Consider the following 144,179-nt stretch of genomic DNA (forward strand, 5'->3'; position numbering starts at 1 on the left):
ACACAAGTGCAATCGACCAAAAGAATTTATATAGGAAGCAGGAGAACGAGCAATGAAGTTGGATATATTCGATCGCCTGTTTCCCAGGGTCATCATATACTTTCATTGATACTACATACAGCTGGCGGTGGTTCACATTGGAATGGCCTCAAAAAAAGGCCCCGGAATGTGGCTCAGTACTTACAAGTATGGTAGCGCTTCTCCCAAGATTTACTGAGTCGCCATTTTCTGCATGCTATGCCATCTCTGCCAAATAGAAGTGTTTTAATTCACAGCTCTCTCTCTCTCTCTCTCTCTCTTTTTTTTTAATTCTTGTCGCGATCTTTGAACGACTGATTTCGTCAAAAGTAAAACTTGTATACTTGACCATAACAGTTCACGTATCTAATTTTTGACCAGGGTTTCACAGCAGTACTAAGATATCATGACGAAGTCTCTTTTCTGAAAAACCAGTTACAGTATCCTACTTCTGACACCATCTGTAGCAGTATATAACAGTGTCCATCAGACTGGAGCGGTTTGTCAAAAGTAACATCAAGAACTACTGTATCAGAAAAACCCTTTTACGAATTGCGTTTCCTGAAATTTTCCTGTGATAGAGTGGGTTTTTAAGTGACCTATAACCTTAATCGGAATGCAGTTGAATACTTGTGATTTAGTATTCCCACAAAAAAAAAGCATGATGACCGCAAAATAAATAAAATGTTTTTTTTTTGAAACGGAGACTGAAACAGAGCTCGTGAAAAACAGCGATCCTAAAAGATTGTTTTTGTCTAAAAACACGCCGGGAATAATTATTGTCATTATTATAAATGACATCGCGTGTTTTTTAAGTGTTACTGCGGAGGCATGGCAGTCGAATTTGAATCTGAGTAATGTGGTCACCATGGAAAACATGTCTAGGCCCAGTTATTTGTTGAAAATGAAGAAACAGCTGTTATTTATGCTGCATCTGGACCCGACATTCCGACAGTCATGGAGAGCCTACACACAAGGTATGACTGGCAGAGATTGATTAATTTTAAGCTTGACAGTATTTAGATCTACCTATTCTTTTTTATTCAAGTTTATTCGAATTCATTGGATAAATGTGGGTTTTTTTTTATCGACATTCATATTTATAACCATTTCGGCTCTTAGTACTATACGGGGGGAGGGGGCGATAATTATTGTTATTTCAAGCCACATGATTCGGAGACTTAGAGACTGAATCAAAGTTTTTAGATTTTAGCTAGATCTAACGTTACTGATTAAAAAATATTAAGATATTAGTCACATATTAAGATATCAGTGACACTCTATCGGTTTAAGATCCAATACCATACAGTAGATAAACGGATAATACAGAGGAAACGTGCCTTGTTGGGGCCTCTCTCGTCAGTTTATGACGTCATACAGTTTTAACAGAACTCATTTTCTTTTGGAGGTAAGGAAAGTGCACAAAGTGCGCGTGACAAAAATCGCAGACGACAAAATCAGCTGTTTTAAGGAGATGCTTCCGAACTTTTATGACGCGTTCCTGAAGCCACCAGTCGATGTTATTAATTACCCCAAGGATGAACGAACAAACGATAACATCAAACCTTGCGACGATTTATACAGAAGGTCTAGGAAACTGGCCATCAAAAGACCATTTTCAAAGGTCTGGGAGAAAGTGAAAGTGTTGGAAATGCCGGACATACACAATGATTATCTTTTTTCAAGTCAGATGAAAGCATGTGAACAACAAAAAAATGAACAGAATCCTCAAGCAAAAAGACCACGCAGATTCTATGTTGGTGATCATCATGCAATGAATGGGCAAGAACCAAGATCATCGATTAGACTTTTCTCGGGAACAGGGATGAAATGTTCTACAAACAGGTCAATGCCAATCTCGGAAGTAAACCAGTCAAATCAACAACAGTGTTTCGTTGTGAAAGAAAAAGAAATGACGGCCTTTTTTAAACTGATGAGTAAGTATTTTACAGAATTATTGTAAAAATACCTGAAACATGACACTGTTTATTGCTGTCTGTGTCATTAGACACGACTAGTATAGAGCTCGACCACAGGGGCATGTCTAGTTGTACATTAAAAAATAGCCAGAAATACAGTAGAATGCCCCTGTGGCTCGAAGGAGGCCATTTCTAGTACCTAATATGCTGAATTTAATCAACCGTTGTGGATAAAAGAGGCAATAAATGAATTATTCATAGATTCTATTAATAAATCGGATCATTTAATCATTTATCATATCAAATTGACAGTTTATTTCTTACGATGAATTTAATCAATTTTTAAGATGACTACAAAAATACTTGTGTTTCCATTAATCCTACCAACCTGTATTTTAAAATTTGTGTGCCTACTCTGAAGGTTTTGTTTTTTTTTGAACATTTTTAAGGAAAGACTAGTATCAATGTAAAGATTGCTTGTCTATGTATATCTTAAGAAAACATATTTAAAACATAAGATTTCCCCTTCCTACCCACAGGGGCTTGGCACGATTTTCCAAATGACAGTCTATATATATATATATAGACTATCATTTGGAAAATCGTGCCAAGCCCCTGTGTTCCTACCTACCCTTTTTTTTGTATGTTATTGATATATCAGAAACACAAGCATTATTTTTTCAGACCTTTAATTAAACGTTTAAAAATACATGTAATACCTACTGAGTACAAGTCTACAGTACTGATTACATACATTAGAATATCCCAAGTATATAAGTCAGAATACATTTCTATTCATCATACCAATAACGCCTAATGTCCAGGGATCTGTGTTAGTAAGTCTCATAGATTACACAGATTTCTGCTTTGTTTGATAAGAGATTTCTGCTTTGTTCTAGATGATGATCATCTGCAAGACTTCCTTTACATGGACAAGTGTAAAAGAATTTCTGACAAGGTAAAAAAGATGGTCTGCCAGACCAAATTTTTAGAACAGCAGAATTTTTATTTGAAAAATTTTCGGCAAAAAAAAAGTAACAAGAAAAAGCTGAAATTTACTTAAAAAAAGGTACAAGCACCAGAATTTGGTTTCAATTGAGTATCCATGGGTGAAGGGGAACCAATTTTGTCTGTAGGAATGAAAAGATTCATGTCCAAATTTGTTCTAGAGCATCCTTGTGTGTATAAACGGAACCAATTTTGTTCAAACAGTGGGTCTGCAGCCCTCCAGGGGCCTGAGGGGAGGGCCTACTTGGGATAACATTGAGATAAATCCTTTAGAGTATGTCTTCTGAATGGCCTGATGGATTTTGATTAAATTTCACGTGAAGGATTATTGAGTGATGGAGACATGCTGTTGTGTAAATCACAGGGGCTTTACCCAGAATGAAAAATTTACCCCAGGGCCCGATCCCTAGATCAGTTGTCATTCTTGGTCATAGAAACTTGTCAAGCCCCTGTGGTATATACAGAAGGTCTCACTCTGTCTCCCCTGAATTAAAAGGGCAGAAAGCAAAATGTTAGTTAAAGGGAAGTGTTGACTGCAAGAAGTGGTGCTAAGAGAGAGATCCCAAAATGGAGAAAATATACTGTAGAGTGTTTTGCTATATTCACTGAAATATCCATGTGAGCGATGTAGGCCCCATTGGCCTCTTGGTTATAAATTTATACATTATAATATAATACAATGATTGCAATATGTTTCTTAACCTGATCTGTATATATATGTTAAATCTAATTACTCAGTTAACAGATCATGTTGTAATAGCTCAATTGGTGATGTTGTTTACTTGTAAAATATTAATGTTCTTTTGTTTCAGTATCTGATTGCCATGGTGTTTGCCTTTTTTAAAAGAGCACAATTGAAGATCAGAGAGTACACAAGGATGAATTTCTTCATTGGCTTGTAAGTGATAAATTCATGCAAAACTTGCATTACTGCATGGTATCACGAATTGTATGGTTCAGACCCTGTGCCCTCAAGGCCTTCAATATTGTTATTGTTGTTGGTGTAAACACTGTATGTAAATTTAGGTTGAATTTGGAAAAATTAAAGGCAGATTTTATATTTGGAGCGACACCTAATACTGGACCTAACAGATACCTTTCAAAATCCCTGACTTCATGTAGGAAAACTCTTTAGAAGTAATAAAACTTACCGTATTGAAATGAAAAGTTCTATTAATTTCTTTTTAGATATTTGGCAAATGACATGGAAGAAGATGATGAAGAGGCTAAATATGAAATTTTTCCATGGGCTCTTGGTCACAAATGGAGAGACAGATTCCCACGATTCCTTCGAAGAAGAGACTTGTTCTGGGCTAAGATCGGATACAAAGCTGTTGTCAGCAAGCGCTGTTGTGAAGAGGTAGGCACAAATGTTAGATGTTATGTTGCGTATCATTTATCAGAGGTTGCAACAGATCAATGTCTTGGGATTTTCAGTGAACCAAGAAATGATTATTCCTATTTAGTAATTAATTAATAATTGATCATTTAGGTATTGGAACAGAAATATATGGCATTTTAGGATAAAACGGTACATCAAATGTCCAGAATCTTGACTGTAGGGCACTTTATTTTCTGCGAATGCATGGAAGTAAAAGCCTGAACTAGAATATCTTAATTGTAGATAATGGAAATAGACAAGGAATCTCTATTATGGAGGAGAAATCGCCCACTTCATCATGGCGGGGCGGTGAGGAGTTACAATAAAGACCCTGATGACGATGGCTACCCCAGAGGCCCAGAAGCATCTCCGAGATCCTGTCCTGACTGCAACAATGACAGTCAGTACCATTCTACTGCTAGTCCTGCATCATGTTTTCTATCTTCTGTGGATCACTCTCCTATTATTTTTGATGGGCAAAAATCAACTTTTGATATGAAACGTAAGTGAATTGAACACTTCTTTTAGGTGTTAAATGCAGGCATTCCTCAAACATGTCTGGAATTTTGACCTATAACAATGGTTATAGTGGGTTTTTGAAAGCTGTGATGTGTATGACTTGAGCAGCTAGATTGGAGCCAAAAATTAAGGATTGAGTTATCAAATTTAATATCCGTTTGTTTTCTAACCCTCACAAAAAATATATTTTTCAGACATTATGGGTTATACCGTGACCTAATGAAATTGTCAATAGTATTATGCCAAAGCAAATGACTTTTTTTACCAGATTCTAATTATGCTGATGTTGATATTGAATTTTTGGTTTGATAATTTTTACTTGCTTTTCCAACAGATAATCACATAATTCATGTAAATTTTATTTCATAAGAATGATTCAGTTAATTTTATGCTGATCAAGTTTATTATTTATTGTATACTTGCATAATAGATAGTTTCACTTGCTCCCATTTGATATGGACTGTTTCAGAAACAGCTAGATCTGCCCATATTAACAAAAAGTACTCTTTAAGACTCCACAGTACTTTGTAGCTTGCAATAATGATATTTTCTCTTTTCTTAGCTCTGAAGATAACTCTACCACAAGATGATGCTTGGCCAAGTTTAGAGGAATGACAGCTGCTGATGAAGAGGAAGGAAAACATTTATCTGTATTAACCTTCAACTATCAAACTTTGTGATAACATTTTGTTTCTTTGGAATCAAATCTATAAGTGCTGGCTACTTAATAATTTATCAGACTGTTTTACATATTAAAGCCATTTGCAATGCTAGAATATTTGTGTATTTGTACATAAAGGGATTGAGAAGAAGAGTTCTTTATATGTGATCAATTCCTATTTTCTCCTCATTGGTTTTAGATTTGCACCTGATTAACACGAGTCAAGTAGTTATATACATTTAACAAAGGATGACACTAACTGCTATTGCTGCCGTATATTTTGAAGTGATGCAGCCAGTGTTACCCCAGGATGTGTCTCTTATGTGACACGTGATGTTAGGAGTGCTGAAGTTGCTCTAAATGCTTCAGGACATTCTCCCACCAACCCCGATGTAGAAAAATATCCACAAACTCTATACTGTTCAAAGAGCTTATTATAATTCTGAAAAAAAAACATAATGAATGCTTCAGAGATCGAAGAGACAAAACCAGTATTCAGCAAATTGTTCTTTAAAGTTGCATATTCTGACCTTTGACATCATGTACACATGATTAAAGGCATACTGACTGGAAGGTACAAAAGTTGTGACCAACATTTGTTTTTGAATTTTTAAGATTTGATGGATGTAATTTACTACTTATCAAATGTGATCAATTATTTCTTTAACTAAGAATAATTTGGAAACTTTTTGAAAAATTTGCCTCTGAAGTAGGTCGTCATTTATCCCAGTATACCATGTGGCCAACATCATGCATACGGGCCCATTATAAAGAGGTTCATTCAAGATTTTACCACATTTGCCACAAGTAATGTTGAAAGCTGGTCAAGATTATTCATTTAAACAAGCTTGATTGGCCTTCGTTGCAGCATGCTACTGGCCCAATTTCATGACCATGTGCCTTATAGTTATTGAGAAATTGTTAGCAATTGTAACAAACTTTACTCCTGGCCTTGGATTTAATTTTCTAAGAAATCCTATTGCATCTGAACAACAAACCCTAAAGCATAAGATTGTGCCCACATGCCCCTGGCTTTTGTGGTTCTGCTTAATCATTCCAAGCAAAAACAAAAAACATTTCACATTTATAGTAAAAAAACTTTATTGACAAGCGAATGTCAGATTGTTCATATACATAAATATACTTTGATAACAATGACACAGCAATGCAATAAATATGGCAACATTTATAGTATCTTCAGGTAAAATGGTATTGTCTCACACGCATATATATATAATTTTGTAAATACAAACAAATGATAAAATATAAAAAAAAAAAAAGAATAATAATCAAAATATAAGTATGTATGGGCTAGCCTTACTCTTCTTTAAAATGTGATGTTTTATCTGACATCAGCACTGCTACAAATAAAACAATCTACTAGTAAGACCAGTCAGCATGTATCACTCACAATCTGGAATTAGGTTGAACGTCAAATTCATAAAAAAAATAACAGTTAAGTATCACTAGTCTTGTTCTTACTCAACACCTTATGAATCTTTGTTCAAGGATTTCACTTATTAATTAATTTTAGAAGTTGGTTTAGATGTCAAGCATTTGTACCCCAAACAATGACGTTTACAACTATTAAACTTACTAACATTGACAATTTCTCATCTGTTTGATACTTTCAGAGAAATAGAAATAACGAACTTTGACCTATGAAATCCAAAATGGCCACCATGCAGCCATATTGTTCCTCCTACATAGAAACAAATGTTGCAAGGTTCCAATGTGAAAGGTCTTGTACTCTGAGAAATAATGTGAATGAAGTTAACAGATGGACCATGAACAAAAAAGACAATTTGATAAGCCATCCATCTTCATCTAAAACTATATGGATTTCATAGTCTTTCCAACAAGCATGCCAACTTGAGTTGCAGCCCAACCACTTTTTCATCAGTTGTAATATATGTAGAAAAAAAATTGGAATGGTAGATGATGGGCAAGGAACACAACATATTTGAATTTTCTTCTCAAACAATCTGGTTATTTCACTGTAATTACCAACCAAACAGTATGAACAGTGTATGAAGGTAACAAGTTTCCTTGGTATGATTTCATCATAAATCAAACAAAATGGTATTTCACAAACAACTGCAATATGTCAAATGCCTGAATCTGTCCATCACTCTATATGCTCCTTAAGATGTTCTTCAGCTTCCTGTAAAGATACAAATAAAACAGTAAATGATAAGTTTGTTAACATTGATTATTGTATTGTATTGTTTTGTTTTATGGCCCATCAACAATTAGAGTACAACACCAGATTAAAAGGACATCCACAGAAAGAAAACACATCAATCTCAATTTCAAAAGGTAACAAAACTAAAATTCAGTGATATCAACTGGTTGAAAAACACATTATATTTTATTATATCCAAATAGAAGCAAAGCAGAATTTGTATCAAATAAACCTTTCACAGACTGAAATAACATAAAAAATATCTCAGTCTGTTTGAAAATGGAGCACTCGATCATAAAAAGTTAACAATGATAAAACAGAAGGCCCAATATGCCTGGATTGCATACTTAGACATTATACAAACCAAAGAAGAACATTTCCTTATCATTCATTGAACAATCTTGATAGCCCTTCACCCAAGCATGCTATAGGTCCAATATCAGGTCTCCAGGCCTCTTGGTTAGTGTTAAAAAGTCATTAATTTTTTTTGGCATACATGTATTTGACCCATGTGATCTTGAATGAAGGTCAAGGTCATTCCTTTGAACAATCTTGATAGCCCTTCACTCCAGCATACCATATGGCCAATATTAGGTCTCTACTGTAGGCCTCTTTGTTATTGAGAAAAAGTCAAAATGTAAAATGCTTATAAACGGATGACACAAGTCCTGAAAACATTCACCCACAATTATGAGTAAACTTTTAAAGGAAAACGTATAAACGATGATAACTGCTGCACACTAGCATGACTTTTATGGGCCTTCAAATTATGCTAGCATGTAATATGGGAGTGGCAGACTTGCAGAAAATCAGTTAAAGCCTTGCCTTTCCAATTATGTTACAATCCAGTAAATCCTACCAACATCAATGAAGTATAACGAATTACCTTACTGTCCTGGTAGGTTGAGAGTCGGTTAGTACAGCCGGTCCAAGGACAGCTGAATAGTCGAGAGTTTTGTGTAAGGTGGTCGGACACCATATGATGCAGTAGGTGACTCTTCAGTCCAAACATGTAGGAACAATCACCACACTACAAAGACATAGATTTATTATATTACCTTTTCTGTGTAAATAGTTATTATAGATAGCTACAATGTAGTGCATTTAATATATGTTGAGGTGTTTAATATTTATATCATCTGAATAGAGGACAGCACTAAAGACTAGAATTGTTGCAAGGTTGGCTGGCTAATACTCCTTGCTCACAATTTTATCTTGATAACCACTAGCTCTGTCCCAAATACTTTTTCCGTATTTCACCCCGTTGTGTGGACATATGTGCAGTGTACATATAAAGTTTTGAGAAGTTTGGATGAAAATTGTAAAAATTGTCTGGGCAAGATTCTTTCTACAAATAATAACTCTCATAAAATGAGAGAATCCAGAAAATAAGCCCAGGGGCATAACTTCAACGTTGGATGACTACATCAACAGAGTTTCGACAGGATTCAGTCTGACAGACATAGAGACAGACAACCTGATTCCAGTAGACTTTGTTGGGGGGGAATAATGATATTTATGGTTGTTTGGAGTGAAAAAGTGCCTTCAGGCTTCACTGTAACTTCTAATGGGGTGTGCTAAATGGTCTGCTATATCAAATTTGAAGGTGAAACTACATACAAAACAGAAGAAAAGGACACTGTCATAATTAAGCTTAATCAGGTTTACAAAATTAAAACAATAGGGATGTTAAGAGCAGATTGTCCTGTATTTTCCTCTCACCTGACATTTGTGTGGGTTTCTCTCCACTGTCAACACTTCCACTACACCTTCTTTGTTACCATACAGAATCTGTAAATAAATTAATCAAATTAATGTTTGACTTCTGTTTACTTCATACTTGTTCATACAACATACATGAACACCATATATATGTTCAAAACTTCTGTCATGTCTCCAACATGATATGCCTACTTGCACATCAACTTGTAAGCTGTACTTATTTTACAGCAATTGTTATATCAATTTATATTAATCACGCTTGTTGGCCTTGAGGGAAGCACAAATTGATCTTACTGTGGGGGGAACTGACAGTACCCAGAGAAATTCTATGAGATCAGACACCTTTCCACATCTGGGCCCAGTTGTTCAAAATGTGGTTAAGCTAATCATGGTTTAACAATAATTATAAAATCCTTGATCACTAATCAAGTGATTGTTACTACTGGTAATAAGTCCTTAATGACAGAAATAGCGAAATGGTACAGTAAATGTTTTATTTGGCTATCTACACTAACACAAGACAGCAACCTTACCTTGTCCTGATATGTGGCGATGTTAGACACTACTGGTGATTTGCCCACATGGAACAGACAGTGGAGCTGGTGAGTCTGCAAAATAACAAAAATATACTCTTAAATCTGTTATGGTCTACTTTCAGTTTGTAGTATAATTGATGGAACATGTGCTTTTAGTTCATGTAGATAATTATAAAAGGGTATGTATATCATTTCTGATATTATAATGTGCTTAGTGAATTCTTGCAAATGATAATCATATGTAATTCAGTGAAATTTGCATGACCAGACAGCCTTGTATCTTAAACCACAAAATGTGTATTTGTTGATAATACTACTTAGCATTATCAACTTGCTGCTGAAAACCTTTTTGCATGCCTAGCTGTCTATTGTAACATCTGGAGTATGCCTAGCTGTCTATTGTGACACCTGCCTATTGTAACAACTGGTATTTATCTACCTATCTACTGTGACACCTGGTGTATACCTACCTGTCTACTGCCACACCTGGTGTATACCTACCTGTCTACTGTGACACCTGGTGTATACCTACCTGTCTACTGCGACACCTGGTGTATATCTACCTGTCTACTGTGACACCTGGTGTATATCTACCTGTCTACTGTGACACCTGGTGTATACCTACCTGTCTACTGTGACACCTGGTGTATATCTACCTGTCTACTGTGACACCTGGTGTATACCTACCTGTCTATTGCGACACCTGATGTACTGGTCTTGTCCTCCATAAAACACACATCCCTGTTTGTCTGTTGTTACACCTCGGACCAAACCTTCGCTGTCTCCGTAACTCCATGAAACATCACTGGTCTGTAACCCAAAGGATACCAATGACAAAGAATCCGAAAACAATAACCTTGAACTGAGTCAAAATCTATCTTAAAATAATAATGATAAAATATAGCTCTTCCATGACATATGCTATATTGACCAACATGGGTCTCTTTTTTATTCAGAAGTTGAAAGTACATTTGAAAACTGTGGCTTGAATTTGAAAGTGTGTAAACTAACTGTTAGCTTGACAGCTTGATGGCCTTTCATCTGAGCCTCACTCAAGCCCTATTACAAAATATTATGCCACACTAGATTCATTATAACACCATCTTCTTAGTTAAATGGTAGTTCAATTGACAATGATTTGGAAGACTTACCAAGAGGTCATGTTCAACAACCTTTCTGTCTCCTGAACCACTGTACACCATGTGACCAGCAACCTATAGAAAATAAAACGACCGTTCAAAAACCTTGTATGTTGTATCTTTAACAGCCCTACTAAAAAAAACTTTCCAGAACATCCTCAATGGTTTTCAAATCCAGAAAACATTTCCGTATGTCCTTATTATGTTAAAAGGAAGTGAAAATTAACAGAAAATTAACAAACATATTTTTTCTGATGGGGGAAATTAACAAGCTAATTTAAAATGATCTGTGTCATATCCGCATGTTGTATTTTTTTTTAAATGTACCTCCATACAGAAGACAGTTTTGGTATGACCTTCCAACATCCGAAGGAGTAAACCAGAGATGGCGTCACACACATAGATCGGCGAGGTGTAGGCTGCCACGAGTAGGATCTTACGAACGCCCTCCAGGCCAGAAGCGATACATGTTACGGACTGGTCACAGCATTGGAAACTCTCAAATGTCTTCCCTGTCTACAACAAACATTTGGTTAACTACATAATCTACATGACAGTCCTGAAAATACCTAGTATTAATATTAAATATATATGGCAAGAGGCCCAGATGACCTTTATGTGTCAAAACCAGAATATATATATTTAAAGTGATGCTAAATGAAATTTTAGAACTATTACGTGACAAACAGCTTCTAAATTCTTCCAGGAAATAAATTTTATTTTAAGATACTGCAAAGCTTCTTATCTGTCATTGTTGTATCTAATCTAAGTGTCAAAGCCAACCCTATACATATGTACATGCTATCTTCTTAGGGAGGTGGCGACCAAACATTGCAGCACTTTTGTTCCACCTGCTTCATTGATGCTGAATTTATATACAACATGATGGTATTATCCCAAGCCTGAAATAACCAAAGCTTCAAACCACACACACCTTAACACAGCCATCTGTTATCCCATATCTTCAGCATGTAAATTTGACACTTACTTTCGCGTCCTTTCCGATAACGGCACCGTAGTCGGTGCCCAGATAGAGGCGGCCCCATGATTCGTGCATGCACTGTACTTGATATATTAACTCCATGTCTTTTAGTATAGCATACGTCTGTAACAAGGAACGGTGTTTGATCATACACACATATGTTATAGTCAAACTTTATTATCTCAATCTCTGATAATTCAAAGAACTTAACTTGAACACAAAATTCAGTACCTCCAAAACTAAGAATATCTTAAAGTATTTTCATGATCCCACTGACATCGAGAGAACAGGTTTTGACAGTAGAACACAGTTACCCCTTTTAGCTGGCCTTATCCATTAGTCCAAAAACTTACTTTCTTAAAACAAACAATGATTCAAAACTTTCATTGAAAGCAAATTTTTTTTCTCAGATCCATGAATATTTTCTTTTTCCTATGTTAATGAAAGCCTTTCAATAGAATTACAAATAACTGTAGTCTTCTGATGACAGAAATCAAATGTCATTTATTTTCCCCTGCTCTTGGTCTCAATATCCTTCCTGAACAATGTTTGATTCTGGGATTCCAAAGGTGTAACACAGAAAATTTGATACAAATGAGGAGTTAGTTTGAAAGGAGAGAACAGGCCGTAAGTATTATGTGAGAATACATCAAATGATAATATTATGTATAATACGGTACATCATATTAACTACAAATTCAAATGTTAAATGATCCCAGATTTTGCATAAATGAACAGAAAATTGTCCACACCTCACAATCAAATAGAAACAACCGCTCAGATGGTCCACATGCATACAAACAGAGTTTGTTGTCAATGGTGACGACGGCAAGACTTCGAACACAACATGGGCTGCAGTCATATTGGCCTAAAAGAGTTCCACTCTGGAAAAAACAAAACAATACTGTATTTGTCTTCAAAATCATTTGAGAAAAAATCAAAGATGTACGTAATGTCGTCGAGTAAGACAGGGCTAAATCAATAGTTTGATACTGGGAGAGAATTAGAATGCCTTATATAAAGGATCATTTTCTGTCTGATATACACGGATTCCCACTCTGAACACAGGTCATCTTATATCATACCCAAATGTGTCCTGTCATTCGGGCCTGGTGAGTTAGGATAGTCCTGAGATTATACACAGGTCATCTTATATCATACCCAAATATCCTGTCATTTGGGTCTGGTGAGTTAGGATAGTCTTGAGATTATACACAGGTCATCAGGCCTCTTATATCATACCCAAATGTGTCCTGTCATTCAGGCTTGGTGAGTTAGGATAGTCCTGAGATTAGTTAAATATCACATTATAAGAATGAAACACTGAGTCAGACCTACCATAAAGGCCGCCTGTGTATAACAAAAGGAAACAGTTTGTCAGTACGACTATAACCATGAAAACATTGAGTTGGACCTGCCATAAGGATTTGGGGAATACTACCCATTATCAAATTTAGGGGAAATGAAGGGCCGCTGTGTTTTGAATTATTCTTTAAGCTTTAATATTTCACAACATTACTATTCTTTGCCATAATTATTACATCTTTCATCATGGGTTGTCTCATATAGTACTACAAATATCGCCCAGTAATTATTACATTGGCTCGTGGGCAAAAATCAATGTAACCTGTAACAGATCCTTAGATGGATTTCCACTGTTTTGGAGAATTTTCTCCTGTTTTATGGGATTTTTTTTCTTGATGGGGAATTTGTTTTTATTCAAAGGGGAAAACACCATCAGTGGGGAAAATTACCTATTTTCGGTAGTAAAATCAGTCTAGATTAACTTCTGATAAAAAAACCAAACAGTCATTATGACAACAACCAAGAAAACTGTAACACAGTCTGGTCTATGTTACCTCTAAATTGAAGTGGCATGGGTTGGATTTCTGGTATGCCACAAAAACACTCTGGCCAGCGACCTGTATATGAGTAACTGAGTCCGCCGGTCCTACCAACTGCTTTACAGCATCCTCAGCTCGTCCTTTGTCTGACCGATGGATCGTGCTCTTCACTGCAGCCCGTACGGATGCCAACCTTTCAGGCCCCAGTCTAAATCTTCAAATGAAATACATGTATATCAAACTTTATCAGAATCAGTCAGAAGAACATCTGGAAAACATTTTAAATGTGATCACAAACTGAAGCTGGAAGGAATGTAAATGAAATATTCATAATGAACACATTTTTTTCAATAATTACAAATTGCCATTTTTACTAATATCACGCTGTGTATTCTTCTTTGGTAACTTACCACTCGGCACACATAAAAAGTATACAATCACACAAATGTATTTAGATAAACATTTGGGATTGGTATATACTGTTAATGTTTATTGGGCTCAAAGTATTAAATTTAAGACAAATTCACAATTGACAATTCACAGGATTTTTTCTGAGATGTTTCTGAAATCATATTTACCTAACCTTTGACCTATATTTTTGTATACACTGTAACTTGCAACATTTTATCTTTGACTGTCACTTCTAACAATATATCCCCTTGTTTATACTCCATCCGACTGTGGACAGTGTGATTTTGTCTTCTTTACATGAAATCTTTATCTCCCTGATCTTGTTGATATGACCTTTAACCTCTAATATGAGTAACCTCTCACCTATGACTCTTGACTTGGTTGAAATTTTCCTCAGATTCATTTGGACTGTCGAGTTGGACCTCCTCCAGGAGACTGCGTCTCTGCTCAGTTCCACGAACAGCACAGTCATCTGAGCCAGTCTCGACCATACAGATGTCCTCAAGTTCCTCAGGTCCTACCTGCTGAAAAGTAAATACAATTTAAAATTTAAAATCTTAAAATGCTCGTTAACTGTACAGTAAGTAGGTGATTAACATTTCTCCCATCATTCAGAGACTTGTCTCCCAGTTTATGTGTTCAAGATTTCTCTGTCAGCCCATAGGGGTAAAGTTTGATCAAAATCCCTAAAAAAATGAAGCCACTAGAGTGATGACAAACTTAGACATTATATGCATACCTACAGCTGGTTTCACCGCTAGGGGACTAATAATCTTTATACTGAAAAGCTTGAAATATCTGTGGGTACTTTATTTTATGGTTTCAAGCTATTCACAGATAACAAATACAAACAAACAGTAGTCTTGTATTTTACTAAAAGTTGTATTTATTTCACGTTTTTTTTCATCCACAAAAGCCCTAACTGTAAGTTAATATTGAAATCAGTTCATCTTTAGCCCTGTAACTGGTGATAGCCATCAACACTTACCTGGAATTGTAATCTCTGTCTGAGATCTGTCAGGGGAATGTTTTCATCGTCTTGGCCACTACACTCAGAGCTACTATTAATCACATACTCCTCTTTCTGCTTACGCTTTGATGACTGGTCTCGCTCTTTCTTGGTTTTCCTGCGTTTCCGTGACGGTGACAAGTTCTTGTCATCCGAGACAGATGGCGATACTGGAGGTTTGCTCTGTTGTCTGACTGGTGTGTTAGTTTCACTATTAGAACCTTTGAGAGTATGCTCACTGCCAGAATCGAGCTGGGTTGATCCTCGCCTGTTTTCCTTGCAATACTGGCGTATCTTTTCCCCCAGAGATGCATTACTGGCAACACTCTCCTGGTTGGAGTCTGTATCTAACACTATCTCATCACTCTTTAAACTAGATTCACTCCGGTAGCCTTGGTCAGATCTGCTGCTCTTTAGAAACGACTGAAGTTTCTCAAACATATTTTCTTTCTGTCCTGTAAACAAATTACCAGGTAAATGACCCATATACTGAACATTTACTTTCGGCTGTGTTGTGTCAGTGACTTTGGTCTGTCTCGATTCCACGACCTGGGGTAATGTAAACTCTGCTGTGGTGCTGGAAACTGCTGCATTAGATATTTGGTCATCAGCAGGCAGTTTCATTCCCAATGTGTCATTGTTAGTCAAAGTTTCATTTCCCGGCCTTGTCGCTTGAGGACTGGCACGTAACAAAGCTTTTAGAGTGACAAATCTATTTTCCTCTACACTTGAAGCTATGGACGTAGACTGATCTATCTCAGCCGGATCCTTCGTGATTATAACTGTGTCTTTGGTGGGTTCAAGTGACTCTGTACTGTCTCTGCTGGCCTGTGTATTAATACTATTATTGTCTTTCATCATTTCGGTGAATCTCACAGTATCAACGTTAGATCTTACTGACCTCACAGCACCTACATTAGGACTAACTGACCTTACAACTCCTACATTAGGACTAGCTGACCTCACAGGACCAACGTTAGGACTAGCTGACCTCACAGGACCAACGTTAGGACTGACTGACCTTACAGAGCCTAAGTTAGGACTAGCTGACCTCACAACTCCTACATTAGAACTTACTGACCTAACAGCGCCTAAGTTAGGACTAGCAGACCTCACAGTACCAACGTTAGGACTTACTGACCTTACAGCACCTAAGTTAGGACTAACTGACCTCACAGTACCTATATCTGGACTAGCTGGCCTAACAAGTTTTTCCTGAGACTGAAAGGCCTTTATAGCATCTTTTCTATCCAGACTAACAGTGTCTTGGCTAGGGACAACTGAACTTAAAGTGTCCCTGTTACTATCAGTTGATCTCACACCCTCTTTACTGGTTTCATATGTCTTCAAGGTGTGTTTGTTGGGCTCTATAAACCCTTCACTGTCTCTACTGGGTTCCAGAGGTGGTGGAAGATTCTGGATAATTGTCGGACTGATTCTTTGACTATTTAGTGGTGAGTAGACACTGCCACTTTCCTTACGGTTTAGTCCCTGACTTGCGGGGAACCCACCTAATTCATTACGATTTTGTCCCAGTTGTGAGGAGATACCACCAATGTCCTTACGGTTTTGCCGTTGAGGTGAGGAGAACCCGGCCATTTCCTTACTGTTAAGTCCCTGAGAGGAGGAGAACCCGCCCATTCCTTTACGGTTTATACTGGAATCTGATGAATCACTCAACACAACAAGACAATCTGAAGTGTTGCCATTCTTGGAAGTTCCTCTATGGTCATGTGAAAATGAGGAGAGTGGTGAAACTCTAGTGAAGTTTGAGTCTCTGCTAGAGTCAAGGTCACTGGACTCTGCCGTCAAGGACGACGAATGGAACGGTCCACAATCTGAGATAGCTGCTCTGTCTACAGGCTTGCCTGGCATCTCCATGGAGAGGTTTTGGAGACTTTTGGCTTCTGGAAATGTATTATTTAACTTAATGTAATAATTACTTACTGTAGGAAAAAAATCACAAAAAATTGGAACACATGATCACTTTAGAAACTGCTTTCTGTTTTGGGCTATGTGTTATATGTTATATGAAAACCCACTGCAATACATGAAAATAGCTTTGAATGCAGTACTGAACAGCATGTCTTTATTTCCAGCTATAGTGAAAGTATTACTATTGGCCTCACATTCATAAGAAGAAGCTGTTTCCTAAAGTAAAAAGTATGTCCTCTATACCTACCTCTCAGTACATGTAAGCGACGGCTTCTGATGGACTGCTCTTTTCTGGACAGCTATAAACATAGAAATCATATATACGTCAATGTCATAACAGTGAACCCTTTCATTTATTTAAAACCCTGAAACTCATACTTTAGCTGGTCCTTTATCATTGTGTGAAGTTTGATCATAATCCATCAAGGAATGAAGCTCCCAGAGAGAAACTTTACATGCATACAACAGATGGAAAGGAAACCTAATGTATAGTCCCTCAGTTTCACAGATAAGGGACTTATAAACTTAACACATTTCAAACAGTCAAGTCTGAAACAATATACAATCATGTACCGGTACCTCCAATGATGGACCAGCAGGCAACAAACTAATCACGATCACCTTTGCCCTTTCTCATTTTGTCACTTTTAAAATACACATGTCCAATTATATTGTAATTTGAAACGCCCATGATCCATAAATGATAACTCTATCTAATATAAGTATATCTGTGCCCATCAGTCCAGTAACTAAATTTATTTTTCGTAGCTGTCACAAGGAAAGTCATAAAACAAATATTTGGGTTCATATTGGCTGAGGTGGATTTTTAGAAGGATGATATTTTTTGAGTGATGAAATTTGATTAGCAGAAGAGTATTAATTTTACCTCACCATAAATAGCATCAATGTTATGAAGTTTTTAGAGAAAACATTGAGAGGCTTTAATCACTAATTACTATCAAAAACCCTCAACTATGAATCCCTAGTTACCTGTAGGTGGCGTGTCCTTTGGGTGGAAAGCTGCTCTGTAGCTGTCTGTATGAGGGCGGTAAGACGCATGATCTCCGACTCTGCAGATGTCATTTCCTGCCTGAGACTGTCCTCTTCCACGCTGAGGTCGTACACAAGGTCAAATACACTCCCTGATGTGGAGCTCGACAAAGAGTCAGGACGAGCCTCGTCCCCAGTGGTAGGGTCGGCCATTCCAGGCTTGTGACTGTCGACTTGTCCTCCCACTGGAGTGTTAGACTCGTCAATTGTCCTCGGGACTGCTCTGTCAGTGTACGCTTTTTCAGGTAAGCTGCTACCAAGGTCGAGATTTCCGAGACCAGCTCTGTTATGACCGACGCTCCCAAGTGTGGCTAAGTCACATCTTTCCAGTCCTTAAGTAAGATAATAGCTTTTATTAGGTTGATGGATCTGTGTAGTGAACAACTGTCAATTTATATCAACAAATTTAATTTATAACAAGAGTCCCAAAAGGCCTGTATGACTCACCTGTTTTTCTAAATTTGTAAAAACAGTTCACATACTAGCACATATGTCTATCATAGAAAGACCTCTGGGCTTCAAAACCTTTTTAAAGATAACTTTATTTCCCAATTTCCACCCTCTAATGATTCCGAAGAACTAGGCAATTATTAAATTGAGAAATTTTATGGACCTTTAATTTCTATCAACATCAAATAGGCAAATACAATTCCTTTTGGCCTCTTGGTTTGTAGCATATCTGACACATGTGGCCCTGGAAATCTATACTATTAAATTATTTTCATGTCACTCAAACATTTCCTGTGTTATAAGCTGTGGGTTAGGAATTCTCGCCAAATCCCTGTGGTTGTACCTATAATGCGATATGACCCTAAATACAGTCTTCGATACATGGTTCTTAAGAATTCTTTTTTGCTGGATAAAGGGCCAGTGGTAAATATTTCGAAGAAAAGCTTAAGTAGTGTGAAAGATTTGACATATATGTAAAGAAAATTAAGTAGCATGAAGAGTTTGAATGAATACTTTAAGTACATGTACATTGAACTACAAGAACATGATGATGTTTTATTACCTTTAGATAAAGGAGGTCCTTTCTCTGATTTATTGAAGGTCATTTTGGAACCATCTTGTTCCTCTAACCTTGCAATAGTCTCTCTGCCAGTATCTTGTGATGGTAGTATCGAATGTTGTGTGGGGGAGTCCTTGGACACGAAGGATGTTTCCGCTGGTTTGTTAGTGGAGATGAGGTCCTCCAATCGGGTAAACTCTTGTTTAATCCTGACTGGATTGCTGGAAAGATCTGCCATAGAAAGCTCTGGCATCTCTCCACCCCAAACTGGATCCGAGGTGTCTCGTGACCAAGTTGGATTGTTCCTAGATTGTCTTGTAAGTTTCTCTCTAGAGGGTACGACTTCACCTTTGTCTGCAGATCGTACCGGTTTTGATTTATCCTTGGAAGGTTCAGAGTCAGTCTGAGATTTAGAATTCAAGTGTTCTGAAGTTTCCTTGAGCCGGTGAGAATTAGAACTACCAATAGACAGTGCTGGTTCTGTGCCAGATAACAGTTCAGCTTGTGGTTTACTCACAGAACTATGACTGGAACCTTGAACAGGTTCAGCGTTCTCCTTTAACAATACAGGTTCTGAGTCATCTATATAATGCATAGATCCAGTAACATCTCTAGAATGCTTGTGTAGAGATTTGTTAGTCGGTTTAGAACTGTCCACATTAGACTGGTTCACTTCCCAAACTGGCTCTGACTTAAAATTCATCTGTTCGGGTTCACTTAACTCCTCAGATTTTATGCACAAGTCTGGGTTGAAATTCGGCATTTTATCTTTTTTATCGGCAGATGGATCCAAAATTTTATGAAAATCTATATTTTCTTGTAAGTAGGTGCGAGTTTCTGATGTCATGCCTGTTGAGGCTTTAGGCTCTTGTAGAGTTTTCCTCTTGACAAAGTCTCGAGTTGGTACATTTTCAGCACTTACCGGTATCATGTTAACATCGTGTGATTGTACTGGCTCCCGGTCCACACTGGTGGATTTCTGAGATTCAAACACGAGAGGTTCTAGTGAGCTAAGATCAGGCTTAATGTCTGCTTCTATCAACTCGGCGATTTGAAGCTGTACATCAGCCGATAAATCCTCGAGTCGTAACTCAGTGGCAACACCATCCAGTTCTGCAGTCAAATCAGAAATTTGAAAATTAAATCTTGGAAGAGATAATTTGTTTTGAGAGAACGCATAGGATCGCAGCATTTTTGCCAATCTCTCTCTTTCTTTGCGAGAACGTGGAGAGTTCACCATCTTTAATAAAGTATCCTTTTTTGATTCTGGATCCAGATCTGTTGACATATCAGAGCTCGCTCTACTGCTCTGGCGACTGAGACTTTCCTGATGAAATGGTGAGAATGTTCCGATTTTCAGAGGATGAATGCTTTCTGGCTCAGACACTGGCGTCTTAGTTGTTGGGGAGTTGTGTGGATGAGCCACATTAGTGCTTAAGTCTGATTCATCACCAGCCTTATCAGATTTAGGCTTGCTGGATTTCTTGTTAACAACAGATTCATATTTGGACGTGGAAGATTTCACTTCCAAATCTGAATCCTTTTCTGGTTCTTGTTTTCCTGATAACTGTTTTCCTGCATCAACCACAGATTCAATGCCTTTCCGAATATCATCAATGTCATGCTCCTTCTGGGTCCTTGACCGCACATTAATCAGATTAGTGGACTTATCACTATCTACAGTTTCTGAAGCTATCAGGTCTGCACAACCTGCAATGTGACCTTTAAGATAACTTTGATTTATCTTGGACAAATTGCTTATTTGTGAATTTATCTCTTCTGCCTTTTCCATTTTCTTTTTTCTTTCTATCTTTTCCCTCTCCTTCTTAACGAGCTGCCGTTTATCCCTGAGCTCCCTACAGAGCTGTTCTGCCTGCTCCAAAACGTTACTACCATGCTGATCCTCAAGGTAGTTAGCCTCCCTGACTGACTTAACACCACTACTTTTCTTTTTCTTTGACTTGTCCTTTTTCTTCCCTTTACTAACTTTCCTATCAAGAGTCACCTCCTCCGTGGTACTGTCTGGCTCCAGAGCACTTTCAACAACAGGGTTTTTATTTATATCTTCTAAATTTTCACTGTCTCTAGTTACCCTACTATCTAAATCCATTTCAACTGAATTTTTTCGTTGATGAGTGGGATTTTCAAAATTAACATTTTTTTTCCGAGACTTCGATTTGTTCTTTTCATCACTGGTACATCTGCGTTTCTGTCCTGCCATGTCATTATCTACAGAGAGATCATGCTGTGATTCATTCATGTGACTTGGAAAATCGCGACTTGGTCGATCAAAATGATTGTATTCATCTGTCCGATCCCAGCTGTGATCCCGTCTGTTCCTGTAATATCGGCCAGAATCGGAGCCTCTATTCCAGTATGAATCATCATCCTGGTCACCATGACGATATCTTTCATTTGAATTGTCTCGTCTGTTCCAGCGATTATATTGTTTCGTTCCTTTAAATTGCATATTCTTGTCATGCTGTCTCTGTTGTGAGTAACGTGTTTGGTACCTTGGGTAAAAATTAGAAAATTCATCTCGATGTGGGTTCATGTTGTTTCCATCCCACCATGGCCCATCCCAATTAGACTGTCTGTGGAAGCCCCAATCAGGTTGCTGGACAAATCCACCACCTTCCCAGTTTACATTATAATCGTTTTCCCAGAATGCATTGTTTTGGTTACCATCATGGAAATCTGTATTCCTTTCCCTGGGATCAAACCTTGGAGCGTCATTTGATGAAAACCTGTCATCACCTTTTCCTTTGAATGTCTTGTTTTTGCCCTTGCCTTTGATGTAGGGCTGGGAGTGGGAGCGTTGGTGGGATTTCCCGTGACGTAACGACTTGAATTGACGAGATAACTCTGGATCAGACAAATTCCCCTCATTCTCTAGTTGTCCTGGTAACACACTCTCATCTCTGTAATGTAAATGAAACATGTTTAAAACCTGGAAAGATATTATGACTTTACTAATACCTTGTAATATGTTATTTACGGACAGAATTTCCATCAAACTACCTGTGTTGTGTCGGTTTGTGTTTCTCAGAAAGCTGAGAAATGGACTAGTCTGTGCAATCATAATTGTTTCCATGGGAAAGACGCTTTAACCTAATAGCTCTGGATGGGGTGTGACAGGCCTCCTTTATGTTGTTCAGTGAGGTAGTCACCAACTACTACAAGGAGACCCCACCTGAAAATGACCCTGGCTGTTTACTTGGCGATAAATCCAACAAACAAGCAAACCTGGGGAAAACATGATCATGATGTTCTACAGAACAAAATATCAAAGCCTAGTGACAGTGTCAAATAGCCTATCACAATTTTTATATTGTAAAAGGACTTACAATTGACACCACCAAATTAAATCATTTTTTCCTTCCTAGTGTACAGGTACTTCCTTGTAAAGTCCAATTTTACAATGCACTCAACTTACTGGACACGTTTGTTGAGCAGTGCCTCCTTCTGAAAAGTCATCGTTTCTTTTTCCTTTTGACGCCTTTGTCCTTCTGCTGCTCTCTTGTGCTTTTCTCCGTTCAGATGTTTGCCATACTCTATAATATTGGGACAGGTGGCAAAACACAGCGTACAGTTGTGGGTGGAACCTCTGAAATTATACAGCAAAATAATGATAGGTACAGAATCACTTGGCAACATTTCCAATATCGCTGCTATATGTGCCATTTTTAATTCTAAATCAGTCCGAACTGAAAATTAGCATTTAGTATGATTTATCTCAAACAAATCCTGATCTGATTTATACTGTGAACTTTTTTTTTATTTTTTCAGTGAAAAAACTTAAAGACTTAAAGACTTACTTTTTCTTCTTTTCCATATTAATATGATGCATGAGTGACCAAGCATGATCCCGGAGTTCCTAATGAAAAAAAAAAAAAAAAAAAAACCGATGTCACAATGTTATATATACATGTATGTACAAATGTTTATTATGTTTATATTTAAGAGATTATCGCATCTTAAACATTAATTAATGCCTGCAGCTGTTTGTATTTTGTAAGCTTTGTTAAAAAAATTCTGAGACTTAAAACTAAAGTGTAAGTTAACGAAATCCGTATAATGTTATTAAGGAACATTGATGAAACCATGACCTGAACATCTACAAAATCTTAATATAGTTTACTGTTGACATGATACATATTATATAGTTTACTGTTGACATGATACATATTGTACAGAATCCTGATCAGGATCCTGGTCCCTGGTCGATAAAGACATCCGTTTTTTTTTTACCAGATCTAAGTTGATAACAAGCAAAACACTCACCTGTTCATGAGAATATGATATCTTACACAGATCACACTCCAAATCATCCTTCTCCATTCCTTCTTGTTCAAAGGACTGATTGGCATCCATGTCCAGATCCATGGTTATTTATTCTGTCAGCAATCAGTGAATGGATAAACTAAAAACTAAAAACAACCGAATTTACAAGTATATATTTTGTTTATGACAGTGAGTACGGAATCACAACACTGCATGGTTAATTTGTTACAAAAGGATAAGAATCATTTCTTTAAATACAAAGTAATCTTAATATAAACCAAATATAATAGTATTGTATAGTTATACATCAAACATAAAAGAAGGCTGAAATAACTCACTGAGTCAGCTAGTAGAGCATCAATTTAGCTTTAGGCATTGATCTGAGGTGAGAATTTGATCCGTATCTGTGATTGTTTTTTTCCCAATGTGTTAAAAGTTGAGATTATCTACCAATACTGTTGTGGTAGCGTCATTTGACAGGCGTAAGGTGTTTATGTCAGATGCACGCTCTAGAAAGAGCAGGTGTAACCTATATCTACATTTCATTAGTTTACATAATGTATCAATGCTCATCCACTGCACGGCCAAAAGCATGCATAATAGTTAATGTAAATCTGTAAAATAAATTGATAAGTAACGTTTATATATATATATCATATCACAAATTTTGGCTGCACCATTTAAATTTAAAGCTTTCTCAAATGAATGTGCTATTACTAATAATAGATAATTCCCTAGATGAATCTTCCCAATTTCAGCAGACACCGTTTTATAATTACAATTTAAATCTACATGTAATTACACAGCCAACATATGACTGGCTCTAATTGAACCCATGTTCATTCGATACATATTTTGTACATGTAAAATAAAGCGTAAACGAAGACAATTTGTCACTTTATACAAATTGACATATTAATCATGACCAGCTGATTAAAATTATGTACATAAGGCCACCCACTCACCTCAGCTGAGTTTAGAAAATCAAGGAACATCCCCAATTTTAGAACATTACGGTAGTTGACATGATGTTTCCGCTATATCATAAATCATCGTTCACCTGTTCGAGCTGTTGAACATGTTTACACCTGTATTAAGTTTTTGTTTACCTGATTTAAGATGGATAATTACAGAACACGTCTTAAGCAATGAACTTGTGTACAATTTGGTTTATTTCTCGTGTGTAATCACGTATATTTTGCACAATTGCCACCCGCTGTGAACTTACACTGAAGCTCTAAAGACATCGTAAAGCATCCAAGTACTCCATCGCATATTTTGGCTTCAGTCGGTAGCCATCTTGATTAGGCGCATTCGATAGGTTCTCAACGTTTCAACCAAAGTTAAGGAGGCTGTCCCCTACAGAAATCAATTAACCAGACTTTCCTTAAATCTTCCTCGTATTGTTACGCAACGAAAAATGGAATTACTTGATGGAAAAAATAAGCATTCTTGTGAATTTTGATTTGATTTTTGTAGTCAGACGAAAATTAAAATAAAGACGGTATTCACCACTGTTTTTTTCAGAACTGTTTATTCTATGGGAATAGGAAAATAATTTTAAAAAAAGTCTAAATCCCAACAGATATGAAAATTTATGGTAAGAATGCACAGATGGTGAATTCGTTAGCATCGATTCCAATTATTAATAAAGTACAGTACAGTACGCGTTGTAGCAATAAGCATTATTAATTATTAATTATTATTAATTCCGGAATAACACTTTTTAGTAAGATATCAGAAGATGCAAGTGTATCCATGTCCAAGAAAGATCACCTACACTGTATGCCCTAAGTGGAAGATCGGACCAGAACATTTTTTCTTTGGTGTGGGTCAAATGTCAAAATGTAGGTCAGATTGACCTGGTTCACTGGTGCCCAAAATACGAAGTATCAGACGAAGTATCAGTGACCAGTAGTTTATGTGGGCAAAAGGAAGGACGCACGGACAGACACATCGCAAAACTCTGTCCTCCAAGTTCTGGATAGAGTACCATAACGTCTTTCACTTGATATATTTCGTTCATAATGGTGGTATGATACCTTGTCATTTCGTCAGCAAATTGTTTCCCTTCTTAAAAAACCTTTTGAGTTCACGTTGTTCGATTCCTCGATGATATTACGTACAACGTTGTGTACGTTTCACAACTGCATTATTAGGGTTAGCAACGCACGAGATGACTCTTACGAATGGAAGAAGAAAGTGAAATAGAACTAATCATCGAAAAAATCGTGATTAGGAATGAATTTGATAAATTTGTCTGATAAATATTTATAGACTGGCTTGAATAATAACCGAAACTCTTAAAAGAATCGTTAAACAACGAACAGGTGTTAAAACCATGGATACAATTTTTCACGAACAGGTAGGAAAACGGAGAAAGAAAAAACTTTCAAGTCGATCAAGATAGAAACTGACGTCACTTTCGAAAATTTTATTTTTAAATATTTCTCTTTGTCATAAAGCCAAAATGTTTCAAATTGATAGTAGAAATTAATTGTCTTTGGAGACTAAGATTTTACCTGTACTGAATATGTGTATGATGACTGGTGGATGAGGGTGTATTGCTGAAGGCGAACACATGTTTCTTTATTAGCTAAACATAAAATACAATCACAAACATGCATGGTATACAATTTAACGATACATCATGCACATTACATTTCAAAGTTGTATTAACCTCGCCATGAGTACATGCATATACAGTATATGTACAGAGACATGCAAAAAATATTACCTGTTCGTATACACGTTAGCCCGAGTTTCCTCATCGGTGTTTTCTGGTGTCAGGACCAGAGAAAATTCGGGCTATTGTACATGTCATAAAGGTTTCATTTTCACATGTAGAAGCCTGTAGCCTCTCTGACCAGTCACATAATATTTTTGCTATATTTATTCCATGCATTTTGACAGATTTTCAATGTGTTTTTATGACTTTGTTTTTCAATGGATTTTCTTGAAATTTCACAAACTTGTAGGGAATTAAAATTATTTGCTTCTTCCAATGATAATATTTAAAAAATATTTTCAATGTCATTATTAATAAAGAATAAAATCAGTGGATGAACATGTATTCATTTATTTCAGGAAAATTAAATCAGGCACTGGAAAAGTATAAAAAATTATCTCCCCTTAGATATTATTATTGTTAATAAATTTAAAGAAAATAGTGGTAGCATTTCTCTCCTTAACTCTCTGGTAACATCTAAAGTAAAATGATTACTTCAATGATAATTGTAATGTACTTTGTATAATTTGTTTAGTGTATGATTATATACAGCTGTATCATGTAGATAAAATTACTGTTTAATGATAATCATTGTTAAATTTGATTTGGAAAGCAACTTTTCCATTACAGCAAGAGGGATCGTTGTGTGCCCAACACTGCCTAAATGCCTTACTCCAGGGACAGTATTTCAGTCCAGTTGATCTGGCTGACCTTGCCAAGCAACTTGATGAGAGTGAGAGAGAGCAAATGGCCATTGCAGGAGAACAGTCGGAGGAATACAAGAAGTTCCTCAAGGTAATAATTTATCCTATATAGGTACAGGAAACAAGATTTAATTTGATTTTTTTTAGCCCACCATCGATGATGGTGGGCCGATGATGGTGGGCTAAAAAAACAAAAACAAAAATCAAATTAAAATCTCCCTGTGTCTGTGGTCCATCTGTCCATAAACAATCCTTGTTATTGCTATTTCTTGAAAAGTACTGATGGGATATTTCTCAAACTGTATGTGTAGGTTCCCCTTGGTCCCTTCTTGTGCCTTTTTAATTTAGATTTTTGATCTGAAAAACAAAATGGCAGAGAGGCAGCCGTCTTGGAATTGATCATGAAAATTCCAGGATTTGAGAATTCAAGTGTAACAGGAGCGTGTCGGGCCCAGTTTGCGTACGTCAAACTGCACCCGATCGCCCCTGTGGACCAACAACCCAGGTTCGATGGGTAACTTGTATCTGTCGCATAGAGAGAAAACAAATGCCTTGAGCTACAATTAACCATTTATTAATGATGACATAAACATTTACAACATGAAATTACATGTAAACAGACAGCAGCATAGGCCTAGTTATATAATAAATATCCTAACCTAAAACCAACCCCCCATACCTGTACGACCTAACTAAACCCAACATCCCGACTAATACTACCCACCCAAGACCCTACATACCCTAACGCTACATTAGTACTGGCGAGGAAGACGTGACAGCACACAGGAAACTAATCCATCAGACTGCCCAGTATACGATACACCACCCTGAATTTATCCCACTTTTTACAATACAAAACTAAAAGGACCAATCACGACAGATGATACACAGGCATGACAGACACTGACGAAAAAGCAAGCGACTACGAACAATGCACGACAAAAACATCGACCAGAGACAGCACACGTGAACAGAGGATTAGCAAAGGTCAAGGTGACACAGGTACACATAGTACAGACACAACATATATAGACATGACATATAGTTTGCGTTAAGCTTAACCCTAACAGCTTAACCTACAATAACATCCCCCGCTACACAAGATTGTTATCGCTATTTCTTGAAAGGTAATGGATGGATATTCCTTAAACTCAATGTATATGTTCCTCTTGGTCCCTAGTTGTGCCAATCTAATTTAGAGTTTTGATCAGAAAAACAAAATGGCTGACAGGTGGCCATCTTGGATTTTGAGAATTGAAATTTGTAATCGCTATTTCTTGAAAAGTCATGGATGGATATTCCTTAAACTCTATGTGTATGTTCCTCTTGGTCCCTAGTTGTGCCAATCTAATTTAGAGTTTAATTTTGATCAGAAAAACAAAATGGCTGACAGGTGGCCATCTTAGATTTTGAGAATTGAAATTTGTTATTGCTATCTCTTGAAAAGTACTGGGGGATATGTATTAAGCTTCACATGTATGTTCCACTTGTTCATGTTATCAGATTGTTAAGAGGAAAAAAGACAGAAGGGAAAAGTAGAAAGAAGATCAGATTGACATAGAATCAAGAAAGGTCATTCAATGGTTGGAGCCAAAATTCCTCTGGGATCTCTTGTTTTAAATAAAAAGTTGTACTTTTTGTTAAATTTTGATAGCCACTGGGACTGAAATCTAGTTAATTAGAACATGTGGACCAGCAAGCATATCATTCTCCACAAAACTTTTTTGATGAAATTATGACAATTCCTTATGATAAAAATTTAACGGCATGCATTGGTTAGTGTTAGGCGAAGGGCATTACCTGTAACTTTTATTATAATTGGCCATGGAGGGCTTGACTTCTAAGGGTAGAGTGGTAATACAGTGATTAATCTTTAAAAGTTAATTCTTCTCTTGTCACTCATATGCATTAATTTATTTGAAGGGATTTTACCCTAACTTGATTAAGATTTGACTGTGAAGATGATTATAAATTAATGAATAAGAACCAGGATCTGGAGGGTTCAATTTCAAAATATTTCATTGTCAACACAACAAGTATAAATTTACATTGAATATCGTACAGAATTGGTGTTGGCAAAAGGGATTGGACAACAGGCTCAGCCTATATTAGTCCTTTCCTATAAATTTCCAGTTTAGTGAACATGAAGTAGGGAAAGTCAATAATTGATATATATAAACAAAGAAAACACATTCTCACTCACTTTCACACTACTATGTACTCATGATATATTTTTAAGCTGATTTAACCTTTATATAAACAAATGAGTATATATAGACATAAATATTACATATAATTTTTAAAGCGTTTACTTTTTTCAGGTAAGAACTAGTGTTGGAAAGTATGGTTCTGTTTAAATCAGTTGACAAGTCACTGATACCATATAAAAGAACTTGAAGATTAATATATCCTAGAAGGTTATAAACTGTTATAATGTGATGTCGAATATTCAAGTAAAGTGGACATTGAAAGAAGAAGTGAATTGCATTTTCAATATTAGCACCACATGTACAAGAACCATCATCAACCAAGTGATCCATACATTTATCATAATTTAAATCACTATCCGGAGGGTTGATCAGGCCCCAATCAGTCTACTTTTAAACAATACAACATTATTTTGTCATGTCAGTACACACAATTTCGACCTAGTCTATATTTCAGCAAATTATTGTCATAATTGTAAGAGTTATGTCCCTTTGGCTTCATCAGAATTAAGAAGGAAAAATAATTCCTTAAATTTCACAGGTGGCTCAGTACACACTTATCTCTTAATTTACAAGTATGGGTTGATAACTATTGTTTTCATTTATGGTATATAACGTCAGACCTTGTTTTCAGACGAGCCCTGACAAAGACTTTTTAGGTCCATCATATTACGTTTAAAAATGCATAAACAAACGGGCTACTCATAACAATTCCCAAATGTTAAGGTTATGGCTTGTAAAACGAGATACAAAGAGGTGAGATCTGTATTTCCTGTCCGCTATATGGGGGATATACTAGTTCCTTGGTGACCTTATGTTTGTTGTATTTGGGTTGAACATTTTCATTTTCAGGAGCCATCTAGTAACTTGGATGACAGTGGGTTCTTTTCCATACAAGTGATAGACCGTGCCTTGTCTGTTTGGGGACTTGACCTCGTCCTCTACAACTCTCCAGATCCAGTCGCCATTGCTGCAAGACATGATCCCGTGTAGGTACACACAGAAAAAAAAAGGTTATTTAAAAATGATCCCGTGTAGGTACACACAGCAAAAAGGTCATTTAGACATGATCCCGTGTAGGTACACACAGAAAAAAAAGGTCATTTAGACATAATCCTGTGTAGGTACACACAGAAAAAGGTCATTTAGACATGATCCAGTGTAGGTACACACAGCAAAAAGGTCATTTAGACATGATCCTGTGTAGGTACACATAGAAAAAGGTCATTTAAACATGACCCTGTGTAGGTACACATAGAAAAAGGTCATTTAGACATGATCCTGTGTAGGTGCACACAGCAAAAAGGTCATTTATATTAGACATGACCCTGTGTAGGTACACGCAGAAAAAGGTTATTTAAACATGATCCAGTGTATAGGTACACACAGAAAAAGGTCATTTAGACATGATCCTGTGTAGGTACACACAGAAAAAGGTCATTTAGTCATGATCCTGTGTAGGTACACACAGCAAAAAGGTCATTTAGACATGATCCTGTGTAGGTACACACAGCAAAAAGGTCATTTAAAATCTCTGTTTCCTGTGAAATGTATAAGGTGATTCCTAATTGTGTAATTTGAAACTTAAAACTCATAATTCATATTGGTGGAGCAGATATGAGATACTTATTTGACATGTATTGGTTGAATAGTACATACATGTATACTCAGAATTCATTTCAGCGGACAGGGAAAAAAATCACAAAGTGTCAAAAGTGACTGATTGTAGTGAATTTATTTCCTTTGTATTTGATGTTGTTTACAGAGCAGAGAAGGCCTACATTTGTAACTTTCGTGGTCATTGGTTGACCATCAGGAAGATTGGTCATCAGTGGTTTAACCTTAACTCCTTGCTGACTGGACCTGAGCTCATATCAAACACATACCTTTCACTGTTTCTCAAGCAGCTCCTGGAGGAAGGTAAGTATACATGATTGGGAAAAGCTTAAGATAATTGATCATCATGATCAGCAGTTGTGCAGTCTAATTAGATTTGTTTTTAGAGTTAGCATTAACTTAAAATTAAGGGAAACCCTTAAACTTGTAATTTTAGATGTTTTTTCACTCATGATCCATACCCCTGAAAAATACCAATACTCTAGCTGCCAAACTCACGATAGAATTTGTCTGGAAATCATCAAATATCTGAAATGTCCACTCCTTGTTTCTTATGTTTATACTTCCCCTTCAACTCTTGTTGATATCCAATTTGTATCATCAATTTCATACTAGAAATAAATAGTATGACGAAAAAAATCTGATGTTGAAAATAACTTGAGAGGAAAGATTCCTTTCTGCACTAAATTGAGTAGGTATCTGTATGTGGGGCCGCGGTGGCCGAGTGGTTAAGGTGTCCCGACACTTTAACGCTAGCCTTCCACCTCTGGGTTGCGAGTTCGAAACATACGTGGGGCAGTTGCCAGGTACTGACCGTAGGCCGGTGGTTTTTCTCCGGGTACTCCGGCTTTCCTCCACCTCCAAACCTGGCATGTCCTTAAATGACCCCGGCTGTTAATAGGACGTTAAACAAAAACAAAGTATGTGGTTATTTATGTAAACAATTGAGACGACATCTGATTAATTAAAAAATTGAGAAGATACCTGTAGTCATTTGTCCCCTACAAGTGAAATCTGGGGGACTATAGGTTTCCTTTCCTTCTGTCTTAATATATGTACGGTATGTATGTATATAACGGCAGACATGGTGTCAAAGCCAGAGGATACTCAGGCTAATACGTATGCTATGTATGAACATAATGCCAAAGTTTGTCAGCGCCCACCCTGGTGGCTTCATACCTTGATGGATTTTGAACATACTTCAAATAATGATAAAGGTCCATAATATCTTGGACAAGTTCATGTTTCTGGGTTTCTGGGTTTTTGGGTCAAGGTCACTGTTCCTTTATTCAGCGGGGGCTGGTAGGGACAATGTATCAATGCTTTAGCATTTAACCAACAGTATGTTAAACAGTTGAGTAGGTATCTATGTTTTTTTCCAAATACAGGTTACTCTATATTCATTGTGGGAGGTAACCTGCCAGAGTGTGAGGCGGACATGTTACTAAAACTTGCTCCAGTTGTACAGCAAGTCAAGCCTAAACTGATCAACGAGAACCTGTCTGTGTCCAGTAACCAACCAATGGAGGAGGAGGAGGATGATCAACAGTTACAGAAGGTGTTAGCTGAGAGTCGACGGGCAGACGAACACGACGACCAGGCCCTACAGAAGGCTCTGCAGCTTAGCATGGAGGGTAGGTACAGAAAGTTACTTGTATTCAGACTTGACTGTTTAACATCTTTCCATTTCAATATTTCAATGGTTTAATTTAGAAGTAATTGATGTTTTTGTTATAATAAAAATCTGCTTTTGTGACCTCTGCTGTGAAACTTAGCAATCATTACTTAAGAATCGTCCCTAGATGGTGCTAGTGTTGTCTAGTTCATATTTACCGTATTTATCCTCAAACAAGCCCCTCCTCAAGTGTAAAAGTTTATAGTATTGATGCTCAAATATGCCCCCTCCTCAAATGTAAAAGTTTACCGTATTTATGCTCTAATAAGCCCTCTCCTGAAGTGTAAAAGTTTACCATATTTGTCCTCAAATAAGCCCCCCTCCTTGAGTGTAAAAAAGTAGTACCATTTTATCCTAAAATAAGCCCTCTCACAAAGTGTTTAAATTTACCATATTCATCCTCAAATAAACCCTATCTGCTAGTGTAAAAGATTGGTATTAAAATTATAGGAGGGCTTGTTTGTGAATTGCTTTCAGCTTACTATTTTAAAATTGATAATTCTGCAAAAATGAAGAAGGGGGCTTATTTGTGGATAAAATATGGTATGACCACTCCCAAGATTTAGATGGAGGTGTATAGCTATCACTCCAACTGTCCATTCATAATGCTTCATAAGACTTACGAGTTCGGGTTTATTTCTCGATTAATACACATTTGTACATAAATTGGTTTTAGGAAGTGGATTGCAAAGGGAGGCAATCCCTACAATTCCCCTTTCACCAAGTCATTTCATTTAGTAACAGTTACTTAATAAAATGAAGTTTATCAAAAATTTTCAATATTTTGTTTCAAGAACGAAGTAGATTGCTTCTAAGTATAACACTTTATTATTCAGTGAGTAAATGAATGTACAATGATGTGTGGTTCTGATCACCTGAACAAAACTACTCTTGTTTCACTGCAGCAGATGTCTCAGTTAGAATGCAAACAATTTCTGTACATGTGAACAAAATTAGAATGTAAGGAATTTCCACCATAAGAACTAGACTAGATAGAATTTCCATCAGTAAGAATTTACATGTAACAGTATTGTCATATGGTTGTTTGGAGCAATTATAAAACAAATCTTAATATTATGTACTGCTATACATATACTTGTTGTGATGTTAACATGTAATATGTTTTTATAAATGTATACTTATAACTGACGTCCTTAAGCCAACTCGATTTGCACTCTTCTTCTACAATATTACTTCCGGTCACTTGATTTGTAGCTCTTCTGCTTCTGGAAGATCTTCTACGTCTTCTGTCTCGAAGCTGGAAGATTTATCTTCCAAGATGGCGGCGACCATGTTTAAGTGTAAGAGTGATGAGTTTCACTGGATAAGGATTTATGACACATTCATGCACAGGTTTGTGTCACAGTGTTTTAAAAAACTTTAAAAGTTGTTTCTTTTGGGTAATGTTCTTCCGGTTTACTCAATATACATATAACGGAATGTGATCTTCTGAGAAGGCTTCCCTTCCGAGAAGATTGTAAATCGAGTTGGCCTCATGTAAGGTAATCAGTGTTGTACAGTAAACACTACAGCACAACGATATTTTACTATGCCAGAAGCACAAAAACCTGACATGAATTTGTGTAAAGTAACTAGAATATCTCATCTATGTCTTCCCAGGCTATACGTGGGAACCTGTAGCGGGATCCTCACTTACCTCATCAAGTCAGGGCGCAAGTGCTGCCTCTGGATCAGAAGAAAAAAAGTCAGAATCCTCTCCACCTAAAAGTCCCAATCCTGAAAATGTGCGACAAAAACGTTTGGCCTACCTCAACAGACAGTCATCAAAAACATGTGATAAAACGGAACAAAGTTCTCTGGAGGAAAATCATGTATCCTCCAACAAAAAAGACATTTCTGAATCAGAGACAGAAAAAGAATTGCCCAAATCAGAATTATCTACCACAGATCAGGAGACTATAGTACAATCTGATACGAGTAAGCAATTCACTTTCTAAGCTCAACAATTTGTATTAAAATGAAATTTGTTTTTTAAGCTTTGAAACCATAGCAAAGATGTGTTGAGTTCCTTTGCCTATTTTTAGCTCACCTACCAAAAGGGCAGTGAGCTTATGTCATGGTTTGTCATCCATCGTCCATCTTGCATCAGCTTTTCCTTTTAATCAACTTCTTCTCAATAACCAAAAGGCACACAGACTTGCCTGTAGCATGCTGGGGTTAAGGACCATCAAGTTTGTTTAAATGAATGATCTTAATCAGTGTCACAGGTGTCACATGGCTAAAATCTTTAAATAACTTTGTCTCCATAACCAAGAGGCTGACTGACCTGATATTGGGCCTGTAGCATGCTGGGGTGAAGGGCTACCAAAATTGTTCGAATGAATGAACTTGACATACTTTCAAGGTGAAGGGTTAAATAGGCTAAAATCTTTGAACAGTTTCTTTTAAAAAGGAAGAGGCCCAGATACCTGATATTGCCCCTGTCGCATGCTGAGCTGAAGGATTGCCAAGTTTGTTGAAATGAATGACCTTGATCTACATTCAAGGTCATATTGTTCAAATGTGTTAAAATCTTCAAATAATGATTTCTCAATAACAAAGAGAAACAGAGACTTGATGTTTGAATAAGCTGGTAATCAGATAAGTATCTGCATAAATTACTTAGATCAATGCCAATGTTGCTCTTGAAGCCGTGAGCAATACAGGACCATTGGGCCTCTTGTTGATTTAACTGATTTTACCAAGTAAAATTAGATTTAATAAATTAGCCTACAATGTATCACCACATTCAGGATTTAAAGCAATACATTTTCTGTAGGTCCACAAAATACTGTAATGGGTATGGGATTGGACTTTCACTTATTGTGTTTTATTTGACTTCACGTATTGTGTTTATTTGACTTCACGTATTGTGTTTTATTTGACTTCACGTATTGTGTTTTATTTGACTTCACGTATTGTGTTTTATTTGACTTCACGTATTGTGTTATATTTGACTTCACGTATTGTGTTATATTTGACTTCACGTATTGTGTTATATTTGACTTCACGTATTGTGTTATATTTGACTTCACGTATTGTGTTTTATTTGACAGGTGAAATGAGTGAAGAGGAGATGTTAAAGAAAGCCATATCCATGTCCATGCAGACAGAAGATAAGTGACACCAATTCTGTGTCTAGGGTTGTGTCAAGAGTCCTGTACCAGACATTGCTCAGATGTAGACAGGCCAGCTTCTAGTCAACACTAGTACTGAATCTCCAAGCTGCAGGAACTAGAAAATAACGCCTCCTTTCACTTCCATTTATATTGTCCCAAAAAGTGCACCTTGATCGCCCATTGTTTATAATAATGGACAGTTAGAGTGAGAGGCTGCCAGGATTCTGTAAGGTTCTGACCAACAGTGAGAGGACTCTGGATGTCTAATGCTGTTCTGATCAGCAGTAGGATGACTTGATCTCTCAGTTTCTGTAAGGTTGTTCTGATCTCTTGGGTTCTGTAAGGTTGTTCTGACTTTTTGGTCTCTGTAAGGTTGTTCCGACCTCTTGCTTTCTGTAAGGTTGTTCTGACCTCTTGGTTTCTGAGTGGTTGGGGTCCGAACCTCCAGATGGGCATTTCCATATCAGATTCTATTGAAGTGATTGTAAATGTAGGACAAGGTCTGTTGAACAGTTGCTAATGACTTGTATTCATTGTCAAATGGATCTTCACTTCATTGTCAAATGGATCTTCTTTTAGGATGCCAATGTTGATCACAGGTCTATTTCATTGAGTTGTGCATGTCTCTGTGCCATTGTAAGAACCTTTTTGATAATCATGTATTATGTCTGAAAGTTATTTTGGTGATCTCTGTGTATGGAAGCCATTTTGATATGATCATGTTATGTCTGAGAGGTAGTTTGATGGTGTAAATATATCTGACAGCATGAATGATAGTTGGATTATCTGTATGTCTAGAGCCAGTTTGATTGTCTGAGAGATTGATTCTGATAATTGTCTTGAGAAGAGTCAAGAACAAGTTCAGTCTACCATTTCTGATGGTAAGTTTAAATGAGATTAACATACATTGTCTGTTATCAACATTTCTTGCCCACCTGGCCTGATTGGCCAAATGAACTTATGCTGTGGCACAACATCTAATAACATTTTCTTTAAAACCGCCCGTGAAGAACTGTCTGGTGCAAGGTGGTGAGATTAGGCTATAAATATATAGCTTCTAGGGAGGAAGCATGATATTGTTTGTTAAATGAAATTACAATGACCTTTATTGTAGGTCACAGCAGGAAAATTGTCAAAATGTTCAAACAACTTTTATCAAAATGCCTTCGAGCAGTTTTGCTAGTTGCTTCTTGACAGAATGTTCTTGAAAATTTGTAAGAAATATGCTTACCCATACCCATATTAAAGGTTAAAAGTTCAAGTTAGTCAAATTTGTTCCAAAAGATTAATTCATGATTTTGAACAATACAGTGGTTGGGTTACCTCTAGCTTTCTAGGAGTATATGTCCATAGTCCAATGAAAAGGAATCTTCAAAGATGGAAATATCTCTTAGAGAAAAATGATATAGTAAGTCAACTTTCCAGTGAAAAAGATTCTCCAAAGATGGAAATATCTGTCGGGGAGAAATGATAAAATAAGTCAACTGTCAGTGTGTTAGAAAACAAGTCGATATCAAAAGTGTGACCTTGATCCACTTGTACATAACATTATAGGTGAGTGGATAGATGAGCGATACAGACCCATTGGGCCTCTTGTATGTATGGGGAGAAACATGACTAAATTATGATAAATCATTGTATATATTGATAAGCTTATTGTACATGTCAGAAAGTGCAGGCTATGTATCACGTGTGATAACAGGCTATGTATCACGTGTGATAACAGACCATGTGTCACGTGTGATAACTTTATAAACACTTACCGTCCATATACAGCCAGTGAACTGCACGTGACGTAAAGGAATGGAGGACGAGTACCCTAGTAAAGAAGGATGATGTAAACTTAACCTTTTGTACTCAATCCAAAAATGTCCTCGTCTTCATAGTTGGTCCAGATATCGGCGTACACATAATGAAATGTTGATATGTACCGTACCGGTATTCTTTTTAATAAAAATTATTTCACAATTGAGAATTTTGTGGAGTTGTACTGGGTTCCGTACTGCACCGGAAGTAAAACAGCTGGACTTCCAATGGCGGTTATTATGATATAGGCTGCTTTCGCGATTTCTGTGTGTTGTACTTACGGTGTTTAGCGCGTGAATTAGTCAAGGATCAGTTTTGACTTGTAATTTATTTATTATTTATCATGATCAATCTTTGACTAATGAGCACGATAAACACCTTTACTGGTCATGTCAGATTTCATCTGTGTCGTACAATAAAGAACCTGTAGAGAAGATCAATACCCTGCTCTTCGCTCTCGACTTTAACCTTATCCACGGGATATGGCTGGAACTCCTTTAGCGTAAGTAACTGTAAGCGTCCATGTTCCTCTGTTAACTGGACCATCCTATTCTAAAAAGCGGAGGAAATTTTAACAAGCTTAAGTGACACTTTAACAAATATCAAAGATGTCCAGATCACAATTAGCCAAATAAAAACCATTTCTCGAAATATCACCATTCACGCCATTGCCATCGCTGAAGTACACGTACATGAAGCGTCTATGTGTCTATAGTAGCAACTTCGCGGGAATTCGGGGTAAAATTCTTGCGAAATTATTACGTTTTCATCAGCCAAAATGATTGTAATTGCCAGTTTATCTTTACTAATAATTCATTGTTATACCTATTTTTGATCATAACTTATTGATCGAAGATTAGACGACAACGGAGAGGAGTTCGAGGTGGAGCACAAAAGTTTGCCCACTGCAGTACACGATAGTCAAAACAAGGGAGACGACACAAAACTTTCGTCAGCTTTAGACGACAGCGGTACGGTACGAATTGGTGCTGTAGTTGCTCTGGGAGACTTGATGATACTCTAGTACATGTTCTGATATTCATGTACAGCTGATTTTAAAACCCAGATGACCTTCGTGAATCGTCCATCTTCGCTACTCAAGACCGCGGAATTGTGCGAAGATGGAATTTACCTTGGAGTACTACTTTGTACACAACTAATACAAGGACTCGCCCTACTCCATATCCATAGATTTCATCTCTATTTAACTAGAATCAACGGCTTGATCACTTGTGGTCCGTCATGCATGATCAGGTGAAGAGCGAAAATACGCCTTGCGACAAAGTACCTTGCAAATGCGACAGGGCGACAGCATTTTTATGCCATGGAGCGCTCTCTTTGTCACATGGCGCGCTGCCACTCTTCGAATGGCGATGGCTCTTCAGTCACCATAGTAGAGACCTAAGAGGATAATTCCATACCAAATTCAGCTGCAAATGACTGGCAAGGTCCGTCGACCTTCACTTTAAAACAGCTTGACGGAGTTTAACCAAATTTGGTATGAAGCATCCCTGAGTGAGAAAATTCCTCGTTACTGAGAGACCGCTGAACCAGAGATTTGGAATAGAGGTAAATATATTGAAAACCCTCATTCCGTAGGATTACATTTGAGCGAGTTTTATTGACAATTGAAATACATAACAGAGGTTGAGCAGACATGCAGTTAATAATTATCTTCAAATGTCCCATCCATCAATCCATCCAACCATCCGGTGATCAAAGCAGGTACCCTAGATTAAACGTTTGTGGTAGCTAAATGTAAGTGACATACATTTATTTACATACTAAAGTCTTCAGCTATTATTCGTGGCACTTCGAAAAGAAAGTACATTGTTTTGTGTTTTCCGTCCTAAAGAAGTGCGCATGTTTAAATAGTTCTGCGTTCGGATTATCAAATATACATTTTAGTCATTCATTGAAGTTCAGATAATGAACTATATTTATTGGTGTTTATCAAAAGTAGAATATTGGAGGATGTTTCCAAAAAGTAAATTTGTCCCTCAAAGCTCAACACTATTAATTCGCATTTGCGGTGTTGCCAAATGTCGGTAGTCATAACTACTCAAAACAAGAAGCTTTAATGGGTCAACGCTCCAAACGAATCACGGTTTGAAAATTTCAATATTTGACAATTGTTTTTTTCCGAACCATGTCATTATCAGCATAACAGGGGCCAGGATAGATGAAATATATTTCAACAAATCCACCAGAGATCGAACTCAGGACAGCTGGTACCTAATTACGCTCGATCGTGCTAAAGAGAAGTCCTCTCCAGCCAAGTGGTCTATTGAGCCTCGTTATTACCAGGGTTACACTACAATGGAATTTAAATGAGGAAAAGTCAGTTTTCCCTTCCACCAAACAACATAGACCTCATACGTGCGTTTTACAAGGCGGACACGAAGACCGATAGAAACAACCCGTCGTTATCTCTGATAATAACTAACTTTCTGATTTTGAAATAGCCGATGCGCTGTATCAATTTATTCATGTGCCATTAGACTAATACATAATCAGCTTTCTGTACCATGACTGTAACGTATACATCTAATGATATACATACAATGTAATGTCGTACCATTATCGTAGAATGATCTTTGGAAAAAGCACTTGGAAAAATAAATTCTACGGTCTGATATTTTCTTTCACTCCAAAACAATTTCAACACAAAAACATAAAAAAAAAACCGTAGCTTTATTTCAGACATGGAACACACGATATTTCTATTGCCTTGAACTCGTAAATTACTCGTCTGTAGACTAAAACTCTGTACTGCAGTAGGACTTCTATTTCTATTTCTATTTAACTGTAAACATAAACATTGGACGCGACTGTACTGAGCAGGTATTTTAAACTGTTTTTGCGAAAAGTGATCCGTTTTGGTTATCGATCCGATTGAAGTCTCCCACCCTTAGATATAATAACGTACAATAGGGCTTACAATATTACTTAGACGGAATGACACAACAACGTTAATCTACTTCCTGTCAACACCTGCCGGTCGTCATTGTGTAATCCTTATATTACAACAGAGGGCTGTTTTCATATCGGGGTATATTTGACTTGAAATAAAGAAATTCATTAACAAAAATGAAGTGAGCCTTTCTGTCCCTGGCCTACACAACCAGACTGGAGGAAAACATAATCGGCTTGAGGATAGTCCGCCGAGGAAAGGGCTGTCCATAGTTCACGGCCCACTCTCGTGGCTTGTTTTTCTCGTTCCTATCTCTCATCTCCTTAACAAGTTGTTTAAGTCCTCTTTCCCTATCCTGGACAGTTACACGTGGTGCTTTGTGTTTGCTTTCAACTTCCTGTCCTTCATCAATCGTCCTACGGTCCTGTTTAACACGGGTGGGAGGACGGAGGCCATGGCTGTATCCGAGCATCTCTTGGTAGTTCGGAAGTGACGAATACGATCGTGACGTCATTTGGTAGCCGATACTGGTGTAGGTTTTGGGCAAAAAGCATGGAAAGTTTTTACATCTCTTCTTTGATGTTCCGAACCTACACTCATTACATTCCAACACGGGTATTATTAAATCGTCCGATTCTGAACGAGCGATAGGACTTTGTGGAAGATCAATGTCACTTTCCGAAACCTGATTTTGAATCGGTGGTAACTTCCGGTCAAATTTGATCAGTGTTAGTTCTTGTTCTATGGCACGCTTCTCCTTAACCATTTGACGCTCTCGTTTAGCGAAGCTTGTTTTCATTGTATTTAGCTGGCTATCCAAGTTTGTTCTCGCCACTTTGTTGATTTGCTTGAATTTGTTAACAGCTGCATGCTTCCGTTTGGTAAGGTTGTACTTCCGGTCCATTTCTTCCCAAATCTTGTCCTTTGAAATTGGTTTTCCCTTCGAACGGAAGGACAGACTGTAACAAATAAAAGAGGATTGATGTTTTAACGCTAAAGGCACTGAATCAACCCTTTACGTCAATCATACATACAACTTCACAAAACACCGCCATGGCTGTCTCCCCTTACCCACCCTTGCCCCATGTTGTTTGTTGGTTACGTCACTGAAGATTAACGGCTGTTCATTATAAGTCACAATTTCGCGCCAAAACGACAATGATACTTACGTTTTACCATTTCGAGTGGAGTCTACAGACGATCGTCGGGAGGAAGCGTCCATGATGAAGGGAATAGGGGACCGTGAGAGAATATGGGTTTCGTGAGAGAGCCGCGTGTCGTGTAGATGTTTGTCGGTCTCTGACTGTCAAGATACCGTCTTATATACAGGTATATCTAATAGGAATGGGCGATTATCTACCCGGCGTGACATTTCATTGTACCGAAACAAAACCCAACGACTTCTAATTAAACCAGGTATCTATACTCTTAAAAAACCCTCGGTGATCCCTGGACCTGTACATATTATGTGAAATCAACTACCCTTTGACGTGTGGACAATCATATAAAGACAGACATTGAAGTTGTATATATATACGGGCCTTGTTATTGGCGATTTTCTCTAGGTATTGGGATCAATGTTATCTTCGTTCCCTGCTTTTTGTATTGCTGGGTTGGTTGAACAATAACAAAGCCGAGGCTTATTACACCCCAACAATTACACCACTGTGCCATATAATTGACAATAACATCAAATTACCCCCAATTTAAAACCCAAATATATACCTAGTATATGTGGCCATAGCCCCGCCCTCCCGTGCGGCACGTTATTGTACGCGAGATATACTGTAAACACTTCAATGACAACATCGTATTTACTTACAACATTGTATTTACTTACAACATTGTATTTCCCATTAATACAATGACACAATAATGATCAAATAATAAATTCCCGTGACTTTTTTTTACTCTGTATAAACACCAATCTTACCGGTGATTAGAAATTTTAAAAACACCGTGTTCATTCTGACATGTGCATTGTACTTCTTCAAATCTCACATTTTTAAAATAATGACAGTTTTCTTCTCCTTTTTTCTAACAACGAATGTCAAGAGAGCTGTGGCTTGACTCGTCAGTTTAATATAGGCTCACCTAACGATTACTAATATAATAAACGATTATCGTTTTAAAACCAACCATCCATTAATCCAACCCCCAAAATAAACAATAACGGTTTTAAAACCAACCATCTATCCATCCAGCCCCCTCAAAATTTAACAAAATATCTCTTTTCATTGTCTTTGATACACATTTCTGTAATTTTATATCAATTGCGGAATATTATAAAACACACTAAGGAGCACTGCGCGAATGACACTACAGTCTTATTTCTGTCGCTTAAAAAAAAATTAAAAACCCCATCGCCAAACCGCTACTTTTGTCTTCGTTATGTCGTTCCATCGTTACGAAAAGACGACCAAATCAATTTAGTTCCGTACGAAAGTAATTATATATGAACGCGAGTGCCATCGAAGTATACAATGTACAATGTTTCCCGAGAAATATTCTAAAGATTGTATTTTCAATGTATTCTATAACACAACGATGACGTAAGGGTTTCAATGATAAATCAGTGTCCAATTGGGCGAGGTATAGACCTGTAGGCCAATCCTGGTGATGTATGTGAATTTGTATCTCCATCCTAAATATTTATATATACATGGCAAATTTCCAGGATGTGACCCAGATACCAAGGTCGGAATTCAGGTAGCATGATTGTGGTTAGCGTCTATCCAAAGGCTACGTTCACTTTCGTTTTCGGCACCTCTAGAATATGTCATGACAAATCGAAGGCACACAAACAGCTGTTTAATTGGTATCAGGAGAAAAAACAACTTACCAATCGCTAAGCTGATGCATATAATTTATTTTGAATACCACGGAGGTGCGACAACCAAGTTGATAGCTAGTCAATTAACGGCAATGCGACATCGAGATTCCTTCCATTTTGCCATGACATAAACGTAACCCCTGGATATCGAGGATTATAACCGTTTCCAAGTAAATACTCGTCCTACCCTCTATAAGACCAAACACTAAAGTCCAACTTCATGTAAATATGGTTGACATACGTCTTGTAATTCCAGAGGAGAAGTTATTTACAGCATGCTATCAAATTACTCGTTATAGTCGCCGCCACTAAGCGTTCCCGAAGTCCTTACTTTGGTAGATTATTGTCTATTGAGTATGAGAGTGTGAAGGATGTAGTTGGTGGGTGGGTGGGGGTAGTTGTTGTCCCCTTTATATAGAGGGTGATGACATACGATTATACATCATAATCATAATGTATAAATAAGTTCACAAACTGCAGACATCATCAACACATGCAGTACTTTACCATATATTTGCGTATGTAAGTTGATTAATTTGCTAAATGAAAATAGGTCTACCTTTGGCTGTCCGTGAGGTGTGTAATTAAGGAGACAAATCACTAGAAGCAAACACATTCCTACAATGACCTTGAGAACTATAGACTTTATATGGTTAGTTCAGAAATCTGCTATTTCAGTTTTTGATGTTTTGCGGAAATTCCATCTTGACTTCCGGATATTTAAGATACAGACAAATGATTTTTGAATACATAACTTATAGGAGACAATTAATTTGTTAGGAAAATCCAGGAGTTTGTCGATTTCCAATCCAATATTTATCAATATTTATACGCATGGATTCCGAAATGTATATGATTGAGAAAGATTATTTGAAAAATGAGTTGAATAATTTTGATCATGAAAATTTCTTAAAAAAATTATTCATCATTGTTAAAAGCTATGTTACTTACGTTTTCTCGTGTAAAAAGTCGCTGTCGGCTTTGGTCTCCGTACCCCCGGGATAATCTCTCTGGCCGAATTCCCTGTCCCTAGACCATCCTGTGTACTGGGAGGGACGACAGCGACTCGACAATATATATAATAGACATCAGGTGGACATCATGCGATATGGGGACCTGTCAATCGTTTAAATAACCTGTATTTAAGACGTGGAGTATGTATACAAATTAATGACGTTTATTGTGAAGGTGTTTGTATATCTAATACACACAACATTGATGTAGGTATACTTACTTCACACCACGTGGGTTGTAAATGACACTGGTTATCTATAAACAGAACAAACAATGCCACGATATATGTTGATATAATACACATCTCTTAATCAGATGACCAGCCCAAACTCTAGGGATCAAACAAAGGAATCAACTACTCCTAGTCTATTTACGTCTACTCGGACCAGAATTTACCTGTAGGTGTCGGTAAACCATTCATTGAGCAAACCCAACAAGTCGAACGAAGAATACATGTTTATCTGAATGAGGTATTCACGGAAGTACAAATATTGTCACGTGACTAAGATATGATACAATATATTCAGGGATACGTGTCATGTCGAACGAACATAATGACTCAGACCAATCATGTGCTGAAAATTAGCTAAATTCTTTGATCCATGGATATGATAGCAATACGATCGATGCCAATTATGAAGTGTTGAAATTCTTCTTTGACCAATAATCATCGACGATCTTGGTCCGCATATATAAACCATGATCTAACTCATATTGCATGTTCAATCACAGACGGATTTGGTACAGCTGTAGAACTGGTTTGAAATGTAATATTTCACAGCAAAAACGAAACTGAAGTAAAACAAAAATAATTAGAAATAAACGCAGACATTTTCTTGGATATGTTTAATCTATTTTACCCTTACAGCTTATTCAACATTTTCCATTTTGAAAACGTATTATCCATTCTAAAAATAAGAGAGGTGTAACCCCCCCCTAGTTTCGTCCGTCTGGAGTGACTGAGGCAATATTCCGTACTCCAGGGTGAGCTACGCAGAGTTGACTGATGTTCGTACTCCAGGGTAAAGAATGCCATGTTACTATATTCCGTACTCCAGGGTGCGGCACGCCATGTAACTGTTTTTCGTACTCAAGGGCGCGGCACGCCATGTTGACAATTTTCTGAACTCCCTGTGCAGTGCGATTTTTTGTCAGTTTTCCGTACTCCAGGCTGCGTTACGCCGCGTTGACAGTTTTCCGTAATCCAGGGTGCGACACGCCATGTTGACAGTTTTCTGTAATCCGGATCCGTTACGCCATGTTGACAGTTTTCCGTAATCCGGATCCGTTACGCCATGTTGACAGTTTTCCGTTATCCAGGTGCGTTACGCCATGTTGACAGTTTTCCGTAATCCAGGTGCGTTACGCCATGTTGACAGTTTTCCGTAATCCAGGTGCGTTACGCCATGTTGACAGTTTTCCGTAATCCAGGGTCCGTTACGCCATGTTGACAGTTTTCCGTAATCCAGGTGCGTTACGCCATGTTGACAGTTTTCCGTAATCCGGATCCGTTACGCCATGTTGACAGTTTTCCGTAATCCAGGTGCGTCATATGCCGTGTTGACATTTTTTTTGTACTGCAGAGTCCAGTACGCCATGTTGACAGGTTTTTTTTCTCTGTGTCTTAAACAATATCAAAACATTAGAACACTTTTTTCCCTTTTATCCAGAGAGTTTTTTCTTGTCCTCACGTTCGATAATATCAGGACAATTTGAATAGGTCTAGCGATACGGACCCCATTCTGTGGACATGTTGGATATTGGCGGCATAGAAATGAAACAAATTTGTTTGGAAATAGATGGTATAACTTGCTATGAAGAGATCGGAAATGTGTTTGTATCTGTTTTTCAACTCAATGTTGGCAATAAGAGTATCGGTACAAGGAAAAGGAAAGAAAATGTCGAACCTTGACAATAAATGGTTTCCAGTTACGATGTGAAGTTTACTGGAATCAATAAAATAATTCACACCACTTGTTTGGTAAAATGACGTCACTTCACCTGCTATCAGAACGAACAAGGAATCCAACAAAAAATGAAGACATATGTTTTTCCGGATACTCCAGTTGCATGCTAAATGAAGAAACTCTGTATGATTTCTTATCTGGGCTAACAAATTATCAAGTTTTACTGACATATCTACATACAACTGTCCCTCCATGTATGTTACCGTCGCCACCCAGAGACGTATAAACCACATATTCATGAGCCTTTATTCATGGTGAACTGAATCTGTTGATAATCGTACTATAGTTCTCTGGGGTAAAAACAACAGGAAACCTGAATTAAATACGTTACAGAAAGTAGAAGGTAACCTTTTTTTTTTAATTCCACGTTCATTGTAGACAATGCTATGTACCGGTCATTCACATCTACATACATGGCAGGTTAACGGGTCATCGATCACTGATGATAATAGTGTAATTCTGTAGATAGAGTCCAGCTGTATCGGTATCACCTTAGATAACTAACTTCACAGTGTATACATGTACAGTATTATGTATTTATAGGACATGTTCAGAAAGTAGTGATATGTAACTCAACACCTCACAAGGTAAGGCCATTTCACATATCGATGTCTCAGTGTTTCAAATCGAACAGCTTCCAAAGCTCTGCAAAATACTAATTGAAGTTTTATAACGGAACGCTATGTTATAAAAAAACGATAAAACATCTTTTAAAATGCAACCAGCATAAAAATGTTGTATACTTCACCAAGTACTGTGTTTTCTTTAACTGATTGATGATAAACTTTATATCTGTATCGACTTTCAACGCACATCATAGACACATGGATAAACTGGCATAATACATGTATCATATGTGCACGTGTAATAATACTTTTGTGACGTCATGAATATCGTTACGAGGAAAAAGTACCTGTACTGCCTCAAAGGTAAACTAATCTGAGATTTTCGCTTATTTCTATCACGAATATAAAGAATATGATAAATAGAATTTTACACTTATGTAATATTTAATCTATTAATCTCGCTGAAAGAATTCCGTCATAGTCGAATTATCGGTAGTTAGATCATAAAAATAATCAATATCTTCTTTTCGTGTTTATATAAATATGTCATTAACTGTTAAAATTACACTTGTATGTCATTTACGGACAGCATTATGAGCCTGTCGGACGGCATTGTCATAGTGTTCAACACATGCAAGGGTTGGTGTATACACAATGGCCCCTGAATAACGAGATTATAATGTTAAGTTCTTTAACGTTAAGAAAATCTCGGTGTGTGTAATATTATCAGCTGATTATAGGATTTGAATTGAATAAAACTTAAGGGGCTTTATGTAAAAAGGGTTTTAAACATCCAATCACATCTACAATAAGGTTTCCAGACTAGCTCTATTGTAAGAACAGTAGAATAACGCAGTGGATTTCGAGATTTAATTAAACGTTTCATTGAATCAGTAAACATTATTCCAGTAGCAAAATAAAGCGTATTCATGACTGTCTACGTCTCGTGAATGTTCGAATTCTACCGGCAAAATAATGTATAGTATACATTGATATATATACGAACCCGAAATATTGACCAGACTGATGGTGAAAGTCGTGGTGAGTATATATATAATCTAACATTTTATCAATGCTGTAGTGGATATTTAGAATGGTATACAATATCAGAATTCTCTGGTATGGTCGTCAGAGGCGCTTTACCGTCATATTTAAACCGCGCAGTTGTATACTTGTCATAATGCCGTAAAGAATGTCGATTTATGAATTGCCTGTGATTGTGATGATCATAAATATTTTATAATTTGTGTTCAGAACACGTCACTAAAACAAGCACCTGTCCTTTGTATACGTCACTGTGCCTATGTTGTTGAATAACTTCAAATAATTATAATCATTCCAAGAGTTTAATAAAATCTGCAAAGCATTGAAACGAGTATAAGATTTTATTTATCACATATTTACAAGAAAACAAACGAAAATTAAGACAGATGATTTTGACTCATGAATTTTCAAACATTCGTTGACAACAAAGGCTAATTATTCGCCGTTGTTAGTCCGGATGGAACTGTACTATGTATATATATGGGTCTTAGTGAGGGAGGAAACTCCATGTTGTACTCGATAACCCCACGTGTTAATTAACGGTAAACATACCCGTGGCCACAATGACTCGGTCCACATACATGTACGAAAATTTAACCCGAATCGTTCTGGTGAAGGCGAGCACGCTATCCACTGCGCCATCAAAGTCATCATGAAATCCTATTATATGTAGGTCTTTTCTCTGATTAGGATTTTAGATGTTCATAATTGTTTATATATGTGTGTCACTGCGGAGGTGTTGTTTACAGTTAGATCGATATGTTTTGGTACACATTGTATCTGAACACAGAACACACAATATTTATTGATTTATTGTACTGAAATATTAGTATTTCTTCTGTATGAGCTGACTCATATAAGAACTTACAAATCCAATTCCATTTATACATTAAATAGTTCGTCTTAAGAGTCAGTTTTATTACATGGGTAAAAATAGTAACCACGCAAGTAAACTAGGAGATAGTCCAACAGTGTAAGAGAGGCGCGAGTTCTTCAGGCATGTGCGCATGCGTAATTAATGTCGCGGTCGTGTGATCTGTAAATAATGGGGCCATATACATGTAATATGAATACTAGTAACTAATAATTTCTCAGCACATCTCTCTTTGTAAAATTTCTCACTATCACCCATTTTCTCCATCTTTTCTATCCATGTTGTTGCCAAAGATTTAGTAAACTACACAACTAATCGTAGTGGCATGGTGGATAATTTTGTTTGAATCACATTTGCTTGTATTAAACACACATATCTAAAATATAGTATTTAATTTTGTGAAATGAAATAATTGGTGTAATTAAAGCGTAAAAAATGAAAATGGCGTGAGGCAATTGGATCATTGACTTTGATAAATCTGGCCCGTGAATGGATGACAAAACACTCATTATATTTAAAAGTACTCTGTATATGCAAGTATTCAGGACGTCAAATAAAACATAATTGCTAGAAAACAGTATAAGTATTATATATGTGTAGAGGATAATTTAGGATAGTGTTATGTACATAACAGTATACGTATTATATATGTAGAGGATAATTTAGGATAGTGTTATGTACATAACAGTATACGTATTATATATGTAGAGGATAATTTAGGATAGTGTTATGTACATAACAGTATACGTATTATATATGTAGAGGATAATTTAGGATAGTGCTATGTACATAACAGTATACGTATTATATATGTAGAGGATAATTTAGGATAGTGTTATGTACATAACAGTATACGTATTATATATGTAGAGGATAATTTAGGATAGTGTTATGTACATAACAGTATTGATGATTCAGAGAGTGGAAGTTAATGTTTGAAAATAAAGAACCTGTCTTTAATTGTTCATACGTGTGAACATTTTCCATTTATTACAATCCATGGCAACAACACTGAATCTGGTCGTTTTGCAAGGAAAAATACAGGAAATACGGAGCCTTTTGTAAAACGTCCGAAGGGAGGTAACTGGAACTAGTCCGACACCACAACACACGTACGTGAAACATTGGCCGTTTTCGGTTGTTGTTTTTTTTTGCGGTCCAATACATTTCAATATAAAACAGTATTGTACATTAGATAAAAAGAGTTCCGCTGAATTAAGAAGTGTCTGGTCTTGTCATCTTTTGAAATGTAATTTAAATCTCCAAAATGCCTGGACATCACCACAGTATCTAGCTACATTTACAAGTGATCCAGTTTCCCAGAAAAAAAAGAAAAGATTTTTTTTTTATATATATATTCCAGTCGAAATCAGACAAATTCTTATTAAGGACTACAAGGAAAACGTCAACTGAATACAGACGAATTGAAATGGTGAATGGTAAAATTCTCACGATCTCAAGAAAATGGATTTGATCATGATCAAGGCACTTGCGTGATTAACATGCAGAACGTGATCTTAAATATATTCTCAGACTTATGTTATATAAAAAATTCTTTTATCGTTTTAAGGAAGTTAAAGCTTTATGTTTCAGGAATTTTATCAATTGAATATATGTTTCGATCAAAGTTATATTAATTGCTGCTCTTTATTTGAAATAAAATACTTTTAGGAAAATCAGCGTCGTACGTACATCTTAATTTTACTCAGATATTCATAATAAACGTCTCTGACTTATGTATACCGTATCAATATAACTAGATCAAATATAATTGCAATAAACAATATGTTAAACGTTCGCGTTCGTTTTTATTAACTTGATTCAAGAAAAATAAGAGACGGCAACAACCTTAAACGCACCTTTGGGATGCTGAAACGAACGCGCCTTGTCATCTCCCATAATGCAATTATTAGTTTACCACGGAGTCAATATGGCGGATGCAGATCTGTCATCTCCCCAGATTATAACTTATCATCGCCGAGTCGACAGAACACCAGAGAAAAATGATGACAACACGTGTGAAACAGAAAAAATAATGAAAAGTGAATTACGTCGGGCACTGGAAAATGTCCACACGAAGATGACTCGACTTCAAGACGATGTGGATGACAGGTACTCGATACCCTGTACGCCCACTGATCAGTAAACGTGTCCGAATGTGTCGGGGATCCATTGATTTGACGATCATAACACGGTCGCAATAGTTCAGATTAATTATCTATCGTTAAATACGTTTCCTATATTGTTATCGCCTTACGCATTTTACTTTAACAGGCTGGGAACTGCCCCTTGTCTGAGGATAAATGTTCGTGAACAGTTCTGTTTACATTGTACATTGTTGTGCCTTTATGTCTTACATGTGTCATAACATTCTGTTCGAAAATGCCCTATAAAATGGATGAACACCGATTGAGATATCGAGATTATAAACCATATACACAGAAAGAAAAATGTTAAGATATGTTGTCCATTCATTGAGTTTGGTGCAATGACCAATCTTAATGTGGAATGGTTTTAATTGCATATAAGCAGGTTGGGGAAAAATTAAAAATTGCCAAAATCAGTCGAAAAATACATCTTACCAAAAATTAATGCAATAATTCTGTTAGTGTAACATTACGTTTCTGGGTGGACAAAGCTTACAATAAACATATTTTAGTAAAATATGATCTAACTTGTCGTACATTAAATCGCCATTTAAAATTTACTGTTTAATCGATTTTGGCTATTTTTAGTAAGTAACAAATTCATACTTGAACTGGCTATTCCAACAGTGTTAGAGGATAACACAGCGAGAAACTTATGACGGACCCTGTGTAACCTATAATTTCCCACGGCAGATTTGCACCGCACAGAATTTCAAATTTTCAAAGTCAGGATTTGATCGTATCAAACAGCTAAATTATGTTTTACGAGTTTAACAATGTCATGTTATTACCCCTTTTTCATTCATCCATCATTAAATCTACACACAAAAAAAACACTCAAAGACATACAATCATGATTATTTACATTTCCAGGCTTCATTCCGGAAATGATTCAGATTGAAAATGGAAGTTTGGTAAATACAAAAATGGAATATATAAAGAAAAAAACAAATGAAAAGCTATTTGCTTTGTACTTTATATTTGATTTGTTTGGTACACAGATTCTGTATTTTTTAATACCAATGTTGCCATGTTCAAAATAGGTTACTTGAAGTGGTTGAATGATGTCAGCACAGTGTTTTGTGTCAAAGTATTATTGACTGTTTAAATGGGATATTTCTACAACAATACCCTGTGTTATTCCACTCTCAAGCTATTGTATAAATGTGCCGACTATTGGATATATATATGTTATATTCCACGTACTAGTTGAATATGACCTTATGTCTTTTGATTGGTCAAAGAATTCGAACTTTGACCTGAGCTGCATTTGTTATTGACATTATCAATAATCAAATGATGTCACCAGATCCGGGCTGTCACCTGTACACCTTATTTGTATATGTGAATCAAGATTTGGCCACGTTTTTTCTTTGATTCAAGCTGATATTATTGTGGTAGAAACATGTACAGGTCACACGACTTGTGATTTTTGGATATGGAATTTATTTTATAAGAGTAATTTTTTTTTTTTTAGTTACAAAAGACACTCGCTTAAGCTGGTGTCTTTTGTAACTTTTGAAAAATAACTTACTCGTGTGAAATAGATTCCATATCTAACAACCACTCATTATGTAACTTCTATATATATAATACCTAAACTGTATGTACACAACGTTAATATCATTTTTAGACTTATAAATATAGATATTATTGTCTCTTTCTTTCTGCCATGAAATCAGGGTGGAACTTGCGCATAGTCAAATGGAGTTTGGTTGCTAAAGGTCAGTTGGCATCAGAGCCAAAAAAATGCCAGAGACCTTTAGCTAGCTGAAGTTGTGTATTGTGTCATACTATATTACATTGTATTGTTTTGTAATGTCTTCTTTCTGATGTGTTAAAAAATACAAAGGAATAAAAGAATCTGAATCTATTGTCAGAGCTCACTACTATACTATGTATGAATTCCACAACATCATTTGGTGTCGCTAAGATTTTGGTGTAGACAAAATAAATATGGCATGGCTATGTATGTAGCAAATTCACAAATTCATTTAAAATTTTCAGAGAAAAGGAAATTGAAGAGGAAAGGAAGCGGCGAAAGGCTGCTGAGGAAAGACTGCATGCCTACCTTGTGGATATGTATGATAATGAGGGGGAGGTAGCGAATGAACTCCGTCAGCGACTTCCACGGGCCAATAAAACTGACCCACTTAAATCACAGATCGAAGAGAAAATAGAACAAGTTGAGGAAGGGCAAATCGAGGCTGACTTCAGTGATGATGTACTAGCAGCAAATCCAGAGAATATGTCTGCCGCAAGGTTCGTGGAAAATCTACTTATAATAGACGTATATAGATAGATCAGGTGACATTAAATCTGTAATATATCAGGTTATCATATTGTACAGGTTATTTGGATTGTTTGAATTACCTATGGGATCATTATCTTATCTTTTGATTTTTATACCCTCATAACATTTAGTCTGTTGTGTTCTTGCATATTTGTGCATCCTTCTGAAATGATATTTTTTGTCAGGAGATTTTAATCTCTCTTGGTTTTCAACTGATCATTTTGAAACTTGTCAAGCTTTATAATAATTGAATTAAATATAGTTTTCCTAAACAACCTTCCGATTCTACAGTTTTCTGTAGAGATATTGCTCATTGTTATTTTTAGCATTTCAGTCTTGCCAGGTGATCTCTGAATATTAAGTATTTAAATAATCGCAGTGAAATCTAGATATAGGATTTCTTTTCATGATACGTGGCTGTTCTTTTTGAAGAGACATTGATTTGACAAAATTGTCTTATTACATTTTGGGTGGATATTTACTGATATTTTGATGTTTACCATTTGTTGACAGCAACTTTCGCGACTCCTGCTGATTTTCAGAATTCTTGGTCAGTTTTTAAGAAATGCAATTTTCCCTAATTTGCATTTAGGGTGATGTGTATCAAATAAATTAAGCTTCAGCTTCCAGTTCTTTCGATTGTGTGGTTTTGTTGCTGTTATTTTTAGTGGAACAATTATGCAAATTAAGCCAACTGTCTGCAGGAATTAATTTCTTTTTTTTTATTTGTGCAACTTCATTGAGCAAAAATCTAAAAAGCCATTTGATGTGACAAATTTGTGTGGTTTGTGATTTTGGTTGCCATTGACTAATATGATTTTTATGTAAATGATTAGGGACATATTACTATATATTTAGAAATAAAACTAATTCTGGTGTAGATTTTAACCCATACATTTTGATACATATTGAACCAAAGACTGACCTCAGTAAGAGTTACTTCCCTTGAACCACATTTTAACCAACACAGCTTAGTACAGCCATAGTTAAAGAGTTACTTCCCTTTAACCACATTTTTAACGTCAGGATGCCTTTGGCACCTGCCGTTATAGTCGTGGGTAAATGTTGTTAATCACACATTTGTTTCCGGCTAACAACTTCTCTTTTCTGTAATACAAATGATATTCATCCGCAGCCACATATAGTTCCTATTTTAACACAGCAATTATTGTCCCGATGGTTCCGGTGTTTACTGCAATTACTTAAAATGAAATATGAATTTTCAGTGTTCTAAACTATTTTAGACTATAAATATAAACATTTTCCTCATCAGTATATGCAATTTTGTTGGCGTAGGATTACATAGTTCTGTCTCAATCCTGCCTTGAAAACGAAAGTAAAAAAATTCAGTTTGATCGTTGTGGAAATTTACATGCGTCCACAGAGAGGCTGTCCACATGTCTTAGACTCATAAAAGCTGTTCATCCTGAGATCATATGCAGGAACATTTCATATAAGCCTAAAACCAACCGTGTTTACGTAGTCAAATGTTTACAAATCTATAAATAGTTCTGCAGCGAAACAGGGATAACTTCAGCTGTCAGGTGACTAATCACGTGATCATCAGCCAAAATGGCGGTTACGTCTAATGTAATTAAACCAGCGACCGTTTGCAGTTTCATATTTATTTGTATGTCGCTAGAATACGCAAGAATGTCAACAGGAATTGATGGCAAGTTGTAACAAACTACAATGCTGTTTTTCATGAGGATTTTGTTAAATTAGATTATTATTTGTTTATTTGAAAAGAATCTAATGATTATGATCCGTGACTGATGTACCACAGTACTAGCATTTTGTTTATCAAAACTGTAGGCCTATATATGTCTCGTCGGACAGCGTGACCGTAGTTTTATATGCTATGCGTTTTCGATGTTACTAGGGGTAATAAAATAGGTGTTTGCTAGGCCTAATTAACATCTTATGGTATAGATAAAAAAACTTAGGGTGTGTACATGTTGGATTATATCTCTGGTTGTACAGTACATGTAACTGTTAATAAACTGTCCTTCAGTTGATTTTTTTTTCAAATTTACAAGCAGCTTTACTGATTCAGAAGTACATGTATATCAATAATCTTCCACAAACATTAAATAATTAGGTCAGAGAAAGAACTATACTCAGCTATTGGAAACTTTTCAGCAGATAAATATGTTAATCTTACATGTTTTCTTTAATATATATATAATAGGAATAACCAGATTAAGACATTTCATCTAATACAAATGTAGCTGTCTGACTATATATTCAATTTTAAATTTTTTATTTTATGACCTGAGACCCTGACGTTTCTCAGGGCCTTTGGCCCTTTGATTTTAATCAAGACAAACCTCAGTAAGAGTTACTTCCCTTGGACTATTATTATTCTGTAAAGGTGGATCAATGATTTTAAATACAGCACAGGGACTTTTTATGGACCATGGATTGTTTTTTTTTTCACTTCCATGTGTCATATAACATGTATATATGTAGCTGTTTTCTGAGAATCAAACTGTAGAAATTCAGAAAGATAATGTAAGGAAAACTAAAATGGGCTAAAATGTAAAGAAAAGAAGGGTCGTGCATAAACACCATAATTTAAGCATATCTTAATATTTTTGTGTTGAATAACCTAAAAGAGTATGAAATACTTGTGTATATTGTGAATTAAATAGTTATGGTCCATTTATTAAATTTGTATTTGCTACAATTGTGTATTGTTTTAAAGGTTAAGATTTGTTGCTTCATGAAAACAATTTAAACAAATATCAGTTATTTGTCAGACATTAATCAATTCTGATTTCATAGTGTACTAGGTACAGAAATTTCTAATGCAAAAAATCATTTCATTGACATATGCACTTTCTTCTCTTTTTTTCACTGTACTTTTTAAAATTACTGAATGTAGTTTTAATCAAGAAGATCATTCAACAACCATTTTAAGGACGTCAAAATTGTTGTACACTACACACCCTTTAGACAATCTGAGTATGGTCTGAACCAATGTTTACTACAACATATAATTATACGCGGTGGCTGGCGAGTGGTTAAGCCCTCCACCTTTGGCTTGTGAGTTCGAAACCCAAATGGGGAAGTTGTCTGGTACTAACCGTTGGCTGATGGTTTTTCTCTGGGTACTCTGGCTTTCCTCTGCCTTCAAAACCTGGTACATCCTTAAATGACCCTGGCTGTAAATAGGATGTTAAACATTAACATAAACCAAACCAAACATTAAACAAACAAATTAGGGACCCTTAGATTTGTATCCCATGTCAGTTTTTAGGCAGAACCACAAAGTGCATCTGCTTTTCTCTTGAGTAAAAAAGCATGGTGTGGGGACCAGAGCTGTTATAGAGCAGTGAAAACATCCTGACCAAAACTTTATCACATCCTGACCAAAACTTTGTCACATTCTGACCGAGACTTTGTCACATCCTGACCAAGACTTTGTCACATCCTGACCAAAACTTTGTCACATCCTGACCAAGACTTTGTCATATCCTAACCAAGACTAAATTTTCGCATCCTGACCAAAACTTTTTCACATCCTAACCAAGGCTTTGTCACATCCTAACTAAGACCTTGTCGCACCCTGACCAAGACTAAATTGTCGTATATTAACCAAGACACTGTCACATCCTAACCAAGACTTTGTAGCACCATGACCAAGACTTTGTCATACCTTGACCAACATTTTGTCATTCCCTGGCCAAAACGTTGTCACACCTAGGCTAAGGTTTTGGTACATCTTTACACCAAAACTTTGTCATACCCTATCACAATTACAAATCAATGAATGGCTATTGCAAATAAAACCAGATGTATTTACTTAAATGTAAATTACTAGGATTCTGACTATTATAGATGTGTGGAGTGTTTTATAAATCCTTTTGACATGCTGATTGTCTGTCCACGTACAATAATATGTATTATAGGGGTTTTATAATGGGAAAATCAGATGGTAGGAATTTGAAAGTTACGTCTCCTAAGTACCAGGCACGAAACCTTACACAAAAAGATTAAGCAATATCTGAAAAGAAAGGGTTCTTGTTGGTAGAATATTAATATTGTTGGTTCCTGTTCCTTCATTTGTTATTTCATAACATCAAGGTATGTGATAAAATGTCAATGAAGAAGAGCTGAAGGTGTTTATAGTTCCGCCCCTTTTTAATAAAATGATAATAAAAATTAAAATTGTTTATTCATGATGTACCTTCCTGTTATAAAGTCTTTAGTTGATCATCTTGACACGGTATAATTAGTTAGTCTAACCTGACACCGTTTTATCACATTTATATAAGACTGGAATTGTTCAGGGCAATTACATAAATTTTGCCAAATTTTGTGAACTTTTGGATAGAAAGTCCAGTGTGAACATCATTTCGACCTTCCATATACATAATTACACTTCCCTTACTTCATTATTTCTCACTTGCCAAAAGAGCATGTGAACTTATGGCACATCATGAATGACCTTGACCCACTACCTAGGTGCAATATTGGTCAAATAAGTTTGTTTTGTAGCAGAACTGGACTTGGCTGAATGCCAGGTAACTCAAATGGTTAGAATGTCCGCCTACAGTTTTGAGGACCAGAGTCTCGGTCTAGTCATTGCATTTTCTCTATCCCCTTACATTTGGTACCCAACTGAAAACCCACAAAGGTGGTATAGGGTCTTGTGTGTCTTCAGGGTGGAAGACTGTTGAAGGAGGGAGGAATTAAGTGAATCTGGACTGTTGTGAACACAGGTTTCAGCATCTATCTAGAGTTAAGATGTTCCAGTCTCGGTTTGGTCATTGCATTTTCCCTATCCCCCTTACATTTGGCACCGAACTAAAAAATCACCAAGGTGGTATAAGGTCTGATGTTTGTCTCCTCAGGGAAACTTTGTTGAAGGAGGGTTTGGTCATTGTGTTTTCCTTTATTATTATTGTACTTTGTTTATTTCTAGCACTTAAATCTTGTCTGCATATCTCTCCCTACAGCTTTCTATCAACTAATTGATTTAGAGATATCATTACTTATAGATCTCGTTATCAACTAATTGATTTGGAGATATCATTACTTATAGATCTCGTTATCAACTAATTGATTTGGAGATATCATTACTTATAGATCTCGTTATCAACTAATTGATTTGGAGATATCATTACTTATAGATCTCGTTATCAACTAATTGATTTGGAGATATCATTACTTATAGATCTCGTTATCAACTAATTGATTTGGAGATATCATTACTTATAGATCTCGTTATCAACTAATTGATTTGGAGATATCATTACTTATAGATCTCGTTATCAACTAATTGATTTGGAGATATCATTACTTATAGATCTCGTTATCAACTAATTGATTTGGAGATATCATTACTTATAGATCTCGTTATCAACTAATTGATTTGGAGATATCATTACTTATAGATCTCGTTATCAACTAATTGATTTGGAGATATCATTACTTATAGATCTCGTTATCAACTAATTGATTTGGAGATATCATTACTTATAGATCTCGTTATCAACTAATTGATTTGGAGATATCATTACTTATAGATCTCGTTATCAACTAATTGATTTGGAGATATCATTACTTATAGATCTCGTTATCAACTAATTGATTTAGAGATATCATTACTTATAGATCTCGTTATCAACTAATTGATTTAGAGATATCATTACTTATAGATCTTGTTATAAATTATCAACTAATTGATTTAGAGATATCATTACTTATAGATCTCGTTATCAACTAATTGATTTAGAGATATCATAACTTATAGATCTCGTTATCAACTTATTGATTTAGAGATATCATTACTTATAGATCTCGTTATCAACTAATTGATTTAGAGATATCATTACTTATAGATCTTGTTATCAACTAATTGATTTAGAGATATCATTACTTATAGATCCTGTTATCAACTAATTGATTTAGAGATATCATTACTTATAGATCTTGTTATCAACTAATTGATTTAGAGATATCATTACTTATAGATCTCGTTATCCCCTGATGGACCCTCTGAAGGAAAACGTTGGTTGTCTAGTGTTCACCAATTTAACAGATGGTAGGCAGTAGGCTTTTCACCCAGAGTAGATTTTAATTAAAATGAATTTATGGGAAACAAACACTTTGAGGGTGAGGTAATGTTGCCTGTGACGGCCTTAGAGCCCTACGATATTGTTCTGTAATCCAGCCGTGCACGATAGCAGCTTGATTGGAAAGTAAAACCCTGTCCTCGATGGATTTCCGTTGTATATGTATTGACAGAATGGCAATCAACCTGAAGGACTTAGATAAGGCTGCCATAGTTACATATTTAGTGCCCCTACATATTGCGATTTCCGACTCCTAAATAACGCGAGATGGTCAGCCTATGGTTAGTAATATTTAGCTGTCATCCCTCTCTGGTTATAAAGCTATGTTAGACATGAGAACCCAGTGATAATATGAATTTAATTAGATAGAAAGTTTTAACTGGTATGGGTACATGATTATGTCTCCACCCTCATATCTTGTTCCTGTTACTGTGAATTAAAAAAAAAAGTGTGTTTAGACCGACTCTGATAATGTCTTTTATTGAAAACTTCAGAAAGAATCATTGGTACATTTTGGCCTGGTGGAATGTCTTCAAATACATAACATACTTCATACTTCTTTTCTCAAAGAGCTGCCCCTTTTGATTGACCTGGGATTGTCAAACTTTTTGCGATGTGTATATATACATAGTGTATTCTATACACAGTGTACATAGACTTAAGGTAAAGATTTGAATTTTCTGTTGTAGTTGTATAATAAAATATGTGTTATATGTGTATTATTCACATCCATGTATGTATATACATTGGAATCTAGGTATTCATATCATCTATAATAGACAATTTGTCACTATGATCATGTCAGGGTATTGAGTCGACCATCACTGCACCATTGAAACATTCTTTTTTAAGAATGTGGATGTGGTGCAGTGGTATAAGCTGTAGGTATATCTGCCTATGCCATTAGGTGCCGACTTGGTTGTGAGTTTGAGGCCTGGTCAGGGCACAACTAAAGTTATATAATTGTCTTCCTATCAACAATTTTATGTGTCCTTGATCTGAAGGTTAGAGATTTGAATTTTTTGTCATACTTGTACTGTGTTGTGAGGGCCTGATGGCAAGGCTTGTCAGATGCTTGTGAGGGCCTGATGGCAATGGCTTGTCAGATACTCGTGAGGGCCTGATGGCAATGGCTTGTCAGATACTCGTGAGGGCCTGGTGGCAATATAGCTTGTCAGATACTCGTGAGGGCCTGATGGCAATGGCTTGTCAGATACTCGTGAGAGCCTGATGGCAAAGGCTTGTCAGATACTCGTGAGGGCCTGATGACAAAGCTTGTCAGATACTCGTGAGGGCCTGATGGCAATGGCTTGTCAGATACTCGTGAGAGCCTGATGGCAAAGGCTTGTCAGATACTCGTGAGGGCCTGATGACAAAGCTTGTCAGATACTCGTGAGGGCCTGATGGCAATGGCTTGTCAGATACTCGTGAGGGCCTGGTGGCAATGGCTTGTCAGATACTCGTGAGGGCCTGATGGCAATGGCTTGTCAGATACTCGTGAGGGCCTGGTGGCAATAGCTTGTCAGATACTCGTGAGAGCCTGATGGCAAAGGCTTGTCAGATACTCGTGAGGGCCTGGTGGCAAAGGCTTGTCAGATTCTTGTGAGGGCCTGGTGGCAAAGGCTTGTCAGATACTCGTGAGGGCCTGATGGCAAAGGCTTGTCAGATACTCGTGAGAGCCTGATGGCAAAGGCTTGTCAGATACTCGTTAGGGCCTGGTGGCAAAGGCTTGTCAGATACTCGTGAGGGCCTGGTGGCAAAGGCTTGTCAGATTCTTGTGAGGGCCTGATGGCAAAGGCTTGTCAGATACTTGTGAGGGCCTGATGGCAAATGCTTGTCAGATACTCGTGAGGGCCTGATGGCAAAGGCTTGTCATATACTTATGAGGGCCTGACGACAAAGGCTCGTCAGATACTCATGAAAGTCAATCCTTAAGCAAGATTAAATTAATAATAAACAAACCCTTTTATATTCATGTTCAGAAATTAGATTTATATCAGGTTTATTCAAATGAATGTCCTTGACCTTCTTTCAAGGCCACAGGCTCTAAACTTCAGACTACTGAAATAATTTCTCCTTTGAAATGATCAAAATGTATGAAGTGAGAATATTTATCTGGTAAGTATGCTGGTATGAAGAGATATCCCATTCATTCCAGACGATTACCTTTAATTAGGTCTTCTTTTGAAGGTCATGTGTATTTTTGGAAAAAATGGTGCTTAAACAATTTTGACATTATAAAAAAAAATCCAAAATTTTAACCATTTATTTTTACAGAATGTAAAAACAAACTCATATTGAAAGCTGCTTGTTGTTAAGAAACAAAATAATTTATTATCAAATTTAATCATCATTTCAATGTTGAATAAATTGGATGCACAATTTTGTTTCAAATTCTCTGTCTAGTTTAATCAAACAGAGGCAATAACTCCCTACATCTGTTACATGAGGTATGTGAAGGATTACATCAACAACATCAATTCTTCAATGTGTCTTTCAGTTAAAGTATATGTTTTCCAATTAATCTCGCCAAACCTGAATTATTTCTAAGATAATCATGTGGTTTAATGTTGAAGTTGTAAACACACTTGGCCTGAAGAGCCGGTTGTAATGAATTTCACCAATCAGTTTATCATATTTCATGGATGTTACTGATGAGAAACTGGTCTTCAGTAATTAACCGGCCGATTCTCCATCAGACATGAACAGTGCCCTCTATTGGCCCGAGCTTAACGACTCAAACAGCACCATGCATTAATGACAATATCATTTCTTGGTTGTGTTTTGAATGTGAAATCAGTCAGATCCAGTCAAGTATTGTATTGATTGTGGAGAACAGACAGAGTGATATGAAAGCCGTCGGAATATGATTCAGCCATAGCCATGTACAAATGCATAAAAAACTTTTTTTAAAGCTTTATCATTGAGCTAGGTTGCTGAGTACAATAGTTCTAAAGAGTGGAGAATTAATGATGGTGGTTTTTCGAATTCATTGTTGTTTCTTTCAGTGCACCAGAATGGATTGTGTTTACATTTCATCTTTATTGTCATTTCGGCCGTTATCTTGAATGGGATTCTGCTCCTATTTCCTCGTTTGGCAGCATGCCTTGGTTTGTAAGGCCCATTGTCATTGGCTGGTATTACCTTTTATAGGAAAAAATATACGATAAGTTTGTATGAGTCCGGGGCTATGTAGCGTTAACACTACCCACCTCCGGGACTGCAAGGCTTTGTTTTTACCTCATGTGGAAAAAACAATAAGTTTTTTCAGTTACAGGGAATTTCTGGCTGGGCTGGAACACTTGAGTTGGTGTAAATGAGATTTACATTGTAGAGGTAGTGATTGGATTGGTGGCTCTCTATTCCCTACAGGTTAAGCCTTGCCCCATGTCTGTCAAACCTTGGACAAACGATCTGGGCAAGACTGTTTGAACTGTCAGAAGCGTCTCGCAAAGCAAACATCAACTTATTCAATTATGTTTGATGAAATTTGTGCAATTTTTCCTCTGTCAATACACAGTAATTCAGTTGTGTTTGAAGAGGTAAATTTGGACCCATACCATAATTAACCTCCGTGGATAGAGAGTTTCTCACTAAACCCTTCCATCAGGCTGAGAAAGGGTCGAAGAGGGTCACGGTTATTTGCGTGTTCCCCTTATCAAGCTGGCTTTAAGTGGTAATGAATCTGAAAATATTAGGTGTGTAATCAGTCTGTGTAATGTGTGATGGATGATCTGTTTGTTTTGGCCAAAGTGATGAATCAAGTTCCTGATCAGAAGACAAACCCTGTTCAATATTTCTATCACAACACTATAACCCTGGTCAATATTTCTATCACACGACAAACCCTGGTCAATATTACAACACAACCCCCGGTCAATATTACAACACAAACCCCAGTCAATATTACAACACAAACCCCGGTCAATATTACAACACAAACCCCGGTCAATATTACAACACAAACCCTGGTCAATATCACAACACAAACCCTGGTCAATATAACAACACAAACCCTGGTCAATATTACAACACAAACCCCGGTCAATATTACAACACAAACCCCGGTCAATATTACAACACAAACCCCGGTCAATATTACAATGCAAACCCTGGTCAATATTACAACACAAACCCCGGACAATATTACAACACAAACCCCGGTCAATATTACAACACAAACCCCGGTCAATATTACAACACAAACCCTGGTCAATATTACAACACAAACCCTGGTCAATATTACAACACAAACCCTGGTCAATATTTCTATCACGACACAAACCCTGGTCAATATTACAACACAAACCCTGGTCAATATTACAACACAAACCCTGGTCAATATTTCTATCACGACACAAACCCTGGTCAATATTACAACACAAACCCTGGTCAATATTACAACACAAACCCTGGTCAATATTACAACACAAACCCTGGTCAATATTACAACACAAACCCTGGTCAATATTTCTATCACGACACAAACCCTGGTCAATATTACAACACAAACCCTGGTCAATATTACAACACAAACCCTGGTCAATATTACAACACAAACCCTGGTCAATATTTCTATCACGACACAAACCCTGGTCAATATTACAACACAAACCCTGGTCAATATTACAACACAAACCCTGGACAATATTACAAACCAAACCCCGGTCAATATTACAACACAAACCCTGGTCAATATTTATATCACGACACAAACCCTGGTCAATATTACAACACAAACCCTGGTCAATATTTCTATCACAACAAACCCTGGTCAATATTTCTATCACAACACAAACCCTGGTCAATATTTCTATCACAACACAAACCCTGGTCAATATTTCTATCACAACACAAACCCTGGTCAATATTTCTATCACAACACAAACCCTGGTCAATATTACAACACAACACAAACCCCGGTCAATATTACAACACAAACCCTGGTAAATATTTCTATCACAATACAAACCCTGGTCAATATTTCTATCACAATGCAAACCCTGGTCAATATTACAACACAAACCCTGGTCAATATTACAACACAAACCCTGGTCAATATTTCTATCACAACACAAACCCTGGTCAATATTTCTATCACGACACAAAACCTGGTCAATATTACAACACAAACCCCGGTCAATATTACAACACAAACCCCGGTCAATATTACAACACAAACCCTGGTCAATATTACAACACAAACCCTGGTCAATATTTATATTACAACACAAACCCCGGTCAATATTACAACACAAACCCCGGTCAATATTACAATACAAACCCTGGTCAATATTACAACACAAACCCCGGACAATATTACAACACAAACCCCGGTCAATATTACAACACAAACCCCGGTCAATATTACAACACAAACCCTGGTCAATATTACAACACAAACCCTGGTCGATATTACAACACAAACCCTGGTCAATATTTCTATCACGACACAAACCCTGGTCAATATTACAACACAAACCCTGGTCAATATTACAACACAAACCCTGGTCAATATTACAACACAAACCCTGGACAATATTACAAACCAAACCCCGGTCAATATTACAACACAAACCCTGGTCAATATTTATATCACGACACAAACCCTGGTCAATATTACAACACAAACCCTGGTCAATATTTCTATCACGACACAAACCCTGGTCAATATTTCTATCACAACAAACCCTGGTCAATATTTCTATCACAACACAAACCCTGGTCAATATTTCTATCACAACACAAACCCTGGTCAATATTTCTATCACAACACAAACCCTGGTCAATATTTCTATCACAACACAAACCCTGGTCAATATTACAACACAACACAAACCCCGGTCAATATTACAACACAAACCCTGGTAAATATTTCTATCACAATACAAACCCCGGTCAATATTTCTATCACAATGCAAACCCTGGTCAATATTACAACACAAACCCTGGTCAATATTACAACACAAACCCTGGTCAATATTTCTATCATAACACAAACCCTGGTCAATATTACAACACAAACCCCGGTCAATATTACAACACAAACCCTGGTCAATATTTCTATCACAACACAAACCCTGGTCAATATTTCTATCACGACACAAAACCTGGTCAATATTACAACACAAACCCCGGTCAATATTACAACACAAACCCCGGTCAATATTACAACACAAACCCTGATCAATATTACAACACAAACCCCGGTCAATATTACAACACAAACCCTGGTCAATATTACAACACAAACCCTGGTCAATATTACAACACAAACCCTGGTCAATATTTATATCACGACACAAACCCTGGTCAATATTTCTATCACAACACAAACCCTGGTCAATATTACAACACAAACCCCGGTCAATATTACAACACAAACCCAGGTCAATATTACAACACAAACCCCGGTCAATATTACAACATAAACCCCGGTCAATATTACAACACAAACCCTGGTCAATATTACAACACAAACCCTGGTCAATATTACAACACAAACCCTGGTCAATATTACAACACAAACCCTGGACAATATTACAAACCAAACCCCGGTCAATATTTATATCACGACACAAACCCTGGTCAATATTTCTATCACAACACAAACCCTGGTCAATATTTCTATCACAACACAAACCCTGGTCAATATTACAACACAAACCCTGGTCAATATTTATATCACGACACAAACCCTGGTCAATATTTCTATCACAACACAAACCCTGGTCAATATTACAACACAAACCCTGGTCAATATTTATATCACGACACAAACCCTGGTCAATATTTCTATCACAACAAACCCTTGTCAATATTTCTATCACAACACAAACCCTGGTCAATATTTCTATCACAACACAAACCCTGGTCAATATTTCTATCACAACACAAACCCTGGTCAATATTTCTATCACAACACAAACCCCGGTCAATATTACAACACAAACCCTGGTCAATATTTCTATCACAACACAAACCCTGGTCAATATTTCTATCACAACACAAACCCTGGTCAATATTACAACACAAACCCTGGTCAATATTTATATCACGACACAAACCCTGGTCAATATTTCTATCACAACAAACCCTTGTCAATATTTCTATCACAACACAAACCCTGGTCAATATTTCTATCACAATGCAAACCCTGGTCAATATTACAACACAAACCCTGGTCAATATTTCTATCATAACACAAACCCCGGTCAATATTACAACACAAACCCTGGTCAATATTTCTATCACAACACAAACACTGGTCAATATTTCTATCACGACACAAAACCTAGTCAATATTACAAAACAAACCCCAGTCAATATTACAACACAAACTCTGGTCAATATTACAACACAAACCCCGGTCAATATTACAACACAAGCCCCGGTCAATATTACAACACAAACCCTGGTCAATATTACAACACAAACCCTGGTCAATATTACAACACAAACCCCGGTCAATATTACAACACAAATCCTGGTCAATATTACAACACAAACCCTGGTCAATATTACAACACAAACCCTGGTCAATATTACAACACAAACCCTGGTCAATATTACAACACAAACCCTGGTCAATATTTATATCACGACACAAACCCTGGTCAATATTTCTATCACAACACAAACCCTGGTCAATATTACAACACAAACCCCGGTCAATATTACAACACAAGCCCCGGTCAATATTACAACACAAACCCTGGTCAATATTACAACACAAACCCTGGTCAATATTACAACACAAACCCCGGTCAATATTACAACACAAATCCTGGTCAATATTACAACACAAACCCTGGTCAATATTACAACACAAACCCTGGTCAATATTACAACACAAACCCTGGTCAATATTACAACACAAACCCCGGTCAATATTACAACACAAATCCTGGTCAATATTACAACACAAACCCTGGTCAATATTACAACACAAACCCTGGTCAATATTACAACACAAACCCTGGTCAATATTACAACACAAGCCCCGGTCAATATTACAACACAAACCCTGGTCAATATTACAACACAAACCCTGGTCAATATTACAACACAAACCCTGGTCAATATTTATATCACGACACAAACCCTGGTCAATATTTCTATCACAACAAACCCTTGTCAATATTTCTATCACAACACAAACCCTGGTCAATATTTCTATCACAATGCAAACCCTGGTCAATATTACAACACAAACCCTGGTCAATATTTCTATCATAACACAAACCCCGGTCAATATTACAACACAAACCCTGGTCAATATTTCTATCACAACACAAACACTGGTCAATATTTCTATCACGACACAAAACCTAGTCAATATTACAAAACAAACCCCAGTCAATATTACAACACAAACTCTGGTCAATATTACAACACAAACCCCGGTCAATATTACAACACAAGCCCCGGTCAATATTACAACACAAGCCCCGGTCAATATTACAACACAAACCCTGGTCAATATTACAACACAAACCCTGGTCAATATTACAACACAAACCCTGGTCAATATTACAACACAAACCCTGGTCAATATTACAACACAAACCCCGGTCAATATTACAACACAAATCCTGGTCAATATTACAACACAAACCCTGGTCAATATTACAACACAAACCCTGGTCAATATTACAACACAAACCCTGGTCAATATTACAACACAAACCCTGGTCAATATTTATATCACGACACAAACCCTGGTCAATATTTCTATCACAACACAAACCCTGGTCAATATTACAACACAAACCCCGGTCAATATTACAACACAAACCCCGGTCAATATTACAACACAAACCCCGGTCAATATTACAACACAAACCCCGGTCAATATTACAACACAAACCCTGGTCAATATTACAACACAAACCCTGGTCAATATTACAACACAAACCCTGGTCAATATTACAACACAAACCCTGGTCAATATTACAACACAAACCCTGGTCAATATTTCTATCACGACACAAACCCTGGTCAATATTACAACACAAACCCTGGCCAATATTTATATCACAACCCAAATCCCGGTCAATATATCTATCACACGGCAAACGCTGGTCAATATTTCTATCACAACGCAAACCCTGGTCAATATTTCTATCACAACTCAAACCCTGGTCAATATTTCTATCACAACAAAAACCCTGGTCAATATTTCTATCACAACACAAACCCTGGTCAATATTACAACACAAACCCTGGTCAATATTACAACACAAACCCTGGTCAATATAACAACACAAACCCTGGTCAATATTACAACACAAACCCTGGTCAATATTGTTATGACTGGTCTCTGTATTAATTTTGTGACTAACAGGTCTCTGTAGTAATGTTATGACTGATCTGTGTAGTAATGTTGTGACTGGTCTCTGTAGTAATGTTGTGACTGATCTGTGTAGTAATGTTGTGACTGATCTCTGTAGTAATGTTGTGACTGGTCTCTGTAGTAATGTTGTGACTGGTCTCTGTAGTAATGTTGTGACTGGTCTCTGTAGTAATGTTGTGACTGATCTCTGTAGTAATGTTGTGACTGGTCTCTGTAGTAATGTTGTGACTGGTCTCTGTATTAATGTTGTGACTGGTCTCTGTAGTAATGTTGTGACTGGTCTCTGTATTAATGTTGTGACTTGTCTCTGTATTAATGCTGTGACTGATATCTGTAGTAATGTTGTGACTGGTCTTGTAGTAATGTTGTGACTGGTCTCTGTAGTAATGTTGTGACTGGTCTCTGTAGTAATGTTGTGACTGGTCTCTGTAGTAATGTTGTGACTGATATCTGTAGTAATGTTGTGACTGGTCTCTGTAGTAATGTTGTGACAGATCTCTGTAGTAATGTTGTGACTGGTCTCTGTAGTAATGTTGTGATTGGTCTCTGTAGTAATGTTGTGATTGGTCTATGTAGTAATGTTGTGACTGATCTCTGTAGTAATGTTGTGACTGGTCTCTGTAGTAATGTTGTGACTGGTCTCTGTAGTAATGTTGTGACTGGTCTCTGTAGTAATGTTATGACTGATCTCTGTAGTAATGTTGTGACTGGTCTCTGTAGTAATGTTGTGACTTGTCTCTGTATTAATGTTATGACTGATCTGTGTAGTAATGTTGTGACTGGATCTCTGTAGTAATGTTGTGACTGGTCTGTGTAGTAATGTTGTGACTGGTCTCTGTAGTAATGTTGTGACTGGTCTCTGTAGTAATGTTGTGACTGGTCTCTGTAGTAATGTTGTGACTGGTCTATGTAGTAATGTTGTGACTGGTCTCTGTAGTAATGTTGTGACTGGTCTCTGTAGTAATGTTGTGACTGATATCTGTAGTAATGTTGTGACTGGTCTCTGTAGTAATGTTGTGACTGATCTCTGTAGTAATGTTGTGACTGGTCTCTAGTAATGTTGTGACTGGTCTGTGTAGTAATGTTGCGACTGGTTTGTGTAGTAATGTTGTGACTGGTCTCTAGTAATGTTGTGACTGGTCTCTGTAGTAATGTTGTGACTGGTTTGTGTAGTAATGTTGTGACTGGTTTGTGTAGTAATTTTGTGACTGGTCTCTGTATTAATGTTGTGATTGATCTGTGTAGTAATGTTGTGACTGATCTCTGTAGTAATATTGTGACTGATCTCTGTAGTAATGTTGTGACTGGTCTCTGTAGTAATGTTGTGACTGATCTCTGTAGTAATGTTGTGACTGGTCTCTGTAGTAATGTTGTGACTGGTCTGTGTAGTAATGTTGCGACTGGTTTGTGTAGTAATGTTGTGACTGGTCTCTGTAGTAATGTTGTGACTGGTCTCTGTAGTAATGTTGTGACTGGTTTGTGTAGTAATGTTGCGACTGGTTTGTGTAGTAATGTTGTGAATGGTCTCTGTAGTAATGCTGTGACTGATCTGTGTAGTAATGTTGTGACTGGTCTCTGTAGTAATGTTGTGACTGATCTCTGTAGTAATGTCGTGACTGATCTCTGTAGTAATGTTGTGACTGATCTCTGTAGTAATGTTGTGACTGGTCTCTGTAGTAATGTTGTGACTGATCTCTGTAGTAATGTCGTGACTGATCTCTGTAGTAATGTTGTGACTGATCTCTGTAGTAATGTTGTGACTGGTCTCTGTAGTAATGTTGTGACTGGTCTCTGTAGTAATGTTGTGACTGGTCTCTGTAGTAATGTTGTGACTGATTTCTGTAGTAATGTTGTGACTGATATCTGTAGTAATGTTGTGACTGATCTGTGTAGTAATGTTGTGACTGATCTGTGTAGTAATGTTGTGACTGGTCTCTGTAGTAATGTTGTGACTGGTCTCTGTAGTAATGTTGTGACTGGTCTCTGTAGTAATGTTGTGACTGGTCTCTGTAGTAATGTTGTGACTGGTCTCTGTAGTAATGTTGTGACTGGTCTCTGTAGTAATGTTGTGACTGATTTCTATAGTAATGTTGTGACTGGTCTCTATAGTAATGTTGTGACTGATTTCTATAGTAATGTTGTGACTGGTCTCTATAGTAATGTTGTGACTGATTTCTGTAGTAATGTTGTGACTGATATCTGTAGTAATGTTGTGACTGATCTGTGTAGTAATGTTGTGACTGGTCTGTGTAGTAATGTTGTGACTGGTCTCTGTAGTAATGTTGTGACTGGTCTCTATAGTAATGTTGTGACTGGTCTCTGTAGTAATGTTGTGACTGGTCTCTAGTAATGTTGTGACTGGTCTCTGTAGTAATGTTGTGACTGGTCTCTGTAGTAATGTTGTGACTGGTTTGTGTATCCTGATGTTATGACTGGTTTGTGTATAGTGATGTTGTAACTGGTTTGTGTATAGTAATGTTTTGACTGATTTGTGTATAGTGATGTTGTGACTGGTTCAATGTTGATACAGATACAATGTAGCAAATATCCCACATCATATTTATCTCTGAAAACAAATTTGTAAAACTCCAGTTTAAACAGGGTGGTTATCTAGAATACACAAGAGGGCTGACAGCTTCTGGATTGGCTGTTTAATCGTGGCCACACACCTCAGCCTCACGTTTTTGTTTGGAGTTTGTGGGTAAATTTGCTGGTTTTATCTTGGATAAATACTTGGTTCAACTGTGTAAGCAATCTGAGGATAGTAATACAAAGTAGATTGATTGTTTTGCAGTTAACAAATAAATATTGTTAGTGATATGATAGAGAGTTTGATGAGCGTAACTGAGTGGGGGAGGGGAGATATTATTACTACTGAACCTCGGCAGGTAAACCCTCCCCCTCCCTCAAGTTTACTCAGGGTAAAGATGCCCTGTTTGTCGGCTGTTGTTAAATCAACACAAATTATCTGTCAGACATATTTGAAGAGTGAGTTATCATCATCTGCGAAGATTTACTTGACATACAGAAATATTTGTGTTGTAGAGACACATATGAGCTAGAACTGTGTTCAAATACACAAACTTCACCGAGTATTGTACACAGACAAACAATCAGATTGAGGCACTTGTGATAAAAGAGCTGCATGTTTAAATATTGAGACAATGTCCTGATGTTTACTAACATAATAATCCACTTTAAATTTGTTTATATCTAGATATTGATGTTTATCTTACAGAGGAAAACAATAGCTGATCCATTGTGTAGGTTACTGTTAATTTTTACTGGCTGTTGATAAAGTGTGATATAAAACAATAAATAACACTCTCTGTACGATACATGCATGTTAAGGAAGAAGTCTAGAGAGGTCCTGAAATGTAAAAATTGGCCAATTAGATTAATAGATATACATAAATTCAAACTACATGTACCTAGAGGTAAATATTCAGAATGGCTGAAAGAATTATAGACCTAAATTGACAGGACAAATGATGTCTTGACTCTCCCTAGTTGTGAAATGCTGATAAGTGTAGGAATTGTATTAATTATTAGTTAATGAATTATTGATAATTAATTATTGAGTTGTAACAGGAGAGATAATTACAATAATTACAATATATGTATTAAATGTAAAACATTTGTTTTTACTTCAATAGTTTCATGTTTTATTTCAGAAATTCAGTGTTAAATGACTTGGAAAGACAGATTATCCAAGAAGAGAAACCACATCTGTCAGGTAGGTCAGCTAAAGGTCATTATCAAAGTGAAACTGTCAGGTAGATCAGCTCAAGGTCATTATGAAAGTTAAACTGTCCAGTAGGTCAGCTCAAGGTCATTATCAAAATGAAACTGTGAGGTAGGTCAGCTCAAGGTCATTATCAAAGTGAAACTGTGAGGTAGGTCAGCTCAAGGTCATTATCAAAGTTAAACTGTTAAGTAGGTCAGTTCAAGGTCATTATCAAAGTGAAACTGTGAGGTAGGTCAGCTCAAGGTCATTATCAAAGTGAAACTGTCAGGTAGTTCAGTTCAAGGTCATTATCAAAGTGAAACTGTGAGGTAGGTCAGCTCAAGGTCATTATCAAAGTGAAATGATAAGTATGTCATCAGATTAGCAAGATAAATGAAGCATTTGCTAATGCTATGATAATCTGATTTTACATTATAATGTTTAACAGTTGATATACTTTGGAGTTTTGATAATCTGACTTGGTGTGGAACATTAGAATTCTGTATTTTGTAATTCTTTCTGCAACTAATGGATCTGTATTATGTAGATACCTAAATAAGGAAAAGATGACTACAGTTGAGGGTGGTTGGAGGAACTTAAACCTTTATCATTAGGTGTGATGTTTGGTCATGTCATTGAAATTCACTAAATGTTTTGAGTTGTTATTGTGACCACACACAAATGGTGTTACATGTGGCTCTTCAGATCGGTTGGAGGGATTTAAAAGTTATTTGACATGAAGCATCTTAGTGTGTATACCCAATAAATACCAGGTAAAATCTCATTTGCTTTGAATCTGGGTTAAGAGGATACATTATCGTAAAGGAAGGATGAAGTTTCTTTTCTATAGCACCAGTCTGAATGTTAGATTAGCGGAAACATTTTCGTAATCTCTTGGCCATCCTGATTGACAAATGTCAATCTAAATAGACGGTGCTCGTGATCTGTTTTAGGCTATTTTTAATTATCATGGCTGATTGAAATCCATGGAGACCACCTAGGTATCTGACTGGCAGAGATTATTTTAGATTCTTTATTTCCGTATACCATTTTTTTTGTCTGGTTTGAAGTACATAAATCATTATTTAATGTAGAAGTAAGTGATACAGACACAGAGTAGATTCTTGTTTCTTATTTAAGATCTCTGTTGTAGGTCAGGAGAATGGAACAGCTTCAGGAGGGGGTCAGAGTTCAGGTCTCCGTGTTAACCAGTCCAGTCCAGGCCAGACTGTTCCTCCTCGTCCGTACATGCCATATATGGGTATGCCCACAGCATCAATGTACATGCAGCCAGTCGCTCCCTACATGTCTAATTACATGAGCGCCCCCTATCATCCGGGGAGTTTTCTGTCCCCGCCTCGTTACTTCAATCCTGGGATGCGTACTCCAACCCCAACATTACCACAGAGGTACAGCCCCAGCACCACAGGCTCAGCGAATACCTCTGGGGAACACATAGACAATCCACTGAAGGTCGGAGATCTTCAGTCTAGTGCCCCAGGGAGAGGGGAGAGTGGGGACCCTCTAGGGTCTTCTGGTGAAGGTCAGCCCAAGGACATATCCAACGGCTCTCCATATAGAACATCTCCATTCCACAGTCACATGTCACCATCTTTCTCCCCCTACATGGTTGACCCCAACTATGCTAGATTTACAAACGGTCTCAATATGGCTGGTCATCTGTCTAGTCCCAGTCGGCCAGAGGACCAAGCCAAACAGATTGCATTATTGATGGCTGAACTGGAGACCGAGAAGGCTTGCAATAAAAAGGTATGTGACTGCTATGGTAGCCAACTGGATTTGCATATACGCTTTGAAGAGAATCAAATGGCAAAACATTAAAAGTAGTTCTTAATGATTAAAATCTATATCAAAATTTAGGTAATAGCATAAATGTAATGGTATTCATATTGAAATATACTTTAAAAAAATAATAATAGTCTTATCAAATTTTCCACATACACTTAATTGTAGTCTCAATTTCCTTGATAAAAAATGAATCAAATATGAAATGTCAAAGATATCAAACTGACCAATGGTCACTTCTCTGTCCAGTTGGTGGATAGATTGGCAGACATGGAAATAGAGCTAGAAACTACGAAACTGTCCCTGAAGACATCTGGCTCTGACCAGCACCATGACACAGACGCAGACAAGGCTGCAGGTGAGTGAGGTCATACATCAGGTGGTAATATCATCCTGCTTGTAACAAGTGTTTCTGTTTCATGAACATCCCCAAAACATTTTGTAACATTGCTTTTGATTGGCTAGAAAAGCAATGTGCTGTCACTGGTAACCCTAAAACCTTGAATTTACTCGCGCGAGTTTGAATTTTTCAGTGAAAGTGAGCGTTTTCAACGTGGCGTGAGTATTTTAAGTGTAATTGAGTATTCTCAGTGTGCCGTTTTTAAATTCAGTATGCCGTTTTTAAATTCAGAGTGCCGTGGATCGTTACGCATCAGCGCACTCGACAAGTAGTATAGGATTACCTGTACCGATCGATCGATGAAACGTCCAACACCGCGCGCGACCTCGTGTATCGTACGGTAGAAATACGTGTTCTTGCAAACGGGAAATATTACTGGAAGCAACATTTATTGCTCTCGGATTTGGACATTATTCTTTACCCCAGATCAATCGTTATCTATTGTCATTACGCCTGTAATTAATCACAACCCACCTATTCCGTTTACTTGCTCCGAGATCGACTGATATTGTCGTGATATTTGACGTACTTGTTTTCGGTAATACGGCGGTGGTGTTGTCAAAAAAATACCCATGTTATGATTTACCCCGTATAATGTGAAATGTTCATATGAGAAAGTGTATTGAAGCAATAAACCGGTTACGTTGACTACTGTACATCGTATTTTGTTATTTATTTATAATACTTGACCCGGGCGGGATCCATATGTAATCACTGTGTATTAACTGTGTCAATCTTCCTGTTTCAGATATCCATAACTGAGAAGTATCGCCGTTGCTGTATTACCTGTTCAAGAAACCGTCAACACATGTGATGATTGATAAACATGTTTAATGATACAATTAAATTGGTATATCGCCAGTATATTGCATTTTGTTATTTATACTTACCCCGGGACGTATCGGAGATGACGTACAGTAGCAAGTAAAGTATTCAACGTTTATATTAACTGTTTCAATCTTCTTTTTCAGGTATTCCATGACCCAGGTAGAATGACGTTGTTCATCATATTTTCAAGTGGGTTCGAGGATAGAAACCTACATCTCATTTATCAATAAAATAGTCATCAGCAGTATATCTATATGCAGTTATATTCATTAGCTTACCAGGAGCAGATCGACGATCCTATCCATTAACGGGTGTCTTCAGGTAAGATATATCCTATCACGACACACTGCGTTTAACAGCTATTAAAGCAAAACCCTTTCATTTGTTGTATATGTTATCAAACAATATATTTGCTATCAGTAATCCCATGTGTGCACGTTGTTTTGGTTTTTTTTGTAAAAAAAAATGTACAAGGGGTCCGCGCGTTAAAAATGACGAATTCACAACTTTAAAACTAGTTTGATATATTAATTATTTCTTAGACCCTTTTATGTCCGATAAAAATATAGCCTGTCAAATTGTATTGCAGTATTTCAAAGTAAGAGCCTGTAAACTAATTATGTGTCATGACACGAGATCCGTATTAAATAATAAAAAAAAGGTCGATTAATATTTACTGAAATAAATGGTGATAATTCGTGTCGTTTGTAAATGCAGGGACCGTGATACCATACTCCTACATTTGTGTAACCACGGACAGAGCAATTAAAAATCTTAAGTTCCTGATATCTAACATAAAAAGGCCGCTGATTTTATTTTGTATCCGACCTTATTGAACTGATACCAGTGTGATTAGAACCATCTTCTTGGGATCTAGATAAACTCTACCCTACCGCATTGTTCCGACAGTAAACGACCAATACCTCTCAAAACGGCCCTTTTCAGGGCCGACTTCTTTTCACGAAATGCAAAAAAAAAAAAAAAAATGAAAATGAAAATGCACAACTCAAATCTATAGAACTAATATTTCAAAAAGCAAATCGTACGTATTACGTAGTTTCACTCGGGCAACAAACGGTCATTTTTGTACACGTGTTGTTGCAGCAGTACAAGATGGAGAATATAACATTTGGTATTAAATTTACTTTATTTTTTATGTTTCTGATAGCAACAGGATATTTTATATTAGAATAGAAATAAGCAAACTGATGATGTGGGACAAACAGCACGACACTTAATTTGCTAGTTACGTGACTCCGCCTATTGACAGATTTCGTCACCTGTCACCGTCTTCCAATGAACACAAGTAGGCGGAGACGCGGGTTAGTTGACAGGTAGACAGGCGCCAAAGTTATATAAACTAATCCAATTAGACAACACCGCAGGTGGGCGGAGTCACGGATAGATGATCTGTCATGTCAGATGATCACTTGTCTCAATGATTGTTACATTCAATTTTAATGCATTAATTGATCACTTAGAAATTGTATGTATGTATTCATGGTTATGATGAATAATGAGTGTTTGTAAGTATTTTTTGTTCAGGTTTCAGATTTGAAATTCTGTAATTAACATATCCCACGGACAGTGAAGTGATCTCCAAGGCTGGATTCAGTATCAAAATACATCGATACAATCGTCCGATTGCAATAAAATGTTGCACGATGTTAGATATAAGTACAATTTGTATGTTGCAGAAAAAAACCCACATATTAATGAACGAATTCCTTGGCGTGTAAAAGTAACTGGACACCGATATAGTATTTAATTCTATACAATTTTTCATTAAAAGGACGTCAATTTCATTTGAATAATTTTTGTAAGATGGGTACGACTTCGCCTATTTCTCTCGGTACGAGTCCGCCAAATTTAGGTACGATTCCGCCAATTTAGGGTACGAGCTTCTATGAAACATACATATACATTTACTAGCACCGTGCCAGAAGTGTAATTTTCTTTTTTTATGCATTTTCCACCTTTCATTTAGTGTAAACTTTTATTCTTTCACACAGACAAGACAAAATACAACAAATATCGCTTCAAGACTGAACAGGATATGGACTGTACCTTTACTGAGGAACGATAACGTTTCAGAAAATATATCAAGTACAATGAATATAACTCTTGTTGCATCAATAATTTATTCTATTGCGCGATAGTTTGAAAATATGGACGATGTATACCATTTCACTGCCTAAATCTTCTGCTGGATTTTATATACAAAATGAACAAATGTACTTTGTATCTATTGTGATTGTTACCATGCCGCTAACGATTGCTCTTTCTCAATGTTGATAAAATGAAAATATAAATTTTCAAATCAATCATATAGCAATTAAAAAAAAAAGATAAAACTTTCCGTGAATACAGCATCCAGATGTGAAAAAATTAGAGGATATTGTTTACACTGACTCTATCTTTGTCTATATGTTCAATAATTAAAAGCTATTGACGCTATTAGTTGTATCTAATAATTAAGAAATGATTAACGATGATTCGTGTATTGTTGCAAGATATACAACAAGGACGAAGATATTTTGCAATTAAATTAATAACTCTGCAGAGGATATTTTGCAATTAAACTAACAACTCTGCTTATAACATTAATGTATTACAATGGCCTTACAGACATACGGGCGTGATATTCTGCAAAGGTAAGTGTGTTTACTCGTGTAACATACAGGTTACGGTATAGGGTACAGGTGACCGCTCCAGCGTCTGACCGGGTCCACCCAGCCAAACTCGGTCAGTCGTCACTGATGTGTGTTTGTGTCCGTGTTTCTGGTAACATATAGGTTATGATACATGCATTTTACAGGTCTTCTAGAAGAACTCGCGCAGTGGGAAGTTCGGTTAGGGGATACACTTCACTGTTTAAAATGATAATCTCAAAGAAAACAGTAACCACATGTGTCCATGTAATTAACAATGGGTGACTGGACAGGTGTGAAAGAAGACTGGCACTTTCGGAGTGAAACGGAGAAAAGTAACTCTTAATGATGATAATTGCTGTATATCTAAGGAAATCCAAAGGAAGAACGCTGTTATTTTTTTTATATAGTTTGTATTGTTATCGTATTTTCTTTCTCTGTATACCACTTTTGGTAAAGGTGTTGAGATGAGATGAATCGGGATAAGTACAAACTCACACATATGTTATCCCCATATAAAAGTGCTACCGAAACCAGGGACATATAATTTTCTATTATAACAGGCCATATATCACATGTAACATCTTACTATTTTGTTTATTATAACGAGCCGTATACAACATGTAACATCTTACTAATTTTCTTTTATAACGGGCCAAATTCAACGTGTATCCTCTTGCTAATTTTCTATGATTACGGGTCATTAACATTAAAAATTGAATAATTTTCTATTTCAACGGGTCGTTGTAACACTTGTTCATGAAAAATTAGTAATCCCAGACAGGATTCATAGAGTAAATTTTCAACATCGTGGTTATGTGAATGAGCCAAATTTGGTTAATTATTCTATAGGCAAACCTTTGAGATACGAATTTGTTTTGCTTGTAGGAAAAACGAAACTCACTGAATTCCAAAAATATATCTTCGGAACTTTTATGAAGTGCATGGAAACCTAACGTGTGAACTCACAAGTAATTATCGGCATGTGCCGATTAGAACCTGAACGCCAGAAATCACAGACACCTGTGGTGCAGTGACAGGTGTTATAAGCTTGTGGACCGTAATTTCTCACCTGGTAATTGTTTAGCGGTATACTAACCAACCCAAACTTGAGGATTCGTAATTCTCCGAACATGCTGGTATATTTTTTCTAATTCCTGTTTTAAAAGACATGACTTGCGACACACGAATGGAAAGTAAAACACAAGGATCTCAATCACTTCACGATAATTACACAATTACTAAAAGAAAAGAAAGATAAATAAATGAAAAAAAAAAACGAAATAAAAGAAAAAAATACACTTTACCCATTGCGAGTTTAATAATTTTAGTATTAATTATGATTAGTCACGATGAACTAAATTGTATGTTTTTTATCACATAAAAAAACGGAACTAAAATTATGGTTTTAATAAGTCTCTGTGATATGTACCTGTAAGTATCGACCAATACTATTATAATTGTTGCTAAGCACTTTTATATAATTTCACTTTCAACGATCGTATATAAATTATATCTTTCTCAAGCATTTAATCGTCGGTAATCCCTGGGACCATGACATGTAACATAAGGGATAAGATCTGTATGATTATAAGCAAGTTGTAGGCTCAAACACTGGTTTTCATACGGAAGAGATACTAGTCTATTGTAGATCATGATGAATCTATATAAAATATAACTTTCTGAATTAAGTGACCTTCATGACTAAAAGCGGGTTTTGCATAGATTATAATGCATAAGTTTACAGTATGTGTGTATCGTCTCACAAACCAGAATATCCAGAACTGTTGTATTTTAAAATGACACATTATTTTATTTAAATAGCTCAAATTGATATTGTTGGATTCCAACTTCTTGTCAGCAATATTCACCAAATTCATCAACCCTAAACCTCGTATCCAGATCATATGTGAAAAGAGAATAAATGAAGTTGAATTTGAATCTTCAGACTGGTCTGTGTTGCTACTGTCCACACTGTCGTCTATACTGCAGGCCACCATTTCAGTTACTCCGTTAAACCTGTGCATCAATCAATTAAACAAAGACCGATGGTCTATTATAATCTGAAATTCTAAAATCTGAAAGCAGCGCACACGATGTTTTGTCAGTGAACATATTAAATAAAACAGTCAATTGGTCATATATCTATAAGCCTGATCGTCAGAAGAATTGATCTCGTAGCATTACAGCAGTGCTGCTACTGAAACATGTGCACAACATGTGTGTAGGCTACCTCACGAAAAGTGGGTCGACACACCAAAAGTTAACTGACCCCGTCAGGCACAAGCTTTTCACCGAAGACCTCATCCCCGGGGCATTAATTAGAATATAATTAGCGGCAGTATACCGAACTCAGTGAATTTCGTAAATACCTGTTTACCTGGGAAGTGTCCAGTTGACCTGCTGACCTAGCGGTGTCCTGGGGCGTTGATTAATTAGTCGTTGTCATGCCTGACTTGCCTATGATTTGTGCATTGGCCAGTTTACCTGGGTATCTCACCTGTGCACAATATTATCGGTTTCATGAATAAAACAGATCACATGACACTTCAGTCTCTCTGTACAGACATTATGCAGACGAATCTGTATTGGTTTACTTGAGTAATTAATAGCCGTGGATATCGATATTATAAAAACATGTCAAAGTTATTATCAAAATACATGTCACCAAAGTTAAGTTCTTTATTACTTTAAGCCTTTCGGCTCATCCGTAGACATGTGAATATACATAATATAACAAAAGCATTGATTACTTTCGCACCACACCCACACCGACAAAAGACCTGTCCAAGTACCGGGCAGTCTTCATCCAGGCCGGAGAGAATGATGTAATGGACAGTACATCGGCTGAAATCAAAACAACCACCATTCGAATCTATGACGTTTTGATTGCCCAGAGAGTTAACCAAGTATGTTTCCACGTCATGATCGGACCTACAACAAACGGGTTATCACTCATTAACTGAGTTTTGAAGAAAATGCACCACGATATGATCTGGGTGCACGGACCAAACTTGCTTCCACAGACTCGGTTCAGCGCAAGGATGGCACACACCTGACTCTATAAGATGGAATTTGCCTTCTCCAACAGCGGATACTGCAGTAACAATGGAAGGAAGATAGAAGTCAGTCGCTTTGATTCGTCTATAGCTACACTATAATGACGGCCCTTTTCAGGACCACCAAAAACACTCGAAAAACATCCAGCACTCGAATTTATGCAATAAAAACAACTATTATATATTTATTGCAAATGTTTATATATATAAAAACAATATCTCAATTACCGAGTCGGTATCTATAATTTGGATAATTACGTCCACACATTACAGTTTCTGTAATGGCCGCCTTCCATAACATGATGAGCAGGGATTCGAAATTCTATCAATACTCAAGGTTCATATTTGAAATTTCTTAAAACGTATGAGTTTTCTTCTGCTTGGGGATATAATGAAATATATGAGATATGTTCAGTGGCAAATGTTGTTGGGAACGTGAATTTTGGCGACTCTGAAAATTGACATAAATTCCACACATAGTTTCTGTAATGGCCGCCTTCCATAACATGATGCGCGGGGGTTCGAAATTCTATCAATACTCGAGGTTCATATTTGAAATATGTTTAAACGTCTGAATTTTCTTCTGCTTGAGAGTATAATGAAAATCAAGATGTAACTGTTCTATTTGTACTTATATTTGGGAAGGTTATTTCAACACTGAAGCTCGTACTTTGGAACGACTTCCTAAAAACAGGTTGTTGTGTCAAATTCGAATAATTCAAAGTTGTGATAAACGTTGTCCCGAATCCCTTTTGCCAACACCAAATCTTGATATTCTATATAAAAAGTGTTGCGTTGACAATTAAATACAAGTCCCCATGGGGTTTACACAGGTCGACAAAGAGACACGACCGCCAATCTTACAAATTCCATGGTACGATTAAATACATTGGATACAAAATATCCGGGTTAGTAGTTGGACACTTATTTCTTTGTATATATATTGTTTGATAACATATACAACAAATGGAAGGGTTTTGCTTTAATAGCTGTTAAACGCAGTGTGTCGTGATAGGATATATCTTACCTGAAGACACCCGTTAATGGATAGGATCGTCGATCTGCTCCAGGTAAGCTAATGAATATAACTGCATATAGATATACTGCTGATAACTATTTTATTGATTAATGAGATGTACGTTTCTATTCTCGAACCCACTTGAAAATATGATGAACAACGTCATTCTACCTGGGTCATGGAATACCTGAAAAAGAAGATTGAAACAGTTAATATAAACGTTGAATACTTTACTTGCTACTGTACGTCATCTCCGATACGTCCCGGGTAAGTATAAATAACAAAATGCAATATACTGGCGATATCACAATTTAATTGTATCATTAAACATGTTTATCAATCATCACATGTGTTGACGGTTTCTTGAACACGTAACAGCAACGGCGATACTTCTCAGTTATGGATATCTGAAACAGGAAGATTGACACAGTTAATACACAGTGATTACATATGGATCCCGCCCGGGTCAAGTATTATAAATAAATAACAAAATACGATGTACAGTAGTCAAACGTAACCGGTTTATTGCTTCAATACACTTTCTCATATGAAAACTTCACATTATACGGGGTAAATCATAACATGGGTATTTTTTTGACAACACCACCGCCGTATTACCGAAAACAAGTACATCAAATATCACGACAATATCAGTCGATCTCGGAGCAAGTAAACGGAATAGGTGGGTTGTGATTAATTACAGGCGTAATGACAATAGATAACGATTGATCTGGGGTAAAGAATAATGTCCAAATCCGAGAGCAATAAATGTTGCTTCCAGTAATATTTCCCGTTTGCAAGAACACGTATTTCTACCGTACGATACACGAGGTCGCGCGCGGTGTTGGACGTTTCATCGATCGATCGGTACAGGTAATCCTATACTACTTGTCGAGTGCGCTGATGCGTAACGATCCACGGCACTCTGAATTTAAAAACGGCATACTGATTTTAAAAACGGCACACTGAGAATACTCAATTACACTTAAAATACTCATGCCACGTTGAAAACGCTCACTTTCACTGAAAAATTCAAACTCGCGCGAGTAAATTCAAGGTTTTAGGGTTACCAGTGTGTTTGCAACATCATTTTTGATTGGTTGAAAGAGCAACATGCTCTTTGTAACATCACTGTTGATTGGCTGTGTTGTATCCAGCTAGATTTGTGTGTATTACTGTTAGAGTGACTGTTGTGGTATCCAGCTGGATATGTCTGTATTACTGTTAGGTTGACTGTTGTGGTATCCAGCTGGATTTGTCTGTATTACTGTTAGGGTGACTGTTGTGGTATCAGCTGGATTTGTCTGTATCACTGTTAGGGTGACTATTGTGGTATCAGCTGGATTTGTCTGTATCACTGTTAGGGTGACTGTTGTGGTATCCAGCTGGATTTGTCTGTATTACTGTTAGGGTGACTGTTGTGGTATCAGCTGGATTTGTCTGTATCACTGTTAGGGTGACTGTTGTGGTATCCAGCTGGATTTGTCTGTATTACTGTTAGGGTGACTGTTGTGGTATCCAGCTGGATTTGTCTGTATTACTGTTAGGGTGACTGTTGTGGTATCCAGCTGGATTTGTCTGTATTACTGTTAGGGTGACTGTTAGGGTGACTGTTGTGGTATCTAACTGGATTTGTCTGTATCACTGTTAGGGTGACTGTTGTGGTATCTAACTGGATTTGTCTGTATTACTGTTAGGGTGACTGTTGTGGTATCCATCTGGATTTGTCTGTATTACTGTTAGGGTGACTGTTGTGGTATCCAGCTGGATTTGTTTGTATTACTGTTAGGGGGACTGTTGTGGTATCTAACTGGATTTGTCTGTATTACTGTTAGGGTGACTGTTGTGGTATCTAACTGGATTTGTTTGTATTACTGTTAGGGGGACTGTTGTGGTATCTAACTGGATTTGTCTGTATTACTGTTAGGGCGACTGTTGTGGTATCTAACTGGATTTGTTTGTATTACTGTTAGGGGGACTGTTAGGGTGACTGTTGTGGTATCCAGCTGGATTTGTCTGTATCACTGTTAGGGTGACTGTTGTGGTATCCAGCTGGATTTGTCTGTATTACTGTTAGGGTGACTGTTGTGGTTCGATTTTAAGTCAGCCATACCGATTATCGTATATGAAATAATTTAAGGGAATACATTTCAAATACATTTCCTTATTTCACTACCTCAAACATCTCCAATCATACAGTATTGTTATCCCATAAATCACTCAACAAAACCTGGTCGTTTACTGGGACGTTACTGAGATGGGATGAAGGACAAATTTGCAATTACCGCTAACAATTTCATCCTTCCTCCTCAGCTGTTTTTATATAACCCCTGATAATACCAAATGCCATGACGTCGTGGTGATTACAATAAAATGCCAGGAACATTACTCGTGAGCTGCGATACCATAGTCCGAGGACGACCTATCACATCCTCAGGTAGAGAGATCCTCATATTGATCGGATTCAGCTGCTGAGTTACCGTGACGACAAGATTGATGATACTCCACAAGTTTTCAATGTGCTTATTGATTCCAAGCAATTAATGCTACTGTTACACTAGCCATTTAAAAAGACAATTTTTCACTTTGATGTCTGAACGTTCCTGTGCCATTCAATCATGCAGACCGCTACATGTATCATTCTTGCATGTTTTAGTCCCAAACAATTGATTGACACGGTAATACTGCTGCCCTACATAGCACATTTCTTGTTTTAAATTGTTATTTTGTCCCGGATCGGAATATAAACCCGGCACATATCAATCAGCAGAATACTGGTATCACGTCCGTTTACATGGTAGGGAGCATGGTATTGTTCCGTAATGATGTCAACGTCTATTGCTTTTTACCTTGGCTGTCGGAGACAAATTATCACCATTGAATTAGCAGGTGCAACCAATTTATCCTGTATTAATGACTCTAAACGGTTTCCTGAATACACGGGATGGGCATTCATGTCGGGTCGAGTCTGTTTTATAGTCCTCTATAACTTGACACCATCTGATAACGGACCGAATGCAAAATGAATTAAATGTGACGTTCAATAATGTCAGGGAGTCATATCATCTCACAAATTGTATCTTCTCTATAGAATTTCTGAGAAAGAAACAATTTGAAGACTTTGAATGGTACAAAATGTTTAACAAGTAATTGATTTTGAAAAATCTATACCCACTGAAATTAATACATGTATACAGTAGTGTTTTTACAGCTTATTTGTTTCTTTTATTTCTATTTGTTTACTTTAAAGGAATGGTTAGATAAAAATGTATATATTATCAATTAGAATTTTTTTTTAATTGATCATGTGTATAATAAAGGGAGTCTTATACATATACAACCTGACCCTTATATTTTCAATAGAGTTGATTATCTGGGCCCTAACAGAGAAACAGACATCAGTAGTAAATGTTTCTCTCAGTGAGGGTATACCAGACCAAACAAACCATAATGCAAAAAAATTGTCTGAATGTTTAAAAATTTCCTTTATAAACAAATAGCTGTTGAAATGGGAAAAAAAAAACTTAAATTTAATAATTCCGTTAAAGTAAAGGTTAAATCCTTAATAGATTACATGTATAAATGTAGACTTCATATTCATAAATAAAACAGTGATTTCTTCTTATAAATAGGGAAACGGGTTTAAGATATTGTAAGAAATGGGGAGAAAGCTGAATCAGTCACATGGATGCATGTGACATGCATGCATGTGACATGCATGCATGTGACGAGTCCACACAGTGAAATAATGTATGTATTCTTGTCTGTCCCTGGTACCGAAGTGTAATGTTATTGGTTTGCACTGATTTAGGTGTTTACAAAACGCAGTTCCAGACACTTTAAATTTTCATAATTGAGGGAAAGTCTTAGTTTTATGATATATTATTAAGAAATGTTACACCTGATGATATTGTCCAGGGGGATTTTTACAGTTGTATACGTAGTCGCTTTAATGTAAAAACAATTTTTTTTAGATTAGATAATATGAATATAATTTCAAGTTGTACTCCATATTTGCCTTATTCCATTGAAATGTTCAGTGTAGTACATTGATTGTTTACCCTTGTAGCTCTTGTCCAGGAAGTTCGCTCAGCTCAGAAGAAGCGAGATGAATCGTCCATGAACAGAATCAAGATAGCTAATCAGGAGCGAGACGAAGCTTTGTTACGATTACGTCAGGCAGAGATACGACTCGAGGATCAGTAAGTTGTCATCACTGTGTGTGCTAAACGTCATAGCAATGTGTGTACCAAGTCATAGAAAAATGTGTGCTAATTTGAGTCATAGTAATGTGTGTTTTGTGTCTAGAAATGAGCTGCAGTTATGTTATAAAATGTGTGTGCTATCTCATAGAAAAGTGTGCAATGTGAGAAATATGAGAAATGTGTGGGCTACAGGTCCTAGAAATGTGTGCTACATTATACATCGTTAGAATAGAGTGTTATATTATACATTGTTAAAATAGTGTGTGCTACATTATACATCGTTAAAATAGTGTGTGCTACATTATACATCGTTAGAATAGTGTGTGCTACATTATACATCGTTAGAATAGTGTGTGCTACATTATACATTGTTACAATAGTGTGTACTTCATTATATCTCATTAAAATAGTGTGTGCTACATCATACATCATTAGAATAGTGTGTGCTATGTATTGTAGGGGCTATGGAACACCTGAGAGATCAGATAATGAAGATTTAGATGAAGATGACCAGGTATGTACCTTTAGTAAAATGGCTTGATGATGTTATATGTCCTCAGGATCTTCAGTCCAAGGGAACAACTGTTTGTATGGCCTTTATTTGGGGGAAATAATGATGGATCTGGAAAATATTACTCTATGGAGTAAAGATCAAAACTGATATTTCAAATTAAACACAGTATTGTGTAAATGTTTTTTTTTATAATTAATCCCATGTCCTATGTTGATAGTCCTTGGGACGCTTAATAATCATAACATCACATTTATATTACTAACTCAATACAAGCTATATGAAACGTCCATGTTTTGGACCTTGGACCGAATTCTAGTATACTTAAAGGACAGAGTTGTTCCTGTTGGTGCTAAAAGTCTGGCGGAAGTATTATGGCCAAAAAATTGTAATTCTGGTGTAAAATGATGTATTGATATACTAGTAATTCAAAAGGATGAGATTCACAGGAATTAAGGTCTCTAATATTGATACTAGTAATACAAAAACATGAGATTCACAGGAATTAAGGTCTCTCATATTGATACTAGTAATACAAAAACATGAGATTCACAGGAATTAAGGTCTCTGATACTACGTAGGAGCTGATGTTGACACAAATATTGTCAAAACTGTAAAATAACAGGCCTAAGGGTATTAAACAGAAAATATGACAGAAGAATTAATAATGAAGTATTTCGGTATGGATTAAGTGGAAAAGAAACTTTAACAAAGCTAGGTTTGTAGATTATATGAAGGGTATTGATTATGGTATGATACAGGGCCTAGAACAAACAGCAGGGAGCTTGTCGTCTATGTAACCTTTGAACCCCTTGTAGGCTGTATATGTCTTTGATAGTGTGATAAACAAACGCTCAGATGATCCCGGTGAGTTCATATTGCAGAAGGTTGGAATTTGTTGGATTTATTTGACATACCTACATTAGTCATGGGGTTAGAAAAATGGAACAATAAATCTATTTTAGCTTTGTCATCATCTGGCCATGTTTATTCTAATCAGAACATTCTGCTGACTTTGTTAATTAAGTGTTATGAAGGCTCTACTGGGACACTCAAATACAGTTACAGAAATATTGATCACTAAGACTGTAACATCTTAAAACTAAGGGTTGGGGGTCAGAGGTCAACCTGATTTTGCTTTGTTACATTCTTCCCTCATTTGCATGTGAATTTCTTTACATCAATTTGGGAAATTACATGTATCATGAGTATGGCAATAATACTGAAGATAAATTACATTACAGAATTTAAAATGAAAACTTTATGGTATAACTTGTTATCTATTAATGGCAAACTCCAAAGTTTGTAAGAATGATCTAATATGAGATGAACCAGATGAGCAGTAGTGTTTTAAAGTACCTGGCAAATGGCAATCATAATGTGAAGGTGGTGAATTTATTATTACTGGGTGATACGTTTAGGAATGTATCAATTAGTACCCTAACATACCTGAGGCCTGAGCTCCATGAACGTATCACCCAGTAATTATTGTGAGAGTACTGTGTGATATGTTTAATGATCTCAGGTCTAGGGTATATGCCCCTGTCTATAAGTACTGTTATTACTTGTACTTGATGTATGAGTTTAAGAGTTGTTAATTAACCTATTCAGGGTATGGAGCAGCTTCTGGCGAGATTGGGAGGACCAGACACTGGGGACGGGACGGAACAGGAGTGTACAACCCTGCTACAGAGGCTGGAAATGAGGAAGAGGAGACAGCAGGAGATTACCGCTGAAGAGATGCAGGTCATACTGGAGCAACGAGACACGGCTCTGGCAAAGGTAAGGGTCCATGTAGGAATGGGGTAAGATATCTTAGGGAGTCGTGTAGGAATGGGGTAAGATAAAGGGGTCATTTAGGATAGATATCTTAGGGGGTCATGTAGGAATGGGGTAACCCACACCGAAATAAAGTACAAAAAAAGTATGGGAAAAAAGTACTAAAAAAGCATAGAAAAAGTATGCTTTTTTTGACTCAATTTGGAACCGATATTCCAACACGGTTCCAAATTGAGTCAAAAAAAGTACTAAAGTACAAAAAAAGTCTAACAAAAGTATACCTTTAGTACATTTTATTGTTTTCATTAAGTACAGAAAAAGCACAAATATAGTACAGAAAAAGTACATTAAAAGTACAATAATAGTATAAAGTGCACAGGGCCAAATTGATGGTGTACTTTTTTTGTGCTTTTATACTTTTTTAGTACTTTTACAGGTAAGTCCATAAAGTACAAAAAAAGTACAAAAGTACAAAAAAAGTATGAAAATGGTACAGAAAAAGCAGGAAATTAGCACTGAAAAAGTAGGAAAAAAGTACCAAAAAGGTAGGAAATTAGTACTGAAAAAGTAGTGGAAAAGTACTAGAAAAGTAGGAAAATAGTACTAAAAAAGTATCAAAAAAGTAGGAAAATGGTATTGAAAAGAAGGAAATTAGGACTGAAAAAGTAGGAAAAAAGTACCAATAAGGTAGGAAATTGGTACTGAAAAAGTAGTGGAAAAGTAGGAAAAAAGTACTAGAAAAGTAGGAAAATAGTACTAAAAAAGTAGGAAATTTGTACTGAAAAAGTATAAAAAAAGTACTGAAAAAGTAGGAAAAAATTACCAAAAAAAGGGACTTAATTTAATGGTGTAGGAAATTAGTTCTGAAAATATAGGAGATAAGCTTAAATGAGAATACTGCATGCTTAAACAATACATACATCAGTCCCATTCCTAAGAGAAATGCACAATTGTATCAAGTGAAAACAAACATTGAAATACAAGATTAGTTATCCAATCACAATTCCACTGAGTATAATTTCATGCCATAGCAAAGTCTTGATCTAATAAGCTCGAAATTTGTTTAAGGGTGAGGTTAAGGATTTACAGATGGACATCTATGTATAAGGGCAATAACTTTTGATAAATTATTCTAATATTTTTTTCAAGCAGGAAAACAATTTTATATCATGTGTACGTAAGAGATCCAGACAAAAAAAATATACTATTCTAAATAAAAAGGGCAATAACATTTGTAAAAATTGTCGAATCATAATTCCTCTTGAGGAAACACAACAAAAAAATGTAAATAAAAAACAATGCATAAATGCATACTGAATACAATGAAGTATGGTATATGCATAATGTTGCTTGCTTAAACTGGTCAAATCCAAGTAAGTGTGAATTCGAAAAATAAAATGTCTGATTCTCTTCATTCCTTTTTTGCTTTATGCGAATCATTGCCCTCAATTCGGACCACAATGCAATATCTTCAAGCTTTCCGTCACTTCAGAATGTACTGCATAATCTGTTGGAAGAAAGAGAAAATTTTAAAATATTTTTTATATCAAAACTTAGAATAATTGTGAAGATTTGTTCAATATAAAAATGTAGATAATTTTCCTTATATATGCACCTGATCACTTTACTGTCATTTATTACATGCATGTCTGCTTGGAAGTCTTTTTATCAAGAAAAGCTAGCCACAGGTATACAAGTTTAAAGCTACAACATAAAACTTTTAATTATAAGGATAAGTACTTTAATAAAAATCAAGCTACTCCAGAATTCTCTGACAGTTTGTTTCATCTTAAATTATGCAACTAACTATCAAAATACTCCAAAACACAGATTTTTTTTATTCAATCATTTCTTGAGATCATTTTTTTGTGAATTGATCATGATCATGACATACAACAAATTTTCAATGGAGTTATTGACTTCGTTTTTGAATGTATTTTCTTCAAATTCCATATACTATAGTAGACAATTATTAGCTCATTTACCGATATTTTTACATATATTCCCTAAAATAGATATACACATGTTGCCCGAAATGTGACGTTACTTTCGTTCTTATATTCTAACTTAAAAATGTCATTGCTATTTTTTTTGAAATCTTATGCAATATCTCTTGAAATCAACTACAAAAAATTCTGTAAATATTATCAGATGAATAAGCAAATAATTCTTTACATGTAAGTGAAATTTCAATAAATTCCATTGAAAAACGAAGTCATAAAAATTAATTGGAAATTTGTCAAAATGCATGAAATATGTAGTAAAGATATTACGAATTTACCGTTACGTGACAGAAATAAAAATGCAATATAACTACGTCGAAGTTCGTCAATAAAGAAATAAAATTCTTCTTGTTCTCAATATTTGGGTGCTATCAATCAGGATGCTTATAAAATCCCAGGCGTATGGTAGCATAAATCTGTAAATTGAATACTTACGATTGAAACACACGTGGATCTAGCAGTTCTTTGTTAATTAAACTCGGGCCGTGTAAACTGTAATCGGTGATGAATTCATTATAAAAACCCTGAAACACGAAGTAATCAAGAATTAATATTAACATGTGTAGGCCCCTATTCACCTATTTAATGTGAAACGATGTAGGAACGTGCAGAAGACGAAATAGATTTAAATAATAAAATTGTAAACTTACCTGGTCGCGATATCTGTGATATTTTCGGGTGAAAATGAGCATTTGTCGCCAAAAACAACAAGAAAGCTGATATTCTTTGGCCACTTACTGACAGATAGTCGATCTTCTTCAGTTAGGCAAGAAAATGAATTTCGTTTTTAGGCTATTCTATATCAAAATCGTGTTTGTTTATGTTTCTTCCGTAGATAAACATCCGGTGAAATTCAAACATGGCTATCAGACTTCCCGCTAAAATCTCGCTGTTTGTTGCATCATGGGATAAAAAAAAAGTTTTGTCGGAGATCTACTGTATCGATTTCATTCTTTTATTACTTGTTTTTTTATATTCTACTTCCTTAACCTCTATTGTTTCATACTTTTGGTATTACTACTTCAGCATTTAAAGCTTGCATATTGCACAAAATGATCGCACGAAGCGAACTCGTCAAATCTCGGTAGATTCCGTAAACCGAAGTAAACAAACGAGATCACGGCCCCGAGGTCATAGGTGAACCGACCGATGGTAATCTGACACAGGTATAAGCCTCGTCAGTACCTGTTATGTAATCCGGATGTTTTGTTTAAATGAGGGTAGGCACCTGTGATCTGATCGTAGTGAAAGGCAGTCAAGCTTGACAATATAAATTGTTATAATTAACGCCGCGGGCATAAGACTTAGTCTAAGAGGGGCAATATGTACAGGTGAGACGGGAGGTACACAGGTAACTCCAATAAACAATAAAGCTAGTTATGATTTGCCATTACAGTCGACTGTCGCTTATATTAATTAACACCACGGGTGAAATTAACTTTCGGTAAGACGTTAAGCATATATCCTGATCGCCTTGTTAGCTTAACACACAGGTTTCAAGATTTAGTTTAAAACAGTTGAAATATTTTTGATCGATCTTGGTGTTGCAGTTATTCAAGCCGTCTACTATATCAATTAAAATATTTATGATAGATCTTGGTATTGATCTTGATTTTTGTATACAATAGAGTATTTTGTTTGTACACACAACACTCCTACGAGATCATTCTACAACAGATTAGAGTACAGCTACATTGTGTCGTTGTCCGAATTATCGTACGATCTTGCTAAATAAATATCAGACAAATTAAAGTTTTCTTTTTGTGTTCACTTTCACCATTTCAATGAATGCGATGTAATTCTGATTTAAATACCGGAATATTGTTCCTTGATCATGCCTGTTTGTTGTCAGTCAAGCCATATCGAGATCGAGATCATCACAGCGCTTGACTTCAATATACGTTTTACAAAGAAGCGTCCGAGTGACTACATCAGTATTACACATGTTTATATATGAGTATATTGGTGAATATTTTGACAGAACACGACGTGATTTCGGGTGCAATGTAATCTTAAAACCACGTATATCCAGCAAGTATATGATATGCAGACAAAGAGCAGGTGATTTTAATTTCATTTGAATGAATTAAAAGCGTATTACAGGCACGGGCACATGTGTGTTCGTAGAGTGATCCCCGATCTGGTAGAGGTTAACGTTTGGATAAACGAAATGTTTTAAACTCCGTCAAAGAGTTTATAATTAAAGCCAAAATACTGTAACTTCAAAGAACGATCTGGAACAAAATTTTTATAGAGCTAAGTTTTGACGTTCGTCACATGAACGTATAGTAACATTCATCAATGTGAAGTTTATTACTTCTGAGATGCATATGGAAATACAAACGAAAAGTGACAAAGAAATCACCGTTAAAATGTGTGAACCTTACTAACAAAGTACATTGAAGTGAAATACTTATGATAATAATTGTTGAATTTTAATTATTTTTAGATAAATTTCTGTGGTACTGATCAAAGTATGAAAAGTATTTTTTAGAACATAAAAAAGACAAAAAAACAAAAAAAAAAAAAAAAAACGAGATCAAAAACATTTAATATTACCAAATGATAATTTTCTGTATCTTATTTGATAGATATTTGTTGTGGTTAATCCTGGGTATTATTTTTTTAGTCTTAGATTTGTAGTCGACTGAAAAAGTCAGATTTAATTTTGAAAATATTAATATGCTATAACCCCTCGCAATGTCTGAAAATATTCTAAGTCCATAATAAGTACAAAAAAAGCACAATGGCATTAGCTGAAAAATTCTAAGTCCCAAAAAAGTAGGAAAAAAGTACATCCATATTTTCACAATCTTTCAAAAAAATTCTAAGTCAGATTTTAGCACAAAAAAAGTACTCTGAAAAATTTCAGAGTCCAAATAAAGTACAGAAAAAGTACCCTGAAAAGTTTCTAAGTCCAGAAAAGTACAAAAAAAGTACTCTGAGAATTTTCAGAGTCCAAATTTAGTACAGAAAAAGTACTCTGAAAAATTTCTAAGTCCAGAAAAGTACAAAAAAAGTATACTTTTTTGGTACTTTTTCAAAAAAGTAGGAAAAAGTGTATACTTAAAGTAGCATAAAAGTATACTTTAGTGTGCTTTATTTCGGTATGGGTAGATAAAGGGGTCATTTAGGATAGGTATAAGATATCTTAGGGGTCATGTAGGAATGGGGTAAGATAAAGGGTAAAGTAGGAAATTTTTAAAGACTCTGCTATATGTCTCCACCAGGGGACAGAACCCAAAGCCTTCCTCACATGGATGAATGCTCAACTAAAGGCCAAAAGTGAGGCATTGTCAAGGGAGACATTAGGAAGAAGAAAGTTGTTAAGAAAGAATTTTTTAGAGAAAAGATAAGATCCCAAAATCTAGTTGCCTCTTATATCATGCAATGGGGGGCAGCAGGTACAATTCTTACATCCTGTCTGCAAGGCAGAATGTAGGAAAAGATGGTCACTTATGTCAGATAGGGGTAAGATAAGGGGGTCACGTTGGTTAGGGGTAAGATAAGGGGGTCATGTTAGATACGATTACACGAGCATATAGTAAAGAGTTAGATAGGGTCATGTAGGATAGGGGTAAGATAATGGACTACAATGTATATCAGCAAGGGGTTAAATAAGGGGTTACTATTGTAAGAATGTAAGTCTAAGGGGAGACAACCCTGATATTAGATAAGGTGTTTACTTCCTGGTATGACGGAAGGAAAGTTTTATCAGTGACATTTGTATCTTTAATTGAAAAAAAAAACAAAAATATTTCAATTTGATTATAAAAGACACCAATATTTGTTTGGAGAAATGTGATGTGCTGTGAGAGCTATTGTCAGATAAGAGTATTAAATGCAGCCTTTAATAATTAACTCATTGCCTTTCAGGCCCGCAGGTACGAAGAGGAGCTGCTCCGTCAGCAGCGACAGGGTGCAGATCATAACCTCAAAGTAAGACCTTTATACAAAACTTCATTTTACAACTGTAGATATTTTAAAACAGGACTTAAACGGTTGGTCATGGTGGATTTTTGTCTGATAATTTCTAACATCAATCACGTACAATTGAAGAATTTGGTCCCCTATCCCCACCTATATCTATATCTCTTATTTTTATTGATGGATAGACGTCGAATTTCTGATCAAGTAGGCAATAATGGGTGAGGAGTGTAAGCCGAGGATACCGTTACATAATTCAGTTCCTGTGTAAGTTTTAACCAGCTGATCATGTTAAAGTCACCCTTTCTGTAACACAGCATTTCACCTGATATCCACAAGCCTGGTATTATGTGGTAGATCCTTTTTGAATTCCAAAACAAATATTTAGGTATTTATGGTGGACTAAGGTTTCCCTCTGAAACTGTCTTCAACACGATTCTGATAGGGTGAGCACAGAAGTACAGTTAAATGCTGTGTTGTGGTTTTGGCACTGATCTTGGGCGTATTTCATTATTTATTTATTGTTTTCTACTTGCATCTACCTTGTTGAGATCTTACATAAAACTCAACCATCCCGCGGATAAAGCAAAGAATGAAATCTAACTTGATAGGGATTTATTTTCGTCCAGCTGACAGGTGCGTTTGAGTACGGGCGATATACGGCCTGTGTTGTGGACCGTTTAAGGATTACGTAGACAGAACCTTACTGTATCCAATAAATAAAACTCCAATTTACTGTGATTTACTGTAGCAATATCAGGTACACATATCAAAAAACACTCCCTGTTCAGTTTTCTGGGATAAGTTTCAAGTGTTGAATTTTGTTTCATACGTAACATCTATGGTCCAGATTACTTAAGCTCTCAGATTTTATATCTGTCTTTATATGACAGTTTAGGAGACAACTCTTGAAACATTTTGATAAATCTGGGAAAAATAATTTTGATTTAGCAGTCTGAAAGAATTTGTTTCATATCATTATCTGTCCATCATCTGTATGACCACCAATCATCTGTCCATCCATCATCTGTCTGTCCATCATCTGTCTGTCCACCTATCATCTGTCTGTCCACCCATCATCTGTATGTCCATCCATCATCTGTCTGTCCATCATCTGTCTGTCCACCTATCATCTGTCTGTCCACCCATCTTCTGTATGTCCATCCATCATTTGTCTGTCCATCATCTGTTTGTCCATCCATCATCTGTCTGTCCACTCATCATCTGTCTGTCCATCCATCATCTGTCTGTCTGTCCATCATGTGCCTGTCCATCCATCATCTGTTTGTCCATCCATCATCTGTCTGTCTGTCCATCATTTGTCTGTCCATCATCTGTTTGTCCATCCATCATCTGTCTGTCCACTCATCATCTGTCTGTCCATCATCTGTCTGTCCATCATCTGTCTGTCCACCCATCATCTGTTATTGGTTATGTAAGCCAGGAGACTGTCAGCTATATATTGATGGTTACCGTAGTATGTAAGACAGGAGACTGTCAGCTATAGCCAGGAGACTGACAGCTATATATTGATGGTTACCGTAGTATGTAAGCCTGGAGACTGTCAGCTATATATTGATGGTTACCGTAGTATGTAAGACAGGAGACTGTCAGCTATATATTGATGGTTACCGTAGTGTGTAAGCCAGGAGACTGACAGCTATATATTGATGGTTACCGTAGTATGTAAGCCAGGAGACTGACAGCTATATATTGATGGTTACCGTAGTATGTAAGAAAGGAGACTGTCAGCTATATATTGATGGTTACCGCAGTATGTAAGTCAGGAGACTGACAGCTATATATTGATGGTTACCGTAGTATGTAAGACAGGAGACTGTCAGCTATATATAGATGGTTGCCGTAGTATGTAAGCCAGGAGACTGTCAGCTATATATTGATGGTTACCGTAGTATGTAAGCCAGGAGACTGTCAGCTATATATTGATGGTTACCGTAGTATGTAAGCCAGGAGACTGACAGCTATATATTGATGGTTACCGTAGTATGTAAGCCAGGAGACTGACAGCTATATATTGATGGTTACCGTAGTATTTAAGCCAGGAGACTGACAGCTATATACATGTACCATTGTGTCGAGCCAATACCATTGTCATTAAAATGTTAACATTGGTTATACTGGCTGTTAATGTTTGACAAATACCAACAGACACTGATCTATTTGTACACAAAAAAGGAATTATCTTTTTTTAACAGCTTTAAGCAAACAGTTAAAACATAAACAGTATTTGAACATGAAGCAGTTACAAATACGTTCAATTGCACATGCATACATGGGTGTTTGGAGGTAAGTGTGATTTCTGGAGGGACGAAAGTCATGGATGTGGCTCGGTAATGGCGCGAGAGGTAGAGAAATAGGTCTATAGATGGGACAACAGACCCATGTGTTTTTGTAGGAGTGTTTTTAAGGATGAAGGGCCATGAATAAACTTTATTTGCCCAGTGGAGGCCGGGGTGTTTGCCGTGTGATCTCGCTATAGTGCTGAAGAATGTTGACAGAGATTGGCCCAAGCTTTACACAGGACAAATAGGTTTTGTGTACAAGTTGTGAACAACATCATGTAGGCAAACACGGAGTACAAACACTACAATCTGACAACGCTAATCACCAGCATAAAATAACAACAAGGGAAAGTGACAAAATTCCATTTTAATGAACTTAACACTAAATTGTAGGTGGTCTACTTTTTCACACAGTATTTTCACCCATTGTGCATACTGTTACCAATTCAAGCCCGTGAATACTGGGATTTGAAGTTAATGAAGGTTTATATGCAGAAATATATATGTGTACATTGAGGTGGTAGACGATCAAGTATTTGTTATCGTTGAGAGGGAGTTCAATGTGGAGTGTTTATATACATTGCGTTGTGTAAATTTGTATTTTGGGGTTATCAGAACTATCATTTATTGTCGATAGTTAAACAAGTGATCATCTACCATTAGACCTTGTCATGATTATGATGAACTGTTAATAAAAATTGGTTCCGTGAAGGGTCCGATGGATATCTCCGCCATAATACATAGGGGCATAGCTCGTGTAACATCTCCATCCAAATTTAAGCCTCTATAAATTAGGGAAGGTTGGAAAATATCATATGTTGCATGTTCCGTAATATGCTTATACATTTGCACCTTTTTTTTCCTTTTTTTTTTTTTTTTTTTTGAGGGGGGGGGGGGGGGGGGGGGGTGAACATTAACACATAGATTTTAGCTAGATCTATGATTTAACAAGTCAATATAAATTCAGCCTTGCCCTGTTTATCTTTTAAATTTCTGTCCACAATTTTTTCTTCCTATCAGATCTGATTGACAATATATACATAACCCTTTTATTTGATTTCAGGAAACTGATTATTAATTTTATAATTTGATTTTTTAGGCTTTGAACAAAAAAGCTATTTCTACTATTTTTTTCACCAGTGACAGAATGTATTTATTTGATAAAATCATTATCATTACTGATGATATATAGGAAACCCTATTTCTGTCTGAATTCTGAACACATTACAGTCAGGGTTTTTTTTTTTATATAAAAATGAACATTTGATAACAATTTTCTTTAAGTTTTCTCTAAAAACCGTGAAATTTAATTAATTAAGTTATGTAAATTCTTAATAAAACAATATCCTTTTTTGAAATTGCTATTAATTATTGCAAATGAGTAAAAAATTATTTACAAATTATTAAATATTTATCACATCTTGTAAATATTTAGAAATGATTTAACATAGATAATGATATTGAATCATTATGTGTATATCAAATATGTATTCAACCTATACTTAAAATATTTAAATGTTATTGTACATTATTTTTTTTATCGTACTATTATAAAATATTGAACAAAGTTATAAAATTATTAAATATTTGAATATTGTAACATATGACCCACCATAATTAGCTGCCATTTTCTTTCTCTATCTCACCCTGTCTCGCTCTTTGTGGAATTAGAGATTTTGTTTTTAGAATACGTATTGATACTGAATAAAAATTAATTATATACTGAGCACATTATTATTTATCAGATTGTCACATATTGGAAGAATATTTTTTAAATTGTAAAAACGTATCATTTATTGAAAATATATTAGAAAAAGATATTATCAACCTGAATGTATACTTGTAAGAAATAGAGACTGACAAAATGAATGTTACAAATAAGTTTTTATCAATCAGCTCCTAGAAAGGGCAATATCTCCAGCAGAGCTGGTTTCATTGTTAAATTTATTTTCATATAAAGTTTTTATGACTTCCAATAAATATCCTTTATTAACATCCAGTACCCCTGGTTAATATAGGGTGTTATTGAAATTTCCTGTGAAGGTGTAGTGATTAATAGCAGTTCAATCTGGCGGAGATTTCCCGTACTGACTATGCTACTGATATTCAGCATGGGTCCAAGTCACACTTTGATATCAACTCAGGTCAGGGGGAAATTTATTAATAAAACTTTAATAGTCATAAAAACAGCCGGCCAGTAGTGGATAACAATGGGAAAAGTTTGGGGCGGAAATTAGCAGAGGTTGGTCGATATGACCCACTACCTGGATCTTACATAAGGTACTATTACCCTGTCAAGGAAAACAAACACTGTTCATTAGAGAGGCTCGCAATGTACTGGACTTTAGATTACTGTTCTCGTCCACTGTCGTCCAGGTAGCGGTCACTACTTATCCACTTATATCGACTGGCGTACTTGTACCTAGAGCTGCGGCCATTTTGAGGTCTAGCTATAGTCAGAGGTATATCAATATCCATAAATTCATAGGTAAAATTCCCAGAAGTTCTGAATGAAAAAAAAAAATTTAAATAAAAAACATTGGTTAAATGTTCTAACCATTAATGTGTAATATTGTTTGTCCCAGCAGATCTTACCTTAGAAATTATCTTTGTCATGACTCTGCATGTGTTGTCTGTTAAATGTTTTCCTTATCTATTGTCAACTTGTCAACTGTTTATATAAAGTATCTTTGGACAAAGGAGACAAAAGGACCCTTAGCAAAATGCAATGGCATTAAAATACCATTGAAATAGCATTACTTCAAAACCATTGATAAGCCATTGAAATACCATTTATTTAGGTTGATCAATGCTTCTCATGAAGAACCATTGAAACACCATTTGAACACCATTGAAACGCCATTGAAATGAGCCGAAATATTTAAATTAGTTTGCTAAATAAGGTATCATGAAACAATGGTATTTCAATGGTTTTTCAATGGTATTTAAATGGTATTTTAATGGTATTTTAATGGCATTTCAATGGTCTTGGAAATAAATTTCAATGGTATATCAATGGTTTTAAGAAAAAAACAATGGTAATTCAATGGCATTCCAAGACTCCGTCTATCTACATGTATCTGAACCCAGGAACCTAGAATAATCAAATCACTTCTATATTCATGGTGTGGTTTTCTAGTGTTCAATTTACGGTGTTCATCAAAATTATTAATAAAACTCGAAGGGTGGTAACTCTAAATATGACCTGGGTGTCCTAGGGTGGTGGTAGATTTTTTTACTGGACTATCCCTCAGACATTGTTTGATCTCCATCAGTCACTCCATTCATTAAGCAGTCAAGCAGATCTTTTCCCTTGAATCTTCTTGGTTTTGTTACATTATGCTGTATTGTGACTAACATTGATAGGTGAATTGAATAATAGCCCACAATGAATCTGATGATGGGCTAATAATTGAGAAAACATATCCAACTTTAAATAAAGATAACCTCAGAATATTGCTTCTTTTTCATTTGCATGTGTTTATTTTATTAATTTCTGGTATCCAAAAAGAAGTACATAGAGAAACATCACTGGTGACAATATGTGTTTCTTTCAAAATAGCTTTCACCTTTTTGGGCATACTCAAGTATTTGAGATACTCTACAGAAATGCCTAGCTTAAATTTCAGTTTAAAAAAAAAAGAGAAATCAATACGAAAGCATGGCACATATTTTTTAGATTTTCATATTTGGTAATTATCTTAGACCAATATCATAAGTCAGGACAACTGAAAAAAAAGTCACATTTTTGTTACCATTGCAACAGTTTCTGGCCATGGTACAACATGCATGTCCGTCCTAGGCCTGTTACAGACATTCTATTTTGTCAAAAATTTAATTTTACATGATATGAAACATTTCTGCATGGATAAATATCATAATGTTTTGTATTTTAATCTTTGAATAAATTTTTAAAATTTGGATTTCCGGAGTTGCGTTTTTCTTCTTATATGAATTTGAACAAAGAAACAATTTATACAAAGGAATATGCCATTTCTACAGGTAAGAACAATCCAAAGACATAATGTTTATAACAGAAAAAAAGGTTTCCTTAAATGCATAGTGGTCCTAAACCAGTATTAAATGTTAATTACAAGAGTGACAATTACATAACAGGAACCGATTTAACAAGATGGACATTTTTGCAACATGGTTTAACAGTGTTGTTCCGATGATCGATCATATTTGATATCTAATCGAAAGGCAACCAATTCTTATTAATTGATTATGAGGTTCACTTTCACTTCATGTACTACCTAGAAGAGAACGACAGTTCTGTATTAGATTAAATTACTACCAATCATGTTATTTAATATAACAAGTACTAATTGTAAGGACAACCGTTAAATTAATGTCCCCCAAACTACCCCAACGGTCGTAAATAATGATAATGGAAGAGTTTTCACCGAAATCAAACAATATCTAAATTTGGGGGAAAAAAAAACCAGAAACCTCAGACAATTTTGTAAGTAGTACCATTCTGATCAGCTTCCCTCAATCCCATATACCAATCTGTACCAAAATCAAACAATATCTAAATTTCGACCAATCAGAGGCCACGAAATGGCAGCCATTTTTGAGTTTTGTTCCAAGACATGCACGTTGCACACCTTCTGCCCCCCAAGCAATACTCATGTGAAGTTTCATAAGGATCTGTCCAATAGTTTAGGAGGAAACTGCCGGACAAGTTCACCATGAAAAGATAGAAGAAAGCTAAAGAAGAATTTAATAAGAAATGAAACAAACACAATATGGCCCCCCAACTTTGTTAGGGGGACATAATTAATTATAAAATATTAATGATAACTGTTCATCGGTGAAGACTGTAACTCTGAAATGGTATGAATGAAAGATAAGAAACTGCGAGTGAGCGGCAGCTAGACATAAGACAAAATGTCCAAAGAAAAATCCCATTTGTTAAGCATTATGTACGTACTAGTATGCCAACCGATTAATCCTTAAATTCATTGTAGAAACTGCTAGAAGGAATGAAATAAATGCAAATTATCAAAATATTTATAAATGTTTGTCCATCAATGTTGAAATATCAACTGATTCCCAACACTACTTCTTCAACATCTGGGGACACAAAGCGATACATTTCTGTCGAATTTCTCAAATACTTATAGTTTGTCGTCACCCTCAGACTTCTTTCTTCCTTTCTGCTCTGCTCCCCTTACTTGCAACTCTTTCGTTTTGATAACCTATGGTTCCCAATCTTGTTCTGGATAGCAGTGATGTACTTCTTCTGGGATAGTTCTTGAAAGTTTAATGCACTGCATCTTGTATGGAGATATTCTGAAAGAATAGTACAATTATTAAGGCATTAATGTCCATTCTTTTAAAGTCGGTATCAAACTACAAAGTATTAAAGCTGTAATTCACATCCCTCGCTTTCGCCTCAAATTGCGTTAATCAATGGACCATGAGTCACTGCGGCAAAAAATGTCTCTTTTCGTTAATCAAGGGGTCATAACTCCTGCAAATAATGTCCCAACAAAACCTGCGACCTAGCCCTTTAGGCATTTGACCATGTCACCAACTTCCTTTTAAGCAAAAGCGGGGGATAAAAATTGAATGCCTTCCTGTTGAACATAACATATATTTCACTCGTATGACAGAACTTTGCGATATTCTGTCATACTCGTGAAATTACTGAATTACGTAGCTGCTTCTTGCAATTAACAAAAAAGATCTGTCATATTTTAAGTTAATTTCTTTTATAAAAAGCTATATACTGTTTTTTCTTTTACTCCTGACATTACTCATACCTTGTATAGCCTCTCTCTTGTTGATAGGGAGGGAACTAACACCTTTGCTGGCGGCCATTTCTTCAAATGAAAATACTAAGTCCAGAACTTTATTCAACAGGTACAATGCTGGATTTTTCATGGATCCAGCCTTGTTCTCTATGCCCCTTAACTGTGATGGATTCACAAGAATTTCAGCAAAGTGATCTTTGTCATCTGGATCTATGATCAAGGGAACGAGTCTCTGGGAAATATAATAAAGTAAATAGGTTAGGGTACACATTAAAACTTAATACACAATGTATTTATATAGCTATATTTTGGATACTTTGCAACAAAAAGATTTTTTTTGTATTTCAAGTTTCTTGAAACAAAGTCATTTTATCAGTTGTGTTGATAATTTGCAAGCAAATAAAAACATTTGTTATAATAATTACATAGAATATGAAAGCCATTAATACAGAAATTTAATGTGTACATTTTACTTAACCTGGGATTGATACTAGTGGTGGTCAATAATTCTTACTAATTTAAGTTGTTCTAAAGCATGGCAAAGTTGTAAATTAAACAATAACATATTTTTCTAAGAAAGAAATTCTCTTTCATTTTTAAATCTTTTTCTTTCAAACTGAGAAAATATGTACATGCAAGTAAAAAGACTTGACTTTTAATTGGCAAATTATTCAAATCCACACGTCTTTGTTGTTACCACTTTAACAAAATTGTCTGATGTCTTGGAAGGACTACTAGAAATTGTTAAGGATCGACTGAAAACTGTATCTGGTATATGTGGTCTTGCTGGCCACCTGATAAAACAAGTTGTAGTATTTAACACTGTTAACGAAGATTTTATGTGAAAGATAAATATTTCTAGGTACTGCATGAGTATGAGGCATATGTACATACCATTTCACTTTTCTGTGCAGATTTGACAGATGATCTTGGATTCCTGTCAAAAACCTGAGTATTTGGCGAGTTCATGGAGTGCTGGTTGTTCCCAAATATTTCTCTTCCATTAGATTCCCCCTGTTGACGTAATTGCAATGTCAGTAGCTCCAGAAACCCAAGCAAGGTCACTCTTTGGTTGTTGTCCAACTCTCTAAAGTAATCTATTAAAGGATGAAGAGAAAAAAAAGGAAATTTTCAACAAGAATTAATATGTTAAATCCCTATTTACAAGTATCGATCACTGTGTGATCTAAATAGTATTCTCAAATTGAATAGTATCATGATCAAGAATATAAGACAATGTCAAGAAGGATTTGTATACAATATGTATAATATACAACCCCTTTTAAGTTATCAGACAGAGTTTAGAGTTATTATCAAATAGCTGAAAATCCAACTAGTAATTATATGAACAAAGAAAAAATACCAGGCCTCACCGGACAAGCAAAATCAAATTTCAAATATTTACCTTAATTTGAATTTTAAAATGATATCCAATATATATGACTAGGGCAACAATCCACCAAGGTTACATATTGTAAAATTGGATGAATTTATTCAGTCTTCCAAGCCATTGTACTGTACAGACAGATGGATAAAAAAAACATACAATAAAAAGCATGAATTAGATTTTAAGATATATATCGAAACACTTTTTATAAATATTTTTTTAACACATACCTGTGATCGGATTACAATGCTGGGACATGGGCATGTGCACTGGATACACTGGGGTACTTGATATTTCATGCTGTACATCCTCTTGTGATTCCTTCGGGTTATCCCATGAATAATTGGCGTTGTAGCCATAGTACTGGTTTTCACTTCCAGAAGCCGATTGAACTGATGGCATTTCTGAATAAGAGAAACCATTGTGGTCCTGGTCATTCAAAACACTAAGGCCAGAAAACACAGCTTGTGATGTTTCCTGTTGACTATCCAAAACCAATTCTATCTTTTTTGTTGAGTACGCTTTCTTGGAGGGAGTCTTGGAATTTGTAATTGTTACAGAAGTAACTTCTGATGTGCATGTTTCTGATCTTGGCCTAATGCAAGTGTCAAATAGTCTAGTTTTTGTATGGCTTGTTTTTATGGATGGTGTCTTTTGGGTATCGCGGATAGGTGTGGCTTTGGAAGGAGTCTTTTTGGTCCCGCGGACAGGTGTGGCTTTGGAAGGAGTCTTTTCAGTCCTGCCGACAGGTGTAGCTTTGGGAGGTGTAAATGTCTTTTTGGTCCCACCTACAGGAGTGACTTTGGACGGTGTCTTTTTGGTCCCACCTACAGGAGTGGCTTTGGACGGTGTCTTTTTGGTCCCACCTACAGGAGTGGCTTTGGACGGTGTCTTTTTGGTCCCACCTACAGGAGTGGCTTTGGACGGTGTCTTTTTGGTCCCACCTACAGGAGTGGCTTTGGACGGTGTCTTTTTCGTCCCGCCGACAGGTGTTGCTTTTGAAGGTGTCCTTTCCGTCCTGCTGAAAGTTGTGGCTTTGGGTGGTGTCTTTGATTTTTCAGATTCTGACTCGGGCTCACTAGCTACATTGGCAAATGCAGACATTTCATTAAGTTTTATGATGTCTAGTAATTTTGGTTCTTTCGATTTAACAGGTAGGGGTGTACACGTTTTCCTCTTTTTTTTAGCACTTTTCTTTTCATATTCATGGTCACCTGCTATAGAATCACTTCTGTCCTTTTTTTGTTCTGGCTGTGATGTATGGTGCTGTATTTCATCACTTGCCTGCAGTAGTCTTTTAAGCTTGGTCGCGGCTCCTCTTTTTCCTGATTGCTTTCTCTCCTTTGCCAGGGACAAAAGTGTCTCAACAACTCCTTCATCTGTCAGGTTTATGCCTTCGCTCTTGGTGAAATTCATAAATGCCCGAGCAGATGTTGCACCTGATGAAAAGAAATCAAAACATTTATAAATAATTCGAAGTCTTAAAAAAAGGAAATGGATACGAATACATTAAATGGTTTAAACATTCACAATAACTCGCACAGTATATAAAAAATATGGCTCGAGCTCGATATATATAACAGCAGTCGTGCATCCATAGGCAATTAGTTTATATACTCTACATATACAAATTTACATGAAGCCAAAAATTCAAGGGAAAAAATATGAAAATGCGTGAAATACAGAAAGTCAAAAGTTGCATCAATTTTGGCTCGTCAATCATCAATGTAGATTATCTCGATCGCGACCTATACAGGTGCCCGATCGCGATCGTACATGTATCAATACACGGCGCCTAATATTAATGTTCAGTATTGAAACCAAAAAATATTGATTAACGTAATAACATTGTCTAAAATAAAATTTAAACAAAGAGAAATGAACCTTACTTAATCGTAAAATACTGCATGGATTTTATTTTAAACTTACTTCCAGAGAAAACAGTTGAGCCTTCATACGGTTCGTCCCTTATCGATACTGTTCCGTCTTCATTAATTTCCTCCGTTGGATAATCTACGGAGACTGTACTTGTTGCTTCGTCTATGCATCTTACAGTTTGTTTTTTGCGGTTGACAATTTGCAGAGCTCTATCTGCCGTAAAGTATACAACAAGGTAATCTTCTTGTGTCGCCATCTTGCTCAAATTTGGTTTTGGCGCAATCGCAGCATCAGTGCAGCAGATATGCTTGAGTACAGTACCGGACACGATCGTGGTCAATTTTGTGAAATTATTTTTTTCCTTAATGCTTTAATAGCACCGCAATTTATATTTCTTTATCATTTTTTAAATAGGTTTAATTTATTTTGAAAGAAAATTTATACATTGTAATATTTCCCTCCCAAAAGAAACTACAGAGTCACGGAAACCTGTTTTTATGCTATGCACATCAAGCGCTGAGGCGATCAAGATTGAGTCAGGATACATGTGGTTGCATTGTCAACTAAGTAATTCCCATTGCCAATATAATGGAATGGTAAAACCAAGCCAAACTACGACGGTAGGAAGAGTGTATGCAGGGAGAAAATGGATCAACCGTACGCGTCAACTAGTAAGAAACGCAAGAGAGGACCTTATGGTTCTAAAAAGGTAAGATCGCCCCCATGTTCACTGCGCTAGAATCTAACTCAGAACATCAAATGTTTTTGAGATTGTCATATTTTCCTATCCGTCATTTAACTTACCCCTGATCAAGCATTTTCTTCATGTAGTTTGATTTTCTAACCAATTTTTTCGTCGTATGTTAGACGTAATGCGTACATACTCGCTCGTGCCGAAATGCATCGTTAGGCGTAGGAATTCTTAGACTTTTTTATAGTATGAAAAGCATAAGCTTACACACGCGGTTAATTAATTAATTATTAGCGGTACATAGTGCCATGCTGAGTCTTTAACGTTTTAGGGGTTTGTTTTTTGCTATATTTCTTTGTATTTCCTACTTTATTTTCAAAATTGTTTCCTGAATTCGGTACTAGATTTTAGAAGGATTTTGACAATCGTAGACAATTTGGTACATAAATATCCCAAGTTATATTCTTTTCATAATAGGCCTATTAATTAAATTATTATGCACCTGGTCAAACTGGAAAAGCTGTAAGAAACTGTCCATAAAAAAGTTGGGGAAATTCATAAAGTTTGAAACACAAAGAAAATAAAGCAAAATAAGAAAGAATTATGTGTGACAAAAAATTGGCAATTAAATCACTGTATTGGTAAAATTAATAACAAGAAAGGGAATGGAACAACTTTGTATTAGACAGTCTTATCATTTTTGTTTCATAATCATTTCAGGGGTCTGATGAGGACAAGGATTTTCAGTGCATGAACTTGGTTGTAAAAGAGGACCACAGACTTCAGTCAACTATCAACATTGTTTCCCCAATTGCATCACATCTGTCAGCTGAACAAACAGTACAGGATGATAATCAGGGATGTGTTACAACCGTTGATGACAAACAATTAACACAAACAGATGATGATGATGATGATGATGATGAAATATCATCAGCTGATGATCATGATGAACGATGTCGTGTTACGGATGAGAATATATTTGTTGAACATGAAAATGTCCTCAAGAACACACCTCAGAAACCAGCAGGAGCTAACAGTGATGTACAAGACTCTCTGACACATGAGGCTATGGATACTTTTTTCTCCAAGATGGAGGACAAAGATTTGGATGATGATATTGATGATTTGATAGACCAAATGTTACATGATAATCAGCTGCGAAACCAAGAAAATCTTGTGAATGATGAACAGACGGCTGTAATTCTTGAGGAAAGGGTTGAGGTCCTGCGGCAAATTACAGAAATATTTACAGACAGTGAAGAATCTAAAAACCCTGCAAATGATGAATCAACTGGATCAAGCAAGTTATTTCCAGACTCCCCGTACAGTCTCGGGCTATTGGTACTTCTAATATGTTGTTTCTTGATTCGTTTCCGGTTACCTGATGAAGCAGCAGCATACATGTTGAAAATATTCGCTGCTGTGCTTCCACAAGGACACAGTTTATTCCGTAGCTTGTATCACTTGAGAAAATTCATAAAGAAATTCACAGAAGACATGTTTCCCACCTTGCATTATTATTGTAGTAGCTGTTACTCAAAGGTTGAGAAAAATGACAAAGTGTGTATATCGTGCAGAAAGGATCTCACAAAGTCCGGAGGAGTTGCATATTTTGTACATTTAAAGCTTATATCACAACTGAGGGCTCTATGGAAAACTCAAGACTTTGTGAATGACGTTAGAAATCACAGATTCCAACACATTAAGAACAATAAAAATGGTAATCTTAAAGATGTGTATGATGGACAATTATACAAAAATCTTTTCGAAAACGGCATTCTGCAAGAAGAAAATAATTTGTCATTTTCACTAAATACGGATGGTGCCCCTCTGTTCAAATCTTCAAATGTAAGCATGTGGCCTGTGTACATGCTTATTAATGAACTTCCCATCGCAAAACGGAAACATCGACAGAATTCAGTGTTCTATGGTGTTTGGATTTCATCCAAAAAGCCTCAGATGTGGTCTTTTCTTCAACCCCTTTATTCAGAATTGAAACATTTGGAAACTGAAGGGGAAACATTTGAAGACTGTGATGGAAATTCATTCTTGTGTAAATGCTTCTTGCTTACGTGTACATGTGACTTGCCTGCCCGAGCTATGGTATACAATGTAAATCAGTACAATGGGGATTTCAGTTGCTGGTTTTGTTTACATAAAGGTGAAACACTTAAACTTGATACTGGTGGAATAGTTCATATTTTTCCATACAATAGTAGCAATCCAAAAGGAATTCCAAGAACAAAGGAAAGTATTCTTGAAGATTTGACAAAGGTTCAAACCAATGTGGAAAATGGTGTGAAAAAGTTCACAGTTCACGGACATAAAGGACCTTTCTGGTTTCTGTATCTGACATATTTCAATGCAGTATATAGTTGTGTGATTGACTACATGCATGGTATTTGCCTTGGAACTACCAAGCAACTCATGAACTTGTGGTTTGGTGCCTCGAATAAGAGTAAACCGTACTCTGTATATCATGCGAAACAAACTGTTAACAAATTCTTGTCAGAAATTCGTCCGACACTATTTGTAACCAGGGTCCCACGGCTGATAGATGACATCGCTCACTGGAAATCATCAGAATTTCGTAACTTTTTACTTTATTGGGGTATACCAGTGATGAGCAAAATCTTGAGAAAGGAATACTTTGTACACTTTTGTTTACTTGCTCGGGCAATCTTTTTGTTGTCCATGGAAAACATATCCCCGGTAGACATTGCAACTGCTGAGGGAGCTCTTCTTCTTTTTGTAGAGAATTTTGAAAGGTTGTATGAAGCAAGGTATACGACTCTGAATCTTCATCAATTGATTCATTTGGTTGATTGTGTTAGGCACACAGGACCTCTGTTTGTGAACAATTGTTTTATTTTTGAGGACCTTAATGGGTACATAATCAAACATGTACACGGTACACAAGGTGTTGAAAACCAGCTCGTAAATATTATTGGACTTGTAAAGGCCATTCCTATAATGTATGACAGATACTTTAAGGGAATAGATGATTGTGATTATGTTTTTGAGCTGTATCATGAGTTATCTGACAGTATAGCTTCAAGAAGAATTCATAAACATGAAATTGAAGATGGTATAGTCAGAGTAGGGAATTTATTCAATGGGGAACTAAGTGATGATGAATTTGCTGCCATTTCTAATTATGGAGTACAGTGTACTAGGAATGTTTCAAAGTATTATAATATCAATATGTATAAGAAGGGGTTTTATGTATATGGGAAATTGTACAAAAACCTTGTAAAAAGACAGCAGCATGTTATAACATTTTTTCATGAGAATGACTACAAATTTGGATCTGTGGTGTATTTCATGGAGTCAAATGATAAGACCGGTAATAAAATCAACCTCGCACTTGTTGAACCGATGAAAAAAGTCAAGTCTGTTGGCAGTGTTTGGAAAATAGAATTTAGGAAAAGTTGCATTGCCATCCCATTGAAGTGCATAACTAATATCAACAATTTTGTGGGAATAACTGGTGATTTCTTTGTATGTCCTCCTCCAAATAGGTATGACCGTGACTAGAATCAAGTTCATATAATTCCAGTTTACATGTAATGTTGTATAGGGGTATAACTTCTACAGAATTTGAAGTTGAAACTTCAAAAATATAGTACTTTACTTCTATACATTTATTTTATTGTGTAAAGACAATTGACATGCATGTATTTGCATTGCATATTGTTTACATTAATTATGCAAATGTACTTTTATACTATAATAATAAAAGGTAGTATCATTCTGTAGAACTCAGAATTTATATATCCAAAATATATACTGGTAGTAATTCTCCAGTGCAGGTGAATATGAAAGTCTAGATCTGTGGCCATTATTTTTCATTTCTCAAAAAAATGGTCAGAAATGGTTGAGCCAAAGCTTTTCTTTCTAGAGCATGGATGAAAATAATGGTCAAACAAAGTCAATGGTATTTCAATGGCATTTAAATGGTTCACCTGTGAGTAAACCATTTTTTTGTACCATTGAAAGACCATTGATCTGAAAAATGGTATTTTAATGGTCATATAACCATTGAAATCTAATGAATTAAATGGCGTTTCAATGGATTTCTGAACAAAAATGGTCTTTCAATGGCATTATAATGGTGTTTCAATGATTTTTGGACCATTTCTTTTTGCTAAGGGGAAGATAATGGGACCCCTTGGGACAGAGGGGCTAAAAAAATAGTAGCAAATCTAAAACAATTTTAATAAAAAAAAAATCAATCCTTTTCTTTCTGTAGGGATGAAGGTATTCGTAGCCAATTTGACCAGGAACATCCTTGGGTTTATGGGATTTAATGTTGTTAAAAAGTTTGATCCTTAATTTGAGGAAGAGTGTTCGGGGTGAAATATTGAGGAAGATATTATTATAGAAAATCTAAACCTTTCTCTTTCCATATAAATAAATCAATTTTAACTTCATGTTGACTCTATCGTTTGTGTGCCACAAGGTTTTGTATAAATGGTTTAAGAGGTTAGTCCTCAGTGCAGAGGGAACCAATTTGGAGACAGATCTAGGCATATTTTTAAAATCATTCTCCTTCCCATACAGATTACAGGATCTTAACAAAATTTGATGTGGAGCATTCTGTTAGAAATTGCTGTTTAAATGGACAGTATTGGTCCCTTAAAGTCGGATGAGAAGGGCCCTATAGGGGTCACTTAAGACTCCCACTGACCTCTAATTACATCATCCTTCTGTCTATCTTATAGTCTACATGTTGTTATACTGTATATCAACATTGAAAAACATTTAATGATACTTAATGCTATTGATAGATATAGATGGATTACAATAATAAGGATGAGGTTTTTACGGTATGAAAATGGCTCTAAGTCTGATATCAATGCCAATTGTCCGGATCAGTTGTCAATATGCATGTATATAATAGACAAACATTATCAGTCAGAAGGAGTTCCCTCCCCTGCGCTTTCTCTGACAACTCAATACTTTAAAGACTGCTCCTGACGTGAAGAGGGATCAATTTTAATCTTCTGTTAGTATACCACAACATTATAATACGAGATACTAAACAGTATTTAAAGGTTTATTAGTCCAGTACTACCACTGAGGGGACTAAAGTTTATCAGTGTGTCAGAGGTCACTATAGTATATCTATATTATAGATCATACACTCTTCGTTTACTGTGTCAGTACAGATGGGAATGGCTGACTGTCACAGACTAAAAAATCACTCAGTTAAACTCTTTTTATTTTATATTCTAATGAATAATTGAAAGTTCTTAGGACACTTAAAAATCATTAAGGATTCACTACCTGGTAGATATGATAAATTATGATAAATCATATACATGTACAATATGTAAATATATAAAATGTTGACAGATTTCATATACATATTGGTGGGTTTTTTTTTAATATTTTAAAAATGTTTTTCAAATATTCATGATTTAAATAAAAAAAGAAAAAGAAAATACAAATACTTCATAAATATATACACCAGTTTCCAATCATTTCTCAAAGAGCATATCATGAGTTTATAGCTCGATTTAATTTTTAACAGACACAGAGTGATTAATACTAAGGGCTATAACTCTGTATAATAAGGGAAACAAGATCTCATGTCGAGCTATATGTTGATATTACGAATAATCATACTGCATAATTATATACATCATAATTTTTTTTATGAATCTGGCAATTATAAAAATTCTTCATTTACGGAATACATGTATTCATTCCTTACACAGTCTTAGACTCCAAATTATCTACTAGTATGTTCATGAAATTTCAGTCTCGGGGAAATTTTTGTGAAGATAAAAACAAAAATATTATACGTTATTATTATTGTTTGTTTCAGGCCAAACTAGCAGCAGTCACACAAGAGAGAGACATGGCCTTGGCCCAGATCAAACAGCTGAAGGATGAGATAATGACAATCCGTATCTACTACAGGTAATGGTCACATGACCACAGAGTCTATATATAGCATCTTCTGAAGAGTTCTACACCAAAATTCATTGAAACAAATTTATGTGTCTGATGAGCAATTTTAAGTTACTGAATAACGTGTTTGCTTATGACACTAAAGATCTTTTAATTGATAAGAACCACCTTAATGGGAGACAACTCTCCTGGCATAAAGCACAAGTATGTTGCCTGAGGTAACATATACCCTTAACTCTTACTTAAACCTAAGGTATATTGTGTAAGGTTACTAGTTTTCTGTGGCTGAAATTGTTTTATGGAAATTTTTCTTATTTAGTTTACACAAGTCTTTGTCACAAGATTCCCATGATCAGCTGAACACATTCCAAAGTGGGAGTTCAAAGGTCGGAGGAGATAGCAGTGGAGATGGGGTCCAAGAGAAAAAGGAAAGCAACACAAGTGTGGCCCAACTCCGGGCAGCAGAGCATGAAAATATCCAGTTAGAGGCAGACCTTCAGAAGCTGGAACATGCTCATCAAGATAGCAAGGACAAAGTTGTCAAGTATGCAAGATTTCTGTCAAAACTTTTTATGACATATGAAGTAATCTTTGAAATAAAGTGATTTCCTTCTTATGGTAAAATACTCTACAGATATATATACAATAGTAAATACTACAGTAACTGGAAAAGATTGCTGGCAGGGTCTCAGAATTTCCTTAAATTATCATAACTTGGTAAAATAATCACTAGAGAGTTTGTGTGATTTCCACACTCTCTAGGATAATTTATACCCATTGGTCCAATTTTCAGTGATTGGTACCAAGTGCACACAGTTCTTAAGCCAATTAAGCCTTATCTAACCCTAAAGATATTTATCATGTAATTCAAAATCTCTTTATAATATTGCAACACTTTTTAGCATAGGGCTTACCAAGGGAAACGGGGATTGTTTGTTTAAAAGACCGCTCCTTAATTAAAAGAGCTTTCATATATTTAACAAAATAAATGGATCATCCATATGGAAGATTTGTTTATCATTAAATTTGTTGGGTATGAATAATAGTTTTTCTTCTCTAACAAGAATTGTATTTATATTTTATTGTTTCTCTTCTAACAAGAATTGTATTTATGTTTTATTATTTCTCTTCTAACAGGAATTGTATTTATATTTTATTATTTCTCCTCTAACAAGAATTGTATTTATGTTTTATTATTGTCCAGATTAGAGAGATTGGTTGATATCCTGCGCCGGAAGTTGAAAGGCCTGGAGTTAGAAAGAGAGGAGGACCAGGCGAATGCCCAGTAGGACTGGTTATGTTCGTCCTGAGATCCTAATCTTGGAAGGACAGCTCTGAAGGAGTATACATTCAAAGAAACTTTGGAGAAACATCCTTTAATAAACCTGAAGAGAAGGAGACAAACCAGTTTTGTTATGAAGTGTAAAACAAAGTACCCACACTGATACACTGACCAAAGATTTTCTTGTCTCCCTAAAATTTGTTTATAAATACATATATATACACAATCCGTTCCTTTTGCCAGTACAACGATGTATGTCTCAAGTGTTCAATTTAAGGACAGATTTTTTTCTGGTGTTATCAGGTTGATTATACATACATTAACAAAATAAGTCCTATTTTTTTCTCTAAAACTGTTACTTTGTGAGGGAGTCTCTGTAGGAGAGAGTGTGAGAATGAATTCTAGGAGGAGTCTAACATCTATGATGCAAACTTGATAACTATGTACTTATTATTAAACACTATTTTTTCCACAAGATTATTTTTCATCCAATGGCTATATATTCAATATATTTACATTTCTGCTTTTATGACCATATACAAATGTATAGAGATAAGCACAACTTGGTTAAAATGTGTTCATTGGACTTGTGTATCAGCTTCAGATTCCTGTGAATTCTTGTTCCGCCCACATATTACAGTGCCATCATTTAGATGATGTTCAGTTGTCCCAAGAATGTTGTTGACACAGACTTAAAATGTGAAAACTTCAATTCTGCCAACGTCACCTAAGTCTTGTATACTTACATATCTATACATACTGTCATGGGTTGGAATGTAAGTACATTCAAACTGGTATGAACCCAAGTTGTTTACATACATATTTAACATGAAGCCATCTAACAGTGAAGATGTGAATGATTTGTCATCCTCTCTGTATGGATATCTGTCTCTTAGTTGGATGTCTCATCAGCTGTTTTATTTATCTATATAATAAGTTATATCATGGTCAAAACATACTGAGATTTATAATTATATTACCAATGGCATTTTATATACAAACTATGTGCAATGATTTGCATAATTGATTATAGTGATAACTTACCATTATATACAATCCTTAGATTTAATTGTTTAAGCTGTAAATTTGTATCATTTTCCAGAAAAGTTAAGGTTTTCATTGAAAGTGGTGTGGAATCAGAAAGTACTCTAAAGAAAATATCATCACACAAAATAACAAAGTGTAAATGGTGATTACACGAAAAAAGTTTTTTTATGAAAGTTACGAGGATATTCCAGGTACAGGGTACAGTAAGTTGTCGTTTGATTTAATTATTTGGATTGAAAACCTGTCGGCCATTATTTGCTATCTGTGATGCTTAATTTTGTTGATATTATGTTGTGAAGATTTTATCTTGTAAATATTTTGTTTACAAAATATATAATATTATCTATGATACTATTTAACGCTAATATTATTATTTACATGTACTACCAAGCTTTATGTTTCCTCTTCTGTGCCATTCCTATTCATCATAACCTATAGCAATTATATCACTCTTTACATACTACTTGTTAACTTATTGTATCTGTATATTCATTGTCTATTTTATTTCTTTGATAATGTTATTAAACCACATCTACATAATACATATCAGAATTTAATCAATGTATGTTAATTTAGTGTCAGTATATATATTTATATACATGTATAATAATTATTTAGTATATAGTTTTTGAATAATGACAAAGTGATGAGGTAGTCACCAGCTGCGACAAAAGTGAAATAGACTCAACATTACCATATTTGTCCTGTAAGAAGCTCAGGATGCCAACACACAAGCTATATAGTTAAGGATGGGCTTATTACAGGACAATGAAATAACTATTGTTTGCAAATATATTCAGTGAAATACAATATATATAGAAGTGAGTTGGCTGATTACCAGACGTGGGTTTATTGCTGGATAAATACGGTAATATACCAACACTGATAACAGCCCTATTGTGGGACAGTCTGTTGATATGATATAGATACCAGTGTATTGTAGTTGGTTGTGGGAATATTTAGTACTGTTAAGATACCACCTGATATTGTTGGTATCATACTGCATTTATCTGATAGGGACATTTACTGGGATTACAGACAATTATATTGTAGTGTGAATTGATGCGTAATCAAAATTAGATCGTAACGTGGTTTACTGTAGTTTTAGTAGAAAGTGTCCCAGTCCTCATGAATTATTGCCAATATTTATCATGTACCTTATATCATAATAATATATTACAAGGTTCATATACTTTTAACTCTGTTACTTGTTACTGAACTATTCAGTTCCTTACTGAGCTGTCTGTGTACCCTGTGTATATATGATGGACACCCACTGTCCATGTACCCTGTGTATATACCATGGACACCCACTGTCCGTGTACCCTGTGTATATACGATGGACACCCACTGTCCGTGTACCCTGTGTATATACGATGGACACCCAATGTCCATGTACCCTGTGTATATATGATGGACACCCACTGTCAGTGTACCCTGTGTATATACGATGGACACCCACTGTCCATGTACCCTGTGTATATACGATGGACACCCACTGTCCATGTACCCTGTGTATATATAATGGACACCAACTGTCCGTGTACCCTGTGTGTATACGATGGACACCAACTGTCCGTGTACCCTGTGTATATACGATGGACACCCAATGTCCATGTACCCTGTGTATATATGATGGACACCCACTGTCCGTGTACCCTGTGTATATACGATGGACACCCACTGTCCATGTACCCTGTGTATATACGATGGACACCCACTGTCCATGTACCCTGTATATATATAATGGACACCAACTGTCCGTGTACCCTGTGTGTATACGATGGACACCAACTGTCCGTGTACCCTGTGTATATACGATGGACACCCACTGTCCGTGTACCCTGTGTATATACGATGGACACCCACTGTCCGTGTACCCTGTGTGTATACGATGGACACCCACTGTCCGTGTACCCTGTGTGTATACGATGGACACCCACTGTCCGTGTGCCCTGTGTGTATACGATGGACACCCACTGTCCGTGTACCCTGTGTATATACGATGGACACCAACTGTCCGTGTACCCTGTGTATATACGATGGACACCCACTGTCCGTGTACCCTGTGTGTATACGATGGACACCCACTGTTCGTGTACCCTGTGTGTATACGATGGACACCCACTGTCCGTGTGCCCTGTGTGTATACGATGGACACCCACTGTCCGTGTACCCTGTGTGTATACGATGGACACCAACTGGTCCGTGTACCCTGTGTATATACGATGGACACCCTGTTCGTGTACCCTGTGTGTATACGATGGACACCCACTGTCCGTGTACCCTGTGTGTATACGATGGACACCCACTGTCCGTGTGCCCTGTGTGTATACGATGGACACCCACTGTCCGTGTGCCCTGTGTGTATACGATGGACACCCACTGTCCGTGTACCCTGTGTGTATAAGATGGACACCCACTGTCCATGTACACTGTGTATATACGATGGACACCCACTGTCCGTGTACCCTGTGTGTATACGATGGACACTCACTGTCCACTCATGATTCTAGTCGGTCTTTTCTCACACCTCATCAAAATTTCAAAAATATTGAGAAAAGTTGCTATAAATGCTCAGACTTTTGGTACTGGGGTTTAAACATACTGGTGCCCCTGTTTATATATATATCTTAAGTTTGGATCAGAATAATTTAAGCTATTTCAGTGTTGAAATATTAAGATCATGACCCCCTGAAAGATTAGATCAAAATGTCAAAGTAGGTGTTTTGGATAAGTACATTAAAATTGCAAAATTATGTTTGAAATCTAGATTGAACTTCTTACTTGTATATTATAATTACTCCAACTGTTTGGGTTTTTTTTTGTCAAACAAGTGTCATTTTGTACATTAAGTAACTGATAAAATACATTTACAATTATTCAGCACCACATGGACTTGACATAAATTCCAACCCTATACCAAGACCCTGTGTTCAGTATAAATAATTATTTCATGATGCATTCCATGTGCAAAGCTTTATAAATACAGCTTCAACTCTGTCAAAATAATACTACTACATTCCATGCGAATTCTACTTTATAATTTGTATTTTACAACAAATTGTATCTTTGTGATTTTGCTAATCTTTATTTCAATACATTGTCAAAAATATTCATATCTGCCTTTGAAAGGTGTCACTGTCTACAAACTGTTGTGATATAGGAAATTAGTCATTTAATTCCCGTCCTCCCAGCTGTTATTGTTAACTATTTACTCATTTACAAATAAAGATTAATTTAACAATTATAGCTGTGTTTTTGTTGTCCCTGTTTACCAACACAACTGAGCATATACTTTGTCTGAGGACAAAACTTGGTGATTGACCACTATAGACTGGTATACGTTTGTCTGAGGACAAAACTTGGTGATTGACCACTGTAGTCTGTATACTTTGAGGACAAAACTTGGTGATTGACCACTATATTCTGTATACTTTGTCTGAGGACAAAACTTGGTGATTATGAACTGTTATCTTTTATAATTAAAAAAAATAGTTTATATACACCAGTGAGACAGTTGACATGTTATTTCGAGCCTAGTATTTGAGAGAATGGAATATCATTGCGTGTTGACGAAACACAAGATCATTGCGTGTTGACGGAACACAAGATCATTGCGTGTTGACGAACACAAGATCATTGCATGTTGATGGAACACAAGATCATTGCGTGTTGACGGAACACAAGATCATTGCGTGTTGACAGAACACAAGATCATTGCGTGTTGACGGAACACAAGATCATTGCGTGTTGACGGAACACAAGATCATTCCGTGTTGACGGTACACAAGATCATTGTGTGTTGACGGAACACAAGATCATTGTGCGTTGACAGGACACAAGATCATTGCGTGTTGACGGAACACAAGATCATTGCGTGTTGACGGAACACAAGATCATCCCGTGTTGACGGAACACAAGATCATTGCGTGTTGACGGAACACAAGATCATTGCGTGTTGACGGAACACAATATCATTCCGTGTTGACGGAACACAAGATCATTGCGTGTTGACGGAACACAAGATCATTGCGTGTTGACGGAACACAAGATCATTGCGTGTTGACGGAACACAAGATCATTGCGTGTTGACGGAACACAAGATCATTGCGTGTTGACGGAACACAAGATCATTGCGTGTTGACGGAACACAAGATCATTGTGTGTTGACGGAACACTAGATCATTGCGTGTTGACGGACACAAGATCATTGCGTGTTCACGGAACACAAGATCATTGTGTGTTCACGGAACACAAGATCATTGCGTGTTCACGGACACAAGATCATTGCGTGTTCACGGAACACAAGATCATTGCGTGTTCACGGAACACAAGATCATTGCGTGTTCACGGGACACAAGATCATTCCGTGTTGACGGGACACAAGATCATTGTGTGTTGACGGAACACAATATCATTGTGTGTTGACGGAACACAAGATCATTGTGTGTTGACGGGACACAAGATCATTGCGTGTTGACGGAACACAAGATCATTGCGTGTTGACGGAACACAAGATCATTGCGTGTTGACGGAACACAAGATCATTGCGTGTTGACGGACACAAGATCATTGCGTGTTCACGGAACACAAGATCATTGTGTGTTCACAGAACACAAGATCATTCCGTGTTGACGGAACACAAGATCATTGCGTGTTGACGGAACACAAGATCATTGCGTGTTGACGGAACACAAGATCATTGCGTGTTGACGGAACACAAGATCATTCCGTGTTGACGGAACACAAGATCATTGCGTGTTGACGGAACACAAGATCATTGCGTGTTGACGGAACACAAGATCATTGCGTGTTGACGGAACACAAGATCATTGCGTGTTGACGGAACACAAGATCATTCCGTGTTGACGGGACACAAGATCATTGCGTGTTGACGGAACACAAGATCATTGCGTGTTGACGGAACACAAGATCATTGTGTGTTGACGGAACACAAGACCATTCCGTGTTGACGGAACGCAAGATCATTGTGTGTTGACGGAACTCAAGATCATTGCGTGTTGACGGAACACAAGATCATTGCGTGTTGACGGAACACAAGATCATTGCGTGTTGACGGGACACAAGATCATTGCATATTGATGGAACACAACATCATTGCGTGTTGAGGGAACATAATATCATTGTGTGTTGACGCCATACATCGGGGGATATGTAAATTATCAGAAGAGCATTGCTTTGGTATGCAGACTGATTATAATGGAACACAATATCTTTTTAGCGCATTTTGTTTACGATGGAGCGCATTAAACTTTGCTTTTTGATGAGCATATTTGTTTTATTTATAATGTAATGAGTTTAACGTACCCTTTGTATTACCAGATACATATATACACAGTGTATATATGTCTCTGGTATTACCGATAGATCGTCTGTATTTGTCCAGATGGAATTTTTCTGAAGATGTACCGATCCATTTCACAATGTACATATGATTTCCTTTCGGGAAAGATAATAGATTTATATATCACAACTAAATATTTTAAAATGTTATCAGAGACATGTATACATCTCTGATGTTATTAAATGTACCAATTGTATTTGTATGATATTTGTGTCGTGTTAAGATAACACATTGAACATTCGAGTTACCTCGTCATCTGTATACCCATACAACCTTACACAGCTAGTTATCGCTGGTCTCCCTGAAAACTACAGTAATAATATACCGTATATAAATACGTTTTGTTTTTAGTCAGAAGAGTTTTATTTTCGCCGACAGCGTGTCTACCATACCTAACCGGCTTAGTGACCAGACACTCGTCGGCGATGACCACGAGAGGGTCGAGTTACGTGGACACAAAAGTGGAGTATTTCCCTAATATTGACCAACACAGCCGAATTATGGCCAAAACAAACATGTCGGCAGACTTTGTGAAGAGGAGGCTTTAAAACTTTGGACAAACTTAGAAATAACACCAAAGTGAAGATCTGCTTTGGGATTTGAAAGACTCGACACCTTTTTGTCCCACCTTCTCTGTTTCGGGTAAAAGGGTCCGACATTTCATCACACATTTGTTGACATGTTTGTTTTCCATTAAGGGTGCTCGTAGCCTAAGAGGTCTTTGTTGACTCAATCTGACGACACATTAGCACACGCGGTCCTACTTCCGGTCCATTCACGTATAGTCACGTGGGACGGTTGATCGAGATGTGATTTTCCACAGGACCACGACAAAATCTGTTCCTCCCGTGGCCATTATGTCTTACTTCACTGCTGAAGCACTGTATACACACATAAGTAGATAGTAAACATCCCATGTTACTCACATGAACGTAACAACATTGATGTACTCCACTCAGGCCAATCTTCTAATATCTCCATTGTGACGTCATGATTTATGCGGTAATTTCGCGGATACAAATACGAAGGAGTTGAAACGTTATACCGTACCACAGGTAGCTAATTAAGTCGAGCAATGTTTACCTGTACCAGAAAACGCCTTACAGAAAGCGTACAGTATATATATCCATTGCCTATCATTGGACAATGGTATGGTGAAAATGAACTAAGTGTGAAAAAGAAAGAAAACAAAAAGAAATTAGTCAAGAAGATGGTGTCAAAATGTTAAAATATAGTTTCGCCATTGATCATTAACTTTCCCCTTTATCAACAAGAAAAAATACCATGCCCGCGCTGAGGCTCGAACTATAGTGATTCTCGCTCTCCGAGCGGACATCCTACCACAGATCTGAGCTAGTAATTAATGTGACAAATACGCTCATCTTTTACTTTATTATAAATTCCATTTTGTATTTTAATCATTAAAACTAACTCACTTACAAGGTGTTTGTAACGGTTTAATTTCGAACTTAACTACAGTAGACATAGTCTTGAAATCCTCGAACTGGTTAATATCTGTACAGGTGCGAAATATCGCACGTGGCGTCACGTAACATCATCTGATTCTGATTGGTTTGACCAATGAAAAGGAAATTCTATTCCTACATTATGACCATTTTAGTGATGAACAAGAGTATTCCATGACAACCCTCCCTAGAGACTGAGAGAATCACACGGACACAGTTATCTTAACTGTTTTAATAAATCCCATATTTTCCATGGCTCTGTTTGTTTCCCATGGGGTATTTTGACAGGCAATGCTCGCTCCGCTGTAGACTTCAAAGATCGCCTATCGATTGGGATCCCAACACGGCCATCTAACATCGGCGATTTAGTACAGCAACTAATAACAGCTGAGTAGCGAGACCTCGCGCATTTTCCACGCGCTACCAATCGTCATTCCCTCAGGGAAGGTGCTTTTTTGATAACTTGATTGGAAAAGTATTATTTTTATCTCTCTAAATGAAATTTGTGGGCACTGATTAAGTACCCACGACCCCAGGGCTACTACCTGTGATAGCTACAAAGATGCAGTTCTAATTGTGTGTTGTAAGCCCAGTAATGACAGAGTTGAATTCATATTTTCGTGATTTACTCGATAAGATAAAAAGATAACCTAGGGCTGATCGCTACGCCATGCCCGTCTTGATTGCTGTGTTTGTATCCCAGGCCGCCATGTTAGCATGGTCCCGATCACAGAAACGCTTTAAAATCATATAATTGTATTAGCTGATAATTTACTGATCACCGGCATCAGAATGTTTGAATGCATGTTTAATATAAATAGCGTTTTTGGTCTTTTAAAGTATCAACTAAAAACAATTTATTTTATCATTTAACATGGAAAGTGAGATGACGAAAGCTGACGAATCTTTGAGTGTGAGATGAGTTATCTGTCGGTAATTCGTCTCCGCGACGGATGTGCTGCAGCAAGTTCAACTCTTATACGGCGGATATTAAAACTAATTTTGACATCCAAATTAACTACGATCGTGTAATACACGCGCGCTGATGGTTATGACGCGGAAGATGGATCTCATGGTCCACGCTGTTCGATTATTTGCCGCTTCGCCGGCTCTTGTGGCACCGGAAACTTGAGAAATGGCAAACATGTTGGTCTGACCTCGCCGAACACACATTGGCACGGAGACGACTGTGGGCCCTGCAGTAATGCTTCCTCTAGCAATAAAATATATGACAGGTGCCCTTTCCAACATCAATTAAAATCTGGGTGTCACCCATTGGTAAGAGAAGACAGTCCATTACCAGACTGGTGTTCCGTGATGTATCTCACTGTGTTTACATTTACAGTAAAAGTACCCGGAACACACAGCACCAGTAAGTTTGGGAGACCTTGGTGTAAAGTATGAGGCGTACAGAAACAGCATACCATAAGTAATATCAGAAGCTGAGAAAATACTTAGAGTAAAAAATATTTATATACATGTATCAAAAAACTAAAAAAAAAAAAACACTTAACGACAAACTTTCTAGCGCTTTTACAGCTCTTGCTGCTCTTCAGGAAAGTTACGTAATCAAGTTGTACTTTAAAAAATAAACTTCCATCGCTCCTTTGCCATCGTATTTTCGCTCCTTCGCGTTTAGGTCGGAGGAGCGAAGGAGAGATATTGGAAATTTGGCCGTTACGGAACACCATAGCTAGGTGTTATTAATTAGTGAAAGTTGAGAATGTTTTAGACTTTGGTGGTGAACTTACCAATGAACTTACCTTCGGGGTTCAGGCTACGGTTCTTACAGAAATGAAATGAATTAAACATTATTTATGGAAGCTGATAACACTAGTCAATGAATAAATTAGATTTACAATCACACATTGTAGGGTATTTTTTACTGAAAAATATTAACAAAGGGGTTTAAAAAATAAATCTGAAAATTTCCGAGTCAGCTTTAAGCTTGATTCGAAAAAAGAAATTTACTTCATGCGGCAAACTGTGGAACTTGTGTCTTTAATTACGCAATTTTCGTTTGGACCAAGAGACCATAGGGGTATTTGACGATATTATACGATTGCTTACACTATACGCCTGGTGTCGGGGTAAAATAAAAACAAATTGACGGAAACGACGACGACGAAACAAAAAATAAAACACTGCACAAAAACAAAACAAATATTCAGATACCGATCGCGAGAGTCGTTGTGACATTAATAACTGCATCAAATATTATTGTTCGGGTGAATTTAGTGTTCCAGAGATAAACTTGGAATTTAGTTAACTGTAAAATATTAGAAGGTATCTCTAGGTTGGGTGAATGTCAACATTTTTGATTCATAAGGGACAAACTTAACATCCTCACATTGAACCCTTTTTATAGAATACTGAGGTCCATTCATCCACTACTTTTGAACTGTTACCATTGATATCACTCAGTCGTAACTAAACAACAGTGACGAGGTCTCCCATATGTCGAGTTCACAGAAGTCACATTTATTCGATCACTAATCAATTTCACGCTATACTTTATGTATTTCTTCACTCCCTTTTACAATGCCATCCTTTTTTTTCGATCAAGATGTCAATACAGATTTTATTGACTTCTTTTCCTGCTGTTATAGATTTGGCCTTGTAGTTCAGACGTATATGACGAAAACTTCAATAATATTTGGGCACAGCAAGGGCGACCCAATGATTTTTTTTTTTTTTTTTTTTTTTTTAGATTTTCCAAAAATAGTTTTCTTAATCGTCTGTACATGTGCAAATATAATTTTTGGCATGTAGTATCCCTGGTGCATTTGTCAAAATGAGCGTTAAATTATCTTCTGTCTGCGTACGACGAAGTTCACGCAAATTGAAAATTAGATGAGAAAGTAAGTAATCGTCTTGTCAAGTCGACAAAAATGAAAAATAACATAAAATAGATAAAGGGTACTCCGGAGTCCTAAATGTACGCCATTTTCCCGGAGTGTGACGGACAGTGCCGAGATAGACGACTCGTCCTGGGTAAAAAAAAAAAGGCGCGTCATTTTACACTAGTGTTCATCATGTGACAGAAAGTCACGAGAAAACTTCCCAAGGTGCGATATGACGCTGTGAGAATGTTTTGTCGGCCATTATCTGCTGATCATTATAACGCCATTCATATACAAATGTGTGTACTAGGGATCACCACACTTACCCGTAATGGCCATTTCTTCAACACGCTCAGATTTCTTTTACGAGGTTCAATCTTTTCCAGTTTTCTGGTAATTCAAAGTTTGGTCAACATACAAAACTTAAAAAAAAATCTCATTTAGTTTGAATACAAATTGATGACGTGAATAATTAAAAAAGTTAAGCGTTCCATTCTCTATCTAGCTAATATACTTATGTATAGTTTGGGGGATAAACGTTTATTTTTTTCCTCTCGTCTAGAATTTACAATAAACTATGATAGGATGAAAAAACATGTATATATATTTGCTTAATTAACATTTTGAGAAAGAAAATGAACAATCAATTGCCGAGTGATAAAAGCAAGAGGAAAAATAATCAACAAATTAATTAAACCAAGTCACTTGTGAATAATTACGATTTTTGTATTTATGCCGTTTATAACTAATGGAAGATAACCAATCTGTGAACTGTGGATACTTAGGGAATCATCGGCTACTTGTTTAGGTGTCTAAACACATACCCTAATCAAAACACTCGGTCCTAGCCTCACACATCCAACCCGGCTATCTACACTCTCCACATCAATATTGATACAACAGATATACAAATCTGTTTGTATTTTCGTGTTGAAGTAAACTCCTCGGTTTTTATTGTCGCCGAAGTAAAGAACAACAAAAAGTCATGGTGTTCAATGTCTTTAATGGGAACCGTTCTGATATAGGTCTCAGTTCAGAACTGTTCAAAGAGGTTGTGTAATAGACTCATACTTCCCACAAATCTATTGTACTCCATTAAATAAATATTTTGTGAAGTTTTCTCTTCAATACACGTCTAAGCAAACGTGTGATATATCCACGACGAAGTTGGGGGTTATATTGGAATCGCGCATGAGAAAAAAAATCTGTCCCCTTTCCTATGAATACGATGAAACGAGTCTATAAATTGTCATAGGACGCGAAAGTTAGCCAAATTAATATGTTCGTGGCGGACTTTCTCTGACATGGACTGGAAATGGATTCAAAATCTTGTAAACATAATCAGATATATCTCCAAATATTCTGGAGTGAGTTTTTTAAGTCAAGAAATGATGTGCAAACTTAAACTAGCACACAGGAATGCAGCATAATTCCCGTCGCTATATATGTTAGCTAGCACAGATGACTAGCATATTTCAATCTCACTTATAGTGTATACATGTAGATAGCACACTGAAGCACACGTGGAAGTCACGGGATCGAGTCGTGGTAATCTTTATGGAACTTGATGGAATCGGGATGCTCGTAAAGGTCGCGACAAAAGTTTTGCAACGATTATTCTGATTTGATGACAAATCTTGTGAGTGCGTGATAAAACGTGTTCATCTTAAAAAGCTTAATATACCTTAACACAACACAACAGACTTTGATGATGAACACGAGAAAAACAAAGAATATCCACACGCCTGACTTCGTACTGTAAAAGGAAATAGAATGCTTCCCTATCACATCATGATGACGATTATAAAACTCCACCAACAACATGTATCTATCGAAATCCTTAATTTTAGTTTTTTCTGTCAGTATGCCACATGCGTCACGGAAATAGAGATAATGGGAAGACGTCATTGATATCGAATCAGCTGTGACACGGTAGTTAGGGGAAACAGGGATGTTACTATGTAGAAATGGAACATTAACAATTGGGGAAATAAAATCACTACGGTTAACTTATAGCTCGGCTGTATTCTGTCCCTGTACTTTAAGGTCAGCGGCTGACGTTGAAGAGTCTGTGGTGTCCTTGGTTTCAAGTTCTACGGAGAACATCCGATCGACATGGTCAATAACGTTGTTGCCATTTAAAGATAACACACCATCGGTATTAAGGACTTTGAAAGGTCTCGGTTTCCTGTTCTGAAACTTTCATTAACGTGTCGGCCAAGAGAGGGACAGAGTTTGTTACCTCAAATTTAATGTTGGTTTGTCACCAAACTCAACAAATATGTACGTACACGTGTTGATAAGGCCGTTCACCTTTCTTAGGTTCTCCTCCTAAGAACACGAAGGCGTTTGGAATGGGGATGGTAGCGTTTTAAAGGATCGGATGTTCAAGAATTATCAAAAGATCTTTTGACTTCTTCAAAATCCTTATTTCATTAATTCGACTTCTAAAGAAAACACTATCCCAATACGACTGCATTTTTTACGTACATTGTATCCATGATAAAAAAGATTGGGTAAGACTTAGTTGAGCAACTTCTTGAAGAAAAAATTGAGACACAGATTTTAAAAGGAGAATACAAACATGACAGACAGTACAACAGGAATCTCTATAAAACAGGGAATGAAATGTAGATAAATGAAGTGTGATAGATATTTTAATGTCTCATATGTGTTCAGGAACTAATCTACAAGAATTGGTGAACTATTAGTCATGCCTTTTATTTGTTTAAATATCATGAAAATATATTGTTTACCTATTTAACAAGAAAACAGCAACATATCTTTTAACAAAATGCATACGTAACATTTAAATGTATCTGGACCGAATGCGAGGGTAAAATGTAGCGATCTTGCTCAAATTGCGGCCATAAATCGTAGGGTTGTTCAAATGAACTTATGTACGTAAGAGATCGAAATGTGACCAAACGTAATAGCACATCATGGGGATCGTAATAGAACTGAAGTGAAGGTGATGAAAGTCGTGGTGATCGTAAGGGATCAGAAGTGAAGGTGATGAATATCGTGGTGATCGTAAGAGATCTGAAGTGAAGGTGATGGAAGTCATGGTGATCGTAAGAGATCTGAAGTGAAGGTGATGAAAGTCGTGGTGATCGTAAGAGATCAGAAGCGAAGGTGATGAAAGTCGTGGTGATCGTAAGAGATCAGAAGTGAAGATGATGAAAGTCGTGGTGATCGTAAGATAACTGAATTGAAGGAGATGAAAGTCGTGGTGATCGTAAGAGAACTGAATTGAACGAGATGGAAGTCTAGGTGATCGTAAAAGAACTGGAGTGAACGGGATTGAAGTCGTGGTGATCGTAAGAGATCTGAAGTGAAGGTGATGAAAGTCATGGTGATCGTAAGAGATCAGAAGTGAATGTGATTGAATTCGTTGCAGATGTTGAACAGGATCGTGTTGGCTTCGTAACAAAACGTAGAAGGATGTAGTAAAACGGCGTATTGAGAGCTTAGGGATACGTAGAATACGTCGCGAGGCTCCAGCTTTCTTTATATCGTGGACATCGTGTAAACCTAACATGGAGGACTGTAGTATGGTGTCTGTTTACCTACATTTGTATATTAGCAATCAAAGGAAATGTAGGTCATAACTACTCTATATGGGTCTGTGGAATAATTCCGGGCTGTTCCGTTCTGTCTAGTATCCTATACCCGTACAATGCTTCACCAGTATGTGTATTGGACGTATTCATTTTTTCCCGGGAAATGAAATCATTATCTTTATAATAAGAAGTATATTTCAATGTGATTTCTATTATAATGAACGATTCTGAGCAACACCTCGTGAAATATCTCATTGTAAGTGTGATAAGGTATACGTGAATCTCTGATAGCCTTCCCTTTAATTTTACAACTCTCGGCCTTTGAAACACGAACTCATCCGTTATAGAACTTGATACCCGTAACAGGTCAAGATATTCTGTCTGTATTGACGTGCCTCGTTTATTACAAGTCGCCCTTTACTCGTCCTAAGTAAGTAATCCAGTAAGGTTACACTAACGTGGGTCGGGATGAGTCCAAATTGACACGTCCATTGTCACACCTCACACGTTCGCCTGCTCCTTACAGACTTATCACCAAATACAGATCAATTTAAATCTGTCATGTTGAATTATCGTTAGTAATTTCTTCATTTAGGTGTTTTACAATATACCTGAATGGAAATTTAATCGATCTTTATTAGACCGTCGCTGAGGACACCTGTGTGGGCCGGAAGTCCTTCTTTGTGGTACAGATACCCCTGGGCTTGTGTATGACCACAGAAACCACACACTTCGCTTTTAAAAACCAACTGGCTTCATCTTACACCACAACAACACGTCAAAATGATAATTGTGAAATTGAAGGATTTTGAATTGGTTTAACTATTTTTTATTTAATGATAGTAAGATTAAAAGCACGAATACGATGCTTACTTTTATCGCACTTACCTGAAAACCAACCCGGAAAATTGGTAATCAAGCATGACTGGTCGTTTTGTATCATCAGTGTTATATAGTAATATAAATAACCGGAAGTACATAAGTAGCTGTCCTTGTTTTTGACTTCGTTTATTGACGTCACCAGAAGTTGTGAATGGTTTGACAGGGAACCCACAAAGACAATACAATTGTTTGATGTGTCAGGGAATTATACCCTCAATAAAACACTTTTGAGGACAACGTGCCCGCGGTGTCGAAATGTTGGTGTTCTGTGGTTTATCAAGTACCTAGGTATATACCTGGCTGGACGTGTGACCTAATTAATTTACAGGTGTGTAGGTATGTGTTACAATACTAAAAACTAGACCTATGGTCAAGTACCGACTGTCCACCCACACATAGGATTTTAACTTGGACTGAATGAGAGGAAACATGGAAAAAAGCTTACGCACTTGTTACTTTCTAGACTAACTTCTATAGTTAATAATTTATATTATAAAATATATCATTACTATACATTTGTAGATGTTATGTTAATTCTTTATATTTTTTATTAAAACGAAATTATACATTTTAATTACTGACATTCAAAAGAATAGAAAATTCTGCTTTCAGGTGGTCCTGCGTCCTAGCACTATCCTAATCTCCTAATCTATAATTATCATCAAGTGTAAGTATTTTCTGTTTGTGGGTCTCGTTAGTATTTACTGGTCGGTCAGCTGGTTGTGTGACTTATTCTCTAAATACAAACATATTATTTTGCCAGTATAAGCATATCTGACAATGTCTTATACAACGTCAATGTTGACCTTTAGTATTAGAAATCGCGGGGGAAACGCCTAGGTAGAGAAGTGTTAATGGGGACATAATGGGGGGAAAGGCAAGGACCAGGAGAAAAGAATGATCCCCTTAGTTTAACTAACTAGTTCGCCTCTTACAGTTATGCCATGGGTATACAACAGACACGGACTTCTATCGCTAAGATTACTACTACCGCTTATATTGTATACGCTCGTAAGCAATGAGTTTCTGAGTCTACGGATCACAAACCAAAGAAAAACATTTATATCAAAATGTACCATATCTCAATGCTCCGGACATATTTTTCAGGATCTGCATTGCATCTATTAAACACAATAAAACGCATTTTTATGTGAGCGTCTCTCGATGATGTCTAAAAGAACCATTGCCTACAGCCGATTGGCGAGTCTATTTTTTCTAACTTTTCATCCATCTGATATGAAATGAGAACTCATGTAAGAGCCTGTATTTGATAGTCCTGCCCATGTCAGTACGACAGCTGGACAGCGATCCACCATTCGGGAATTGTCACAAATGTTGTTCCCAACTCCACAGAGGCACTGACCGACATTGATGCTTTCAAAAGGGCTTTTTATCATTACGTTGAATGCTGATTTAATAACTCTGTACAATAAAACATATAATTTACCTTATTAACGTATACACCACATACCGGTACTCATTTTATTTGGAAATTACTTGTATAGATATGTTTGGTTCAAACACTTATAAAACATCAAAAAGTTGGAAAAAAAACAAAAAAACAAAACAAAACAAAACAAAAAAAACAAAAAACAAAAAACAAAAAACGGCGGTATGCATTTATAGACATCTTCCTCAAACACAACGTTCTGACTTTTTTTTTATTGAAGACTAGATACAAGTACCTGGTGTAACATATATATATTGATGTCGTTGATGTTTGCCAATGTTTCTGCAATGGCTTCCATGTTTTATTCTAACCAGTTGCAATCATAAATGTTGTACAGAGGGTCACTAACTATTGGTACCACTGATTCTTTGAGTTTAAATAACGAAGTAGAATAACCAGCAGTGGTTCATAGATATAGTCCACATTTAAGTATCTGTGATTCTTAGACAGTTATTTCCTCAAAGAGTTACCAAGACCTGAGGAATTCTGACAGTGAATGACATGATTAATCTTGTGTGGATGTTAATGGGGAATTAGATAGTTCTGTCTCTATTCTCAGGCTATTCCTGATGGTCAAAATATTCTATAATCAAACACAGAAGCGATAAGGTATATTCCTATAATATTTATGATAAGTTCTTTGTGGTAATATAAATTAGTCTAAATATAACTTCATATTTACTGGGACAGGTACATTTAGTTTATTTTGTTTGTTTTATTTTCTAAATGTTAACTTTTGGAAATACATGCATTTCAGCATTTAAAGAACTTTTGTACGTAAATATAGACATGCCGTAAACTACAAAATAGTGCTCACTAATTTTGATACTTTCGCTTACTAGAACTGTATGTGTAGGTTTATTTCACACTTTTACAATACAAATTTGTTTGCAAAATGAATTGCGGACAATTTTTCTGTGATGCTGAAGCATTTTCTTTTCGTTGATAATTTGAGACAAAATCACTGTGTGGTTCATCTTTAACCCTATATATATTAAAATGACATGTTTGTATGAATAATAGTCGAGTTTTTTTTATGTTGTATAACAATCTTCCAAATATTTCTGTCTATTCTCAGGCTATTCCTGATGTTCAAAATATTCTACAATTAAACACAGAATAAAACTCTACTATTGGTCATACAATCTTCAACAGAGACTCTTCAAATTCAATTCTTACTTGTAAGTTTCAGTTAATCAGTTTCATATTCTTTTTAAAGTATCGAGCCCAAAACTGAAGTCCCAACAATCAAATCATCCGTGATATTGTTTCAGAAACAACGTTGTACCTTTTCTGTCAAAATTAATAAATAAACAAATGAATAATATGAAAAATAAGAAGCCAAGGTAGGCAGAAAGGCCTTGTGGTAAATCTTGTTTTTTGTTTGTTTTTTGTTTTTACATATATTTCTTCGCAAGGACTTTACTCCATTTACTATATATATATACATGTATATTCCCGATTTTTTCATGCCTTTCTTAACAGACTTTCAAAACTTTTTCATGGGTTCCAATATCCGAGTGAAATTGTTAAACATTCCGAGTCTAACTTTTTTTCTTTGTACATTTCAATGGATTGACGTCAACGTAATTACAATACATAACACACTCAGTATCTTAATGAGGTTATTTTACCAGGCATTAACTTTATGTTACGTTTAAGTTGTTATTATTTTGATTTTTGATGAAGTAAACTATCTCCACTTGTCAGACCTTAATAAAACATTGTTTTCCTTACGTGGACATGGAGTTGATCCCTTCCTTATTTTGAGACAATGATCGTTGATTCTAAAAATATTAAGATTATCAAATGGACGATACAACTTGTCTAGTCAATAGTTTAGCGTGCTGGTGTTTGTGTGCGGAGGTTGATGTGTCCAATAAGATTGTTAAGGTTGTTAATCAGTGATTTAAGTATAAAATAAACTGAACGGTGAACTTGGAGAAACAGAGCGACAAAATGCATCCACCCGAGTAATCATTAGAATCAGAAGCCCAGACAGATAAGTGGAATAAGGTCATTCAAAGATTCCCAGAGACGTTCCGCAGTAGTTTACGAATTAAGTAAAATATGCTTTGATATTAATATTGCTACACAATTTATTTCTCTTTTCTGATGTCTATACCAAAAGTGGTGCTCTATAGAAATATATATATATATATATTAAGATAGTTAATGGAGTATAGTTCAAAGCTGTTACACAAAATATTTACAAATATATGATATGATAGGATCGCCCTGTCTTCCACCGCGCTAAATTAAGGAAACTTTGTGTGTTTTGTTGCTGTTATGTGTCAATTTATTTCATTTAAGTTAAGATTATCAAATTAAGCTGTATTCTACAAAGTTGGTGTTGTTTTTTTATTTTCCGAATTGAATATCAAGAGAAATCTATTTTTGTCTTTGTTACTTGTAAAACCAATCTAGTACACATCTGGACTGCTAAATATTGTTAATCGACCTCAGAATGTATTCCCAATTCATTTTACATTTTTGCATAGATTTGATAGAGATAAAAAAAAAAATCCCGAACATTGCTTTGTTTTAAAATTGTAATAAATGGTTATTACAATTTTAAAACAAAGCAATGTTCGGGATTTTTTTTTTTATCTCTATTTAGAGTAGGGGAAAATATTGATTCTATCGTCACATGAATATATTTTGTATATTCAAAACCATCTGAACCTGAAAAATCTTCTTTAAAGCTTTTATTTTTTCATCAAATAAGTTAATCATCATTAACTGTATGGAGAAATTTGTATATATTTTTCTGAACTTAACGTAAGATTTCATTTCGTCCCGGTTTTTCTTATGATCATTTATATCTCCGAAAATGAACTTTTTTTTCTAAAATTACATCAAATGTTTTGTTTCTCAGCTTTTAATTTCATATCGTTTATATACTTTTCCATCATTGTGCTTTCTCCCCCTTTTTACCTGACCACATCCTAGTCTATCCTAACTAAAACAGCTGATGATTAATTATCAAGTTGTTTATTTGTGTATTTGTCATTATGAGACAGATAAAACATCTATACAATGAACTAGCTATACTATATCGGTCACTGCCACACTGAAGCTCTGGTCCGTCAGTATGACAATGTTTCCTTGACAACTTGGGTGATAATTTTAAGTACTTCCGAAACAAGACGGTACTTAACTGTTATTTCCAATGTACCTACCGCAAATTTCCTCCGTATTGAAAATTGTCTGCTTAATATATTCAAGTATGGTCGTATGCCTGATTATATTTCAGTTGCAACAAACATTCCTGTGACGTCGGTATACGTAAACATCAAATATAATATTTCAAGCTATGGAGGGTTTGACAGCAACAATACAAAATACAGAAATATTATATATAAATTAAGTATCAAGCAAACTAATTTTCTTTTAACCGACTTACGGTTAGATAGATGAGCCGGAGGGGATACAACACAGTCTCTTAAGCTCATTAGTCCGTACCGTAAGGCGGTCTCGAGGACCCTCGAATGTCCAAACATGGAACACCTGTTTAGAAATCCAAATCACCAATCACAACAACAGAGGTAAGGTTTGGTTTAGGGGTGGGTAAGGTGATTAGGTCTGATTGAGGATAGCCGAAATGTAGTGGTGAACTCTGACGTAGGTCGGGTGGAGGATAGCCGAAATGTAGTGGTGAACTCTGACGTAGGTCGGGTGGATGATAGCCGAAATGTAGAGGTGAACTCTCACGTAGGTCGGGTGGAGGATAGCCGAAATGTAGAGGTAAACTCTGACGTAGGTCGGGTGGAGGATAGCCGAAATGTAGTGGTGAACTCTGACGTAGGTCAGGTGGAGGATAGCCGAAATGTAGAGGTAAAGTCTGACGTAGGTCGGGTGGAGGATAGCCGAAATGTAGTGGTGAACTCTGACGTAGGTCGGGTGGAGGATAGCCGAAATGTAGAGGTAAACTCTGACGTAGGTCGGGTGGAGGATAGCCGAAATGTAGAGGTAAACTCTGACGTAGGTCGGGTGGAGGATAGCCGAAATGTAGAGGTAAACTCTGACGTAGGTCGGGTGGAGGATAGCCGAAATGTAGTGGTGAACTCTGACGTAGGTCGGGTGGAGGATAGCCGAAATGTAGTGGTGAACTCTGACGTAGGTCGGGTGGATGATAGCCGAAATGTAGAGGTAAAGTCTGACGTAGGTCGGGTGGAGGATAGCCGAAATGTAGAGGTAAACTCTGACGTAGGTCGGGTGGAGGATAGCCGAAATGTAGTGGTGAACTCTGACGTAGGTCGGGTGGAGGATAGCCGAAATGTAGAGGTAAACTCTGACGTAGGTCGGGTGGAGGATAGCCGAAATGTAGAGGTAAACTCTGACGTAGGTCGGGTGGAGGATAGCCGAAATGTAGAGGTAAACTCTGACGTAGGTCGGGTGGAGGATAGCCGAAATGTAGTGGTGAACTCTGACGTAGGTCGGGTGGAGGATAGCCGAAATGTAGTGGTGAACTCTGACGTAGGTCGGGTGGATGATAGCCGAAATGTAGAGGTAAAGTCTGACGTAGGTCGGGTGGAGGATAGCCGAAATGTAGAGGTAAACTCTGACGTAGGTCGGGTGGAGGATAGCCGAAATGTAGTGGTAAACTCTGACGTAGGTCGGGTGGAGGATAGCCGAAATGTAGAGGTGAACTCTGACGTAGGTCGGGTGGAGGATAGCCGAAATGTAGAGGTAAACTCTAACGTAGGTCGGGTGGAGGATAGCCGAAATGTAGAGGTGAACTCTCACGTAGGTCGATAGGAGGATAGCCGAAATTTAGAGGTAAACTCTGACGTAGGTCAGGTGGAGGATAGCCGAAATGTAGAGGTGAAATCTCACGTAGGTCGATAGGAGGATAGCCGAAATTTAGAGGTAAACTCTGACGTAGGTCAGGTGGAGGATAGCCGAAATGTAGAGGTGAACTCTCACGTAGGTCGGGTGGAGGATAGCCGAAATGTAGAGGTGAACTCTCACGTAGGTCGGGTGGAGGATAGCCGAAATGTAGAGGTGAACTCTCACGTAGGTCGGGTGGAGGATAGCCGAAATGTAGAGGTGAACTCTCACGTAGGTCGGGTGGAGGATAGCCGAAATGTAGAGGTGAACTCTCACGTAGGTCGGGTGGAGGATAGCCGAAATGTAGAGGTGAACTCTCACGTAGGTCGGATGCGGTAGACCTCCACTTGCTAATTTGTTTAACTGTGTTAAATTTCATTGTTTTTACTTCAAATTTATTTCAAAATAACCACACAGTTTTGTGACACATAAACCTACTTGCGTATTTGACGACATGTTTCAAGTTGTAAAAGCATCAAGTTTCGTTTAAACTGTAGGCTATCAGGTCCCGAGGCGACATCCTAATTATATATTGACTGTCATCCCCTACATATAAAGGATGAACAAATAGCACGTCTTGTCTCGTTTTACATATTAAAGGATGACTACAACATTGATTGTTATCTTTCTAAAATAATTCTTGTGACAATATCAACGTTCTGTGTGAATTAATTTTAAGTTGTTTGTGTATGTTAATATAGAAGAATAGTTACCTTCTCTCTATTAAAGGTAAAATTAGATATAGCAGGCGTAAAAGTTAAAAAAAAAAAAAAAAAAAACAAATGAATAAGATTACGGAAAAAAAAACTAAAAACATGAAACATGAATACAGAAAAACTGCGATAAATTTATTTGTATTTATATTTTCATGTTTACTAGAAAAGACAAGGACCGTGCTTAGATCTCACTAGCGAGTGGCAGCTACTTTTTAAACGAAAACATAATTAAAATATTATTTTCTCACGTAAATTTCATATTCATACCAAACACTTGTCGGACAGTTTACAGTTTTGATGTGCACTACTGATTTCCAATTTCGTTTCATTGCATATAATGTACATAACATATATGTCTATTGTTGCTGTCCCATTGCTGAAATAAATTTTTGAGAAGAGGACTTCTATAAGTTGCCAAAACATGTGCCCAATTCGCTTGCTTTTTTTTTTGAAAAGGCAATACAATATGTTTAAACTAATCCAAAAGATTACAATTTTACAAATAAAAAAAGAAAGAAAAGAACAAGGAAAAATGCAAAAGCTTAATTCAGACGTACATTGAAAATAATGATTTAATACTTCTACAGTGATAATTACAATGTAGATCCAAATAAATGGAAGAATGACGCAAAATTGTCAGATACTTGTTCCCAGCATTTGGCGTTCACTATACCTACCCTGCCACTGTCAGTGATGGAGTTTGGTCAAGGTGTTCGGTGTGATGTGTACTTTGTTTTTCTATGTGTCGTATGTGAGTATGACACTCAAGTTCGACGTGAGATATGATAATGTGTAATTCTGTGCGATCCAACATGAATTCACAGTACACTTGTTTCGAGAGATGATTTCAGACTTTGTTTGGGCAAAGGATAATGAAAAACCTCAGGAGAGTGACTCACACATCTTCACTTTTGTTATAACGAGGCCTGTCCGCCAATCATCCTGTCGAATATTTCGTAAGAGGGTGTTCAGAAAGATATTTTTAACGGATTTTTAATTCGAATCATAAGAGGTATTAATCAAAATTGCAATCGGTTTACGGCACGTTTAAGGAGTTGAACGTTTTTATGTTTTATGGGCCACCAATGTTGCAGAAAACACTGGGAACAAGAGCGGAAGTCTCCCCTTGGTACGGATACAGCGTCAAAGACGCGAGCACGTACGGGTTGCTCCCAGACAATAACGCCAATTTGCTGCCCTACAGCCTCACAACCGTCCGGACGTTCGGGGTCTCCATGATAGCTGTACTTGTATTCAACGCCTCTTCGTGAAAGTCGTATTTGGCACGCCTTAAACATCGTTTAGTTTTAAAGAAGGGCTTTCTTCAATTCTTCATATATAGAGGTAATAGTCCGCTTGGCACACAAATAGGACGACTTTCTATTGAGCTCAAGGTGGAACATTTCAGTAATTGGCAGGTCTCCACTCTTTAAATTGGTGCTATATAAACTTGTAGAAACAAGGACACCTTTGTGGTTGCCTGTTTTCCATTGGAGAAGAGCTCGCCATTAACCCGGATGGCCAAACCGGTGTCATGTCCTTAAGATGTGTGTATGGCCATCACCTGTATAGTGAAAACACAAGGAACACTAGGGTCAGTGACTTTATACTTTTCATTGCTAAGCTAATTCATTACACTTATCCTCAATACTAATAACAATAATACCCTCATTACCTCGCAATATGACACTGACCGCATGTAGATAGGGGGCAGTCCAAAGACATCCTCCTGACCAAGGGTCAAACATAAGCTACACCCCAAACCCCAACCACAATATACCCAGTTGACAATTAGGTCCACTCAGGAATCGCTCATTGAAAGGCAGATGCACTTCAAATCTAACGACGCCAAGCATCTAACTAGAAAGTCAGTTTTTGGTTTAGATAAAAGCTTAGAAATCATTTAATTGTGGTCAGACAATTAAAACTGGACAATTTGTTGGGAAGGCGTACAGGACCGCTGGTCGTATCAATGGCAGGGGGTTACACAAAAGGTAAATCATTCACACGTGTTTACTTGTAAAGTCAGCAGATTTTTTTGGATTTTTTTATTTTCAATTTATCTATATTCTTTTTGTGTGTGTGTGTGTTTTTGATTTAGAACGGTTCGCAATTTCTGCTTTGCATTGCTGACCGCCATTTTTAGATTTTGGAATAAAGCAGATTTAGTTTTCCCTTTTTACGAATTAAATTGTCATGCTATATAGAAGCGACATCCTTAAATTAACATTTTCTAGGACACATTTTAACATGATAATGAAAAGCACAAGTGTTGACAGAAAACATTCATTATAACTCGTTAAAACAATGTGGATATGGTTTATTTTGTCAGAAAAAAATAACGACTTTAATACAAAAGTAGTTAATAACATTTGATTTAGTTAATGTATTCATTGACTTTTTGTACAGTGTTGTAGTTATAAGAATTTAATTCTGGTTTCCGTCAGTTTAGGTAATTACGGAGACACAGCATTTACAAATATAAATATATACAGTTGTATATAGATACTGCCTGGTATGTTTTATTATAATCACAATCTTGTACATTTTATTAAAATCATAATCTTTTATGTTTTATTAAAATCATTATCTTATATTTTCAATCCAAAAAACGTTTTTAAATTAAATTGCGTGAATTGCGGTGCTATCATTAAGATATTAGCCATGAAATTTATCTTAAGTTGAATGAAAAGGGCAAAGTGAAATTAATATTAATTTTTAAAAGATACCAATGCTTCAGTGAGTATTTTAATAATTTTGATATGTTTGATGGACAATCTAGTTACCTGATTGAAATATGGTTTAGTTCAGCAAAAACTAAAAAACTAAACATTGGACGTTAAAAGATAATATAGGCTTTTGATAACTCTACCTAATATTATGTCGCTTATGTTTGTAAAACACATCAATGTTGCAACTCACAAAATCAACCCGAGGATTGTCTATCATTTAATGGTTTTCAAAACGGTAAGGATTCATTAATAAACTAACTGGTTCTGTACAGAACGTTAATGGATAACTAACTAGTTGGTTATCACTTATATTTTTCTGATGCGGATTCGTTTAAGAAAAATCTATTGACATGTTATAAATAATATATATATTACATGTTGATATTATTATATATTCATGAATTTATTGTTCACTTTACGTTTTGTTTTCGTTAACCGGATAATCACCAAGCTCTATGTCATGTTTTTGTTATTTTGATTTTTATATAACTCCTGTTTTATATTGACGTTATATAGAGGGATATAAACAGGTGGCAGGTTTATAGTATCTATTCATTCCGTGATCAAAATATATTTTGGAAAACATTTATCGTTTCTAAAAATCTCCAACAAATATCTTCATTTCAAAATGAAATTTGTTTCTTTTCGTTTGAAATATATCTCAGTATGTATCGCAATTTTTATTTCTGAACCATGAAAATTTTAAGCAAAAGTCAAATCAAGATGTGTTTCAACGCATTTTTTAGCCCGACTCCATAACTGCTTTCTGGGTAATAAACGCTCATTATGTTAAAGTTTTCATTTTCATAAATTATATTTGAATATCTGGGGATTTTTCTATTGTGATTCCGGTTTTATTGCTGTATGATTTGGTTTTCAACACACTGTTAATGTTTACCGTTAACACAAGGAGATGGATGGTAATATCGAACAAGTTCACTTGAAAATCTTAATCAGCGCCGTCATAGTTATGTTACCTGCAGATGTTCAACATATTTCTATAATTTATGTTTTTGCCAATAGACATATAAAGTTATTGTTTGAACACCAGTGTATCTACCAACCTCATGTCATTGTGTTGTATTTCTCTGCTATTGTCTAATGCGGTCAGTTCGAATAAATATTTAATAAAAGTATTTGTGGTAGTCCTACATAAATGTAAGTCGTGCCTAAAAATCGTCGGTATCTGACGTTAAAAAAGGTCTGCATTCATTTGTATGTTTGATATTTAATAACAATCAAGATTTATTGCTGGAGATTTTGTTTATGTATTTTCTGTTACATTTATTATAATATATATACATATGTATTCTTCTACAAAACCAACAAGAGAATCAATAAAAATAAACGAAACAATAACAAAAAAATCGCGAAATCATAGGTCTCCTTTCTCTTTGTCTGGTATTTGTCTTTGTTTTAAGCAAACTCCAAAATTCACAACAATTTCTGTATTTTTTTCTAAAAATGATCAAACCTCCGGGTTAATAAAATGAAGCACATATAACACGTATAGATTATAGATATTGTGTAAATATTACGCATTACAAACGAAATAGCAAAAATCCATTTAAATATGATATGTTTAACACTAGAAATCACTCCTCTTGGAAAGTTAGAACAAAAATAGATCTCCTATATTTATACAGAACTTGTGTCAAGTTGGCTATAAACTCATTTGTAATTCAACTGGAGAGGCAACAATTAAAAAGGTGTTGTATTCATATCTCTAATCTATATTTCTTAGCTCAACAATACACCAAAAATAAAAATTCATGTAATCTACAGGTTGTGTATAATTTCTACACTACAACTATATTCCAGGTTTGGTTGGAAAACACCGATGCTTTTTGAGAAATCGAGCTGAACGGAACAGTTCAGAGTTTAAATTCAGAGCATCTCTGTGGCATATATTCTGGATGATATACCGTAAATGAAAGGATTGTTGAGGTCCCCACTATACAAAGTTGTGCTAAAATTTGACATACAATTTTTGAGCAACGAATCTAAACGCAAAATTTCAAAGTGAAATTATGACGACGCCGAAGATGACGGCGCCACAGGAAAACTAACACCATAATCTCATTTTTGCAATATTTCGTTGCTGGCAAGAAAAAATAAGAACAAATTATATATTTACATACAACTCATTAAAAAGCCCAATGATTCATTAACAACAACAACCAGGTAAATCGTGTTCATATCCAGACGGTAATGTCACATTTCAAACTGAAAACCAGGATGGTGACACCGGAACTAAAATGTGTCGAACACGTCAAACTTTATATTCCAAGTAGAAATAGAATAAATCCCTTGTGATTTATAACATAATAAACATGATGTCTGCATTGGAATTCTACACGGTCATTATCAATCCAGCCACCAGTCGACATTTATCACGGAGTTCGTGACATTGGGAACAAGCATGCATTTGGATTCCAATGAAATATGTAAATAATATATTAATACAATGTACTGAGAAATATTAATGTTATAGTGCCCTCTTGATAATACAATCTAAATACAGAAGTGAATACTCATAAAACATGTAAGTGTGGAATTTTACATTTTCTACAAATAATACATGTAGATACACATATTTACATTATCATCATTTCCTACAGACCGGATTTTAAACATCATACAATATCCGCACATCAAGTTACTTATGTGTACTATTACCACATAATACCTATATAGTACACTAGTGCCGTAGAAGAGAAAGGGATGGGTTTCACAGTAGACGACTGCAGACGCGGCAAAGATGCAGCAGGTAGTCAAAAAAGGAAGAAAGGGCTAGATGATCTGGACCGCATGGAAAACGACATTTAGGACCGCTTTACAATGTTATGTAGAATTTAATTCTATCTTTTATGTTCTGAAGTCCACAAGTCTACAAACACTAGTTCTAGTAACAAGGATATTTTAAAACATTGATGCTATGAAATTGTGGATTTAATAGCTATTTTCGTATAATTTATTAACATTTGTGTGATGTTATATTGACAAAGCTTTTTATAAATTGCCATTGGTTCATCGTATATAGTCTTTATGGAACCTGTACAACGTATCTGGTGTTATGGACACGTAGGCTTACATTACAGACTTTGTTTATAGGGGCTGTTTTAAAGAAGTCGGTCTCATAATGCTTTAGTTCCCATTTCGACTACGAAACATTCGATAACTGTGCGAGCTAAGGAAATGGGAATATACATTGCATTAGATGAGGATCTTAATGTTTAGTCAAATGCTCTATAACTCGAGTTTTGGATTGGCAATAGAGTTTATCTATATTGTTTATAGAGTATAATTAACATAATAGCCGTTATTATTGTAGAAACCGTTTTATGAAGTTAATTTATTTGTTATTATAGTATTTAAAAGTATGATATTGAAAATTAGTTTACCTGTTTAATTGCTTTAAAAAGTCTGATAAGTCAATGATGATTTAACTCTTGCAGTTGATCAACAATAACACATTTCGCTTGTTATTTTTTATAACAAGCTCTGGTATCTTTGTATATATTTCTGTGTAATGTATAGAAACAGTGTTGTGTCGTTATGTAACGTTTTTCAGTAATTGGTGGTTTGACTGTTAATTAAGTTGTATTACATTAAAACACTGCCAATGTGTGCCGTATAGGGCCTGCACCATACCTGTTTTAAACAGCGATATAAGATGTCGGATGTAAAACCCTAAGACCATTTGGCAAAATCTATAATCCTGAATGAACGTCAACTGTCAGAGTGTTTCTCATTTTAACAAGACAGCATCAACAGAAGTATATTTTTGTTTTTTGATCAATTATTTTTTAACTTTCGCCTGAATATGCACGGAGGAACCAGACTTATCAACAAGCCAGACACGTTCATGTATGAATAAATACCACCATATCTTAACCTCTTGTTACATTCATTTTCAATTCGTTTGTATCATTTTCATCTAAATAGTCAAACATCGAAATGGAAATACCATTAACATTCTAATTATATTTTCTCTAGCTTTATTTCTTTCCAAATATATATACAGGTACATTTGTTTCAATGATTTATCAGAATAAACCTCTTTCAAAATGGTAATTAAAAGTTAATTGCTGTATTTTAGCTGAAATCATTATTTCAAAATAAAAAGAGAAAATTGCATTAAAGTACCTAAGCTGAAAATTGATATACCTATCTAATATACCTATCTCTATTATTACATATCCATGAGGAAAGAGAGGAAACATCCACCGACTTTGTTCTGAATATTTCCACATGTCAGCCATTTTTTTCTGTGCGCGTGCTGATCGTGGAGTCACACTAAGAAGAAAAACGTCCGGGGTACGCAATATCCTCAGAGTAGACGTGAACAGTTCACTTCAAAGTTTTCAGGCTTTGTTTCATCTCTCCCATCACATATCACTAACAGTGAAAGCCCGTTCACATACCAAGTTGTGGTAGTCTTTGAAGTCGTATTACCCGGGTATAAATCAGACATCTCCACAGCTAACTAAGGGCTGTCCTCTGAGACAACATTTTTGGCGCGCTAAGCACTACCCCTGTAGAATCCCCTCCACTTGTGTATGTGCGTACATCAAGCGCAATAGTTCCTTTGACAACGTCGTGAGTTTGAGGACAGTAAAATGTCTTCCGTCTTGGTGAAGATGAGAGAGTAGAAGGTGCCCGTCTGTCCGCTATGCGTTTGATCCCCGTAAGCCCCCCAGTTGGACACAGTGATAAGACCAATCCTTGTACCCGTATCTCAAACTGGACGCCAGATCAAACGGTCTGGGGTATCATCACCTCAGTAACGAGTAATTACATCATATATCATACCGAATTATTGTATATCATATCAAGTTATATATCATATTAAGTTATATATATCATGTCGAGTTACTATATATCATATCGAGTTATATATCATATCAAGTTATATATCATATTAAGTTATATATATCATGTCGAGTTACTATATATCATATCGAGTTATATATCATATCAAGTTATATATATCATGTCGAGTTACTATATATCATATCGAGTTATATATCATATCAAGTTATATATAAATATAGTTATTATATATCATATCGAGTTATATATCATGTCGAGTTAATGTATATCATATCGAGTTATATATCATATCAAGTTATATATAAATATAGTTATTATATATCATATCGAGTTATATATCATGTCGAGTTAATGTATATCATATCGAGTTATTATATATCATGTCGAGTTATTATATTATCATGTCGAGTTATTACTGATCATGTCGAGTTATTACTGATCATATGAAGTTATATATATCATGTCGAGTTATTATACATCATACCGAGTTATTCTATATTGTATTTTGCTATGTTATTATAGCGAACCATCTTATCACTTATTTTATAAAGTTAATGTATTATATGTTATTCGTGTTACTGAATATACTTAGTTCCCATAACACGAATTATAAGAACTATTTAACATGTATATCGTAAAAAGTTGTTAAAACAAAATTCATTTACGATAGTTACAAATAATTACTCAATGAAAACAATATTGCAAATTTCTTTAAATTATCATCATATGGCGAATCGTCATCTAAT

General features: G+C 36.2%; 8 protein-coding genes across 13 annotated transcripts; 4 read left to right on the plus strand and 4 right to left on the minus strand.

Annotated features, from left to right (window-relative positions):
* The first annotated feature begins 1,457 nt into the window (after window positions 1–1,457).
* On the plus strand, window positions 1,458–5,654 carry LOC117323141 (speedy protein A-like). The gene is made up of 6 exons (XM_033878175.1): window positions 1,458–1,955; window positions 2,837–2,895; window positions 3,758–3,843; window positions 4,134–4,305; window positions 4,570–4,828; window positions 5,408–5,654. Exons 1-6 carry the CDS (start codon window positions 1,493–1,495, stop codon window positions 5,458–5,460), a joined length of 1,092 nt encoding a protein of 363 aa, XP_033734066.1. The 5' UTR covers window positions 1,458–1,492; the 3' UTR covers window positions 5,461–5,654.
* Window positions 5,655–6,589: 935 nt separating this feature from the next.
* LOC117323142 (zinc finger protein 106-like) lies at window positions 6,590–24,923 on the minus strand. 3 transcript variants are annotated; one of them, XM_033878179.1, is made up of 19 exons: window positions 24,841–24,923; window positions 23,613–23,751; window positions 23,147–23,205; window positions 22,765–22,935; window positions 19,332–22,249; window positions 18,260–18,651; window positions 17,517–17,568; window positions 15,314–17,241; window positions 14,689–14,846; window positions 13,930–14,128; window positions 12,823–12,954; window positions 12,077–12,193; window positions 11,416–11,604; window positions 11,101–11,163; window positions 10,637–10,759; window positions 9,947–10,021; window positions 9,414–9,482; window positions 8,578–8,721; window positions 6,590–7,670 (listed from the first exon to the last, which is right to left on the minus strand). In XM_033878179.1, the coding sequence occupies exons 2-19, from the start codon at window positions 23,712–23,714 to the stop codon at window positions 7,635–7,637; spliced, it is 6,927 nt and encodes a 2,308-aa protein (XP_033734070.1). In that variant the 5' UTR covers window positions 23,715–23,751; window positions 24,841–24,923; the 3' UTR covers window positions 6,590–7,634. The 3 variants fall into 3 exon arrangements, with proteins under 3 accessions (XP_033734070.1, XP_033734068.1, XP_033734069.1); XM_033878177.1 differs by having other exon boundaries at window positions 14,689–14,849; XM_033878178.1 differs by having other exon boundaries at window positions 14,689–14,849; window positions 23,613–23,758; window positions 24,841–24,911.
* Window positions 24,924–25,750: 827 nt separating this feature from the next.
* Window positions 25,751–37,634, plus strand: LOC117323143 (ataxin-3-like). The gene is made up of 7 exons (XM_033878180.1): window positions 25,751–25,977; window positions 26,971–27,135; window positions 30,104–30,240; window positions 31,017–31,171; window positions 32,257–32,502; window positions 34,164–34,481; window positions 35,600–37,634. The coding sequence occupies exons 1-7, from the start codon at window positions 25,954–25,956 to the stop codon at window positions 35,665–35,667; spliced, it is 1,113 nt and encodes a 370-aa protein (XP_033734071.1). The 5' UTR covers window positions 25,751–25,953; the 3' UTR covers window positions 35,668–37,634.
* Window positions 37,635–40,141: 2,507 nt separating this feature from the next.
* On the minus strand, window positions 40,142–44,682 carry LOC117323148. 3 transcript variants are annotated; one of them, XM_033878187.1, is made up of 3 exons: window positions 44,626–44,682; window positions 44,167–44,331; window positions 40,142–41,341 (listed from the first exon to the last, which is right to left on the minus strand). In XM_033878187.1, exon 3 carries the CDS (start codon window positions 41,284–41,286, stop codon window positions 40,585–40,587), a length of 702 nt encoding a protein of 233 aa, XP_033734078.1. In that variant the 5' UTR covers window positions 41,287–41,341; window positions 44,167–44,331; window positions 44,626–44,682; the 3' UTR covers window positions 40,142–40,584. The 3 variants fall into 3 exon arrangements, with proteins under 3 accessions (XP_033734078.1, XP_033734077.1, XP_033734076.1); XM_033878186.1 differs by having other exon boundaries at window positions 44,450–44,662; XM_033878185.1 differs by lacking the exons at window positions 44,167–44,331; window positions 44,626–44,682 and adding an exon at window positions 41,552–41,672.
* A 2,988-nt stretch (window positions 44,683–47,670) lies between these two features.
* LOC117323145 (mirror-image polydactyly gene 1 protein-like) lies at window positions 47,671–115,871 on the plus strand. Of its 2 annotated transcripts, none has more exons than XM_033878183.1 (12): window positions 47,671–47,803; window positions 52,835–53,089; window positions 72,233–72,294; window positions 73,439–74,055; window positions 74,341–74,449; window positions 86,117–86,249; window positions 86,712–86,766; window positions 88,375–88,545; window positions 94,422–94,484; window positions 112,330–112,424; window positions 112,735–112,959; window positions 113,620–115,871. In XM_033878183.1, exons 2-12 carry the CDS (start codon window positions 52,908–52,910, stop codon window positions 113,702–113,704), a joined length of 1,797 nt encoding a protein of 598 aa, XP_033734074.1. In that variant the 5' UTR covers window positions 47,671–47,803; window positions 52,835–52,907; the 3' UTR covers window positions 113,705–115,871. The 2 variants fall into 2 exon arrangements, with proteins under 2 accessions (XP_033734074.1, XP_033734073.1); XM_033878182.1 differs by lacking the exon at window positions 47,671–47,803 and adding an exon at window positions 50,605–50,792.
* On the minus strand, window positions 100,031–106,207 carry LOC117323146. Its single transcript, XM_033878184.1, has 5 exons — window positions 105,854–106,207; window positions 104,155–105,363; window positions 103,432–103,634; window positions 102,547–102,769; window positions 100,031–102,073 (listed from the first exon to the last, which is right to left on the minus strand). The coding sequence occupies exons 1-5, from the start codon at window positions 106,056–106,058 to the stop codon at window positions 101,952–101,954; spliced, it is 1,962 nt and encodes a 653-aa protein (XP_033734075.1). The 5' UTR covers window positions 106,059–106,207; the 3' UTR covers window positions 100,031–101,951.
* Window positions 106,259–110,250, plus strand: LOC117323144. The gene is made up of 2 exons (XM_033878181.1): window positions 106,259–106,511; window positions 107,214–110,250. Exons 1-2 carry the CDS (start codon window positions 106,449–106,451, stop codon window positions 110,031–110,033), a joined length of 2,883 nt encoding a protein of 960 aa, XP_033734072.1. The 5' UTR covers window positions 106,259–106,448; the 3' UTR covers window positions 110,034–110,250.
* Window positions 115,872–133,830: 17,959 nt separating the features above from the next.
* Window positions 133,831–135,605, minus strand: LOC117324607 (extensin-1-like). The gene is made up of 2 exons (XM_033880527.1): window positions 135,588–135,605; window positions 133,831–135,015 (listed from the first exon to the last, which is right to left on the minus strand). The coding sequence occupies exons 1-2, from the start codon at window positions 135,603–135,605 to the stop codon at window positions 133,831–133,833; spliced, it is 1,203 nt and encodes a 400-aa protein (XP_033736418.1).
* Window positions 135,606–144,179: the final 8,574 nt, after the last annotated feature.

This window comes from Pecten maximus, chromosome 3, assembly GCF_902652985.1.
Source record: "Pecten maximus chromosome 3, xPecMax1.1, whole genome shotgun sequence".
In the NCBI taxonomy this organism is placed as follows: domain Eukaryota; kingdom Metazoa; phylum Mollusca; class Bivalvia; order Pectinida; family Pectinidae; genus Pecten; species Pecten maximus.

Bases quoted from the DNA above. Each gene is read 5' to 3' on its own strand.
- LOC117323141 (XM_033878175.1), top strand. From the start codon at position 1,493: ATGCTTCCGAACTTTTATGACGCGTTCCTGAAGCCACCAGTCGATGTT. The intron at 3,844-4,133 runs GTAAGTGATAAA...ATTTCTTTTTAG, and splicing joins ATGAATTTCTTCATTGGCTT to ATATTTGGCAAATGACATGG. The intron at 4,306-4,569 runs GTAGGCACAAAT...TCTTAATTGTAG, and splicing joins GCAAGCGCTGTTGTGAAGAG to ATAATGGAAATAGACAAGGA.
- LOC117323142 (XM_033878177.1), bottom strand. From the start codon at position 23,714: ATGGATCTGGACATGGATGCCAATCAGTCCTTTGAACAAGAAGGAATG. The intron at 11,605-12,076 runs GTAAGTGTCAAA...TGTTTGTTGTAG, and splicing joins TTATCGGAAAGGACGCGAAA to ACAGGGAAGACATTTGAGAG. The intron at 10,022-10,636 runs GTAGGTATACAC...GTTATTTTGCAG, and splicing joins TCAGGTGTCGCAATAGACAG to ACTCACCAGCTCCACTGTCT.
- LOC117323143 (XM_033878180.1), top strand. From the start codon at position 25,954: ATGGATACAATTTTTCACGAACAG. The intron at 30,241-31,016 runs GTAGGTACACAC...TGTTGTTTACAG, and splicing joins GCTGCAAGACATGATCCCGT to AGCAGAGAAGGCCTACATTT. The intron at 34,482-35,599 runs GTAAGCAATTCA...TTTATTTGACAG, and splicing joins TATAGTACAATCTGATACGA to GTGAAATGAGTGAAGAGGAG.
- LOC117323148 (XM_033878185.1), bottom strand. From the start codon at position 41,604: ATGGACGCTTCCTCCCGACGATCGTCTGTAGACTCCACTCGAAATGGT. The intron at 41,342-41,551 runs GTAAGTATCATT...TATTTGTTACAG, and splicing joins TCCACTCGAAATGGTAAAAC to TCTGTCCTTCCGTTCGAAGG.
- LOC117323145 (XM_033878182.1), top strand. From the start codon at position 50,611: ATGGCGGATGCAGATCTGTCATCTCCCCAGATTATAACTTATCATCGC. The intron at 74,450-86,116 runs GTGAGTGAGGTC...TTACCCTTGTAG, and splicing joins AGACGCAGACAAGGCTGCAG to CTCTTGTCCAGGAAGTTCGC. The intron at 112,425-112,734 runs GTAATGGTCACA...TTTCTTATTTAG, and splicing joins ACAATCCGTATCTACTACAG to TTTACACAAGTCTTTGTCAC.
- LOC117323146 (XM_033878184.1), bottom strand. From the start codon at position 106,058: ATGGCGACACAAGAAGATTACCTTGTTGTATACTTTACGGCAGATAGA. The intron at 102,770-103,431 runs GTATGTACATAT...TATATTTCCCAG, and splicing joins CTGCACAGAAAAGTGAAATG to AGACTCGTTCCCTTGATCAT. The intron at 102,074-102,546 runs GTATGAGTAATG...CTATTCTTTCAG, and splicing joins CAAGAGAGAGGCTATACAAG to AATATCTCCATACAAGATGC.
- LOC117323144 (XM_033878181.1), top strand. From the start codon at position 106,449: ATGGATCAACCGTACGCGTCAACTAGTAAGAAACGCAAGAGAGGACCT. The intron at 106,512-107,213 runs GTAAGATCGCCC...TAATCATTTCAG, and splicing joins GACCTTATGGTTCTAAAAAG to GGGTCTGATGAGGACAAGGA.